At 41.8% G+C, this 144,179-nt stretch overlaps 4 protein-coding genes and 1 long non-coding RNA gene across 9 annotated transcripts; 2 read left to right on the top strand and 3 right to left on the bottom strand.

Moving 5' to 3' along the window:
- Positions 1-8,175: 8,175 nt before the first annotated feature.
- Positions 8,176-27,966, bottom strand: LOC121724659. Of its 4 annotated transcripts, none has more exons than XM_042111383.1 (13): positions 27,655-27,966; positions 22,715-23,088; positions 22,516-22,593; positions 21,198-21,341; positions 16,499-18,847; positions 15,909-15,989; positions 15,675-15,761; positions 14,558-14,635; positions 14,355-14,444; positions 12,752-12,973; positions 10,648-12,574; positions 10,174-10,266; positions 8,176-8,861 (listed from the first exon to the last, which is right to left on the bottom strand). In XM_042111383.1, the coding sequence occupies exons 1-13, from the start codon at positions 27,833-27,835 to the stop codon at positions 8,542-8,544; spliced, it is 6,024 nt and encodes a 2,007-aa protein (XP_041967317.1). In that variant the 5' UTR covers positions 27,836-27,966; the 3' UTR covers positions 8,176-8,541. The 4 variants fall into 4 exon arrangements, with proteins under 4 accessions (XP_041967317.1, XP_041967320.1, XP_041967318.1 ...); XM_042111386.1 differs by having other exon boundaries at positions 12,397-12,574; XM_042111384.1 differs by having other exon boundaries at positions 22,715-23,085.
- Positions 27,967-29,458: 1,492 nt separating this feature from the next.
- On the top strand, positions 29,459-45,679 carry LOC121724667 (solute carrier family 23 member 1-like). Of its 2 annotated transcripts, XM_042111410.1 has the most exons (12): positions 29,459-29,602; positions 31,627-31,758; positions 32,332-32,489; positions 35,692-35,851; positions 39,546-39,727; positions 41,099-41,219; positions 42,359-42,515; positions 42,826-43,079; positions 43,523-43,687; positions 44,301-44,409; positions 44,631-44,726; positions 44,923-45,679. In XM_042111410.1, the coding sequence occupies exons 1-12, from the start codon at positions 29,555-29,557 to the stop codon at positions 45,183-45,185; spliced, it is 1,845 nt and encodes a 614-aa protein (XP_041967344.1). In that variant the 5' UTR covers positions 29,459-29,554; the 3' UTR covers positions 45,186-45,679. The 2 variants fall into 2 exon arrangements, with proteins under 2 accessions (XP_041967344.1, XP_041967346.1); XM_042111412.1 differs by lacking the exons at positions 29,459-29,602; positions 31,627-31,758; positions 32,332-32,489 and adding an exon at positions 35,003-35,105.
- Positions 45,680-74,044: 28,365 nt separating this feature from the next.
- LOC121724689 lies at positions 74,045-75,322 on the bottom strand. Its single transcript, XR_006035258.1, has 2 exons — positions 75,129-75,322; positions 74,045-75,054 (listed from the first exon to the last, which is right to left on the bottom strand). It is a non-coding gene; the product is annotated as an uncharacterized LOC121724689 (long non-coding RNA).
- A 1,273-nt stretch (positions 75,323-76,595) lies between these two features.
- LOC121724668 (solute carrier family 23 member 1-like) lies at positions 76,596-105,969 on the top strand. Its single transcript, XM_042111413.1, has 14 exons — positions 76,596-76,612; positions 78,036-78,132; positions 78,489-78,598; positions 79,864-79,995; positions 81,708-81,865; positions 84,728-84,887; positions 88,267-88,448; positions 89,771-89,891; positions 94,654-94,810; positions 95,104-95,357; positions 102,959-103,123; positions 103,311-103,419; positions 103,715-103,810; positions 105,267-105,969. Exons 3-14 carry the CDS (start codon positions 78,551-78,553, stop codon positions 105,524-105,526), a joined length of 1,842 nt encoding a protein of 613 aa, XP_041967347.1. The 5' UTR covers positions 76,596-76,612; positions 78,036-78,132; positions 78,489-78,550; the 3' UTR covers positions 105,527-105,969.
- A 186-nt stretch (positions 105,970-106,155) lies between these two features.
- LOC121724687 (protein FAM180A-like) lies at positions 106,156-110,284 on the bottom strand. The gene is made up of 3 exons (XM_042111446.1): positions 110,152-110,284; positions 107,366-107,463; positions 106,156-106,675 (listed from the first exon to the last, which is right to left on the bottom strand). The coding sequence occupies exons 1-3, from the start codon at positions 110,228-110,230 to the stop codon at positions 106,340-106,342; spliced, it is 513 nt and encodes a 170-aa protein (XP_041967380.1). The 5' UTR covers positions 110,231-110,284; the 3' UTR covers positions 106,156-106,339.
- Between the last annotated feature and the right edge of the window lie 33,895 nt (positions 110,285-144,179).

The following is a 144,179-nucleotide window of genomic DNA, read 5'->3' as shown; positions in this document are numbered from 1 at the left end:
TAGGTCTTATTCACTGGAATATTAGAAGCCTTCTCCACCCTCAGAAACTGGATCATGTGAAATTACTGATTGCTCAAACTGATCTTGATATCCTGGTTCTCTCTGAGACTTGGTTTAAGAATACAATAAATTACTCTGAAGTTGCTTTAAATGACTTGAATATGTTTAGAATATATATAGGGGAGGAGGGGTTGCTATATATATTAGCTCTTGTTTTACTTCACATATCCTCCATGCTATTACAGTCCATAATTAATTGAATTCATTGCTTTGAAAGTCAACTTAGGATCAAACACTAAAAATCCTATAGTTATTATTGGGGTCTATAGACCACCCTCAGCCACTGCCAGTTCCATTGATCAGCTAGCTGATTTAATATCCACCTACTCTCTGTAGTAGGATAACGACTCTGAAGTCGTTATCCTTGGTGACTTCAATATTGACTGGTCATAAGGCCTCTGACCACCTAAAGGAAATATCCGCTGGTCTTAACTTAGCTCAACTAATTAGTGAGCCTAGACCAAACCTTTTAAATCCTTCTAAGTCATCCACCATTGACTTAATTTTCCCTAACAAACCTGATAAAATCACTGCCAGTGGTATAGTGTCAGTGATCACTGTCCTATAGCTTGTATCAGGGATACTCACCTAAAGAAAGCCCCACCTCGTATTGTAATAAAAAGGAATATGAAATATTTTAATGAACAAGCCTTCCTCAATGAGCTGTACAACAGCGATATCCACCGCACCTCTGAAATCTCTGATGTTGAGCACGCGCTGGACTTCTTCATTAAAACCTTCCTTTCAGTGGCAGATATGCATCCCCCTCTTAAGTTCAGAATAAAGAACAGAACCAACCCCTGGTTCTCGTCGGAGTTATCTGCTTTACTCAAGTCCAGAAATAAAGCCTGGACCCTGGCTAGGCGCACTAAAACTGCTGCCGATTTGGCCTTTTTCAGGGGCATCAGAAATAAATTCACCTCTTTGGTGAGGAAAGCTAAGTCTGACTACCATCTGAACTTGCTCTCCAGCTCTTATTCAAATCCCACATTATTTTGGAAAGCGTTTAAATCCATTACCTTACAGATACTTGTAGTGCTTTTAACAAACATTTCATCAATGCTGGCCACATTTTTAAGGACAACATAAATGGGCCGTACAATGTTGCCACTGTTCATAACCTCCCTCACACTGTTGACCAAGCTGGTACCCCACACCCTGATGCACTGTTCACCTTTACTCTCTTCAGCAGAAATTAAGTCCTTAGGGCATTGCATGCCATTGACCCTAGGAGCACCACTGGAGGGGACAAGTTAGACCCTTTTCTTCTGAAGTTGTCTGTTCCTCTCTTAACAGAGCAACTAACCCATATTTTTAACCTTGCTATCTCGTCTGGCACGATCCCTCAAGTCTGGAAAATGGCCTATGTAACCCCTTTACACAAAGGTGGTGACAAGGATAATTTAAACTAGATGTACCGCAGAGAGGTATAAAATATGACCGCCGCCCAGTCCAGCACATTTTTTCCACAAAAAGAAATCACGCTGAAAGGCCTATATGATTCTGTCTCACTAAATTGCATTATCCACACTCAATTCTCACTGGTATCTGCTAGACAACAAGTACCAAAACATGATTAGTTCATAGATTTCACATGTAAAATTCATTTTATACAACCCCACCTCCATCTTGCCTGTTCATAATTCTGAGAAATTCTTGATTGTTTGTGTTATGTTTATGTTATGTGTGTGGGTGTGTGTGTGTGTGAGTGTGTGTGTGTGTGTGTGTGTGCGTGCTTGTGTGTGTGCCTGCGTATGTGCCTGTGCATGCAAGCGTACATATGTCTACTGTGTGAGTATGTGTCATACGTATGATTACTGTGAATGTATGTGTGTGTGTGTGTATCTGTTCCACTGGAGGGGACAAGTTAGACCCTTTTCTTCTGAAGTTGTCTGTTCCTCTCTTAACAGAGCAACTAACCCATATTTTTAACCTTGCTATCTCGTCTGGCACGATCCCTCAAGTCTGGAAAATGGCCTATGTAACCCCTTTACACAAAGGTGGTGACAAGGATAATTTAAACTAGATGTACCGCAGAGAGGTATAAAATATGACCGCCGCCCAGTCCAGCACATTTTTTCCACAAAAAGAAATCACGCTGAAAGGCCTATATGATTCTGTCTCACTAAATTGCATTATCCACACTCAATTCTCACTGGTATCTGCTAGACAACAAGTACCAAAACATGATTAGTTCATAGATTTCACATGTAAAATTCATTTTATACAACCCCACCTCCATCTTGCCTGTTCATAATTCTGAGAAATTCTTGATTGTTTGTGTTATGTTTATGTTATGTGTGTGGGTGTGTGTGTGTGTGAGTGTGTGTGTGTGTGTGTGTGTGCGTGCTTGTGTGTGTGCCTGCATATGTGCCTGTGCATGCAAGCGTACATATGTCTACTGTGTGAGTATGTGTCATACGTATGATTACTGTGAATGTATGTGTGTGTGTGTGTATCTGTTTGTGCACATGTGTGCACATGAAATGGGTTAACATGACCCCTGGAGGCAAACATACGGAAAAAAATGGTCATCCTAGGCCCTACAGTTCTCAAGATATTCACAGAGAAATGTGTCTGCCCTACCCTCCTTTCGGGGGGTCCAGTCCAGCGGGGGGGCTACAGATCAAAACGAAAAATGACGGTTCCATGCTATCCATGTGGGGGTACATGCCCACCAAGTTTTGTGTACCCCGGTCTTTCAGTGTCCCGGGAATCCTTGTTGGTGTACGTCACTAAATGTACACATAAATTATTTTATTGTAAGGCCCCCCATGAACGAAAGTACACAAAACTTGGCATGCATTCGGAGGGTGTCATAATGATCCTACACTTTTAATTTCGTGCAGTTTTGACCTTGTCAGCCAGAGATATTGTGATGAAAACACCTAATATTTTGCTTTTTAATTTTTAACTAGGTGGCGCTATATGAAATAAGTGGTAATGGGATGGGTTGACATGCCCCCTTAAGACCAACATACATAAAAAAGGTGGACCTCCTAGGCCCTACGGTTCTCGAGATATTCACAGAAAACTGTCTCCGGCCACCTACAGGCCAGTTGGTGTATAGTAACATAAATTAATTTATTGTGTGGCCCCTCATGAACGGAATTCCACAAAAATTATTTTATTGTAAGGCCCCCCATGAACGAAAGTACACAAAACTTGGCATGCATTCGGAGGGTGTCATAATGATCCTACACTTTTAATTTCGTGCAGTTTTGACCTTGTCAGCCAGAGATATTGTGATGAAAACACCTAATTTTTTGCTTTTTAATTTTTAACTAGGTGGCGCTATATGAAATAAGTGGTAATGGGATGGGTTGACATGCCCCCTTAAGACCAACATACATAAAAAAGGTGGACCTCCTAGGCCCTACGGTTCTCGAGATATTCACAGAAAACTGTCTCCGGCCACCTACAGGCCAGTTGGTGTATAGTAACATAAATTAATTTATTGTGTGGCCCCTCATGAACGGAATTCCACAAAAATTATTTTATTGTAAGGCCCCCCATGAACGAAAGTACACAAAACTTGGCATGCATTCGGAGGGTGTCTTAATGATCCTACACTTTTAATTTCGTGCAGTTTTGACCTTGTCAGCCAGAGGTATTGTGATGAAAACACCTAATTTTTTGCTTTTTAATTTTTAACTAGGTGGCGCTATATGAAATAAGTGGTAATGGGATGGGTTGACATGCCCCCTTAAGACCAACATACATAAAAAAGGTGGACCTCCTAGGCCCTACGGTTCTCGAGATATTCACAGAAAACTGTCTCCGGCCACCTACAGGCCAGTTGGTGTATAGTAACATAAATTAATTTATTGTGTGGCCCCTCATGAACGGAATTCCACAAAACTTGGCGTGCATACAGAGGGTGTCATAATGATCCTACACTTCCAATTTTGTGCAGTTTTGACTATGTTAGGTCACAGATACCTTCAATTACAACACCTCATTTTTACTTTTTTGTGTTTAACTAGGTGGCGCTATACATGAAATGAGTGGTTATGGAATCGGTTGACATGGCCCCTTGAGATCAACATACAAAAAAAAATGGGCCTCCTAAACCCTACGGTTTTCGAGATATTCATAGAAAACTGTGTCTCTGCCCAACCCTCCTTTCGGGGGTCCAGTCCAGCGGGGGGGGGGGGGGGGCTACAGATCAAAACGAAAAATGATGGTTCCATGCTATCCATGTGGGGTTACATGCCCACCAAGTTTTGTGTACCCCGGTCTTTCAGTGTCCCGGGAATCATTGACGGAAATTTGGGCATGCGAAAAAGAAAAAGAAAAAAAAAGAAAAAAAAAATCTGACTAAACCTATATGACCGCCGCTTCGCTGCGCTAGTAAAATATAGCCTAGAAATCTAGACGCGCCCCTAGCGGCAGGGCTAGTCTAGCAACTCTCCGTTGGCTTGTGAGCTCCAGAAATCGAAACTTAATCAGGACATTGAAATCGTGTATAGAGTCGTTTGGTGGGCTTAACATAATGATTGATGGCAGAGTTTGCAACGGTCCTATTGCGTCCTATTGCGTGCAGAGGGAATTTGAAAGACAACTGATTATCCCGCCCTTCGGACTGAGCACTGCGAACGGTGAGTGCCCAGACCCTACATTTTAATGTGGGTCTGGTTCGCCAGGCTAAGTAAAATATGTAGATTTTGGTAGTTTGGCCTTTTCATGTAGCCTTGGCAACTAGCCATCTAGTATAGGCCTGAGTAATATGCAATGCTAAAGTCACTGTTACAAACAGTGCAGTGTGCAATACCATTATGTTTTACTCTTATGAGACAATTGGGTACACTTTTGTGTAGTCTGATGTGAAATGGGTCTTATATGTTCCTTTTTGAGGGGTACTGACCCTGCCATGACGCTCCTGTTCCTAGATACACTAACTGAACTGATGGGAGAAAAGAGATATAAGCCACCTACACTGAAAACTGATTGGTTGATTTAGCAAAACAGACCAGGATGCTCTCTGTCTTGGATGCGCTTGCAGGCACACACGCACCACTCCTCTCTCGCTCCCTCTCCGTTGTGTGCGCGTTAAACTATGCACACGCGATTTGAAGTCCGGTCTTGCTTGCGTGCTCTTGTTCGCTCTAGGTTCCGGGAGATTTTATGTAATTTGCGGGCGTCAGGATATCAATATGTGGGAGACTCCCAAAAATTCGGTAGACTTGGGATGTCTAGATAGATAGCACTTTGTCGCCAGCACAGAATGTACAACGTACCTTAGTTGTCATGTTTAGCTGACACAAACTCAAAATAATGACTGTATAGATAAAACGTGCATCTCTCCTCCCTCCATTGTTGTTTACGTATGTGTCACTGCGTGGTTTTACACGTGAGTTGTCCTCATGCTGAAAAGGTTGGCATAGCCTATGACGTTAATCCCCGAGACAAGAAGAAAGCAAAGAATATATCTTTTTACTAAGGAAAATGACAAAAATAGTAACCCACAGTTATTTAGATAAGTAACTTGATCTAATCTGATTACTGGTTTGTAAATAGTAGCGCGTTAGATTACTCGTTAGGTCAAAATAGACCTGGCTGGTTACTGGCATCACTGGTCACAAATGACATAATAACTGTCAATAATATCTGCCCTTGACAGTAGAAAACATTGTGCTGCCCTCTTTGTAGATTTGTCAAAAGCATTAGATAGCCTACCATCGATCATACTTTAGGCTACTCCTACAAAAACTAAAAGACATAGGTTTTGATTCTGCTACTAGTAACTGGTTTCAAAACTATTTCTCAGATAGATTTCAATGTGTTAAATCAGGTAATGTACAGTCTGACTTTCTACAAATAAGAAAGGGTGTCCCTCAAGGCTGTTTTAGGTCCGGTCCTTTTTACCATTTACATTAATGAAATAGCTTCCTCTCTGAAAAACTGTCATGTCCATCTCTATGCCGATGATACCATAATATACTGTATTGCTTACTATCAAACTTGCCATGACAAATCTGCAACAATCCTTTACTACTCTACAGGAAGCCCGGACTGATCTTAAATTGGTTTTAAATGTGGACAAAACAAAATGTATGTTGTTCTCTAGAGCCAGAAGCACTGACCTAAATTACCTCTTAAAGGTCATGATATTGAACAGGTCTCTGAATATAAGTATCTGGGAATCTGGCTTGATGAAAAACTAAAGTTCTCATTCCATATAAGCTCACCAAAAAGCTGAGGCAAAAGATTGGTCTTCTGTACAAACACAAATCAAGCCTCCCCATGTCTTGCAGAAAAACGATTGTTGAAGCCGTTTTTATGCCTATGCTGGATTATGGGATTATGGATTTTTCCTGATTGTCTGCATTGTATTTTTATCTATTCTTATTTATTTTATCTATTTTTATGGCTGTGATCTCAGTGGTTGCTGTTATTATATTATTGTTTCATGTTGTATCTCGGCTACATTGAAAATGAGGGCTACCCTCAATTGTACACCCGAGAAGGAAAATAAAGGTTTGGAAAAAAAAAATAGATTACCACCACCACTCCATTATAGACAAAATACCAGCTGAGATCATTTGCATTGTTTTTCAGGGCAGCAGTTTTCAGATTACATTATGTGCTTACATAATTGCAAAAGGGTTCTCCAATGTTTTCTCAGTTAGCCTTTTAAAATGATATCAGATTAGTAAACATATGCCTTTGCAACATTGGATGAATGGTTGCTGATAATGGGCAATGTTGATATTGCATTAAAGATCAGCCATTTCTTTCGAGAACACTTTTGCAATTATGTAAGCACATAATGAAAACTGCTGCCGTGATTAAAAAAACAATGGATGATCACGTCTGGTATTCTGTCTATAATGGAGTGGAATGGACATTTCTAAGTATCTCCAAACTTTTGACTGTTAGTGTGTGTGTGCGCACACACACATATACAGTATATAAACTATTTCCTAACCATTTTGATTGCCACCTAGTGGTAGCTTTGTGTACAGTAACAATCCATATATTCCCACCTCAGTTGAATTGACCTCCATGAGAAGCTGCACAAGGTAGCATCATCACGTGATTATGTGACTGTAAGGCTATGACCTGACAGGAAATGTACACTCACCATAATATGAGCGGGAAACGTGTGCCCCGTGAGCTCTCAGCAAAGCCCCTTCCGTGCCAAACCAGCTCATGTGCCTCCCATTAGCCTGCCCCCATCTTCAGAATGCTTAACGACAGACAGCACTTAATACACTTACTTTCTCAAGAATGACTGAATTATTGGCTACTGCATGGGGCGACCAATTAGGCAACAGACATTGCACTCAAGCCATGTGATTTTACCCACCCAAGAGTCGCCATGCTTCCATAAATAGAACAAATCAGTTGTGGCACAAGTGTGCTGTGTGCTGACAGAAGAGTGTGGCGAGATTTCATAGGACTGTTTTTACTGATAAGAGGAGACTAACTCAGAGGAGGAATGACATGGGAGATGAGATTTCCTAGATGGCGTCTGGATGCGAATTGGACCTGGTCCCTTTGCATGTCAGACATCCCTTTCCTGTAAACTTCTTTGCATTGCTTTGACAAAAAATACGGTGGAACCCCACCCCCCTCGGTCTGGTGAACGAGGATGATTTGGTTTATTCTCAGACAAAAGCTGAATGACTCTCCAAATGTAAGCCATGTGATGGCCATTAAACACAGGCCTCAACGTTTGCTGGGGCATCCTGTCGACCTAGATAAAGAAACGTTAAACCAGGACATTGGACACGTGGACATACATACAGTGATGAACTTTGGATGGACTATTGTTCCTCAGATGTCAACTCGTGAGATTCAATCTTGAGGTTACGAATGTAAGTCTGAAAATACAATAAAGGGGCATCAGGAGAGCAAGGGTTAACGGTAAACCCATACCCAGAAAGGCCCTTTTGAGGATACTTTGCTCTATTTTGTGGCTCTGTGGATATGCCTAAAAATAGGACATACATGTCCTTTGCGGTTTTCAAATACTGCTAGTCATTATTGTAAAGAGGCTTAAACTTACATGCTACACATATATAAAATTCATCAAATTTTATTTTAAATTCCAATCATTAAAGTAATTGGAAAATGACTCAAAGAAAACTGGAAGCACAACCGGACAAATCTGTTGAATGGAATGTATTTAAACAAATTTGTTTTAAATCAACAACTTTTTTCACAGATGTCTCTTGAATGTAAAAAAAATAAAATGAAAAATTAAAAGGGATACATTTACACATGTTTAAAACCATGTTTTATCATGGTAAATTGTGGTATAGGAAACCTTAACTGCAGTCCTATATAGCTGACATACTATTTACAAGAAAGGCATTTGCTTGTCACCTTATTTGGAAAAGAAAAAGGCCCTGCAAGAAAGGAAACAAAATGGGTAAAACTGTGAAAGGTCTCAGCTCTGCCAATAGTCATTATGGTCATCAAATCATTTGATTGGTGTGTAGTAGTCCTCAGGTTAGTCCTCACTCAGAGCCCTTACTGTGGTGGTTTGCTCTTTAGCCTGCGTAGAGTGGTGATACGGTTTCTGATGTAATATTTGATGGCTGCCCACTGCCTGTCCTTCAAGGCCACCGGCTCGGCCATGATGCAGGCGGTGCAGGCCTTCTTCCCCGGGGTTGTGCCCGAGCTGATGAACTTGGCCATGTGCCTCTCCACAGCCTGAACCTCTGCTTCACTCCACTTGTGTTTCGTTACACTCCTCCGTCTTGCAATTGCTGGAACAACACGCCTCTCCACGGCCTGCCCTTCTGCTGCACTCCGATTGTGTTTCGTTACACTCCTCCGTCTTGTATTTGCTGGAACAAGAACAAAAAAAAAAGTCAGTATTTGGCAAAGTAAAGACCTATCAAAATGTTACGAAGTGAATTTCTAAACACTAGTGCAGTGTTTCAAGCTAAGCATTCAATAATGAATATTGAATATTGTATTATAATACATTATAATAAATGTGCAGCGAGCAGAATTTTAGCATGGCTGCATGTGATATTTTTTCCAGATCAAAATGACATAAGCCTAACAGCTGTTTTGAGTTAAGGCTATAAGTTTAGCTTATTGAATAATATGAGGATAGAGAAGACCAAGCATTTTGTGTAATGATGCATCTGAAATTTGCAACGATATGACTCAAAAATAATCCATGGTTGCCTACAAGTGACATCACGTTCTGTCTCCCACTTGTTGTCTGTAGCTGAAGGACATAGGCCTAAGGCCTAAGGCTGAGTTAAGGCTATAGTATATGTTTAGCCAATTGAATAACTTGATGATATAGAAGACAAACCATTTTGTGGAATGATACATCATCATATGAAATTTGTAACAATGAGACTCAAAACACAGTCTCTGGTAGCCTATAAGTGACATCACGCTTTGTCTGTCTCGTTGTCTGTAGCTGGTTGTGTGTGGCATTCTGAAACGTCCTTAAATTCGGTACCAATATCACTTGTTTCAATTTGGGACCTTGCAGTCGTTATTGTTGTTTGTTAATTCAAAGTCTAAAGACAGTCCAAAGTAGCCTGTGCTATTCAAAGTGTCCGTTTATAGGTCAGACATGATAATCATCCAAACATGACTTTCTACTCGTGCTGTGCACTGATTCATGCTGCCAAAAGTTCAGCCCTCTCTGTCTCTGGTCCTTCGTTGTGTTGTGTGAGACGGCTAGCCCGGCAAAAGCCAATGTGTGCTTCTTTTACCGATATATTTAACAATATCTTTTGCATTTCTTATTGAGACAAAATCAAACTTGGCACTGCACATACTTGTGCCTATAGCAAGACACCTGCCAAGTTTGAAATTAGTCGGACGAACGGTCCTACAGATATGCAAATAACAAACACAGACACACACAGACAATGTCATTTATATAGATTATAGATTTAAAGATAGATGCGCTGATCAAGCGGAGAGAAAAGAATGCTGAAAAAATTATGAAATTGTGGCAGGACAGTGGGAGTTTATCCACCAATGGCATATCAATGACAGATATATACCAATTTAGTCTAGTAAACTAGTAAAAGCCTTACCAGCCTTGGCTTACTAAGAATGTAAGATGCTGTGTTTTGTAATAGTATGCAGAGACAGAATCACTAGTAAATATGAGTGCATGCTTACCAGACTGTGCTTTAGCTGACTTTGAGGGATGGTAGTCATCATCATCTTCATCATGTTCTTCAGATGAAGACCAATAATCCGGCTGCACAATTTCTGTTAAAAATGAAACCGCCATGAGAACATTAGCATTGCACCACACCTTTATTGTACCTTGATTGTAAGACATTTTAGATAAAAAAAAAACCATCAGCTAAACTACTAAATGAAGAGTTTGGTTCCAAAACGCTATATCCACCATTTAAATGAATTTTCATAAATATTTTTTTTTACATTTTGTTTTCGAAGTAATTTAGTAGAACTGTAATTGGGTATTGTTTAATGATTTATCTTTACTCAATCAAAACAACACAACTGCAATTTGATTAATAATACCTGAAATACAAAACTAAATAGCCTAACAGCGTTTTGGAACCAAACTCTTCAAATGTAGCTTCTGAATACAATGACCAAGTCATTCATGTAGAGAGCACCTACCATCTGGGCTGACAATAACCTCATCTACAGTCTGTTCTGTGACTTTCAAATGTCCGTTCTCCAAGGCCGTAAAAACCTTGGAAAGCTTTGCCAGTTCCAGGGTATCTTGTTGGAGACAATCATTCTTCAGGTAAGCTGTTAGATTGAGTCCCATGAACTCTGTTAGTTGAGGCATATCCTTCAAGTAGAGCAGTTGGGTTACCATAGCAACATGCATTCTCAGTCCATTTGAGACTAATGCTTCTGTGCACTTCACCCCACAGTTCTCAGCCAAGCTTTTCAGACACTCAACACCCAAGTAGTGTGTTTTGATACTAGGCAATGCAAACATGTAAATATTGTCACAGCGTATTCTACACAACCTTCGTTTCTGGAGCATAGTTTCCATGATGTTGGCCAAAGCTGGAGGAACAAGGATTTGGATGTTGTCTCCAGTTGCTCTTGAAATCTCCATCCGGCAGGTGAACTTACAAAGCTCGCGCTCAAACGGTGTTAAATCCTCCTCCTCGTCACATGGCATGCCATAGGCTTCCTTGGTGTTGAAATCCTTCAGAGTCAGCCCGGCAATCTCGTTCGCTTTCTTTCTATTGAACATGACCAACTGGGCAAGAACGATCCTCGCCAAACTGTTCCAGATCGCTGGCCCTGGAGAGGTCCACAGTACTGACACACACTCAGTGAGTTTGTCTTTGAGGTATGTGTGCAGATGCCTGATGTCTTCTGTGAAAGACAGCAATCTCGTACCATTCGTACCATTCGTATCATTCGTATCATTCGTATCATTCGTATCACTCTGACCTTGTGGAATCTTTCTTGCCGCAAAAGGAGTAGGGAAATGCCTCCTCCACTTCTCCACAAACTTCCTGTTGAATGTTCTTGCCGATTCCAGCATCTGCTCGTCCTGTCTGGATTCGGCGTCTAACTCCACAAATCTTCCAATCTTCTGCAAGTTCCGATAAAAGTGCTGCAGGATCGACAATTTGAAAGTGGAAACCTCCTCACTGTACTCCGAAACATCCTTGAGAACTGCAACCACATGGTGCCAATTTGATGGCAGTATAAAGTCCTCCAGTTTATACATTGGGGTGATCTTGCGGGCGCTCATAAGCAGCCTTCCCAGCTCTCGGAGTCTCTGCCTAATATAAATCTCCTTGATGGCTTCTCGTCCTTTCCCCTTGTCCAAAAGCTCCTGTCCCAGCTGAAGCGCATATTTGTCGGTCCTGACTGCCATAGAAACGTCATTCTGGTGCATGTTCCCCAAAACCTTCCATAACTCTTCAGTAACATTTTCTGGTATGGGTTCAGCCATAAGACACAATGCTGCCACACGTCCTCTTTTTCCCTTTTTGGGGATAGCAAGATTTGCGTTTGTTGCAAATGGACATTGTCTAAGGTGTACTCCGATGCTCCTCTTGACAAACAGGCCATGACAATAGGGGCAATGCAAAAAATCACCAGGCTTTCCCACTGCCCGTTTACATGGAATGAGAACTCCTTTCCCTTCTTTTAGGACTTGGAGGTTGTGTGCACGATTACCCCTTCTAAGTAACTGCTTTAGGTAGATCTTCCTTTCCTTGCTTCCTTTGGGATAACTGAAAGCTTTGGCCACATCATCTTGTTCATAATGCCGCTGTTCTAAATGCCTTGAAATCTTTGACACAAGCCTTTTACAGAACAAACAGTGGTTTTTTTTGATGCGTTTGGTGGATTGAAGGATGGAAACAACTTTAGCATCATTATTTGACGCACCTGACTTCTTGGGAGCATTTTTCTGGTCTGAAACACGGTCCCGATGGTTGTTTACAGATGACATAGAAACTCCTGCAGTGGATATTTTACATGGTTGTAACTGCTTGAGTGGTTTGGTTGGAGTGTCATTTTGGGCACTGTCACAGGGTTCATTCAGGTCTCCATCCTCGGCAGTATTCTGTAAAAGAACATAAAACCATAAGTATGCATTTCAAGTTGCTTATTTAAAAAATAAATCAAAGTAATATTTCTGTTTCATAAAGTGTCCCTGTGTATATACACACAAACATACGAGTATGCAGTTAGTGTTCTTTAGAGACCTTCAATATGTTTTTCAATATGTAGTGTGGCTTACACTTTTGTTCTCCAATCCGACTGCTGTAACATTACTATCACCACAATCTTCATCTCCATCTCCATCATCATCATCACCATCATCATGACTGCTGTCATCTTCGGCTACATCATAGTCTTCATCACCATCATCGTTGTTGTCATTATCCTCCTTATCATCATCATCATCATCATTGTCGTCAGCATCCCCATCTCTTTGATGATCATCACTTCTCTCCAACGGCTGTTAAGTACAAAAAGCTCTTATAAATGTTGACACCAAAAACAGCCTGAGTGTTAGGTTAGTAAGGAATAGTAAGTTATACATGTCATTTGGAATGCAAGAAAAACATGAAATATCATTGTAAAACAAGTTATAAAACAGATCTTTAGTCCTTGGTTAAGATTTTAAAATGAAGTGAAATGAAAACTTGACATGAAAACTGACAGCAAATATTTACAACATTTACATTACATTACATTTAGCAGACACTTCTTGACCAAAGTGACTTACATAGGTCAGCTATATTACAAGGGATCACAATGTCCCCGTAGCAACTTGGGGTTAAGTGCCTTGCTCAAGGGCACAACGGTGGAAGCCGGGAATTGAACTGACAACTTTCAGGCTACTGCACGCTAGCCCAGCTCCTTAACCACTACACTACCACCGCCCCATACAATATGTATGGTTTATGTTCACCCTGCTAATTACCTTGATAAACAAAGTAAATGAGTTCACAAGGAAACTATCAAACACAAAATGGCAATTTATAGTCTAGCTGCTATAGGCTTTCATAGTCCTATGCAAGCAACAAAGAGCCGAATAGATCATCTAGTTTCTATGACACTTTTTGGCAAAGCACTCTGTCTAACCTGGTAAAAATCTTGGACCCAGAAAGGAGCCTAAAATATTTTCAATTAGGGTTGGGCAATGTCCCATTAAAATGGCATTTAACAATGTGTCCAGTAAAACATTGCGATAGACGATGCTATTGTGGGGTGGGGGTTGATAGTAAATTTACTCCCTTTTGTCTTGTATGTGTATGTATAATTTTCTACATTCAACACACATGTTACACAACATACTATAGCCTGGTGAAAAAGGACAGCCAAGAAGAGACAGATATCGAAGCTGTGTGTAAGATCTGCCCAGATAATTGGACAGACATCCAATCTCCATGAATATTTGTATGACACGCAATATTAGTTGCCTGTTACTCATGTCATTAAAAACCAATGGTAAATTAATTTAATTTCATTGCCTAGTTTAGAGACACAGTATTGAGAGATGCAAGTCAGCAGATCGGCTATTATTATTTGTTGACATCAAACATGAAGAGGAACATAACAAGTCTACCCAAACGCTGTTCTAACAGTTCACTTGCATGGAGTTTTTTCTCTTCTCATGCCCTGATAGTTTTGCTTCATCTTTTCATAACTCTCACTAACTTGACGCAAGGTGGAGGCGAAGGGCCTTAATTTATTTGCACTGGCCCTACGCAATGTGCATAGTACGCATATAGGGCAGTCCCGCTTTGCACCTAACCTTGAGTTGCCATGGGGAGTATGGCTCTTGTAATAAAATTGACATGTATAAGTCGCTTTGGATAGATGCCAATGGTTACCTCCTCTGTTGTTGATTCCAGTGTATTCTGTACCTCATCCTCTTGATTGGTTGGAGAGACTGGGACAACGCTGTGGACATTCTGTTTCACCTGTCAAAAAAAAAAAAAGAGATTATAGTAGCTATAGCAAAACAACGCTTATAAGTAGATATTTTACACCTACCACTTCAAAGTGGATACTGCCCCACTCTAAATTGACTTACCGTTTCATGCTCTGTCTCCGACTGTGCAGCATTGATGTTATCTTCTCTTCCAGTCTCTTGATCCCTACCATGGCTGGTCTGAATAAAGTGACAGAGGAGTTTTGTAACCACATGAGTTCATAGAGCATCAACGTTTGGCTACAGTCACGTTACAAAGTTAGCACACCCATGCTAAAGTTGACTAAAAAGAGGAATAAAAAAATCTTTTGGAAATTGATTGTAATGCCTTAATTAAAAATGAGGAAAAATCCAAAATAAATATTCTTCCTTAAAATACAGGGGTCATAAGTAAGCATACTCCTATGTTAAATTCCCCATAGAGGCAGGCAGATTTTTATTTTCAAAGGCCAGTTATTTCATGGATCCTGGATACTATGAATCCTGATAAAGTTCTCTTGGCCTTTTGAATTAAAATAGCCCCACATCATCCCATACCCTTTACCATACCTAGAGATTCAATTCAAATTTAAAATTCAATGTCAACATTTAAACTAAAAGTAACATTTCATTGTAAATCAAATTAAATTGCTTCTCCTCTTTGCAAACGTGTCTTAATACAGATTTGTTTAAAAAATGTTGCAAAGTTCCATTACTAGGCTATTTCCTTTGTCTGACTCTTTATTAATTAATTAATTTATTTATCTCTTGTCCTTTGCAGTATCTGTAGCAATGCACGCATTCTCACCAGCATAGACCTGAATCATCATCGTAGAGGAGGTTTTTCCCGCATTATATCATCAACCAAATCAAGTGTTGGTGACATTATTGAATCCCTTACAATGCACAATTATTCCCTCGAAATTGGGAGCTCCTGTAAGTGATTCTGGATGTGCTTTTCAAAACTTTGCGATGTGAAATGTACAAACAGCTGCTTACAATTGTTTGTGGATAGGTCTTGTTTGGGTTAGGAGTCCTTTTGACTACTGCTAAGCTGTCCCAGACTTGAGTGCTACTTTTAGGGCTCAAATGCTTGATGAATTAGGCTACTCTTAGTCAAAAAAAGTAGTGACATGGCCATTATTGTGTGTAGCCAATATTCTACTCATATTTGTACTCGTTCTGTAGGACATTAAGTTTAGCAATAGTTGAATAGTTAAGAGGCATTCATTTTGGTTACCTCCTCAATTGTTGATTCTAGTATATTCTGTGCCTCATCCTCATGACTGGCTGGCAAGACTGGGACAGCGCTGTCATTCTTTACCAGCTGTCAAGAAAAAATAAATAAAATTACACTTTGACAGTAGAAATATTTTTTGGTTAAAGGGAATATACTTTTGGCGGAAATGCCCTCATAGGCATTTCACACTTAGCACTTAAAAGCGGATATTGCACCCACTCTAGATTTGCTTACCGTTTCATGCTCAGTCTTTGACTGTGCAGGATTGATGTTGTTCTCACTTGCATTTTGTTGATCGTTCCTACCATGGCTGGTCTGAATAAAAGTAACAATACAGACCAAAAACTCTATTACGTCATATTTTGTTCACCCTGTTAATTGTACAATTCATCCTGTAAATTACAATTTAGGATATGTTTAGGAATTCTATTATGTTTACATTCTTATCTTTTCATAGTCAGTCAATATTTAATAACAAGCAAAGTTAATGCACTGTTCAATCCTATCACCATTGCACACACTCCACCATAGCACCTTATCACATGGTCGGTCCATACCAGACCTTTGTAACCACTTCATATGCTCTTTAATTTTTATATTTCTGTGAGTGATTTTTATGTATGTGAGACATGTGTGTGTTTGTTATGTTATGGTTGTATAAAATACTGGATGCCTAAAATTTCCCTCGGGATGAATAAAGTATCTTTCTATCTATCCATCTATCTATGGAATAAATGAGGGTCACTTCCAGTTGGATATCTAGGTTATTACAACAATTGAATGTTTTTCTTATACTTAAGAGGGAAGATCTGTAGTATTCTCACCTGTTCAGCAAGTACCAACAATGGACTGTTGCCGTTTGGCTTCTCTGGTGCCATGAATTTCTGGTGCCACCTCATCTTCAAATTCTCCTGGAAAGTTTGGGCAATTACTACCATTTCTCTATCTCCAGTGGCTTCTGCTTCACACTTGAGAATCCCTGCAATTGTGTCCAAGCTGCGCCTGATATTCACAGCATACTTGGGAATGGCAAAAGTACACGTGGTCTCACTGTACAACGCAACATCCTTCACAACAGCAGCCAAGTGATCCCAGTTTTCCAGTCGGATATAATCCTCTATTTGATACAATGGTGTGATTTTTCGACCGTTCAAAAGTACCCTGCCTAACTCACGAAGTCTCTGCCAGATGTATTCATTTGCATTTTTTCTATCACACATGAGCTGTCCAAGTTTAAGAATATTCTTGTCCCCTCTAACTGCCTCTGCAACATCATCCTGATACATCCCAGAAAGAACCTCTGCGAAGTCTGGAGCTTGTCTGGTGACAGTACGTGAGGACTGATCCCCTGCTGCATTTAGATCAGAATCATCCTCTGTTGTGATGAATGTACAGCATCTAATGTGCCTACTCATGTACTCCTTGGAAAACATGCCAGAGCAACCTGGGCAGGTTAAAACATCTTTAGGATCCTGTGACTTAAAGACTCGGCATGGAATTAGGAGTCCTTTTCCTTCTTTCAGAACTTGATGGTTGTGTGCACTGTTACCACGGTTACGCAAGAGTGCCATTTCAGTTTTCCTTTCTTTTGAATGTTTGGGGAGAGTTAGAGCCTTGATCACATCCCTTTCATTGTAGTGGCGCATTGCTAAATGCCTTGATAACTTGCTGACAGGTTTTGTACAATACAAGCAGTATTGCCTCTTGACAAGTCCCATTTCCTTATTAAGGACAGAGACATGATCTAAGCCTTCCTCTACGGCTGTAATGTTTGAGATCCGATGGTGCTTTCTGGGTCTCTCCTTTCTGGTTGAATCGCTCAGGGCTTCTTCACAGCTGGAATCTGAAGAATCACCATCCTGTTCCATATCAACCTCGTATTCTGAGGACGAAGATCGAGGACGTTTCATTGGCGTCCTATTTGACCTCCCTAAAAGTGACAAATCTCCATCATCTCCAGAACTGGCTTCATCACTTGAAGAGTCATTCTGATGATCCATCTCATCTGGCTGGGTTGGAGAATTGTTAGTACACTTCCTCAGTCTCCCACTTCTTCTATTTGGTCTTGACAAGTCTTTGTCACCTTCACTGATAGGCAGCTCTTCTGAAACGCTATCCTCTTGATCCAAGTCCACCTCAACTGGTTTGTCTGAAGTAGTCTGGGGATCCTTCTTGGGTGTGCCCCTTGGTCTTTCTGCTCCATCCCTTGGGTTTGATTCTCGACCTAAACAGTTTTCTTCACCTTCCAAGTTCACATCACTTGTTTTTGTTTTAGATATTTTAAGTTGCCCTGTAGACCTTCCCTCTGGTACCCTCCCGCACCTACCCAATACCGATGAGTCTCGGTCATGAGTACTGGCTTCATCATTTGAATAAGCATCCTGATGGTCCATCTGAATTGATTGGATTGTGGAGGCATCTTTGTTATCTTCAGAGACAGGTGGCTCTTCTGAAACACTCTCATCGTGATCCAAGCCTACCTTTGATGGTTTGACTATAGTACTTTGAGGATTCTTCCTGGGTCTGCCCCTTGGTCTTACTGTACTGACTTTTGAGTTTGCCTCTTGAACGGAAATGCTCTCTTCATCTTCAGAACGAATTTCAGAACGGTCCCTCAGTCTGCCACTTCTTCTATGTGGTCTTGACATGTCTTTGATACCTTCAGAGATGGGTGACTTTTCTGAAACACTATCCTTTTGATCCACCTCAGCTGATTTGACGATCGTAGTTTGAGGATTCTTTCTTGGTCTACCCCTTGGATTTTTTGTTGTGACCACTGTGTTTAACACTGGCACTACAATATTTTCATCGTCTTCCAAGTTCCTTCTAGACCTTCGAGTAGGTCTCCCAATTCTACTTTCTTCATTAACCTCAACTGAGTTATTTGTCGATGTCTGATCCGTCTTATGTCTCTTCTGTAGCCCCCCTCTGACCTCCGTTCTGTCATTTCCAGATCTAAGCCATCGCTGTGAATTACGAGACTCTGGTTTAGGTGTGGAAGTTTGAGGATGCTTTCTTGGTCTCCCTCGAGGTTTCCCTGTTCTAACCATTGTGATATTTTCAGAGCTGGTGTCTTTGTCTTCAGAGTAACTGTTCCCACCTTTGGAAAGCTCTGTCCGGGGGCCAAGTCTTTTCTGAGGCATCTGAGGTTTGTGAGGCATTTCCGCATCCATCTGTGTGGGAGGTTTAAGTGAAAACAGTGAATATCAGTAGTGACAAACATTCATTCAAGCTTTAATTCAAGCATGAATTAAGCTATAATAAATGTCTGCTGGGTGGAATTCCCCCAGCCATCAGACGGATGAAGCTATACATGTTTAAGGCAGATATAATCAAGCAAATGGATCAATAGTAAAAATCACAAATGGAGGGGCAGGAAACTATTTTTAAAGGTACCGTATTTTCCGGACTATAAGCCACATTAGTCAAAAAATGTGTCATGAACGTTTATTTAGAAATGTATTTCACAAAATCCAAAACCAAAAACAGAGACTATGTAACTAAGTGATGACTAAGTGAGGCCAAAAAGATTAATGTTAAGACGAAGAAGGAGTGAAGGCAGCCAAGAAGAGGGCCGGATAGGCCTATTTGTAAAGCAAAAGATTCACTGAAAGAAAATGCCATGTGGTACACCAAAATGTTGCTAAAATGTGGAGAATAATATCAATATATCAAGCATTTTGGACGATATATTGACACAAGCTGGCAGCAGAACAAATACTCGGTTAGCCACCTCCGAAAGAGCGAGATAAAAAAATATGCGCATTTAAAACCAGGGCCTAAATTTCAGCGCGGGTATTGCGCATAAGTTATTAAGTATTAAGCATAATAATAAAAGTCCCACAAGTCCATCATAATGAGAGAAATTCCCACATGTTACAGCGCTGTCTGATAGAGTTAACGTTTTGCAAACACAGAAGCATGACAGCCTATAACGCGAGAGAACATGGATGTGTTCTCCATTTGAGGAACGTTATAATTGATTGCGGACATGAACAGACAGATACAGACACGGAGCGCATAGTAGACTAGGCCTACTTTCACTTTCTAGTGTGCATTCAGTACATGAAAGATAATTAGTAGCAAAACAGCTAAATCAAATATTAGCCTACATGGCACTGAGTTTTGTTTTCAAATGTTTTAATGCATGTCTAGATAACGGGTGAGGAATGTTTAGGAGACAGCCTATCGTAAATCCTCAAATTATGGCTGGGGTCTTTATTTAGGCTGCGCAAAGCACAGCACCTTTATTTGGAGCATGGCTTACTGTTTGATTATATTGCTAAATATCGGGACTGATGACCACTGAAATCTGTGGGGTATTTGATGGTTCACTATTAAGTTTCATGTATAAAAGTTGTTGGGATTTCAATCCGCTTATTGTGAGATAAGGCATCCGCTTTCATTTATTTATGGAACGTGTGTTGTGCTGAAATGGAAACCTTATTTCAGCCTAAATTTAGTTATTTTTTATTTTTATTTTTTTAATTATGCATGATTTACTTTTTTATAAAATTCGTAGGCTGATGTCTGGCAGCAACAATTGTGTTTAAATGTAGGTTACTGCTTCAGCCTCTGGCAAGCTCAGAAGGGGGCGGCATGCAACTGGTAGCTTGAGAGCAACGTGTTAATGTCAATGTCAATGTCAAATTTATTTATAAAGCGCATTTACAGACGGCTTAGCCGCACCAAAGTGCTTCACAATACAGTGCAATAAATAAAAACAGGAAGGCACAAAAAACAAAACAAAAAGGGCTACAGTTAAAATAAATTAAGAAAAGCGGAAAAAGAACGTTTAAAACTAAACACTGGGGCATAAAGGGAGACACTAGACAAAGGCAAGTGAAAAGAGGTGGCTCTTTAAAAGGGACTTAAAAACATTTAGAGACTGAGCTGAACGGATGTGGAGGGGGAGGCAGTTCCAGAGTCTAGGGGCTGCCACTGAAAAGGCTCAGTCCCCCCTAGTGTTGGAGACATGGTGTAAGACAATGACTTTTCATTGGCAACAATATTAAACCAACCAACAATATAAAATATTAAGAAGAGCTCTTTTTTGAGTTAAATTGAAACAAAATTGTTACTGGCTTTATTTGTTTTATTTTATGACCTTTATTTGTCCGAATCTGAGGCCCAAATAGAATCCTGGCCATAATTTGAGGATTTAGGTATGCACGTGTGTTTCAGGCATAGCGCAACCACTAATCCCTGACTGAAAGTGCACAGACCTTGTGCATTTGAGAGCGCTCTCTCGCGGCTAGACAGTAATGTTTCATGTAGGGTTCATGTCAGTTAATATGAATTAACATTTAAAAACATGTTCAATTATATATTTTTTCATATATAAGTCGCACCTGACTATAAGTCGCAGTGCCAGCCAAACTATGAAAAAAAGTGTGACTTATTGTCCGGAAAATACGGTATACATATGAGAGGGGCAGAGGTCTTTTTAAAAGGTATACACATTCATATGTTCATATCTTTTACATAAACAAAATATCAATTACAATATTTGTTTTTTCTTACATTATCACTCTCCTTAACGGGGTCCATAACATGGTCATCCCCTCCCCGAACACCATCATGGTCATCAAAAACATCATAATCATCTTCATTGTCATCATTTACTGGAGGACAGTTGGCATTCCAATTGCAAGTTGTTTGCGTTGTCTTAAAAAAACAAATGGAGAATGTGTAGCTATTAGGAAGTGTATGGATACCATTTGAAGACATGACTGAGGAAGCATTTGAAAATAAAATACCAATGGTTGTCAAGTGACTCGGCAAAAAAAGCTTTTGGTCTACCCGAAAAGGCGTGGCCTCAGGGGCCGAAACTCTTATTGACCTCATCAGCCTAATAGGGCTACTAGCCTGGTTTCACCAAACTCACTCGCTTTGTGAAGAATCTCACTACTCTCCATTGGGAAATGTTTCCAACCCTAACATCGTAATGGCCGTAGACTTTGCGTTAAATTTAAAATCACTGGTCCAGCCTAACTCATAGCATTTCCTCCTTTGCAAACTGATAATAAACCACACGGTCAGTCAGGAAACAATGCATTTCCCTTTGCTGAATAAATGTAAACATTTGTACATTCTTCCAACAAACATGCATTAAAGGAGAAGTTCGGTGTGATATTGACCTAAAGTGTGTTGAAACATGATACCGAGTGTGAACTTTTGTCTCATAGCTCATCACGGCTTGTCCCCTGCACTCTGAAATCTGGCGCTAGTTAGCCGATGCTACCAACAGGTTTTCAAAGGGGGTGCCTCGGGCTAGCCATGCAAATAAATCACTGTTTTACACCATTTACGAGGCTCAAAGTAGCTCCACACTTCATTGGTAGACTTCCGAGGGCCCTGACATTTTAAAACGAGACATTGAGAACTTTGAAAAAGCACTGGTAGTTTATGGTGAAACCATCAAAAAAAGTTTGCCCACCCCTGCTGTAACTGCTTCTGGCATACATCTAGCTTTGGCTCTAACAAACCCAGTACGTTCACAGTAGGCCATTGCACAGAAAATCTGATTTTTTTTTTTTACCAAAATTGTTACACGTTTAAAAATAACTACAACCTCATGTTGTGTTGATCATGTTTAGACACCAAATCAGAAACTTTCATCTGTCAAAGGTTTTCAGAACTGGTTCTGTTTCCTTCATTTTTTCACATCTGTATGTCAGTGAATAAGGTTTGCTAATGAAGAGTTCTTTATTTGCCAGATTAAAAAAAATACAGAGGGCAAAGGTCTTAAACTGGTACATTAAGTACACCGCCCCATCTGAGGACAAAAGAGTGAGGTTCAGCAGTTAATATCTGACCAGCCTGTCTGAATAACACTCACAGTATCAGTGTTGCTGGACTCCGGAACATTTTCAGGTCTGCCATCATCTTCAAGGATGTCATCACACCTCTCCTGAGTCTAAAAAAAAGAACATTTGAAAACAGTGAGATCTTAAAGGTATATTTATCTTAAAAAAAAAAACACACAAAATATGGCAGTATACATCGAGTAGTAGTATGGAGATCCTGACTCAACCTACCTGGGAAGCCTGAGGTTCTGTTTCTTTAGCAACTGAATCACGAACACTCCACGTCCTCTCCACACAGGGGAAAACTGGTGCACGGGAGTCCGATACCGGTAATGAGCCCACTGCAATGCTTACTGTGACTCTAGGGTCAGTTTGCCCAGCTGATTGGTCTCTGTTGGGACTGCACTCTGTGAAGTCAGTCTCCATCTTAATTTGCATCGCAACACATTCCCTCTTTTCACTGTCCATGGAGCCTCCATCATTTTCACCCTGTGCATCAAGTTCCTGCTTTAAAGATGCAATGATTGAAGTGTCCTCCAAAGCTACCTCAGGTCTCTGCTCTCCACAATTTTGGAGCTCTCCATGATTATCAGGAGTTAATTCTGCTGAAAAGTGGACAGAAATCTATGTTAACTATGCATAACACAGGTGAATTAAATCTAAAATGGACACCATCAGGTCATGGATTTTATGTAAATTTTGATTTTTTTAACAATGTGTCCAAATACATTTTGAATAGGAGCCTTGCTATTAAGACTAATTGGCCACAATATTATACATCATTAAACACTGCAACTAGAGGTCTGCGCAGGACTGATTTTTCAGTCCTGCGCCCGCCCGCTCCTGCAATATTCTGTCCCGCTCCCGCATTAATGTGTCATTTTTAGTCCCGCTCCCACCCGCATCTGTAACATGATGTCCCGCTCCCTCCCGCTAAAGCCTGCAAGCAGGAGGGATAGCCTATTCAGTTTTTCTTTCTGCCTCACGAAAGGAGCACACACACCTGAGAAAGACTCCAGATGCCTGATTTTAAGTTTCTTGGTTCTGAATGTAGGCAACAAGGAGTGTAACAACTGAAGTAGGCCTAGTCTGGTGCCCTCTTCCTCTGTCATGCTTTCGATTTCGAGTTGACAATGAGCAGCAGGAACAAATTGAACCCACATAAACGACAATATAGGCTATAGGCCTGCTATCCGTCAGTTATGCTTAAACCCCGTTTTTTAATGCTGCCTAACAGAACATCCAGCTGAACTATAGTTATGAACACTACTTTAATCATTTCCCTATTTAATTTTACGCACATATTTAATTTGCGGGAGTGCAGTGAATCATCGGTTTGTCCCGCACCCGCAAATGCACCTCTCTCATCACGCCCGCTCCCACAAAGAGCTTTCAAAAGTTGTCCCGTGCCGCACGGGAGTGCAGACCTCTAACTGCAACATTGTCATAAACATTGTGCTTTAGTTATTATTATCTTCCAAATCAGCCTTGACCACTTGGCTGACTAAACAAGGCATGTTCAGGGAAGGAGAGTAGCAGGTTACATGCAAAGGAGTTATTTAATTAAATTCAATTTAAAAAATGTAATTCTAATCAGTTACAGCTACAGAGGAAAAATATGTAATCAAGTTAGTGGCCAATTAAGATCTTTGTGATCAGGATTGGAGTTACATCTAAATGCATACCTGTCTGTAAGAAGCTTTATAGCTTCTGTAGATTATAATTTCATTCATGTTAGAGCCTGACCGATATGGGATTCGATTGACCCATACTGATTTTGATATCTGAGTATTTCAAAAGCTGATAACCGATATATCTGCCAACAGTCTACCCTTTTTTAACAAGCAAAAATGTAAAAAAAAAAAGTTTGGATCAATGTGAGAAATAGGCCTAAATATCTGGTATCCTAATGAAAGGTACAGTAATATATTAAAGCAACACCAAAGAACTTTCCCTCTGTCGCACGCACGCTATTTGTTTATCCATCACCGGCTTTGCAAATAACGATGTCCACAGACAAGGTAGAATATTTTGCATGTTATAAAAGTACGATGTTTTGCGACATCAGATGGAAGTCAAATTTGTAGTTTCTTAGGTCTCATTCCATCGAACTACAGATCCGCTACCCGATCTGGCAAACTTACAAAGTGCGGTTATAGCCGATAGAGGGCCGCGAAAGCGAATGCAGAATTGCCGTTCACCCTGTTACGAGTTGATGAACCACTGAAACGATTTTGGAAACATTATTTTAAGGTACAAAAAAATCTTTGGTGTTGCTTTAACTATTATGAAATAATTATTGTCAGGTATTTGATCTTTGATAACCATTTTTTTGCAAATAGAACTTTTCTGAAGGATGCATCGTAGTCAAGCAGGCCCGTATTAAGACAATGTGTTCAGAGGTTTCAACAACTAAACATAGATTGCCATCATTGCAAGAAGTCGCAAATCTGTTGCTAGTTGCGAGATGACACTAAGGATGGCCAAAAGTCGCTAAATCTAGAAAAATACAAAGACTGTCCATTTTGGATTCATTTTCTGTACTGTTCTAAAAAGTTTGCGCGTACTTGTGGACCAACTCAACTCTGACAGATTGAGGAGGAGGAGTGATAGTGGTCATGTAATCTTGACTTATTTATAATTTAGGATTATTAATATTATTGTGAAATTAGTGTTCATAAACGAGTAATGTAGTATAGTATAGTATAGTATAGTATATATACTCTTTTGATCCCGTGAGGGAAATTTGGTCTCTGCATTTATCCCAATCTGTGAATTAGTGAAACACACACAGCACACAGTGTACACACAGTGAGGTGAAGCACACACTAATACCGGCACAGTGAGCTGCCTGCATCAACAGCGGCGCTCGGGGAGCAGTGAGGGGTTAGGTGCCTTGCTCAAGGGCACTTCAGCCGTGCCTACTGGTCGGGGTTCGAACCGGCAACCCTCCGGTTACAGGTCCGAAGTGCTAACCAGCCTCGGCTGCCCCACATGTATGGTCTTTAAACAACTTCAAGTGAATAATATAACAATTTACGATACATATATTTAAAGCTTGTGTCATGTGGTGCCCTCCCCACTGGCTATGAATGGTTGGTGCCCCTGGGCACTGGCCCTTATGAGTAATCCGGCCCTGTAGTCAAGGCATCTATGCCCTGCTGCTATGCTCTAACGTAGTTATAGGAACAGTCCACTTCTAAAGAGTTCTACTAACTACTCTCCCCCAAAACCGGTTTGCGTTTGCATTCGCACTGGCCAAGTGGCCATTGGAACTGGTTGCCCATTCAATTTCATATTGCCCATTCAACTTGGGTTGACAGTGGGCGTGACTTATAATTTGGACCAATCAATGTAGACCTAGGTCACTAAGGGATCCTATGCGGGAAAGGGAAGAGAGAAAAGTCCCTGTCCTGAAGTAGGAGCTGAAAGAGTTACAGGAACTGCGGTCAGAGGAACTTAATAATCCCCAGATTGGTCCGGTCGGAACACAAGAAAAAAGGGTTCTAGGAATGTTATGTTGTAGGAACTGCAGAAATCCCGTCGGTGGGAATACACCTTTAGTTACCATTATGGTAGCCGAAGATGTGCCAGAAGTGCACACTAGTTATAAGAAACCTGTCCTTTCATTAAACAAAATATTATGACCCTTGAGCCAGCACCTATATGTGATCTCAATAGGTGCATCTCATCCCTCATGCAGCCTCTCTCCTCGGGCGGGCCTCCAACTCGTGCCCTGGAAGTAGTTCAAAGCTCAACGTCATCGAGGATGTCTCATTTCTCTAATTGCAACCAGAGGAGATGAGAACGAGGAGAGAGGAGAAAGGGCAGAAATGCAAGGAAACACAAGAACATTCTATGCAGAAGTGTGCGATCATTGGTCCAAGCTGTCAAGGTGTAAAGTTCCTCCCATGTCTATCAACTTTCTGTTTCCAAAAAGTTCGTAGTGATTTATTAGCGACAATAAATGAGTAGATAGACCTAAAAAAGATCTTTATATGTTGGAATTATCATGAACTATCATGCAAAGTATTCATTCATGTCTTGAGAACTATCAAACATTTCCTCATTATCAGGGTCAATAAGTGGGAATAGTCTATGTTCACTATGATATTTTTAAGCTTTGGTATCAGTTCATATTCCCTGCAATTTGCGTGTCTGTTTATTCTAGCCTAAGAGGTGACGTGCCACATAATTAGTAATTGACATCACTTAAAAGTAATGCGTAAGTGAGCAGGACATCTCATGTCTCATATCTGTCTTTCCTTCATTCCTCCGTCTATCATTCCATCCTCGTTTCCTTTACAAAAATAATTAGGAGGGATAAGGACAGGAGGAAGGAGGGAGGGAGACAAAAATACCAATTTGATTTAGTTTTATTTCGTATATTTAGTATTTTTTTATCTTCTACTGTCTTAATGGTTCAGTGGTGTTTTTTGTTATACTTATTACTTTTTCTGCTGTAAGTGCATGTTGTGTGTGTGATGTCTGTATGCTACTGAGACCTTGAATTTCCCCTTGGGGATCAGGAAGGAAGGAAGAAAAAGAAAGAAAGAAAGAAGAAAGGAAGGAAGAAAGCAAGTATCTATCTATATGATCTGCACCCCTCATTTCTAACATCTCGCTCCTTCATTCCTCCACCCTCCTATCGTTCCTTCCTCGTTTCCTTCACAAAAATAATGAGGAGGGAGGGGTTAGGACAGGAGGAAGGAAATAAGGAAGGAAGGAAGGAAGGAAAGGAGGGTGGATGAACAACTTGACAGAATGATCTGCACCCAGATTGTAGCCTACCTCCAACAGCATGGCATACCTGTTGCCGCCCACAAATGCCCGTATGTTGCCAAAGAAGGCCTAATCCCAAATTCGTTTGCATTTAAAAAACTACCATTCTGATTACAACCACACCAACTCAAAAGCGATCATAGCGTCGGTATAATTGTTGACATTTACAACTTAGTCTGACAAAGTTTAACATGGAGTGGAGATAACATAGTGTGTGAGTGAAAAGCTAAACGGATATTACGGCCAGTGTAAGCCCGCGAAATGTCTACTACTAACGTTAGGTATTTCTGGTGGTCTTCGATACTAAATTGAAAATGTTACAGTAAGCGTATAATATTATCGAAATAGGCTGTCTATGTGCCACATAAATATCGTTCTGAACAACATACCATTGCTGCTGTTTGAACCAGCCTCCCGTAGTTTCGTTTTAAGTTTGGCGTTCTCTAGCTTCACCAGCTTTACTTCTTCTTGAAGCTCCGAAATGGTTTCCTCCACGTCCTTAAAAATCTCTTGGGCTGCCAAAGTCAACCGCTGGGAAAGGAGAACACTCAAGTAGCGCAGCTTGGTCATTTTGTGCAGTTGAGTTGTAGCAACATAAAATGTTTACCGTTGTTTACATTATTAGCTACATCTCTTGTGCAACAGCTGTGTTTTGGTCTACCACATGCGTTTACCAGAGAATCTTGAGAATCTGGCCTATCCTTTTCCTGTTTGACTATTTCTCCCTTTTCTCTTTGTCTGTACACATCTCTTTAGAAGTACTAGCGCCATCTACTGTTGAGGAGGAACATAATTTATAGCAGCTCTAGCTGTTGGCTGCAGCAACCCGTCAGATTTGTTTCAGCTTCTTTCACCTTTGAGCTCTGCTTTTTTTTCTGCAACAGCCAAGCTTAAATCAAAACCCATTAGATATCAAGGCTAACTGTTAAAAACACTGTGCCTGAATTCAGGCGTGGGGCGAGATTCGAAAGTAGGCAATTAGCCTATAATATAAGCAAATAGGCTGACACCAGACATAATTTCACTGCATTTCTTACTTCCAGTAACTATATGCATGTGACAATAAACTTCCTTGTATCCTTGTAATAGATCTTCAAATGTTCAAAACTTCAGGCAAATGTCCTTGCTTCAAGCCCTGTATGGCTACATACTTGGAAAAGGCAGTTAGATAGCGTTGGATATGAAAATGTAGCCTATCAACTCATAATAGCTCTATTATACAGGGGAGACACTGATTCATACAATCTGACTAAATTCATCCTATAAGGGGTCTGGGGAACACAGATTCTGACACTGCACATAGCCTACTGTAACATTGCCCACTTCCTCCCACCAAACCACAGATCACTCATGTCAGACAGAGGGTCTTGATTAAGATTAGACCTGCAACCTCCAAAAAAAAACAAGGATCATGAGACAAACTGAAAAGATAAGTGTAACTGTAACACCCCTTCATCAATCAAAAGCTTAAATATGAATGTTGGCATCCATTTGTTTCTTGTGTCTTTGATGAGTTTGTTATAAGCATTTCTGGAATAGTGAAATGAAAATCAGAGACGCACAGAGAGGAGACAGACAGACTCGATATGAGTGATTATGCATGCACTCAGGTTATGCTACGTTATGCATGCACTCAAGTTATGTTACGTTATGTATGTGTTTGGTTTGTTTTTGCATATGATCAGTGTGTGTGTGTGTGTGTGTGTGTGTGTGTGTGTGTGTGTGTGTGTGTGTGCACGTGCGTGCATGTGTGTTTGTGCTTGTGTTTGTGTTAGTGTGTGTTCACGAGGATGTAGTCAGCTGCCTGTTGGTGTGCAGAAATTGGCTTCACATGAGCATCTAATGGCCGTTATTCTATTTCCAATCAGCAGGAGCCATAGCGCACGTCTCGTGTCTCCACTCCCACTTTCTGTCTTCTCTCTCTTTTCCTCCCCTCCTCTCTTTCTTTCTTTCTTTCTTCTTCTTCTCTCTATCTCTTACTCTAACCCTGCCCCACAACCACTCCCATTTATTCAGTCACTCTCTGTTTTGGTTTTCTCTCTGCACTCCTTCTTTTCCCTCTTCTCACTTGCACATATTGACTCTCTCTTTCTCTCATGCTCCCTCCCTCCCTTTCTCTTGCACTATCTATCTCTCCCTTTTCCTGTCTCATTCGCACACTCCCTCCCTCTCTCTCTCTCTCTCTCTCTCTCTCTCTCTCTCTCTCACTCTAACTCATAAGGGTCTAGGAGTAGGCCTATCAGAGTTCACTCGTGATTAGGAGTTTGTCCTGCACTCTATGTGGACCTAATGGCTCCTGACAAGGAAAGCAATGGATTGGACAACTTTGCCTTTGCAGTGAGTAGGAAAACCATTCATTACGACATGTATGACAAGGCCTTGAAATGGCAATCCTCAAGACATTCGACTGTTAAAGAACCAAAGTGTACATTCATTTGGATGATAAAGGTGATTTATATTTGAGAGTCTGTAAGCTGAACGCTGCTTGGCTGGTGAGCTCTGTTAAAAGCACTTAGCTTTACTTGTTGTCAGAGGAACGTAAGTGTTCTAGAGAGCTCTTGTCCAGTATTAGGGGGTTTAGGAGGGGTGTTTTTGAAAGCTGCAGTAAAATCTGGAGTGTGTTTCAAATCGATTGTTTCACTAAAAAGGCTAACATAAAGGAGACTTAGTAAAAATGATGCCCTTTACCCATGTGATCAGCCCGAGAACTTTTGTTTTGGTAGCAGCAACAGACCTCCTTACCTGGCACTGAGTCAGTCAGTGAACAACTGTCCCTTTTTTTAAAACTACACTCTTGTTTTATTATGTCTATGTCTTCCTCAATCTCTCTTATGTATCTCTATTTATTTAATTTTGGATTTTTTTTTGTTCTACTGCATTTAATCATAAAAGCCCTTCTAGTCTAGGGACAAGTGTTGAAAATTAACATTAGCTATAAACACATGCATCAGATAACTGTTTTCAGTTTGTCTATGTATACTGTATTTGTCCCTATCAAATAAATATATTTTATTAGTAGTAAGTAATAAAGTATAGATTATGAATATGTTTAATATCAATAGGTACACTTCAGAATATATGTGAACTGTTTGAGTATGAAAGTATTTTTTCACATTAAAATTCAATTGAGTCATGGGTCACTTGTATAATTAGTATGATCTTCAGTGACCATCTACTTGTTGTAACAGGTGTAAATGTGTTGTAATCACACACTTGCAATAAAACCACAGTGTTGTGGGTATGTCTTGTCAGTAAATGAACTGGCCTTTGAGAGCATTATAATAACTGTATGGCTACCCATCTGTTTATAAATCATTTCCGCTTGAGTTACCTCATCTGAAGAGTTTGGTAAAATGACTCAGGCTGTTAATGATGGCAACGCTGCACATGTGTGTGTGAATGTATTGGTTTGTGTGTGTGTGTGTGTGTGTGTGTGTGTGTGTGTGTGTGTGGAATTCTTAGTTTCGTGCAATGCTTGGATGTACCTTATGCCCGGATGTAGCTGTCTGAGGTCACCACCATTCCATTTTTATGTAGAGCTTGTAATAGAAACTATTAGGTGAAATTCTCACCAGACAAAGCAGTAGCTGTGCACTGACAAGCTAAAGGCCTGTGTGGTGTTAGATTGTAGGCCTCCACTGTAGGCTCTGTACAGAGTTCTATCTATTCTTTTGTCACTGTTGAGGAAGTTCTCAACTCTGATGCTAGAAATTGAACAATTAAAACATCCTCCAGGACAAGGACACCCTGACTGAAAGCAACACAAAGACATTGACACGCATACCTTCACTGCATAATGGTGTGATATGTTTTGATCCCTGAGGGTCACCCAGGGTGGGTCCACTTTGTGGGAACAGCGGAGTGAGTGATACGGCGAGTGCGAGGGTCGACCAGCTACTGGTTGGGCTGGTGTTACATCACGAGTTATCATGAGTTGTCATGTGACATCGTCCGGGGTTCGCCTCACAGCCATCTACCCGGCTGCTGCTTGCTAGTGCATCTCATTCTTGGGGGCTCAAGTAAAAAGGCTTGCATGCATTCCTTGTATCTGTTATCTGAAAACTCTATACATTTAACTGACCATCTTTGTTCAACAGCGGTTTAAATACCCTGGCCACCTGAACTTTGGATTGCTATGGAACATCATTATAAGGATGGGTGGCAAATTGCAAAGTGGAAAATCACGCTAGTTAGTGTTACTACTGTTTGGTATTGTAATTGTATTGCTCAGTTTTTTTTGTGTGTGTGATTTAATTTGAACACCTTTATGTGCATTTCTCTCTCTCACTGTGTGCAGAATTACAGTGTGTTGGTTATTGAGTGTTGTTCTAAAGTTCTGAAATCTCTTTCCTGCACTACAGGTGGATGGAGCAGAACATTTCTATGAAATCCCAGAAGGCAAAGCTCTGTCTGGGGAGAACGACAGGGACAAGCTCGTCTACTGTGTGACGGACGTCCCTCCGTGGTACCTCTGCATAATCCTGGGAATTCAGGTACGAGGCATCGGGGAGCCATAGCATTTTTGGTACACACCATGTGTGTGCCTTGAGACCCAGAAATGGCAAAGGGTCCACAAGATTTCGATTTGCGTGGGTGACTAATTGATTAGATTTGTGAATGAGTAATTGATTAGATTGAAGCAACTAGCCCACAAATATGCTCCACATCTCTCAAAGAAAATCCTGACCTGGGGGATTATTACTGCTGTATGCGATGATATAAAAATGGATTTAATGTTACATTAGTTAATATTATTGGGTATTTTTTCCCAATTTATTTATTGAGGACATGCAAGGCCTCTGCTCTTAAGATTCAGTCTGAAACCTCCATAAAGGACACATTCAGTAATTTTAGTTGTGTATTAGCCGGGTAGATCTGCTTTTGTCCTGCAGCATACTGTGGTCTTTTTTTTTTGTTTGTTTTTGTTTTGCCTCTAAACATACAGTATATTTGCTTCTTCCTTGTGCTCTTTCTCTCTCTCCCTACATCTCTGTTCTATCTCCTTCTCTCCCTTCCTCTTTCTCTCCTTTCCTCCCTCCCTTCCTCTCTCCTGTTCTCTCCTTCAGCATTGCCTGACAGCGTTTGGAGGGATCATAGCCATCCCGCTGATCCTGTCACAGGGCCTGTGCCTTCAGCATGACGGTCTGACCCAGAGCCACCTCATCAGCACCATCTTCTTCGTCTCAGGGCTCTGCACACTACTCCAGGTCATATTTGGAATCAGGTGATACAGACACGCACGCACGCACACACACACACACACACACATACACACACACACACACACACACACACACAAGCATGCACGCAAACACACACATGCACACACAGAAAGGTCTTCTTTTATCTTTAGAGATTGTGAGGATTAGTCAGGTGATAATTAATCAGTAATTTATTGACAGAATTATACAATAAGCCTTTGCACTGGAAGATGACTACCCTGATGATTAGTGGTGTAAAGATAGAAGACATGCGTGAACAAGCCCATTCAGAGATGCTTGGCTCATTACAACAGTAAAGCGGGGATCACACTGACCAGCAGCAAGCACGAGGGTTTTTTTGTTTGTAATACCACGGCAGCTGAATGGTTGACACCACCAGCGTTGCGCTCGTGATATAGGAGCTGATCGTTGAACTTAAAGATGTACTTGTAATTTCAGGCAATCAATGTCAGTTTGATGTATCCTAGGAACGTTTCAGGCATTCTGACATATCAAAGCAGTAAAATGTTTTATGGAAGTGAAACGTTTCTTTCCGTTGTACAGAAAAAAGAAGTACTTAAAAGATAAGACAATCGTTTAATTATCTCACAATGGAGAAATGTGGATTGTTTCAGCAGCAAACATGACAGCAAATATAATTTACAAGTAGGGCATGTACCTGTACCTGCACATGAACAACAACAACAACAACAACAACAACAACACACCATCAGGGTAGCCACTACTGCACACTACTTGGACATGTATTTGGCCATGTACATGGTCACGTATATGTTCATGTACAACAACAACAACAACATCAACAACAGGGGTTTCACTACTGTCCGCAGGTACTGCACATTTATAAGTATAATGAGGGAAATACCAAAAAGGTTAATTTAACGTCTAAAGTACAAATAAACTTGCCACTTCAACATTTCCAGTGTGATTCCTTATGCCAGTACCTGCATTCATGATGATAGCAGCTTGTGGCTGCTGGTATTGAACTCCAAAAGACAGCAGCATTCATTCAAAGGTCAAATACAGTTTATGAATAGAAAGTGAATTTTGTGAGACTAATCCTCTTGTGATTGGAGGTGAAAATAACATTTTGTCCAAATACCAGAACTGTGTTTATTTGCACTGAACAGTCTTATCTGTCAAAAGACAGTGAATTAATTTTTGTCAGTTGAGGAGATAAGTGAGATGAGCACAATCACATTCATGGTCAGACTGTCCAGGAGTTTGACCTCAGAAAACCACTGTCCAGAAACTTCAAAAATGTAGGTCAAGTATATTCTACAGCATACGCGGTCCTCCTTTTTCAATAAGCCCCATGTTATGATAAGCTAAACCCAATTGTGTGTGTGTGTGTGTGTGTGTGTGTGTGTGTGTGTGTGTGTGTGTGTGTGTGTGTGTGTGTGTGTGCATATGTGTGATGTTTGTCCCAGTGACCTAAAAAAATGCGTATATACACATATAAGACCCAAGTTTGCCAGTTCCACAAACACAGACATGTCCAGCAACGTGACAGTTCTCATTTTTGTTCAAAGCACACAACACTAATAATTTCAGGAGGCTTTTATAGTAAATCAAGAACATACAGAATATTAACATTCACAGAGCAGTCACTGTTTTCAGTTTTGCGGTCCCTGTACAAGTCTTTATCGGCAGGCCAAAGACATTTTGTATCCACTGTACCAACAACTCAGTTTGGGCACAGAAAGCTACAAAACTCAAAGTGCCTGCATCAGTCAGATGCTTGAACATTGAGATTGAACTCGGTGTCCAGTACTGTATTGCAGAGGCCCCAGCAGAGGTCTACCCTTGCATTGGCTGGAGTCTTAAATAGGATTAGGTTGGAATTTTGAACCTTATTAGAGCAGAATCTTGTGCCTTGTAATTCCAAATTCCGTAAGCTTGTCCTGATTGGGTTTGTGTTCCATTGTGACAATAATGGAGATGGTGGCAGTGTAAACAGTGAGGTAGCTGTAGTCGGAAAAGAGCATGTTGGTTTTTATCAGCTGATAGGAATTTCATATCAACATGAATACTGTGGATAGGGGGAAGATGGGTGTGGATGGTGGGAGTATTATAGATTTACATCAGTAATAAAGGAATAAAAAAGAGATAATAGATAAAGTTGTTCTGTAACCTTGCTCAGCAAATCTTCATATTGGTTTGACCTAAAATAAATGTGTGCTGTGAAGTGCACATTATAAAAAGAAGTTTACTTTTGGTCAAAACAATTGTAATATAGATTCCATATTAAAATGCAGGTCCTAAAAGGTGAATCATTGTGTTGGATTCCTCCTAGCTCTCCATCTGAAGCACTCAGGAGTGCCACCACACTGCATTAACCTTTAGGAATCTTGATTGGACAGTAATGGCAGCTCACATCTCTTCACGGGATTTGAATCAGCTGGCTTCTTAGTGCCTTAAATCTGATCTCCAAAAACAATGTGGCCTGGTTCACATGAGTGGGTCAGGGTTGGTCAGCCCACAGAGTTCACTGTGCCTGCGCTTTCTTCTTTCTCAAAGAACCCTTTTCATGTCAAAGCATCTAAAATGGACATGCATAGAAGGCTGCTGTTTGGCTGTTCAGTAGACTGGATACCCTCACACCTTGAAGGGCTTGGGTAAATTAGACTCTGCTTGGTTCCATGTGATGCTGGCTCTGTGTTGGACATTTTAGGTCAAGCCATTTAAGGCCATGATTTTAAAATGTTACCCCTCTAAAGTTCATGAGCATGGAAGTCCACTAAGATGGCAAATTCTCCCTGAGTTTTTAACTTTAAAATGTTGCTTTTTCCAGTACAGCGACAAAATGAGTGCCCTTTGTAGAACACCTATTAAATCAGAGGACAACCAGTGCTATACAGTGCTACATATGTGAAGCACATGCTACAAAAACAGTTTGTGCTATGGATGATTTACCAGCGTAGCAGCCCTGACAAGATGAGTTGTAGATATTATGTTTCACTTGCAAGTTTTCTGCTTTGATACAAGCACTCCATCTTATTTATTAAATGTGCTAATCCTTAACTGATTCCATTATTTCAGTCAGAGACACTGATGAATGTTGAATGTGATTATATGGTACCTGGTCCTGCACATGTGTGAGCGTCTCCATTAAGTTGAGAACAGGAGGGACCACCAACACTGCCTTCATGTAAAGATGCCTTGTGATTGGCTAATTCGGCTGTGCTGCCATTGTTCTGATAGGTTGCCGATTCTGCAGGGCGGGACGTTCACTCTTCTGGCGCCTTCCATGGCCCTGCTGTCCATGCCAGAGTGGGCGTGCCCAGCCTGGACCCAGAATGCCACGCTGGTCAACACCTCGTCTCCCGTCTTCATCCAAGTCTGGCAGAGCCGCATGCAAGTCGTAAGTATTCAAGCGTTAAAGTTATTGGTTAAAGTTGACTGGTATTTAGCAGATGCTCTTCCCCTAAGCGACATTTACTTGTAAGAGTGGGTTTAGGAATTGAACCCGAGTTGACTGAGTGTAAGCGTGTGACGTTACCACAGCTCCACCACGCATTAGGTCTGTTGGTATGCAGACACCCATGTGTGGGTTGATGCTGCCAAACAAATAAAGACAAGTGAAAAGACATTAAATGGACAAAATAATATTAATTCTGATTGTAGACATTTGAAAGCCTTTATATGCAACTTTAAAATGTTCCATGTAAACTATGCTTGAATTAACCTGAGCTCGCATTTTTGCAATTAACCATTTCAACGCTTTGAAGAGTAGGCCTAAAATCACAAATGTTTGATGATGGTTCTTCTCAGAGAAACACAGCTTTACTAAGGTTTTATGTATTCCTGAGACAAAGACTTGATAATCAAATAGCAATAGACTTGCCCCTTTACATTAATACACAGGATTAGATGTTAAAATCCCTTGTGCCAAAATCCAAGGTAAAACACATTCAGAAGCCCCTGCTCAAGTTTAACTTTAAAAAGCACACTACCCACAAATCCGCCAACAAATGGTCACAAACACAATACAATTGGCCCATCCAACAGCAGTATATAGTATGCGGCATGTCATTGGGGTTATTAAGTGGGCACCCTCATTCACCGATGTTTCGTTAAGTTAGGCCCACAACACCTCATGAAGGCTTAACAGTGAAACCAGCGTCCTGGAGACACTCCCCTCCATGCTGCCACCATATTACCACATTGAAATATCCAATACCCAAAATACTCAGGCATGGTCATGGTTGGCTAGGTTGGTCCGTCGCGTTGATGTGGACTGAACCATAACCATAAAAACCCTGGCCAACCAACCAAAACCACCCTGAACCTAGTCAGGTGTAGATCGTAATTGCCCCTAAACCTAGTCAGGTGTAGATGGTAATTGCCCCTGAACCTAGTCAGGTGTAGATGGTAGTTGCCCCTGAACCTAGTCAGGTGTAGATGGTAATTGCCCCTGAACCTAGTCAGGTGTAGATGGTAGTTGCCCCTGAACCTAGTCAGGTGTAGATGGTAGTTACCCCTGAACCTAGTCAGGTGTAGATGGTAATTGCCCCTAAACCTAGTCAGGTGTAGATGGTAATTGCCCCTGAACCTAGTCAGGTGTAGATGGTAAATGGTGGTCTCACACTTACATTACTTACTTGCACATTCATCCAGAGCAATTTGGCGTTCCATGTCTTGCTCTCTCATCCAAAGTGAAGGGTCGATTCTTAGTGTGAGAAAATGTTAAAGATTAACTTTAGAAGTGCTAAAAACTAAATAGATGTGACTAGGCTCTGAACATAAAGAAAAAGCAGTAGCACATTCCTGGCAATGAGACAAAGTTAAAAAGGGACTGGGCCACTGGAGTAAAAAAAAAGAAACTTAACTGCCGTGCTACACGGCATGGCGCAACTGAAGCGTTCCATTTGCCAAGCGTAAACATGATTTTAGAAGACTCGAATGTCTGGTGTAGCGCTCCCATGGTGTAGCCAGTTCCACTTATTATAATGGAAGCTCTGCAAACAAAACGCTTACGTTGTGCGCCCGGTTTAACCTGAGATTGTAACCCTAGAATCGTAACAGAGTCTGTGTTCTTCCAGTTTAATTTAACCACTGTTTAATACCCCATTCAGTAGATCATTAAACTGATGAAACTACCCATGTACATTTCTAGGCCAAATATCTTACGTTTTACTCCACTACATTTTGTGACAGCTGAAGTACAGCTGAAGTTCCTTTTGGAAAAAAGACTGTCCAAATACATGTGGACTTACTGTACATGTGTGTTTTCTATTAAGCAAGCTAGGCTTTAAATAATGGTGTTGCCTAACCTATGTTATTGTTATATCCACTATTTACTGTACCTTGTTGACCCCTTTTCACAATATTGATGTTACCATAACTAGCCTCATGACGCCATCGAGCAAATGATGATAGACAGTGATAGACAATGATAGATATACAATGATAGACAATGATAGACAATCTGTCACTATCAAACACAAAAGGGAACGTCTTGATTTGGTCCGAAAGTGTAAAGCATTAACAAAGCAAAAAGTGGTTACGTGGTAAGTATCTAAGATAAGATATCACATTAGTTTGTTTTTAGTTATTTTTACATACAACAATTCTTAGTTGATTTTCCCCTTGAATGAAGGAGAAAGGCTCAATGAATGCTTATGTCTATGCCGAATCATTTCAACAATAGTAAATGCAACTGTATTAGTCATAATACATTTCAGGACTTTTACTTTTGATACTTTTTACATTTTTACTTTCGATACTTGATACATTTGAAGGCAAGTACTTTTGTACTTCCACTCAAGTGGAAATGTAAAAGGAAGACTTCTACTTTTACTGGAGTAACATTTAGCCATGTGTATCTCTACTTTCACTCAGGATTTGTGTACTTCGTCCACCATTGTATAGTATTAATGTACAGTATGGACAATCATATGTCCTGCCTTAGTATTCATGCATATACTATTCATGTTGAACATATAGTATGCATGTATACAATGTCCTGCCATACAACTAAAACGTTATGTGTTTTGCATAGACTAACATAGGCTAGATGTGGATTCTTCTTGGGTGTGTTGGCTGTTTATTCGTGCCTGGTTCAGAGAGTTGTCACCGAGTTGTCAAACACTGATGTGCGGTTAGATACTTATTCAGTCAATAATAATTCAGCCAAACCCAATTTGGATTGCACGCAATATGTTTAGTGTTTTTGATCATTTTAAAAAATGATTAATGCAGGTAACATAACATGGTGAGGCTGTCTTTGTCCGAGTTTATTACACTTTCATATAACTTAATTGATTAAAAACAACCAGATGACTTGCCTGGGTTATGTCACGTGTCAATTTTTAACAGTGTATAGGCCTATATCTACTGTTAATGCAATAAATCCATATTTCCCCCCTTCCTAGTTGGTTGGTGACCATTTCATGCTGAGGTAAACAGGGTGAGGTTTATTGGAATTTTAGCTTTTCACCTTACTCTACTGGGGTGTGTTTCCTAAAACCATAGTTCCTAACTACCGTAAGTTAGCAACTTTGTTGGTTGTAATGCCATTTCCCATTGCCAACCAACTAAGTTGCTAACAGGTTAGCAACTATGGTTTTGGGAAACGCATCCCTGGGCGGTGGTAGCGTAGTGGTTAAGGAGCTGGGCTTGCCCTTGAGCAAGGCACTTAACCCCAAGTTGCTCCGGGGACAATGGCCCTTGTAATACAATTGTCATATGTAAGTCGTTTTGGATAGAAGTGTCTGTTAAATTAATAAATGTAAATGTCTACTAGGCTTACCATAGCTTTTATCTTAACTTTCAAATTACATGAGACAGAAAAAGCATTGAGGAAGACAAATAATATAAGAATGAAATTAAATGAAACAACACTGGCTCTTTAGAATATGCGGATGGTGTGGTGTTAATCAGTATTAGACATTTCTAATAGAATAATCAAATGTGTGTGTCTGTCTGCCTGTGTGTGTGTGTTGTCTCTCTGTCTGTGTGTGTCTGGGTCTGTGTGTGTGTTGTCTGTGTGTCTGTGTGTGTCTGTCTGTCTGTCTCTGTGTGTGTGTGTTGTCTTTGTGTGTGTTCTCCCCCAGCTGCAGGGCTCCATCATGGTGGGCTCCCTCTTCCAGGTCGTGGTGGGCTTCTCAGGCCTCATCGGGCTCTTCATGCGTTTCATCGGGCCCCTCACCATCGCTCCCACTATCTCTCTCATCGGCCTCTCGCTCTACGACTCGGCCGGCATGAACGCAGGCAACCACTGGGGCATCGCAGCCATGTAGGTAACACATTATAGCAGCTTTATTTGTTTCCATACAACATAGTACCTCATTTGTTTTCATGCAAAAAAAACCCCCTTAGTTGGGTGTCTTATTTTGGCCCTTATAAGAACCCTTAAATGTCCTATTTCCATGTCACAAAATAAACTGTAAAGACCACTTTGCAGATCAAGGTTAGGTTTATTTCAAAGTTATCATAATGTAAGGAACTTGTACTTTTTTAGCTGACTCATGGAGAACCTTTTATCCATGTACTCAACTGTTAAGTTGCAAGTTGCTTTGGGTTGGGAAAATTAAATAACTTTGTGTTAGACGTCACTTTACAAACCACTGGCACAACTGGTAGTGGTGGAAGGTGTCTGTGTTTGCGTCTCTTCACGTGTTGCTGAAGTATAACAATTTCTGAAAGAATGCTTTCGCAGAAAAATCAAATTAATCTCACTCCATTTATTTTAGAAAGATATCCAGCATTAATCGCTGCCATGTTCATGCAACATTACTATAAGTAGTAGGCCCACGGTCTCAGACATATCTTTGGAACCCTACAGCTTGGTTAAGACAAATGCCTCACCAAAGATCCTTAATATACATATATATATGCTTTATCAACCGTCTCTGGCCTCACTAACCATTTATTACTGGTCCAAAAATCTGAAAGTAGTGTCTGGACTGGATTTCACCACGGCTGGCCTAGATTCAGGCATGCGCCACATATACAACTAGTTACTAGTCGGTACGTCCCTCCATTGCCCTGTGGTGGCACTGTTTCCTATTGTCTACCTTTGGTTGCTTTATCCTAATTGTCTGCAGGTGAGCCCTTTTGCGGGTTGGCACAGCCAGCCCTTTTAAAGCACACCAGCCCTTGACTTCAGGGGGAGACTTTGGTTCTGGACAGATCAAAGTTCAGAATCAAGAAAAGAACCAAAAATCAGTGATTCAAAGTCCACTGACATTTGTAATTACCGAAAGTAGCTTGCAGCTTTTTCTAATAATTCTGATCAGCAGGAATCCATTGAATCAGAGTAATACCATTTAAGCCCTTTTGTTTTAGAAACTGTGTAACAAGACTTGGAGAACCTTTAAGGTTAGGGAACAAAGACCCGATAGACAACAAGGGTAATACAATTTAACACCCATGAATCAGAGTTGTACTAAACAACAACCTTATCATTAAGAATGAATGGACTGGAGGCAGCATGCCTCCGAGCATACTGAGTAAAACTTAAAGACAAGGTACACAGAACAACATGCACAATAGGGGCTCTTCTCTACAGTGGCCCAACAGGTCCAGACTTAAGGTTAGGGAACAAAGACCTGATAGACAACAAGGGTAATACTATTTAACACCCCTTTTCTTTGTTCCCTTAAAGGACTACCTGCATGATCGTCCTGTTCTCTCAGTACCTCCGACACATCCCAGTGCCGTTTCCCACCTACAGCAAAACCAAGAAGTTTCACACATCCAAGATGTACATTTTTCAGATTCTTCCTGTAAGTCAGTAATTAAAGATCACATTCACTCTCCCTTCTCATTCAAAGAGAAGTGTAAATTCCTAGTGTGAGAAAATGTTAAATATTAACTTCAGAAGTGCTAAAAACTAAACAGATATGACTAAGCTCTGAACATAAAGAAGAGGTAGTAGCACATTCCTGGAAAAAAAAACAAAGCTAAAGGTAGTAAAAGGAAGTAGAATTCTACAGAACAGACTGTGTTCTAATCTTATTAACTGAGTGGCACTGTTTGAATACCTCCCTCCACACAGATTATTTAAAGCTGACAGAACTAGCCAGAAGTACAAATTCTGAACTGACAGAGGATTTCAGATAGATCATTTGAATACCTATACAATACTCATTACATCTATTCCTAAAAAAGGTTTAGAAGAGCTGTCAGATTTGGCATTACTTAGAGAACAAAAGCAGCTGTTATTAAAGTGTAACTCCAGAGTAAAAACAACCTAGGGTCAACTTAAAAATGTGCATTATCAGAGTGATGCTAACAGGGAAAGGTGGCACACTGCTATTTTATACCACTAACAATACTCAAAATAAGAAGTATTGTAAACTTTGAAAGTGCAGAGAGATTATAAGACTCATATTTGTAGAAGAAAATTCCATGGCTTCCTGGTCTGGTAGTGTAAAATCAGCAGGGACATTCAGTCGAATCAGTGCTGTGCAGATCTGGCTAAACCTATGGCATGTTTATATTGAAAGATTCAGCCAGATCTGCACAGTGCTGCAAGATCAGCTTCAGCTGTAGAAGCCCTCACAACACTACCACAGAAGTGTAATTATATTTTGAGCATTGTTAGTGGTATAGCGACGTGGCACCTTGCCCTGTTGGCATCACTGTAAGCCCATTCAGTGATGCAAATAAACGGTCTTGCTTAAAACACCACCAATTAACGTAAAACAAAAGTTTGAAGTTGTTAACTACTATAAATAGACCCTAGGTTGTTTTTACTCCGGAGTTACACTTTAAATACATCATGGTCTATTGGCACAATTTGCTTTGCACACTTCACATGCTATAAATACAGATTAAATCTCCAAATTAGTACCTCACTGTAGCATTTAATCTTCTGAAGTAAAGCTATTTCATGTGGGTGTGCATCTTTAATATCCTGTAGGTGCTCCTTGGCATCACGCTCTCCTGGCTGGTCTGCTACATTCTCACCGTCACCAACGTCCTGCCCTCTGACTCCTCCCAATACGGCTACCTGGCACGCACCGACATCAAGGGAGACGTCATAGGCCGGGCACCTTGGTTCACCTTTCCATACCCAGGTACTGATGCCAGCAAACAATCAACCCTCAGGACGAGTTGTTAACAGCCTTGATTAGTTTGTAGTAATCACGCTCACGTGTGCTTGAGGAAATGGATTATTATATGTTTGATCAGCATTTATTGATGCTTTAACGCTTTTTGATACTGTTTAACCGATTTGTATAAATACAGAGGTTCTTTCACAAATTTGTGGATGGATACAAAGGCACATGCTCTGCTAATGATAGATGCATTGTTCTTTGGCCAAATAAAATGAATAATCACAATAGCGTTTTAAATCCTCTGATATAATCCTCATTCTTTCCTCAGGGCAGTGGGGGCTGCCAACTGTGAGCTTGGCTGGCGTGTTTGGGATCCTGGCAGGGGTGATATCCTCCATGATTGAATCTGTGGGCGACTACCATGCATGTGCCCGCCTCTCTGGGGCCCCTCCTCCACCTAAACATGCCATCAACCGGGGCATTGGCATGGAGGGCTTAGGGTGCCTGCTGGCTGGGGCCTGGGGAACGGGCAACGGAACCACGTCCTACAGCGAGAACGTGGGGGCCCTCGGCATCACCAAGGTGTGAGACTTAGAGAGGGTTGAGCCGGCTACTGACTTAAGTTTATGATTGTGGGACGGTGGGGTGTTTCTCATTCTCTTTAAATGTTGACAGCATTTATGAAGCTCATTTCCCAGACAATGAGATAAGACTTTGTCAGATTTTCTCAGAACTTTGAGTTAGACAAAGCACTATTGCATAATTCCGCATAATGCTTTAGAATGGGTTGAACCATGACAATACAACACTTTATGTGTATGAGTAAAGGGCCATTTTATTGTGCATTATCTACATGAGAAGTATGTAGATATTGTAATTTATTTGCCATAGCCAAAGCTATCTGATATTTTGTGTGTGGAAATATCATATGCTATGACAGTGCCAGGTGATTAGAGTAATCCACTGTGAAATCCTGGAGATCTTCTAATGTATATGAAGAACATGGAGTTGTCATTTTTGTCCAGGTGGGCAGTAGGAGTGTGATCATTGGCAGTGGTTTCCTAATGATCATCATGGGCGTCTTTGGGAAAATCGGAGCCATATTTACTACGATCCCCACACCTGTAATCGGAGGCATGTTCCTGGTCATGTTCGGAGTCATAGCCGCTGCGGGAGTGTCCAACCTCCAGGTGAGCTGCCCTCAGCTGAAACCATGGCAATGTTACGCATTATGAAGACTAGCTCGCTTTCATGCAGATGGGTCTATTCATGACAATAATGGGAAATTCTGTTTTATTAAGAGTAATGGGAGAGGTATAGACCTCTCCAGAATAAGTCCCGCCTCCTAACTTCCGTATCCATCCAACCTTCGGTCGTCAAATGTCTATGGGAAATAACATGGCGTTTTGAAAGATCGTACCTGTCAAACTCTGTAGGTGACAAAGTAGAAAAAGCTGGTGGGCAGATTGGCCTACACACTTTTGCCATCTAGTTTCCACTGGATTTTTTGATTGTCGGTGTCGTTTAAGGAGTATACTATAGACTATACTACTTAAACGGCACCGACAATCAAAAAATCCAGTGGAAACTAGATGGCAGAAGTGTGTATGCCAATCTGCCCACCATTTTGTTTCTACTTCGCTACCTACAGATGTTTTACCGGTATGATATTTCGAAACGCCATGTTATTTCCCATAGACAATCGACGTCCGGAAGTTGGATGGATACGGAAGTTACGGAGGCGGGACTTATTCTGGAGAGGTCTATGGTGGTCATGTGCCTGTGGTCATGTGTTTCTTACAGTACGCTGATATGAACTCCTCGCGCAACATTTTCATCTTTGGCTTCTCCATGTTCACTGGACTGGTCATTCCCAACTGGATATTCAAAAACCCCACAGCCATCGCGACAGGTAAAAATTTTGATTGTGATTATTTTTCCTGCATTGCAGCTTACTTTTCAATTTTTAAGGAAATACTGTCCTAGACACTAGAACATGAACAAGTAGAGGTGTATGTTGTATGCATGTTTAGGGCTTAGGGCAATTAAGGCTGTTACTATAAAAGCAGGAATATCATTATGCGGATGATAAGAAAGTGCACACAAGTGAAAACGCTTCTGTGTCCACTGCAGGGATAGTTGTGATTGACCAGGTGCTGCTGGTGCTGCTGACCACCAGTATGTTTGTTGGGGGTTTCTTTGGGTTCATCCTGGACAACACCATCCCAGGTAAGTCTCCTTAAAGCCACTGTGTAGTTTTAGACCTATCCAATAAGCATGATCTGCAATGTGAATACCTTCTCTTGATGGCATTTTGTAACTGAATAACCAATTCATTGGATTATGGGATTCCTTAGAATCCTTTAAAACAACATTATACTGTACATTTGTCATTTGTCCCTCCCTTCCTGCCTGTCCCACACAGGGACCAAACGTGAGCGGGGAATCATCGCATGGAACAAAGCTCACGAGGAGGACTCGAATGTCACCATTGAAAGCGACGAGGTGTACGGCCTGCCCTTTAACCTCAGTGCCCGCCTGTCCTCCATGTCCTTTATGCGCTTCATCCCCTTCTGCCCATACCACAGCCCATCTGCGTGCACCCCTGAGAGCTCGGACAAGCTGGACGTCCTCAAGGAAGCTGCCAAGAAGGACTCCACACATATCATTGCTTCAGTGGGCCTATAATGGCTATGGCTCCCCCCTGTGGTGTGGGCTGCTATGGCAACTCAGGCAGCTGACTAGGAAGTTCAATTCTGCTTGAAAGGATCCCTGGTCCAATGTGTTTAACTTAGTATCGATGGCATATTTTGTTTTTTTTATCCTTCATGGACAATTGCCAAGTTTGTGTCCTGGCATTATAGAATGTTGTTTTGAAGTCTTTTTGGTATAGGAAATTCACTTTCACTTTACATTCACAGTCTTTCCTCAGCATAAAAATATATACTATACATTTTTATATAAAGTTACTTCTACACTATACAAATCATTTGGTTTTAGTGCTTTAAAATAGCCAGAATTTTAACATAACCTACTGTATCTGGCACCTTGGAAATAATTTCCTAAAGCAAGATTCAGGATATGTCACTAATGCAATGAAATGTAAAGTATATTGTATAGTTATATAAACATGTATGTGTTGTCTTTTATAGACTTTTGGATTAAAGCCGATTCTTGATAAACATGTTTTTTTAGAAACAGTTGATTGAAAATATGATGAGCTACTATGTCATACACACATACATATAAAACATTTATGTCACAAAAAAAAACATATTGCCATTTATTTGTATATTCTATGGATATATGGATTTTCAAGCCCTAAAACAAGGTCTCTTGAGTTGATTCACACTCAAGTGACCTGGCATTAAACACAGGTTATCACCTTTAGTCATGTAGCTGCAAGGTCTCTTTTAATAGCCCTAGGCCCCATTTCCTGAATGCATCGTAAGCCTAAGTAGTGGTGTAGTACTCGGGTCCGGTCTTGAGGCAGTTTTTTTGCTTTCTCGGTCTCCTATCAGAATTAAAAGCAAAAATATGCATTGACTTGGTCTCGGCCTACATTGGAAAGAGGCAGACTTGTAATTTTAGAGTGAGTCCACCATACCCCCCCCCCCCCCCATTTTTTAAAACTGTTTATATTTCATGGTATATTCTAGAATATCCACTATTACAAATATGTTTTGTTTGATAAAGATTATAATATTGATTGCCGTTAAATATATATTCCATGGTGCTATGCTACGCAAAGGTACAGGTACTTCTCACTGAGGTCAGCAGGACATACAGGGAAATTACAACTACATGTAGGAATATAATTATTAAGTTATTCATTAAGTTATGAAACGAGACATGGCAGAATAGTTTCTGATTCTCTATGTCTAATTGTAGGCTATCTTTTATTAGGCCTATAAGGTAAGAGCAGAGTAAGAAACATGTGGATTAGCCTACGCTGTGTCAAAATCTAAGCCTATTTATACCTAAACATTTCTTCACTATCTTACTCGACCTCTTCCTCATCTTCAAACGTCTTCTTCAGTGAAACCCCAAAACACTATTGCAGAGGCAAAACACACAGTGGGACACTCACAAGTAGCAAAGAACAGGCATGACAGATGTACTGAGTAGGCTAAGCCTAATTTGTTCATACATCATGCAGCAAACATGAAAACGGTGCAACAATCTAATCTTAAATAATGAATATATCGATTATTTATGTCTGTGTACTGTGTGGTATATAGCCTGCTGGGGATGCTTACATGTAGATGTCAAACTTTTTGTATTTTGGTATTGAAGTGAATTAATTTATCCAACGTTTAAACGGTAGCTCTAAAGTAGTCACCTGACATCACGAAATTAGAGGACATTTCAGAACTAGTAACGTGGACAGCTCCCCTTAAGAGCAGTGCATGTATGTTTACACTACGAGCATGTTCAGAAAACAGTTGGAAAAACCAAACGAAAAATCTTGAGATGAATAGCAGAAAACCCTCTTAAGTGCATGTATCCATCGTTATCGAGAAACCGGGCCCTGAAGAGCTCTACAAAGGACTCGGCCCAGAGCTCCCTCTGGTGGTGGCTGGAGGCCAGTGCCACATGGTGGGCAGAGTACACCATCGTCAGGAGAGTGTGCTTAAAGTCCTCCCGCCTCAGGGCGGCGCCGCCAGCATGCACAGATCAGGTGGCGTATGTCCGTCAGCTTCTTTGGCAGTAAGTCCTCACAGATGACCTCCAGGATGTGTGAGTGTGTCGCAGAGAGAGACGGCAGCTCCTTGTCACGGATATAGAGAGAGACCCGTTCATCTGGAAAATCAAGCCCTGCGTCTAAATAATAAATAACTAGATGTACCGCAGAGCGGTACAAAATATGACCGCCGCCCAGTCCAGCACATTTCTTCCAGAAAAATAAGTCACGCTTGTCAAATTGTGTTCATTTCCTACTTTGTTCCTTTTTTATGTGTTTGTAATTGAGTGCAGAGTGTGTGGTTGTTTTTGTGTATATGTGTTTTGTGTGTGAGTGTGTTTGTGTATGTACAGCGGGGAAAATAAGTATTGAACACGTCAAAATTTTTTCAGTAAGTATACTTCCAGTGAGGCTATTCGCATGACATTTTCTACAGACATTAGTATTAACTTAGGTAATCCACACATATTAAAAAATCCAAACATTAATGTCCCTAAGTAGAGTTATGAGTAAAAAAGTGGAATGCCACAGGAAAAAAGTATTGAACACGCCTTCTGAAATTTCTTAAATACTTTGTGGAAAACCCCTTATTTGTAATGAGAGCTTCAAGGCATTTCCTCTATGATGAAACTAATCAGTCGCAGTATTCAGGTGTGATTTTGGCCCATTCTTTTAAACAGATAGTCTTTTAATATTGAAGATTCCAGGAGTCCCACTTGTAAATCCTGATCTTTAGGTAACTTCCAAAACTGTTCAATTGGATTTAAGTCAGGGTCTTGATTTCCTTTCTCTGAAACCAATTGAGAGTTTCCTTTGCTGAATGCTTTGGATCATTGTCCTGCTGGAAGGTGTAGCCATGTCTCATCCTCATTGTCCTGGTGGATGGCAAGATTCTCCCAGAAAAATGGCTCCATTCATCATTTCTTCAACTGTATGAAGTCTGCCAGTACCATGAGATGAAAAACAGCCCCATACTGTGATGCCTCCACCTCCAAACTTCACTGTTGGTATGGTATTTTTAGGGTGATCCTGTGCATGGCCGATTGATGATGCAGTGATGTTCCTTCCACTTGCAGATAATGGCTCCAATACTGCTTACTGGATGATTCTGAAGTTTTGAAATGAATCTGTAACCAGTTCCATTGATATGTTTTGCAACGGTCTTGGAAGAGCTCTTTGCTTTTACCCATCATGAAATGTTTCTTGTGTGACAACTTAGTAACGAAAAACCTTTTTATAGCTCATCAATATGTACTAACCCAGCTTACATTAATTTGCACAGATAGGAGGGATAATTACTCTCTAACTATGTATAGATTCCAGCTTGTTCCTTGCCATTCCTTGCCTTTGTGTACTGCTTTTTCTTAGCGTGTTCTAGTGTTAATTTCGTCAGACGAGACGAGAGGAAATATGTTCGTCAACGACCTTTTTTTTCATGACTAAGATGAGACGATGACGAGACGGCAGTAATGTCCTGAAACACTGACTAAGACTATCTTAAGATGCATTATTGTTGACGAAAAAAGAAGAGACTAAAATGTTTTGCATGAAATAAAAACTAAGATAAAATCTCTCTTCATTTTCGTCTACAAAATGAGAAGACAGAATATCTAACTGTTACATTTTCAAAATATTCCGAATGAGTTCATACGCAACAGCTTTCCTGTAGGCTAGTCTACGTGCTGTTGCTGCAACCCTGTGGCTGCAACACGAAACTGCATGGAACAAGAACACTGGAGATTTCTGCCAGAGTTAGCAACCTAAGCTTTATGCCACAATGCTACATACCCAGAAGTTGAAGCTTCTCTCATACAAATTAACATCCCCCAGAATGTCCATACGAAAATGTTCATCATGTAATGTCAACTATTTAACTAGTTAGACTGATGATGCAAAGTTTGCTAGCAAGTAAGCTAATATGGAAAGTTCGCTAGCAAGTTAGCTATGGCTAAGATGGAGAGTCTGTTTGGGGAATGTGTTGTGTTTGGGCGCATATCGCCATCTAGCGAGGCGGAGTAAAACATTAATACTTTGGTCTACGACAGTGTTTCTCAAACTTTTTCAGTTTCAGGACCACTTAACTAACCCTAGCAAAAAAAAAAAAAAAAGATTAGACCTACTTCAACAGTAGTCTATAATTAGTCTACACTACAGGCCTACTCACTGAACCACCTTGCTTATTGTCTTTGCATTTTGCTTATTGTGTGGATTCATACAGTATGATTTAAACTGGCATATCTTACATAGACAGTGTTGCAGAACTGTTTTTACACACAAGTTGGTTCAATATTGCAAACAACTCATCTATATTATATTTTTCCACGTCTGCTTGTGGACCACTTGGGATAGCTTGCGGACCACCAGTGATTCCCGGACCACACTTTGAGAAACACTGGTCTACGAATATGACAGTGGTCCAGTCAAATCTTTTACTGTCTATGGTCAAATCCCAGCCGAGCTATAACTGTAGCTCGACTTACCTGTGCATGTAAACATACTGACTGACAAAAAATCAGAATGAGTAATTATAACAGATGAGTAGCCCTGTGGACACACAATATTGTTGGAAAATTGAGATGTGTAAAAAACACTATTTGACTCAAATGGTAATCAGAAATAATTTGTTATGAAAAAAAAGACTAGAATGTGTTGACTAAAACTGACTAAGACTAAGATACCTTTAGTTTTCTTTTGACTAAAACTAGACTAAAATGATGAGACTTTTAGTCGACTAAAACTTGACTAACAAAAATGATATTTGAATGACTAAATATGACAAAGACTAAAAAGGACATTTCATCACAAGACTAAGACTAAGACTAAATTAAAAATAGGTGACAAAATTAACACTAGTGCTCATGAATTTCAAAGAAGTTGTGAGATCCTTTATCGATTGCGTGTTTTTCACGGCATCTTCCACAGATTGCAATTTTGCAAGCGATTCTTCTTGCATTTTTCCAACTTTATGTATTACAGCCAGCAGCACGGAGTTGGACACATGTGGGCTGTCAGATGGTCTGGGCTTCTTAGCATGTGGCTGGGGCTCGGGAGTTGCAGGCAAAGAGGCTAGTCCTGCTGGGAGCGTACCTATGTTCCTTGCTTAGTATGGGACCGGGGAACATAGGACCCTTTTTTAAAACCCTAACCATAACCCCCCATTTATAACTTTTAATACAAAGACTCAACACAGTGCTAGAACTTTTAAAATTTGATCTTAGAAGTTCTTACCTAAGCTATTTGGCTTTTTTAATATTAAAACTTGTAAAATTTTAACTGGAAGCTGTGGAGTTTCCCCTCAAAAACAAGGACATTATATTCTCTCTACAAACCACCAAGGACTTCACCACTGGATCACCAACTTCAGCCTTCTCCATAAACTCATCCGGACAGGTTTTTCCAACCTTAACACAAGGATTCATTACCACTGGCTGTGCAATAAAGTTTCTACTGAACTCTGAGGCTCACCTAACCGTTTAGGTGAGCCTTTTTACTTGGACTACTGCTTTTACTGAGGTAAGATTTCACCACAGCTATCCCCTTTTAATCTTGTTTAAGCCTGTTTTGACTCTTTGTTTTCTTACATTTTAGCTATCCCCTTCACATTTTAGTCCTTCTCTTTTAATTAAAACTATTTTATTTGCCCTTCCCCTTTTATACAAGTCATTTTACCCACACCTTTTCTTTGCCCCTTCTATTTCTGCCACCTGTATACCTATAACTACACACATTTACTTTAGTCTCATATACCCCCCATGGTTTAGCCTAGCCTTACACTCAGCCCTTTTCTTTACTTGTTCTTTTATTCCACCACTCACTTTAACTTCCTCCCTTCCCCACTCTTTAACCCTACACCACACACACATACACACAAACACACTTTTCTTTCTTTCTCTCCTAATCCCTACCCCACATACATCTACACTTCTTATTTTCTATTTATATCTTCCTTTTTTAATCTATTTTAATTATTTTGTTTGTTTTCACTGCATGTTGTGTCTCCATCCACCCGTAACATATCATGTCTGCCACGGTTCCTCCTCCCAAACACTTAGCTAGACCCACTCCTAGACATCCCCCCCTTAGACCCCAACCCCATCCTAGACCTAATGCACTCCTACCCACCCCCCCTCACACTTACAGAAATGCAATTTCCAACCCCACACATAGAGGCTTTCCCTTACAGTACCCTACCCACTCCTACCTTCACATAACACGTCCTCTCCTACCTATGCCCCCACCCAACACCAGATACATTCACACACATAGACCCCCTAGGCCCACACATACACGCACATATGCATCCACCTTAGCCTCCACTAGACCCCCCTCTTCACACACACACACTCACCCTACTCCACCACCAGACATGTACACAAACACTCTCAGACACGAACCAGATCCCCTCACACGCCAACAAGCCAAACACTACTTTAAACTAATCCAAGTCACACATCACAAACAGATCACACACACTTTCCCCACAGGCATGCACAGACAGGTCACCAAACTCAAAGAATTTATCAAACCAGCCGCCCCCACACCCCAGACACTAGAATTACTCAAAAACAACACCACACAGTGGATGGAGCAGAACATGCAGATTTTACACAACCACTACACCTCACAAATTTTAAACTTCACTACATCTTTACCACCTTTTAACAGTACAGCCTTTCAAATAGCGTCTGGCTGGGCCAGGAAGAGGTACCAGAAAAGATTCACCGACTCCACTCTTCCCACAGTTCACCTGGCCCTCAACCCCCCTACCCCTGCCCCTTTGCCCATACCCCCCCACCCAACTTAACATGCCTCTCAGATTTTCCACCACTTTCATCCACAACTTCACCATCACACACACGTTAGCTCAAACACTTTCCAACCCTACTTCCACTTCCCCTCCCACTTCCACTTCCACCCTTCCAACCATACACGGTCACAACACACCACCAGGATCCACCAACCTACAGACTCACACACATGCAACACGGACAGTTGACACACACACTACACCACACTCTACACCTCCCCGCACTCCTGCTAACACAACCACACACCTTTCCCCCTACATAACATCACAAGCACATACAACAGAACCACTACCCCAGCGTCCCAAATTGAGAGTCACAACACAGTTTCACCACACAGCACACAGCCAACCTGAAGCACACATTACCCCCACCATCACACACTCACCCAGGCCAACACATACACAACCCCCCAACCATTTAGTAGTACACACCCCTGATAATATAGTTTCCTTATCCCCACAGCACCCACCAGAGGAGGAGAGGGAGACTCCGGCGCCTCCACAGCTGGAGAGGGCGATGACGAAAGGGCGGACTCATCAAGTCAAACGATTTGTCACAACCGCAGCTGAGCCCTCTCCATCACAAGCTGTGGGACCGCCGGAGACACCCAACCCTCCTATCCCTTCCACACCCCACACCTCACCACACACCATCTCCAACCTCCTTCTACAACCCACACCACCCACTACACACCTCTTCCACCCCACCTACCACCGTGCCCTTAAAAATAAACTGGAAGAATGGTCAATTTCAATACACAAACCACTAGTTTTCCTAGGAGATTCAAATCAGAACAGGATTCCCCCCTTCACCCACCCGGATATACAAATTGACAGTTACCCCGGAGCCACCACCTACCATTTTGCCAAACTCCTACAAAAAACCACCCCCCTGCCCCAAGTGAAGTCGGTGGTCTTGTCAGTGGGCCTCAACAACAAGGACCATGACCCCAAAAACACCAGCATCAGACAGTTCCTCATCCTCTACAAACATGCTTCTACAGTTTTCCCCGATGCAATCATACACATTCCACTTATTAATTTTTCACCCCGCCTCACTACCCAACAGAAGGACAACCTCACCCACATTAACAACTTTATAACTTCCCACTTCCCCCACATCCCCACTATCCCCCCAGACACCTTCCACACCACCCAAGATAACATACACTGGACACCCCATACAGCTCAGACAATCTTTACACACTGGTGCCAATACTTACATTTTCAATAACCATAACCCTGGCCCCCCCTACTCCCACCCCCCCTCCTGCACATTCACCCCCCCAACCCACTCCCACCCTCCCTCATGATTTAATCATGAACCTTTCCACCCTAGGGTTCCAACCCACTTCCCCACAACGCTCTCTGTTGGAAAGGGGGCTTACATTCATTCCACACACCACTCGGATTGACCGGGAGGAACTCCAGAGGGACCTACACCTTTATCACCGCCGCCTCAAAATACTCCATCACTTTTCCTCAGACGACACCTACACTCCCACCCCTTTCACTCTTCCCTCCACTTGGGAACCCCACACTTCACAATTAGATAAGAAATTAGTTAAGCACATTCACAGGGACAGGCAGGCACTCAATTCCTTTCTCAGGCACCTCCCTCCCCCCACCACCAGTAACCTCACACCAGCAGAAAAACAGGCCATTTCACAACTCACCAACAATAAATTCATAGTCATCAAACCGGCGGACAAGGGTTCCAAAATTGTAATCATGGACACCCATCACTACCTCACTGAAGCACACAGACAGCTCAACAACACCCAGTTCTATTCACCCATAGCACAGTCCACCCAACCCGCAGCACAGTCTGAAATCCGCCGGTTAGTCACCTCACTCTATCAACAACACTTCATTAACCATAAACAAAGTATATTTTTACAAGGACCAGACCACCCCCAACCACGTCAATTCTATCTCCTCCCCAAAATTCACAAACCCCCACACACCTGGACAGTTCCCTCTCAGGTTCCTCCTGGTCGTCCCATTGTGTCAGACTGCAACAGCACCACATACAACATTTCCATCTATATTGACTCCTTTCTCAACCCCCTTTCCAACAGACACCCCTCCTACCTCAAGGATACATACCACTTCCTCACCAGGCTTCGACCCATGGCAGTCCCACTCCACACTCACCTCTTCACTTTAGACATAGATAGCCTTTACACCAATATCAACATCCCCACCGGATTACAAGCAGTTCAAAACACTTTTCAAAAATACCCAGACCCTCACAGACCGGACACCATCCTCCTGCAACTTTTAGAAATCTGTCTCACTCACAATGATTTTAACTTTGACAATAAACTTTACCTACAAGTACATGGGACTGCCATGGGTCAACGCTTTGCACCTTCCTACGCCAACATCTACATGAGTGAGTGGGAGCAGGCCGCCCTGGCCAAGTGCCCCCTTCAACCCACTTTTTATTTTCGGTATCTGGATGACATCATTGGAGCTTGGCCACACCCCCTACAGGATTTCAACACTTTTTTAGACACCTTAAACTCACATCACCCATCCATCTCACTTAAGGCCATTATTGACCCTCACCAGATTAATTTTCTAGACACCACCATCTTTTTCACCCCTATTTCACCCACACATAAAACTTTTAGCTCCAAAGTTTATTTTAAACCCACGGACACTCACTCACTTTTGCACAAGCACAGTAAATCACCCCAAACACACGTTTAGATCCATAGTTAAATCACAAATAATCCGCTTTCATCGCATCTGCTCCTTTCCCACAGACCTTCACCATGCCATACAACAACTCTTTCAAGCCCTCCGTAAGAGGCACTATTCTAAACGTTTCCTCCGCCACATTAAGCACTTGACTTTGGCCGGCCTTGCTCCCACTCACTCATACACCCCAAACACTTGCCCATCACCCACTCCCACACCAGACCTTCCTCTTAACCCCAACCCGGACCCCAACCCAGACCCAGATCCTAATCCTAACCCTTTTCCTAACCTTAACCCTGACTCTAACCCCTACCCCTTTCCTAACCTTAACCCCAACCCTTTTCCTAACCCCAACCCTGACCCACCCCATCTCCTGCCCCTTATTGGCACCTACTCACATGGCATACAACACCTTCACCACACACTGAAACAACACTATACTAATTTCCAAACAACACACCCCACCTTCCAACACCACACACTCATCTCCACATATAGACGCAATAAAAACCTCAAAGACCTCCTCATACGCACCACCTTCACCCGTCACTTACAACCACCACCCCCTAAAGAAAACTTACACTTCACCCCTCACCTATTCATCACCAATATTCATAGTCACTGTTCTGCACCCACCAATCCACTAAACTTAGACACTCCCAATTTAGTATATGTTATCACCTGCACTCACTGTCACATGTTGTACATCGGGGAAACTGGACATACACTTCGCATACGCCTCAAACAACATCTGCACAACATACATAAAAATACACTCAACACTTATCTCGTCACACACTTCCAGACGCACAACATCACACATTTGAGGGTCTGTGGCCTTGAAGGGAACCCAGGCTGGACAATTTTACAGAGGAAAAGAGCAGAGAGATTATGGATTTTAAAACTTCAAACACTACACCCACAAGGTCTTAATGAAAAATTAAATTAAAGTTTTAAACCACTCTGTGTCTTTTTTACAGCTCCTCTCTTTTACTTCCTTTTAACTTTTATTTTATTCTGTTTTATTTATTTTATTTGACTTTTAGATGGGATTAGTGGGGCGGGGACAACTGGCCAGTGCATAATGGTCCAAACAACCACTCACCAAAGCAAATTTTAATTCTAATTTCCTAACCCCGAGCGGGGCACATAGGACCCGGGGAACATAGGGATGACCCTGTCCTGCTGCCGCTTCAAAGTCATTTTCAGTTGCTTGACTCATTTTCCTGGATTTACATTAAATGCTTATCAAACATTGCCTGACGAGCCAGACCCACATTAAAATGTAGGGTCTGGGCACTCACCGTTCGCAGTACTCAGTCCGAGGGGCTGGATAATCGGTTGTCTTTCAAATTCCCTCTGCACGCAATAGGACAGCGCTGAGTCCCATATATTTTCCCACCAGCGGAGCTAGTTAGCTAGTTCAAACTTTTGCCAACTTAAAACAAGCTTAACTCGTGTCACACTGTTGGCTAACAGCAACATCCATCTTCTTTGTTTTCAAGTAGCAGGGAATTCAAGCCAAACCGTTCCAACTCTGCCATCAATAATTATGTTAAGCAGGGCTCCGAACCGGTTCAAGGAACGAAAACGAAAACCGAAAACGAACGGAATTTTACGGAATTTTACGAGGAGCAGAAACGGAAACGAAAACAAAATGATCTTCAACTGTTCCGGAACAGAAACGTTATTCTGAAATCCACAAAACCGGTTAATAACGTTTTTTTTTTGTTCTCTATATATTTTATAAAATTTCACAAAAGCATATCCTATGTCAGGGAGACTATTTCCGGTTGTGCGAAAAACAAGCCCGCATCTACACTGTTAATGTGAGCTAACAAGCCGCTATGTAGCCAACTACTGTAGGCGAACAGCCTAATAATTTGATTTCTGCAGTTTGAAAAAAAAAAAAAAAAAGAATAAATGGACCTTTGGTCCAAATGTGTATATTTTGTCTTGCTGTTGTAATGTAACCTATCCGTCTGCCACTTCGGATCTTAGGCCAGCTCGTAGCGTAGGCTACTGAAACTGATTTGGAAATTGTTTGTAGCCTATGCGTAATAGCCTATTTTGCCTGTCCACGCCTTGTTGTTTTTAAAGTCTGGATTTGAAATGTTTGCGCAATTGTAGCCTATTCTATGTAGAAGAGTTAAACGGGAAATATGAGATAGGCCTTGTCAGCAACAGACAGGTTCGTTTATAAACAGGGTTGGAATTATAGCGCAAGCCTTTGAAGATCTCCATATGGATAAAACTTAGGCTACAATCAGGTAAGGAGTTTAGCACGTATCCAGAAATATTTTTGATAAGAAATTATTTATAGGCATAGGTTAGGCCTACAGTAAGTCTGGCTATGGGATGGATAGCCCATCTGAATGTTTTTGGATGCTGCCTGTGATTTATTATTTTTGGGCATAGCTACGGTAGGCTAAATCAAGGGGAAATAATGAGTAGGGGAGAGCCGGGACAGTTGAAACACGTTTTAATTAAACGCAATTTACATAGCGATCGTACCACACAGAAAGCTAATATTTGGTCACCTACATCTAACCTAACCTACATCTGTCCTCTGTCAAATACAGATGCATTTTCAGCTTTGAACAAAACCGTTATCATGAATGGTACTCCCAAAAGTTTTTATTTTAGATATATTGTTGCAGGGCTATACGTCTTTGTGCATGTCTGTTAACAACTCATTGCCATCATCATGAAGCGTGTATGCAGCGGTTTTTGAAATATCTAATATCTAATAGAAGTGGATGATTCTGCCATGTTTATAGCTAGAACGGTAAGCCTTCCCATTTATATCATGTTTATATTGTTGAAAATGTCGTTTCACTAGGTTTTTAGGTGGGTTAGGCCAATGCACAATCAAATAAGTAGGCTTAACGACCCACCGGCCGTCAGTCTCCATAGGATAACATGGGGAAACTCAACCCCCTATCTGGTGGGCCCAAATGTATTTTCATCTTCCTAAAACTGTTTTTCTATGTCTTACCTCCATAAATAATTGTTTAAACACACCTATTTGTGCATTTAATTAAAATACATGGAGTTACAACCTGGTCGGGACGATTGAAACACGTGTTTCAATCGTCCCGACACAGACATATGTCACTACAGCTTGATTTGCTTTCCATGTAAACAAGCATGCGATATGAAAGTCTGGGATTGTGGAGAACACTAAATGGTCTACTGAATAAGCATTACGTCAAACCTTTAAATGAAAAACACTCATTGATAATCGAAAAAATGTAACCACTAATGAAGTTTACTTTTGCGCATCAAAACTCGTTTATCACTCCGTGATAAAATGACATAGCAGGAAGATATTTGGCTGATAGAAGGAGGTTAACATGCTCTATGTTTTGACCGAAGGACGTCTGTCTATCATCATCACACTCGGAGAAAACTGGATTGTTTCATTCGTCCCGTGTTTCAATCGTCCCGGCTCTCCCCTACGTCTCATCTAAGGTAAAGTCCACAAAAATAGACTTGATAGGCCCGCCAAACACTGCCGGAACTTTAAGAACGAACGATATTTTGCGTTCCGAACCGGTTCAGGACCGATATGTTTGTGGCGGAACGCATGCAAGAACGAAAACGTTAAACATAGGCCTACCTGAACCGTTCGGAACGGAACGTTTGAAAAATAATTTCGTTTTCAAGCCCTGATGTTAAGCCCGCCTAACGACTCTATACACGATTTGATTGGGCTGATTTGATTGGGCTGAAGTAGAATTTTTCGAGCTCACAAGCCAACGGAGAGTTGCTAGACTAGCCCTGGAAGCAAATGTAATTCCTGCCGCTAGGGTGCGTCTAGATTTCTAGGCTATATCATGCAGCTAATCACTTAGTAAACAGGTCGCTGGCAGCCAAATATCGCAAATAATGAGAAAAACTTTACTGCCTGTTCTTAATTATGACGACTAAAATAAAAATGATATTTTCTAACCAGCACAAAGCATATTAGACTTACTTAAATGATTTAATGCTTGAAAGTTTCTACAGAGCTTACATTTCACTTACCAACTACAGCGCCATCTTGGCCCCCCCATGAACAACTCTTACTTGAAGAAATCACGGTCACCATGACTACACAAACATAGGCCTAGGCCCAAATACACAAAAAAGATGCTCACTTACATTATAGCTGCATTTCATGGCCTTTCCTCTGTGCAAACTCATCTTAAATCCTTAAGATCCAGATGGCGCGCACAGGCATTCTCAATTGACAGTATGGCAAGTCCAGAGAGACGACTCTGTCCCATTGAGCTCCTGAGATAGCTTTTTATCTGTTTCAGTTTTGGGAGAAAAAACTAGCTCTGCAGAGGCCACTCTCACTGGGATGGTCATAAAAAGCATGCAAACCTCCCCGAAATTCGCAGTTATGCAGCTGTTGTCGATGATCAACATCTTCGTCAGCTGTTGCACTGTTTTCATTTGTGAGATATGGTCTTTCAAGCATGCACAGAATGACAACAGTTCCATTGAGAAATCAGTAGTAATGTAATCTGTAAATCTCCACCTGGTTTGCTTGCAAAAACAGTTCATCAACTGTCACAGTGCAAAGGGTTTCAGGCTGTAGATCTTTGAAAATGACAACTGTTAATTGTAAACCGATGAATGACTCTTTAATCGTCACATCAATGGCAACACCGAGAGCATCTTGCTCAACTATGACATAACTGACGATCTGGCTCATGTCATCCACTTTAGTCACATCTCGACGCTATTGTAAAGCAATTTACAAAAGATTCACTGAAAAAAAATGCTGATGTGGTACATGAAAATGTAGCTTAAAATGTGGAGAATGCAATGCAATCAAACATTTTGGACGATGTGGAGAGACAAACCGGCAGCAGATTAAATGCTCGAGAGAGAAAAAGATGCTGTTTTAAAAGGAAGCGGCAGCAAGCAGGTGATATTTAGACATTTAGGCCTACTTCACAAAATCCAAGACTAAGAACAGAGATGTAACTAGACACATTGAGGCCAAAAATACTGAGAAGGGAATGTTGAAGACGAAGGAGTGAATAGTGGCAAGAGGCAAGCCGAAGGCTGCTGACAAGGGCCCGACGCTATTGTAAAGCAATTTACAAAAGATTCACTGAACAAAAATGCTGATGTGGTACATGAAAATGTAGCTAAAAATGTGGAGAATGCAATGCAATCAAGCATTTTGGATGATATATTGGCACAAGCTGGCAGAATAGGCAACAGGCCGATGTGCGTTTTATTTGGAGACTGTTTTGCGAGACAGAGACGGAGTTTGCTACTGATATTCTGGGGATAGGCTACAACATAGCCAATGTAGGACTTTAGCCTTTTAATTAGGGCTGTCAATCGATTAAAAAAAAGAATCTAATTAATTACATACTCTATGATTAATTAATCTAAATTAATCGCATATATCATTTTTGCTGTGAAAGTATTTTAAATATTTAAATTCAAATGAATCATTGAATAATCAGCATTAGTGACATTAAAGTTCAAAAACTCTTATTATTATTTTCACTGTTCAAATAATCGTCATAATAATCTATGATATGACCTAATATGCTAAGGAAATAAATTCAAAAGTGCTTCGGGAAGAAGTTTTTTTTCACATACAAGGCATTTCAGGCCACAGATATAAACCTCGGGGACACAATGAAAACAGTGGCGATTGCTGCTCTTTGGAACAGGGGAAGCTCTGATAAAAATTTTATTATTAAGATGCTATATTGTTCTTTGAGGGGCAAAAAGTATCCCAAACAGTAGGCTATAGAGTTGGCATGGCAGACATGGCATAATGTTATATAGCGCGCTACCTAAATACACACAACTGGAACAAAAGCAAGTCACAAACTCTGTAACTCCACATTACGGTTTTATTTACAGTATGCTATTTACAAAGACAAATTGAAACCGACTGTGTTGCTCCCAAATTATGAGAATTTGAGCTGCAACTTGCCTTGTCTCTCGACTTCACCTGCTAACACTAACGTTAACGCATCCCTGCCTTGAACTTGAACCACTTCCTGTCAGATCGCAACATATGCTGTCAATCAAAAAGAGTCCAGCCTCTATGACGGTTCCTCCAATCATCATACAGAAGCTCGGCGTCCGGGCCATCCCACTGTCCCAATAGAGTAGCGAAGTCCCGCCCCTTCTGTTTGCCTCCATGGGACCTATCTTTCAAAAAAAATTGAATGGCAGTCTATGGCGAAAAAGAAATTATTTTCTGGTCCCGGTTGACTTGTGCCTTGAATTACCCATATGATGTTTGTCAATTTTAAAGACAATTTTTCATGTAAAGACATTTGCAGTTTGTTTCGTAACTACTGAATTACAACATTGTGAAAGATCGTAATTCCAACGACTACAAACCCATCAGTCGCGCTAGTGACGTTAGCTCATTCACAGCCACACTAGATTGTACAAGCATACCAGCAACAGGTCTTAATTGGGCTTTCCTTGCCGAAGAAAATACCATGAGTCAGAGGATTAAACACATCAGGTAAGTTGTATTCGTCCATAGACTGTACATTACATACTGTTAAGTGACAGCAAGATGCAACCGTTAACTAGCATAACAGCTCTTATCGTTTCATTACGTTGGTGATGTACATCGTTCGAGACGAGAGATGTAGTCCACTGAGTGGATTCGCACAAAACCAACATAACTTTTGAAGTCTATCGAACAACAGTACTTTCTTGACGTGAAAAATTATCTTTTAAATTCACACACATCATATGTGAAATTCGTGGCACAATTCAAACTGGACCAAAAAATAATTGTTATCTCTCCATTAACTCCCGTTCATAATTTTTTGAAAGATAGGTCCCATGGACCGGAAGTAGAAGGGGCAGGACTTCGCCACTCTATAGGCTTGTTTGACTTGAGGCAGATCTGACTTGGTCTGGCTTTCTACGTAAACGTGATCTTCAGAGGCTAGCCGGGAGGAGCTACAACAGAGGGCAGCTCATCCCGGACAGACAGGCTACAGTCTGCCTGACGTGACTCGCGGGAGATATCGCGGAATTTTGTTTGCAATAAACACAGCAGAACTTTCATTCTTACTCATTAAAATGAGCATGATGACTGACAAAATAAATTCTTATGATGTAGTTTAAATAAACCACTGTTGTCATACAGTTAACAGTGTTTCCCCTATACATGGATTTCTATGGAACGTCATGAAAACATGCGTGTGCAACCAAGAGGCAGAAAGTACCATAGAACAGCATAGAGCAATGCAAAAGAGCAAAAGAATAAAATTAGTTTTTGTGCTGAAAACTGCACCAATTGGAAATCACGATGGTTAGAGAATGTTAAATATGTTCAATATCCCTAACGGAATGCATGTCTTCGCCAAAAATGACAAAATACGATGTTATATTAATAATCCAAATGAACGTCAAACTTTGAAATATAGTCTAAAATGAGATGTTATTATCATTGAGACAACAGGGGTATACAAAAAAATCCGATTGTAGCTTACAACAGCCGACTATTTAGGTTAAGTTTATAACTGTTGGACGGCCACCAAGCGTCTTCTGCCTCACGGCTGCGCGCGCATCTAGTTTTGTTGGTAAACGGCAAACCTGTGTATATGTGTGTCTATCTATTTGGCCAACAGCAGAATATAACAGAATATCCAAACGTTTTCAGTAGGCTAGCCTACCATTGTTGCAGAAATCACATATAAGAAGGTATCCCTTCGATTTCTGTTCATTTTCGCATATTCCAACATAAGGAAGCAGCATGAGACTCCCGTCAAAATCGTCATGAGGACATTCCTCCCAAATGGCCCTATCACGTCTTTGAACTGACGTCATGAGGGCGTGTTTCAGCTTGTGGAAGGCAACTGCAAGATCTGTCTGCAGGCTAAGACTCCCGCAATATTTTAAGGTCATGTGACATGGTGTCACGGTGGTAAGTCCTTCCCCGGCTGACAGAAGTCGGACAGAATTTCTAACCAGCAAGCATTGCGTCCATCCCAGTATGCATTGTGTTCAACCCAGCATGCATCACATCAAGTCAGATCTGCACAGATCTGCCTCAAGTCGAACACGCCTATTCACTCCCAGAGACGCCGGGCTTCCCTGGAAATTACGATTTTGTGGCGCTTGTCCAATAAATGTGTAGCTTTTCTGCACTGAAATCAGCCCACTCTGTAGTGCCATTGAAAGTCCAGTGAAGCCGAGCGTCTATGGGTTTTTTGCATGTTTTTTGTTTTATGGATCACGTCATCACAGCAATGTATTACGGGTGCGAAATCACGATAAATGACCGGCAAAACCTTATTGCTGAACAAACTAGCCATGAAGATGAACATGTTTTCAGCATATTCTAGTTGGAATAGTAGGCTAGAAGCTAATATAATAGTGTTATTTGATGCGATTTTCCGTGATATTTTAGAGGTGGCTGAGCTTCCCCTGTAGTCTTAGAGCAATCGCCTCTGAATGAAAATAAATTAACATTCCCCTCAATGTCAACACTTATTTCTTTGCATTGATGTGCGACTATAGAGTTGATGAACTCCGTTGATATGCAAATTCCTTGCTGCAGACATTGCAGAGGACTTTATTTTCAACACTTTATTTTTTATGAACACCATCAGGCCGTTTTTAAAAAGTAAATGTTCCAATCAATGATCCAGGCAGCACGTTTTCTTCTCTCTCCTTCATTTTACAGTCTAAATTTTACTGATTAGAACTAGGGATGCACAATATATCGGCGGCCGATATATTATTAGCCGATAAGTGAAAAAATGAAAATATTATTATCGGTCCGATAACCGGATCTGTGTTTGCATATTTAAATATTTAATACGTTTCATACACATGTTTCAGCACTGCATTTCGGTCGTTGCTTTTACCTTACCATTACCTTACGCATGCCAGTTATCTGCCTGCCTGCAGCCTACTTCCAAAACTCCAAAGCTGCTTGCTGTCAGATTTGGTTCCAAGGGCACAAGTTCAGTGTATCAACAACACTCAATAACAGTTTATGTGATGTGTTAATCAATTAAATTCGCAACAATTTCACAACAGCTAGTTCTGGAGTAGGCCATTCAACTAGCCCGCTTGCTTACGACGAGACTCAGGCTGCGCAGTCGGCACCCGCTTCCTTATTTGGGTTTTGGGTTGCCAGGTTTTAGCCTATGACAAAACGGTTGAAATTGAAACTAAGTGATTGTGTATGTGTAGGGTGTATTTCATACACAATCTGGCAACCTGAATGGATCAATGATTTTAAAATGAAGTTTGATGGCCATGCAATTTACGGGAGTTTTCCGGGAGAAATAACAAAACGGGAGGGTGCTGGGAGATGACCTTGAAGAAACCAGGGGAAAACGGGAGTGTTGGTGTAACGTGCAGCGAGACGGCATAGGAAAGGAATTACATTCTTGCGTGTTCGCAGGTTCGCTTCCCATACGAAGTATTAAGGCTACATTGTTTAACACCTTGATAATGGTATTTTTAGTTATAATCTTTGATGAAAGACATATGTCTACTGCTGATAAAGGGTCATGCACATTTGGTAGGCTGTTCAGTGACAGCTTTGCCAGTGGGCTATATTATATCTGATGCAAGCCCAAGGATAATTATTGTGTAGCCTAGGGCTAGGCAGCTAATAATTAAAACTGCTTTATGTGTCGACGATTGTTCATGAATGTCAAATCAACTGTGTGCTACGTACACAGATTAAATACTAGGCATAAATTGAATTGAAAGCCATTGCATTTCAGATAATTTTATTTCAAACACTTTGGGACTTATGGGAGACAATAGGCTATTATGTTGATACTAATTTATTTTATGACCACATACACCTAGACAATAATTTGGAGTGAACTCTTTTAATATAAGAACGTATAGTACAGCGGCTAAGCACCGGAATCGTTCAGTTTTTGCAGAAAGCATGAAACTTGGCACAGTTATACTACTACCCCTAGTGATCAAAAATTGAAATGGACCCCAACACATAGCACCCCCTAGTGGCCGCCATCTTGAATTCAAATATGGCCACCATTCTTAAAAGAATTGTTGATACAACTTCAAAATTAAGCAAGATAAAAATGTCTTTTAAGTTCTAACACTTAACTTTTAGGGTCAAGGAAGCTATTGACATGATTTACAAACAAACCTGATGTTGGCCATTTTGAAATCCAAAATGGCGGATACCAAATGTGAAAATATAGACCATCTCTATTGTTATTCATGATAGAAATATCATTCAAAAACCATTTCTTGAAAAGTCATTTTATCACAACCTCAATAAGGCATCAAGTATAAATAATCTGGTAAGATTCCAATATTGCCACCGTGTAAGAAAATAAGCCAGAAATTCTATATTTTCATCACATCAATAAATTCTTATTCTACCTTCTCTTTCTGAGCAAATTGCTGAAAAAATTATACACTTTAAAAAATAAAACACATCAGATCTCAATGGGGAAAACATCATGCTGGACATCTACATTACATTACATTTGGCTGATGCATTTTTAACCAAATCGACTTACAACCTGGTAAACAGTTTAAAGCTTTTAAAACAATTCTCTCAACAACTGTAGAACAATTTAAAACAATTCAAAAAGGTAGAGAACAATAGGAAAAAGTGCATCAGTGAGTGCTGTTTTTATACAGTCAAGTGTCAGTTTTAGTCAGGTGGTAAGTGCTAGAATTAGCTAGTTGTAAGTTGTGCTACGAGAGGAGATATTCTCTGAAGAGTTGGGTCTTCAGGAGTTTTTTTTGAAGATGGAGAGGGATGCCCTTGCTCTAGTAGGAACTGGTAAAAGTTTGGATTGACCTTAGCGTGGCGCGTCATTTGTCTGAGGATCGCAACAGATGGGAGGTATGCCTGTCTGAGGGCATTTGAATAGGTGGGAGCAGAACTGGAGACTACTTTGTAGGAGGGCTGTAACGATACCCCAACCTCACGATTCGGTTTGTATCACGATTTTTGACTCATGGTTCGATACAAACCTCGATTTTTTTATAGCCTATAGCCTAGGCCTACTATTTTTATTACAACTCTACCTCTTTAATTCAGTTGTCTGGTTGAAGCCTGGAAATATTATAAACAAAGTAGCATAGTTGGCTAGCTTATCATAGTCTACTTATTGGACTGTTCAGTTTCCCCATGTGTGTTTAAGTTTCAAGGTAGCCTAATACTTGTTTCTCCTTGGGACAGGCCTTTTGGGAAACGTTGGTATTGAGATGATCAGTCAACTTCAATGCAAACGTTTTAAACAAATATGTGCAGCAATGTAATGATGCTAAGCGGATTTAATAGTAATGTAACGTTTTGAGGTTTCAGGACACAAAGCTTCGTTCAATGCAAGCTTTATTTGAGAACGAGGGCAGGGACACAGAACACAATACACACGGAGCAGGTCAAGTACACACACACGCTACACATACAGGGGTGGACGCAGCCCCCCACACAAAGAGGATCACACACGAGGGAGAACTAAAAGGGAAACATGTTACAATAAAGACGCTAACTTTAGACTTATAACTTAGCAGAAATACAGACATAAACCCCAAATGTTCGCTCCCGTATCCCAGCATGCCCTGCGTGGGAGAACGCTACGCAATGTCTTGTGCGCCGATGTTACAGTAATTTAACTAGTCGTCTTCTATGCGTCCTTGCTTTCACAACTGTGAATGTTTTATTTGGATTGTATTGGCCGAGTCACACGTGTTCATTGAGCAGGAGAGGGAGGAGTGAGTGGGAGGGAGCGCGAGAGAGAGCGGGGTAAGGAGATGGGGTTTACTTCTATACTTCTGTTTACTTATATTCTAAAGTTGAACACATAGCCTAGTCTACAATGAAAGCAACGAGAGGTATGAAATTATTTATTTATTTATTTTTGAACAACGTCAAGTAAAGCGGGAGATGTGTGTTGCTTATGCGGCCGTGTAAGCTGCAAAGCACTGTGTGAAACACTGGAAAGGGTGTGTCGCGGATATCCAGTATCGTGGATATGAGTGTCGCGATTTCGGTTTCGAATCGCATATCGTTACAGCCCTACTTTGTAGGCAAGCGTTAGAGACTTGAATTTGATGTGGGCGGCCATAGTAGCCAGTGTAGCTGGATGAGCAGGGGGGTAAACGTGCCCTTTTGGGTTGGTTGTAGACCAGACGCGCCGGCGTGTTCTGGATCATCTGAAGGGGTTTCACTGTGACTTGCCTGTGCCAGGAGTTGGGTAGCATCTTGAGTCAAGTCAAGATTTTCCATATGTTGTAGAGTGTGAAACGGCATGACCGGGCGACCGAGGCAACATGATCAAAGAAGGTTAGTTGGTTGTCGAGAACGACTCCTAAATTTCTTGCAGCCCTGGTAGGTGCAACAGACAGAGAGTCAATTTTGATGTTGATGTCATGATGTATAGTAGGTTTAGCTGGGAGGACCAGCAGTTCGGTTTTTGAGAGGTTTAGCTGGAGGTGGTGTGTCTTCATCCATGTAGATATGTCTGAGACCCCTAAGTGAAAAAAGACCCCTAAGTGAAAAAATGATCCGGAAAGCTAGTCCATTTTGCTTGAATTTTATGGCAGCAACTCATGATGGTACTCAGTAGTTCGTATGGCCCCGACATGCTTGATGGCATCGGGGCATGCTCCTAATGAAACGGCGGGTGATGTCCTGGGGGGATCTGCTCCCAGATGTGGACACAGCCATCACTGCGTTCCTTCACAGTCTGTGGTGCAACCTTGCGGTGTTGGATGGACCAAAACATAATGTCCCAGAGGTGTTCAATCGGATTTCAATCAATGCCTTTATCCTCCAGGAACTGCCTGCACACTCTCGCTACATGTGTCGATCATTGTTGTGCATCAGGAGAAACCCAGGGCCCACTGCACAAATACAAGATCAGACAATGGGTCTGAAGTTTTCATCCTGATGCCCAAGAGCAGTGAGGGTGCCGGTGTCTTGCCTTCTTCCAATGATATCCCTCCCCAGACTATCACTGGCCCACCACCAAACCAGTCATGCTGAATGATGTTGCGGGCAGCATTGCATTCTCCAAGACATCTTCAGACGTCACATGTGCTCAGGGTGAACCTGGTCTCATTTGTGAAAAGCACAGGGTGTCAGTGGCGAACCTGCCAATTTTGTATTCTATGGCAAATGCTAATTGAGCTGCACAGTGCTGGGCAGTGAGCATAGGTCCTTCCAGAGGCCATCAGGCCCTCAGGCCACCTTCATAAAGTCTGTTTCTGACAGTGTGGTCAGAGACATTCACATCAGTGGCCTGGAAGAGGTCATTTTGTAGGGCTTTGGCAGGGCTCCTACTGTTTGTTGTTGCACAAAGGAGCAGATACTGGTCCTGCTGTTGGGTGCCCAGCTCTCCTAGAGCAACTGTCTCCTGGAATCTCCTCCATGCTCTTGAGACTGCTCTGGGAGACACAGCAATCCTTCTGGCAATGGAACGTATTGGTGTGCCATACTGGAGGAGTTGGACTACCTGTGCAACCTTTGTAGGCTCCAGGTACTGGCTTATGCTACCAGTAGTGACACTGACCCTAGCCAAATGTGAAACTAGTGAAAAATCAGTCAAGAAGGATAAAGATGGAATATGTATCATTTGCCACCACCTCTAAAATCATTCCTGTTTTTACAGTCCTATCTCCCTTCTTCCTTTCTTGTCAATGTTTATGGAGAAAGTGGTCTTTAAGCAAGTCTTGGACTTACTACATCATAACAACCTGCTAGACCCTATGCAGTCTGTTTTCAAGTCATTCTACTGAAACTGCTTTTCTGTCTGTGACCGAAGCATTGAGAGTAGCTAAGTCCTCATCTAAGTTGCTAAGTCATTAGTATTCATTAATTCTTTGATGCTATTAACCATGACATTCTCCTTTCTACTATCTGAACTGGGATAGTAGCATATGTTTCTTTAAGAGACTTGACAGACGCTAGCATCCATGAGTTTTAGCCTCCTTGCTAGCATGCCAGCCTCTAGGGGGCAAATTAGAAGGATTGAGCCCAGGCAAGTGCAGGGTTTAGTCACACAGTTAAAACTTCACACATAGCCTAAATGCACCACAGTTTTTGACTCTGTGTCAGAATTTATGGTTACTTCCTTAAAATCCAACATGTCTGCCATTTTAATTATGCATGATTGTCACATTATGTATTTCATAATGCTGAAAGATGGCTATAGACATGTCATATTATGTGTTAAAAGCTGCAGAGCATTATAAATGTAGAAAAAAGGGCATATTTTGGTGGCCATATTTGAAGTCAAAATAGGGGCGCTATGTGTTGGGGTCCATTTCCATTTTTGATCACTAGGGGTAGTACTATAACTGTACCAAGTTTCGTGCTTTCCGCAACAACTGAACAATTCAGGAAAAAATCTGGCCTTAGCCGTTGGCTATAGATAGTTTTAAATATATGGCAAAGTTGTTTTTGAGTTTATACTATTTATTCATTCACTCGTTTTGTTCAAGTATAGACTGTAGGCTATAGTCTATGTGTTCAAGAGTGAAGCCAATCAAACTCACAATTGATTTCAAACCATTAGCATTGTTGTTTTAAATGTATGCTTTCATTATTCTCCAATTTCTGTAGGCAATCTATTTCTTTCTCTCGATGTTAAATTTCATGACTTTCGATGAAAATCCTGTAGATGGCGCTTGCCTATCGAACAGAAATCGTCTAGTATTGTCTTAATTTTACGACATATATCGTCTTTTCGTCAATCTACTGTTTTGGTCTACTTTTCTACCTCGTGCACGAGCAGAGATGAAGCTGAACTAAACCTCGCTTGAATAAACGAGGCCAAGATGCCCCAAGTGAAAGTTTACGCTAGTTCAAGCCAGGCTATTTCTGTTAAGCGCCGCCTTCATTAGCGAGGTTGATGGAATACCCCCCAGGAACCTCCTGGTCTAATGTCAGTCGCGCAAATTCAGATGCTATTTTAAGGGTGCATGCATGGCCACAGGCCTGCAGGAATTAATGCTATGCACACCGATCTACAGACACCCCCGTGCACAGACGGAAACATTCAAAGCCTTGATAATATTTGTCTTTTTCCTGGTTTTGTTCGTGCATTGGTCACCTGAAAATTTAGTAGCTTAACATCTACATGCAATATCTTTACATCAACGCCTAATTACGACCTACCCTGGAAATCCAGAGTTTTCGCGAGAGCACAATGGAATTGTCTCTGCGAGACACTCTGTCAAAGAGCAATGATGCTTGTTACTTTTACCCCACATTCCCGGGGAACCAGCTAAACTGATGAAGACAGCACTGCAACGTTGGAGGACGGTACACATTGGTCGTAGTGTTATCCGATTGCGTCGAAGTCCGAAATCATTCAGAGTAAACATGGTCTAGTGTCATCCAATTGCGTGCAGTGAGATTTTTAAATGCATGCTTGTTGCCACCGCTCGAGTTGGGCCATTACATTGTTCTTTGCCAGACTCTTAATTTTTCTAGATTATCAGGGTCTGAATTTTCTAGGCTAATTACGACCTATTAATTTGGACAACGTTATATACAGCCCTATAAAGACTAACGTTTCGACGCCCATGCGTCTTCTTCAGAGACTCCAATGTGTCAATTAGGGCCGTGGCACCCGGAATTCAAATGGACGCCACGGGCAAACCATTTGAGATATTGACCTGAAACTTCAGATTCCCTCGTTTGGTAACATAAGGCATATTTTCACAGCTTTTCAGCAAAATCTGAGAGGTACCTAGCCTAGAAATCTAGACGCACCCTAGCGACGGCAAATTAATTTGCTCAGCCTGTACGTCTAGTAGCAAACCATTTCTATTGGCTGACGCCGTGGACGTCATCCAATCACAGCGCTCTATTTTGTTAGAGAGTCTTAAGGCGGGCTTAACAGGATGACGACAGTCCTGCGACGGTGAACAACAAGGAAGGTGGCTATGGTGAACGAAGAGCGGTTGTTTGAATCGGCGTTGGTGTCAACTTTGGAGGAGTTGGACTTGTGCTTTTCTTTGAAAGTTGAGCAACACAATGCACTTAAGTCATTCCTTTCGAAGAAGGATGTATTTGCCGTTTTGCCGATCGGATAAGGATATGGTCGTAGCGCTGGCCTATTGCATGCCTAGGCAGTTTGAAAGACAATTCTCTGCCTGCCCCTTGGATTAAGCGAGGTGAATTGGTCGATTCCAGACTATACATTTCAATGATATAGGATGGCCCGCCAGGCTAAGAGGTATCATGTACATGATACTCTGTTATTGGCTGTTTTCACATGTAATGACCCCTAGGCTGAAGTGCCAGTAGAGAAATCATACAAAATATCTGACAGTCAGAAAAATTTCATCCCAATCTTTGAGGGACTGGTTCTTTCTCAGTATCTGATTCCTTCGCTTCTCGTCAGAAATCTCATCGGAGATTTGTCCCTCAAATCGGAGATTTGTCTCCCTTGCTGTATATCTGGTGGCACAACCCCAAACACAACACGTTTTCGTTATTGTTTCAACTTTGATCACCAACGTTTTTAACTATGTAAAATCAGTGGAAGCCGCTTGCGTTCTGCCACCCGGAAGTATCTTGGAGCCTATTGTTTACATTCTGAAATGCCGTCGAAGAATTTTTTTGTTGTGACGTCATGGTAAATTCTCAGGGACAGCAGAACTTCTAAACGGTGCTTAGCAATGACACCGTGAGCATACGTCAAATAAATTACAATGACATTTAAACAATTCATAAAATGGTATTGTACACTTGTACACCAAGCACGCAAGCAAGCACAGCAAAAGGTAGCCTAAACGTGAATTTGCCAAAATCCATTCCCTAGCTTGCATACATTAAACTCTTCACTCAAAACGTAACTACTACATAATTCCCATATCTGCAATGATCTTACTTTGTTCATAGACACACAACTGTATATTGCCGTAGAACTAGTAGCCTAGACCAGTGGTTCTCAACCTTTTTTCAGTGATGTACCCCCTGTGAAATATTTTTTCAGCCAAGTACCCCCTAACCAGCGCAAAGCATTTTTAGTTGAGAAAAAAAGACTTAAAACAGAGCAATAAAACATATTCTTCAAGATACAGCCGGAATTTTGCCAGCTCTAGTTTGGCCTTCTTTGCCACTTGTCTCTCCGTGTTTTCACAAGAATTACTGCTACGCTTTAACCACGACTCCATCGTTTGAGTTTTGACAGTGATTGACAGGTGATGGCGGGTGGCATGTGACAGGTTGGGTCGAACCATCCTGGTATGGGGGGGGGGACTCTGGGTTTTTAGGATAATGAAATTGAATAGCCTACTGAAATATAAAATTCATTTTATGAACTTATATTTTCCTGAAATATTTATTATGTAAAATATTTATTACATAATTGTTTTAAAAGTATTTTTGCAAGGATATATGTATATTTTAAAATCTCACGTACCCCCTGGAGTGCCTTCACGTACCCCCAGGGGTACGCGTACCCCCATTTGAGAACCACTGGCCTAGACTAAGGTAGGCTAATGAGCTGCTAACCTGCTAAAGCTGCTAAAGGTGAGCTAGCATAGTTTGACTGCTACATTAAGTTAACATTTGACAACTTTTCATTAGGTTTCATTCAGTTATTGAAAACTTTATCGGCTACATACACAGCCAGACATGTTACTTACTTTCATTGGTGGCCACCGGTGGTGTACTTCTTCCGAATGCTGTAGCTAGTCAACCGTGAGCTGAACTAATGATGTGTATCATGTGAGGTCGCAGATGTGGATGTGTGGATATCCCTGCCCGTCCTGCAGGCTGCAGCCAGAATACTCTCAACTTGCCTCGTGTGCACTTATCAAACAATATATAACGGTATAACGTTATTGTCGGGCACACACAAGGTTGTCCTTGGGATGTTTTTGGGATGACCCAATGTGGACGACACTGAGGGACTTAACAGGGACGTCCCCAAAATGTCAGACACTGGACATCACACAAGGACCAAAAGGAGAACTTCCGGACGTCAATAACGTTCTGGTAATCAATTGGGGACGTTGTGAATGTCCGCTTAAAGTCCGTGGGGCCGTCCAGTGTTTGTCGGGTCTCTATCTCTTACTTTGTCCTGCCCCACAATCACTCCCATTTAGTGTAGGGTCATATAGGAGTTTTTTTTTTTCTTTTTCTTCAGTAATTTTGTGTCAACGATTCCTGAGACACTGAAAGACCCGGCTGCACAAAATTTGGTGGGCATATAGCCCTCCGCCGGACTGGACCCCCCCCCCCGAAAGGAGGGTAGGGCGGATACAGTTTTCAGTGAATATCTCAAGAACCGTAGGGCTTAGGGCCTAAGACCACATTTGTTTTGTACGTTGGGGCATCTCAACCCATCCCATAACCACTCATTTACGATATACTGTAGCGGCACATAGTTAAAAATGAAAAAATAAATAAAATAAGCACACACACATAAGCACACCCACACATATACACACACACAGGGGCAGGTGAATTTTCCAGGTAATATTGCGGGTTGTGGGTGGGTTGGGACAAATTCGCTAGATAGCAACGTTCTGGGTTAAAATTCATGTGCGTGTGCGGTAGGCTATAGCGAGATTTCCCATCTCCTTCTCCCTCTGTCTCAAATGCACATGCATAGATTGTATACAAAAATACCGCATTGGAGGGGACAAAGCCTATCCATAGGCCTATAATAGAATTAAACAGTTGTTTGTAATTATCCAGATGGTAGTCTAAAGTAGCTTCTATTTCATAAAAAATCTGATGTAAGTCAAGGGATAACATTTAGGTCCTAACCACAATTATCTGGTAACGTGTAACGTCCCCAAAAACCCCAAGAAGTTGCTTGAGTTATTTCCATGCATGTTGCCACACTCTACTGATGTTTACACTAGCCTGTAGGCGAATTAAAGGAAAATTCCGGTATTTAGCACTTTGGGCCCTATCATGACAGTCAAAAGCGCATCGTCACTCGTCAAAAGCTTATTCAAATTTAGTAGGATGTCCAGTCCACATTGGGAGGGTTTTCGTCGAGCGCATGGCGCAACAAGGTGTTCCTAGGTTTTTTTAATCAGTCTTGGGTGTGTTTGGGGCAGAGGTTGTTTGTGTTTGATTTATCCTGCAGAGGAGTTGCTTATATCTCGTGACAGTGCGTCTTCAGCTGTGCTCCATACGTGTCTCTCACTTTTAACCGTCATTACCAATTTGCAAATGATGGTGAATAACTACTCATCATGAGATGTACAGTATTTCATAATATCTTTATTCTGATTGTAGTAGTAGCAATGTGTAACGCCAGACTACGCCACCCTAGGACTTGCACCCAGAGAAGTATACCTAAATTTTACCCAAATTTAGACCAAAAGCTCACAAGCTCGTTACTAACTGCAACAGAGATGTGGTTCCAATAATAAGTTATGTTTTATTAAATACAAATTGTATGTTCTCACAACAGATAGATAAGACACTTTCACTCACACCATATAGATGACAAGGGAGGGTAGAGAGACAGTGCTGAGGCTTACCAGCAGGGGGACCAGATATCACAAGTCAAAGGGGGGGGGGGGAATCCCAAATAGACCACTCACACGTGTTTACACACAGACGTCAACACAAAGGCTAAGACAGCACACCTCAAGAAGCACACGTGAGCACTGCACACAGTAGGGGGACACCACCACCTGGAGGATAGGACTGTCTTCCCTGCCTTGGGGCCTCAGCACCTGGAAAAAGGAGAACAGGGGGAATGAGTAGATGGGTGAGGATTATACTCACATATGCACAAACAGACAAAAACACAACACATGCGAGCAGGTGTGGTAGGCCGACTAGAAGGATCACTGGTGATCCGCAGCAGTATACTAAAAGGCCTCCCACCAATGTTCAACACAGGAAAAAGGAAATAATAAACAAATAGAAACCGAAACTAGTTATAGGCCAGCTACAAGGATCACTGGTGATCCACAGCAGTATAGAGAAGGCCTCCCACCAATGTTCAACACAAAGACATGAAAACCCCAAAAGAAAAGACAGACAGGAACAAAACACCACGAGTATGAAAGCTAAAGCTAGGAGGGTCTTAACACCAGCATTTAGCAGATCTCAGCTATGCTACACAAGGCCTATACCTGTTTCTAGCCCAAAAAATAGACAGACAAACAATAAAATAAAAAAAAACAATAATAAACCACACACCAAACAATAAATCACACCAGCATGCTACATGCACACCGTCATACTCACTCTCACACACACACACACACAAACAATCAATCTAGACACAACAAGAGACAAGGCACTTAGCCCATTAAAATGTGTTGTCGGCGTCTTCACGGCCAAAATAGGCGAAGCACTGGTCTTGGAGAAAAGCGTGGCAAAACAGCAGCGGTCACTAGCACCAAACTCACGGTATCTACGAAGCATAATCAGATAACAGTTAGCCATAAAGCAGAAAGTGAGAAGGCAGAATCCAAGGTGGCTACCTACCAGGAAATCAGCTGTTTCCCCTTCAAATCAGACACTCAGCTGGGCACCAGCGAGTTCTTTAGTTTAGAAGATCACCTCGACAAAACGTAATGCAAGCACTCAACCGGTACAAACCACCGAGCGGCACCAATTACTGCCAGCAACAGGTAGAAGTGCTACAAAGCCATACATAACAAGAATAAGTGATCACAATACTACTACCATGCGCCAATGTGCAAAATACAGCCCTTTGAGTCCCTTTTCTGGTTTGTTTTGGATGAACGGTGGACACCGAAATTTTGACGATTGGTCCTGTCTCGACTTTTTTGACTCGTTTTGAATCGCCTTTGACTACTTCAGAGTGGCTGCAACAGGCATGCACAAACATGTCCTAAAACAACCCTTAAAGGTGCCATGTGTAAGAATTGAGGTAAAAATATCCAAAAAATGAGCTACACGCATCAAAAGAATGAGAAGAAATAAGGGCGATGATGTAATTAAAAGAATGACAAGGTATAGTGCTGCAGAGATATCAACCTGAATTAGCATGCTAAATTACTAGCCACAGCCCGACAGGTGTATACTCTTTGGTTCAAGTACGCCCACAAGCCGTGCGAGTTATTCGTGTATTGCAGTTTGGCTGGCGGTTATGTTGCCCGCATACCGCCTCCCATGGCAGAAACTGGTATTATGACACCTGTCGGGCTGTGGCTAGTAATTTAGCATGCTAATACCTCAATTCTTACACATGGCACCTTTAATGTTCGTTTTCAAAACTGTGCAACTCACCGAATGGTTAGTGGTGTTCGTTGATGTTTCAAAACAAGTAGCATAGCGAAATACTGTTTCTGTCGTGTTTTATTTGGCATTTTGTAAAATCCCATTGATTTCTGTTGGAAGACTCATTGCACGTTGATATTACTGCGCCACCTTCTATGCTTCAGTCTCAAATGTTGAGCCGAAGTTTATACGCGGTTGTGAGGTGTCTGAAAAAATAGTTCCACAATAGCAAATAAGACGGCTGGAAATCATACATTGCGCCGATATATTTGATTTTAATAATCAACGAACACCACTAACCACTCGGTGAGTTGCACAGTTTTGAAAACAAACGTTAAGGGTTGTTTTAGGACATGTTTGTGCATGCCTGTTGCAGCCACTCTGAAGCAGTAAAGGCGATTCAAAACGAGTCAGAAAAGTCGAGACAGGACCAATCGTCAAAATTTCGGTGTCCACCACTCTAGTTCATCCAAAACAAACCAGAAAAGGGACTCAAAGTGCTAAATACCGGAATTTTCCTTTAAGTTTAGTTTAATTGGTCTATAGCATGGCCTAACATTGTGCCTAATATTGTCTTCTTATAAATTTGCGATTGCGTTTTATGAGAGTTGCGGTCGGTAGCCTACCGCTTAGGACAAGTTACACCATTGAAACGTATCTGACTGTCAGCAAGAAAAGTAATATCGGCATGCTGCATTGTGCAAGTTTACAGCACAGAACCTGAGGTAAGAAATGTGTTTGAGTGTGGGCACATGCCTGTGTGTGTGTGTGAGGGAGAGAGAGAGAGAGCGAGAATGACGGGTTGCATAAGCTACTTTGTTTTTAAGTCCAGCCGTCTCCCCTTGTAATAGGCAGTTTAAGATAGCATAGACTGTTTTAGCCAAGGCTATTGACTGCATTTATTTATTTGTTAGCCTACATGAATGTCTTGTGAAGGAAAGTTACATTATAATGGCTTCATGATATTGATGCAACCACGTTAAGCCTATTGTTAAAATTAGGAATTTGCGGGTCATGTTCGGGTCGAGGTTGAAAATGTGTGTGACTAATGTGTATGTGTGGTGTTGAAAGCCGGGAAATATACACTTATTCCCAGGAAGATACCTGTTCTGACTTATCCGACTCTTCAATGATTAGCCACAGATACTGTTGACTATGAAGTATTCATCAACAATTAGTAATATGTACTTCCAAAGAATTATCTCTATCAAAGGCTTATCTGTTAATCATATAGGATTCAACCCAACACCTTTAACAGTTACTTAGTTCAGATGAAGTTTAAATTTCCTCGTTCAGTGACTCTCTGACAGTTTGTCTAGTTTTCCACTCAGAGGCTTGGTGCAATTTACTGAAAAGCTCAGGGCCTGCTCTAGTTTGATGAGTCCTCAAATATATGCGGTTAAATGTTAAAGATTACCACTTAAGATAACAATTTATTGCAATGCCAGGAATAATCATACACTACAATCAACCATAAAGTTACCCTGGAAATCCAGAGTTCTCGCGAGAGCACAATGAAATTGTCTCTGCGAAACACTCTCTGATGCATATTACTTTTACCCCAACATTCCGGGGAACCAGCTAAACTGATGAAGACAGCGCTGCACGTTGGAGGACAGTACACATTGATCATAGTGTTATCTGATTGCGTCGAAGTACGAAATCATTCAGAGTAAACATGGTATAGTGTTATCCAATTGTGTGCAGTGAGATTTTTAAATGCATGCTTGTTGCCGCCCCTCAAGTTGGGCCATTACATTGTTTGTGGCCAAACCCTAATCTTTCTAGATTACCAGGGTATGGATTTTCCAGGCTACCATAAAGTATCAACAAGTCAAAATATAACATACCTGGCATATATTCAACTACACCTACGTGGGAGTTCTGAGAAGCAGATGACTCAGACTAAAGTTATCACCACCCTTAAGTATCCAGCCAGAACAGGGGATTCTTGGGTTACATCCCAAAACACAAATTAACATAGAGATTTTCACATATGGAGACCACAAACCTACACAGGGCACCCTGTGTTCATTAGAACACAGACCTTCTTTTCCCAGACTACAGAAAAACATTACACTTATTTTACAATTCTACAACTGAACAAAACTACAACAGATAAATTATTATTTGTCATATTCATTTCAGTTTTCAGTAGTTGAGTTCAGGAGGAGTTCCTGGTTGGAGAGAGGGGAGACTATGGGGGTCACTTAGCAGGGAGCCGGGAAACACAGCCAAATGGCAGGTAAGGCAATAGCAATAGCAGACAAATACACAGAGGTATTAGAGGAAGTAAACTGACTACAAAGGGCATTCTGCAATTAGAATTCCTCTTCTGCCTCAGGAATGCAAAAAAGGCTAGCCTTTCCTGTACAGTGTTTGCAATGATGTGGATAGGTTAGGATAAAGGTAATATTTAACCACTGTCCCTGGCATCAAGACCTGCCGTCTGTCCCTGCTGCCCGATCTCTTTCTCTTTCTCGCTACCTTCCTCCCTCCCTCCCTCCCTCCCTTTCTCTTGCAGTATCTATATCTCCCTTTTCCTGTCTCATTCACACTCTCTCTCTCTCTCTCTCTCTCTCTATTGCTCTAACTCATAAGGGTCTAGGAGTATCAGAGTTCACTCGTGATTAAGAGTTTGTCCAGCACTCTATGTAGACCTAATGGCTCCTGACAAGGAAAGCAATGGACTGGACAACATTGCCTTTGAAGTAAGTAGGAAAAACATTCATTATGACATGCATGACAAGCCCTATGGGGATCCTCTAGACATTCGACTGTTAAAGAACCAAAGTGCACATTAAATTGGATGGTAAAGGTGATTTATATGTGAGTCTGTAAACTGAACACTGCTTGGCTGGTGAGCTCTGTTAAAAGCACTTAGCTTTACTTGTTGTCAGAGGAACGTGAGTGTTGTGGAGAGCTTTTGTGCAGTATGAAAAGGTTGTTTGTGAAAGCAGCTGTAAAATTTGTGTATTTCAAACCATTTCACTAAGAAGCTAACATAAGGGAGACTTAGTAAAAAATGATGCCCTTTAACCATGTGACACTTTAGAAAATCAAAAATCCTTCTGGTAATTTTTGTGAGGCTTGGTCTGAAGCTCATCTACAGTATGTTAAGCTTTGTGTAGATCTGACAAAATTTGACCTGTGAAAAAAACGGTTCTGGTCAGACATTTTAGAGTTGGAATAGTGTTGATACTGTATCTCAAAAGCTCTACTAGGACCTCTGTTGGCGAAACACCACCACACAAGTGCTCCTTCCTGCTAAACCCCACAGGATGGATAGGCCTATTCCGTTTAGCAGGACATCATTTTACAACTCTGGTGCTAGCAACTGGATGATTAAAACATCCTCTGTGACATCCAGGACAGGGACATCCTAACTGAAAGCCAGACAAAGACATTGGCACACATACCTTCACAGATATAATTTCACCCTGAGGTCTGTCAGGGAGGGTCCACTCCGTGGGAACAGCGGGGAGTGTGAGTGCGAGTGCAGGTTTGATCAGTTACTAGTTGGGCTCATGTTACTGTTTAATCATGAGTTGTCATGGGATTACCCCACTGGCATCGTCATGGGATCGCCTCACTGGCATCTACCCGGCTGCTGCTTGACAGTACATCTCATTCTTGGGGGCTCATGCAGAAAGGCTGGCACACATTTCCTGTATCTGTTAGCGGATTACTCTTGACATTTAAGCCATCTCTGTGCAATAGTAGCCTGAATACCTGGACCACCTAAGCTTCTATGGAATGTCATTATAAGGATGGGTGGCAGGTTGCAAAGTGGAAAATCACGCTAGTTAGTGCTACTACTGTTTGGTATTGTAATTGTATTGCTCAGTTTTGATAGTTTGTGTGCATTTGTCTCTCCTATTGTGCGCAAAGTTACAGCAAATAGTGATCCCTGTGTAAGATCAGTAATGTTGGTTGTTAAGTGGTGATGTTCTGAAATCTCTTTCCTTCACTACAGGCGGATGGAGCAGAACATTTCTGTGAAATCCCAGAAGGCAAAGCTCTGTCTGGGGAGAACGACAGGGACAAGCTCGTCTACTGTGTGACGGACGTCCCTCCGTGGTACCTCTGCATAATCCTGGGAATTCAGGTACGAGGCATCGGGGAGCCATAGCATTTTTGGTACACACCATGTGCCTTGAGACCTTAATTTCTGTGGGTCATCATGATTAGATACCAGGAAGTACATCAAATATGGGCAAAACAATGAAAAAAGAACAATTTCAGAATTTCTTCAAAATCAGTTTCATCTCTAGTTTTACATACTATGCTTCCCGTAATACTTATTATTAATTATACTGACTCACCCCTACCAACCCACCTCCCTTCTCCCAACTCACCCTACTATCCGCACACCTCTCCCAACTCACCCTACCATCCGCACACCTCTCCCACCCCCACCCTACCATCCGCACACCTCTCCCACTCCCATTTACCCCCCCCCCCCCCCCCCCGCACATTGCTGGTCCACATTCAAGACAGGACCCACATACACACACACACAACCAAAAAAAAAAAAAAAAAGTAAAGGGGGTTCTAAAGACATGCTCTCAAGGGCATTGTAAATTTGGCTCCATCGGCTATCAGATTGTTTCTTTTCTGATCTTGACATTAAACACACTTCATTAAGGCCTTCCAGTTTTCTATTGAAGGTGCTTCCTTATTTTTTCCAGTTTTGCAATATTAGTTTTTTAAAGATAAGAGAGGAAAAACGTGTCTACCAGCCAGTTCGATATCTTATATCTTAAAAAATACACATTCTAGCAGAGAATATGATTGTTCTGTTGGTACTGTATACTTAGATAACCAAATCTTTTTAATCCCTTTGTAGGACCAAAAGGCATGCATGAATGTTACATTTTAAACATCTATCTGATGATGTATCAAACTTCCTTCTTTTATCTCTAGTATAGTATATTCTTGTCATTATCTTAAACTGTATTAGTAGCAGATTTTCATTAGTAGTTAGTTTGTATGTTAGTGACGTCAGTTAACGTCAGCACCTAGGTCTTTGGTCCATTTATTTTATATACTTTGTAATAATGTATAACTGCTTTCCATGCTTATCAGCAAATTGTACATAGAGCCGATCAGCCTCCTTTTTGTTGCTTTGGCTTAAGATGTTAGACATTTCAGGGCTGATGTTCTTTCCCAAGTCAAAATTGCAAGTAACCCAGTTTTTCAGTTGCATGTACCTAAATAATTCTGTAACTTTTAGGTTATATTTGCTTTTTAATACACTGAATGGTGCAACAGTGTTGTGATTTATGATTTTATCTGACAACTGCTGGATATTTATGACATCTGACAACTGCTGGATTCCACCTTTTATTCATGTTTCCCAGTATAGCTGCATGCTCTGTATATTTATTGATGGATTGTTCTAAATCGGCATGTGCCTGGGAAGCCCTATTCGTTGATGGAGAATTTTTAGTATTTTTATATTAGTTATATTAGTATTATTATATTTAGTATTTTTATATTATCATTGGGTGTTTTTGCCAGTTTATTTAATGAGGACATGCAAGGCCTCTGCTCTTAAGTCTTTCAGTCTGAAACCTCCATAAAGGACACATTCAGTAATTTTAGTTGTGTATTAGCCGGGTAGATCTGCTTTTGTCCTGCAGCATACTGTGGTCTTTGTTTGTTTTGTTTTAGCCTCTAAACATATATTTGTCTTGTGCTCTTCCTCTCTCCCCAAATCTCTGTTCTTTCTCCCTATCTCTCCCCCTTTCTCTCTCTCTCTCTCACTCTCTCCCTCCTTGTCTCTCTCTCCGGTCCCTCTCCTGTTCTCTCCTTCAGCATTACCTGACTGCGTTTGGAGGGATCGTATCCATCCCGCTGATCCTGTCACAGGGCCTGTGTCTTCAGCATGACGGTCTGACCCAGAGCCACCTCATCAGCACCATCTTCTTCGTCTCAGGGCTCTGCACACTACTCCAGGTCATATTTGGAATCAGGTGATACACGCACGCACACACACACACACACGCACAAACACACACACGCACACACACACACACGCACGAACACACACACACACACAGATAGGTCTTTGTTTATATTTTAGGGGTCTGAAATGTACATGAATAGTGAGGATTGGTACGCCTGTGTACTGGAAAAAGATTAACTACTACAACTTCTACATATCTACCGACCCAGTTCTGAGTCATTCCATGATATAAATAACATTCTCCTGACATATATTACTGGCAAAGATAGAAGAGATGCAAGCCGGCATGAACAAGCCTATTTGGTGACTCTTGGCCCATCACAACAGTAAAACGGGGATCATACTGAGTAGCGGCAAGGTTTTCTATTGTCTGCTATGGCACAGCAGCGGAATGGTTGACACTGCCAGCATTGCGCTCATGACTTAGGAGCTGATCGTTGAATTGAGTATAATGCGAGGCTCATCAATGTCAGTTCGATGTATCCTAGGAACGTTTTAGGGAACTTTATTTATATAGTGCATTTCATACACAGAGGTCATTCAATGTGCTTTACATAAACACAAGCAAACAGGAATAGCTAATAACAGCATAGAAGGGCAATAGTCAAAGAAAAGTAAAACAAAAAAGCCAAAAGAAGACTGAAGTGTTAACTTTAAACATTCCTAACCCCTCACCAATTGAAGTTAAAGGAGAATTCCGGTGTGATATTGACCTAAAGTGTATTGAAACATGATACCGAGTGTGAACGTATGTCTCATAGCCCATCTCGGCTTGTCCCCTGCACTCCAAAATCTGGCGCTAGTTAGCCGATGCTACCAACAACTTTTTCAGTAGTGGTGCTTCGGCATCGGGCTAGCCATGCAAATAAATCACTGTTTTACACCCATTTACGAGGCTCAATGTATCTCCACACTTCATTGGTAGCAACGAGTAAGAATGAACAGGTATGATAAGGGATCAGATTCCAAAAATAATTCAGTGGAAATGCATGGATTCCAGTTTCTTGCAGTAGCAGCAACTGGAATCCATGCATTTCCACTGAATTATTTTTGGAATCTGATCCCTTATCATACCTGTTCATTCTTACTCGTTGCTCGACTTATCGTGACTAAATTCAAGATGGCTGCAAACGCTAAACTTTGTGAAGATACTATCTGTGTAAATCGTCTTGTAAGTAAACTACCAGTGCTTTTTCAAAGTTCTCAATGTCTCGTTTTAAATGTCAGGGCCCTCGGAAGTCTACCAATGAAGTGTGGAGATATATTGAGCCTCGTAAATGGGTGTAAAACAGTGATTTATTTGCATGGCTAGCCCGATGCCGAAGCACCACTATTGAAAAAGCTGTTGGTAGCATCGGCTAACTAGCGCCAGATTTTGGAGTGCAGGGGACAAGCCGAGATGGGCTATGGGACAATACGTTCACACTCGGTATCATGTTTCAATACACTTTAGGTCAATATCACACCGGAATTCTCCTTTAAGGCTCCTCGTTGAGTTGTGCAGTCCCCCTACAAGTGTTTATCAGGGCCAACAACTAAGTTTAGGCACAGAAAGTACAGTTTGGGCACTGTACCAACAACTTAGTTTGGGCACAGAAAGCTACAAAACTCAAAGTGCCTGCGTCAGTCAGATGCTTGAACATTGTGATTGAACTCGGTGTGCAGTACTGTATTGCAGAGGCCCCAGCAGAGGTCTACCCTTGCATCAGCTGGAGTCTTAAATAGGATTAGGGTGGAATTTTGAACCTTATTAGAGAAGAATCTTGTGCCTTGTAATTCCAAATTCCGTAAGCTTGTCCTGAGTGGGTTTGTGTTCCATTGTGACAATAATGGAGATGGTGGCAGTGTAAACAGTGAGGTAGCTGTAGTCGGAAAAGAGCATGTTAGTTTTTATCAGTTGATAGAAATTTCATATCAATTTGATTTTGGAAGTATTATAGATTAACATTAGCCTAGAAATCTAGACGCACCCTAGCGGCGGCAAATTAATTTGCTCAGCCTGTACGTCTAGTATCAAACCATAGGGATTTCTATTGGCTGACGCCGTGGACTTCATCCAATCACAGCGCTCTATTTTGTTAGAGAGTCTTAAGGCGGGCTTAACAGGATAACGACAGTCCTGTGACGGTGAACTACAAGGAAGGTGGCTATGGCTAACGAAGAGCGATTGTTTGAATCGGCGTTGGCGTCAACTTTGGAGGAGTTGGACTTGTGCTTTTCTTTGAAAATTGAGCAACACAATGCACTTAAGTAATTCCTTTCGAAGAAGGATGTATTTGCCGTTTTGCCGACCGGATACGGATATGGTTGTAGCACTGGCCTATTGCATGCCTAGGCAGTTTGAAAGACAATTCTCTGCCCGCCCCCTGGATTAAGCGAGGTAAATGGTTCGATTCCAGACTATACATTTCAATGATGGAGGATGGCCCGCCAGGCTAGATTAACATAGGTAATAAAGGAATAAACAGAGACACATAACAAAGTGCAATATAATGTAGAAATATATATGAAGTTGCTGTGTACTCTGACCTGTGGCTGAGTTTATATACTGTAATGTGTACTTCAGAGCACAAGAAGTTTACTTTTGGTCAAACTAATTTTAATATAGATTCTAATCTTCACACCTTGAAGGGCTGTAGTATTTTGCATTATTATATTATGAAGAAGACATGGACTGAGGTAGATAAAACCAAAGTTTTCAGGGGTTTTTTGTACCAACAATACTCAGTGACCGTGAGAAATGGAGATCTATGTAAAAAATCGCCGGAATTCTCCTTTAAGTTGAGAACAGGAGGAACCACCACCACTGCCTTCATGTAAAGATGCCTTATGATTAGCTAATTTGGCTGTGTTGCCATTGCTTTGATAGGTTGCCCATTCTGCAGGGTGGGACGTTCTCTCTCCTGGTGCCCTGCCTGGCCCTGCTGTCCACGCCAGAGTGGGAGTGCCCGGCCTGGACCCAGAACGCCACGCTGGTCAACACCTCGTCTCCCGTCTTCATCCAAGTCTGGCAGAGCCGCATACGAGTTGTAAGTGTTCAAATGTTAAAGTTACTGATTAAAGTTGACTGGTATTTAGCAGATGCTTTTTCCTTAAGCGAAACTGACTTGCAACAGCTGGTTTGGGAATCCAATGTTACAAGACCATTGTATGTTAAGCATTACATAGAGGCAATTAAACCTAATGGAAAAAAACGGCACTAATCATTTCAGAAGTTTTCGATGGATTGACAGTAGGCTAGGTCGGAAAAGTGGAAAGAAGATTATAACCTTTTTTTTACCATTGACTGTGCTTGAAGATGATTATGTCTGGTAGTTTACCGTGAACACGACTTGATATCACTTGTGATGATGATGTTAATAGTAAGAACTAACTAAATGTTTAACTTTGATGACTTTGAAGGCGAGGGAGGTGTGAGAAGAATTTCTGTGTGAACCATCTATCAGACGAGTTACAAGATTCAGTTTGATGGCTAACGTCACAAAGTTAGTTTGAGTCTGCGCAGTACGATGGGAAGCCAACTGAAAAACCGCTCAAATTTATGTCAGTGCCCTCCCATTGAAAAGTCTGTTCATCCATTTCTTTTACGGTCTATGGTCCACACTGACCAACAATAAGGAAAGTCTCTCTTTGTGTTCGTGAATGTGATGGCTATTACAGCCAGCCTGAATAAATGACATGTCGGGCCAGCTGCAGCAGATCCAGCTGATTCAGACACCACCCCCACAGCCGCCCCGCCTGCACCCCTCCAACCTGTTCAGCCACCCTTGCCTTCCACGAGAGCCCCGGTTGCCTCCACCCGAACCATATGCTGGAGAACCTGGAACCTGTAGATCCTTTCTCTCTCAGGGTTCCTTGGTAATGGCGCTTCAGCCATCCACCTTTCCTATGACTGGGGCCCGTATTGCCTATATAATAACCCTGTTGACGGGCTATGCAAGCTTCACAGAAGAGATGAGAGTTTTCGATCGATCTGTGTCTGGAAGAGAGGCCGTTCAGGAGATGCTGCACATGCGGCAGGGAAGTAGGTCCGTCTCAGACTTCACCATCGTGTAACGTACCCTCACTACCATATGTGGCTGGAATTAGAAGGCCCAGTTATTGTGGACCTTGCTGTTCGAATTGACGGATATCTGAAGTTGTGCCACAGAAAACAAGTGTCCAGCCGAAGACCAAGGTTTCCAAGTAAGACTCTTCTTCAGACCTTGCCAGCTCCTGCACTTACCAGCGAGCCTGAGGCCCCTGTAAAAAGACTGTGCCCGTCTGTCCTCTGCAGAGAGACACAGAAGATGACACTCCAAACTCCTGCCTGGCCACTAAATCACCCAGTGCACAGTAAGAGGTAGCACTCGCCAGTGAGCGGGAGTACTGGTGTGAGCGTCACTCCACTTCATCCTTCCCCTACAGTCCACATTCTGGTTCCTGCTACTCTCATCACAGGCAATCACTGTCAAACTGTCTCTGTTCTCACTGACTCAGGGGCTGATGGGAACTTCATGAACACTTGTCTAGCCTCCTGTTCATACATGTCACACTAGTGGTGAGTCTACTTATCTCTGGAAACCACCAAGAGACCATAGTGTTTCATTTGCTTGACTCACCCCAAGTCCCTATTGTTCTGGGTCACTCCTGGTTGGTTAAGCACAACCCACACATTGATTGGGCCTATAGCAAGATTCTAGGCTGGAGCCCATTTTGCCTGTCTAACTGCCTTCATAACACTCTCATACCCCTGTCCCCAGATCCATCTGCTTCAGAAGAACCCCAGGATCTGTCTGGCGTTCCTCCTGAGTACCTGGACCTCAAGTCAGTGTTCAGCAAATCCCGGGTTATCTTCCTGCCTCCACATCACCCCTATGATTGTGCCATAAACCTTCTGCCTGGTACGTTGCACTCTAGCAGTCGTCTTTTCTCTTTGTCTTCCCCGGAAACCGAATCCATGAATAAATACATTGAAGATTCGCTGGCTGCTGGCATTATTCGCTCATCCCTCTAAGCCGCCATCCTAACCATTTTCTTCTTGGGAAAGAAGGATGGCATCCTTGCATTGATTATAGGAGTCTGAAAAACATCACAGTGAAGAATCACTACCCTCTTCCTCTGATGTTATTGACTTTTGAACAACTGTAGTCTAACATCTTTACTAAGCTAGACCTCCGCAATGCCTACCATAAGTATAAGTATATATACTCTTTTGATCCCGTGAGGGAAATTTGGTTTCTGCATTTATCCCAATCCGTGAATTAGTGAAACACACTCAGCACACAGTGAACACACAGTGAGGTGAAGCACACACTAATCCCGGCGCAGTGAGCTGCTTGCAACAACAGCGGCGCTCGGGGAGCAGTGAGGGGTTAGGTGCCTTGCTCAAGGGCACTTCAGCCGTGCCTACTGGTCGGGGTTCGAACCGGCAACCCTCCGGTCACAAGTCCGAAATGCTAACCAGTAGGCCACGGCTGCCCCATCTAGTCTGCATAAGACAGGTAAGGGAGACAAGTGGAAGATGGCTTTCAACACCCTGCCCCACCCCAGGCCACTATGAATATCTGGTCGTGCCTTTTGGTCTTTCTAATAACCCAGCTGTGTTTCAGTGTCTGATTAATGACGTCCTGAGAGACATGCTTAATAAATTTGTTTTTGTTTACCTGGACAACATTTTAATTGTCTCTTAGTCTGTGTCTGATCATGTCCAACATGTCCGCAGGGTCCTGCAGCGCTTCCTGAAGTACCAGCTTTTCGTTAAGGTAAAGAGTCTGTTTCTTTCCTTGGGTATGTTATTGCATCAGGGGGGATACAGATGGACAAGCAGAAGGTTAAGACGGTTACAGACTGTCCCCAGCCAAGCTCTCGCTGTGAACTACAATGGTTCTTTGGCTTTGCACATTTCTACCGGCGCTTCATCCGGAATTATGAGACTGTGGCTGCACCCATCACCTTCTTGACCTCTGCAAAAGTGAAGTTTACCTGGCTGCCAGCTGCAGATACGCTTCACCTCATCTTGGAGACACCCGGACCCTGCTCACCTGATCATTGTTTTTCTCTTGTTGTAATTTCTGATGGTCTTATCATCCTGCTTCCAAGTCTATCCCCACCCAGCACAATACTGCCTGCTCAGTGCCTAATTGCTGACACGACTTGGGATATAGACCTCTGAAGTTTGCCTAGAAAAAAAGCTGCCATCTTTGCCCATATAAGGCTGTTTTTCCTATGGGAAAATAGCATGGGTATTTTAAATTATCGCACCTGTTAAACTCTTGCAGGAACAATTTTTGCGAATAATTGGATGCTGTGGCATTCAAAGTCCGTATTAGTTATTCCTAATAGCATAATCAAATGTGTCTGTCTGTGTGCGTGTGTCTGTCTGTCTGTCTCTGTGTGTGTGTGTTGTCTTTGTGTGTTCTCCCCCAGCTGCAGGGCTCCATCATGGTGGGCTCCCTCTTCCAGGTCGTGGTGGGCTTCTCAGGCCTCATCGGGCTCTTCATGCGTTTCATCGGGCCCCTCACCATCGCTCCCACTATCTCTCTCATCGGCCTCTCGCTCTACGACTCGGCCGGCATGAACGCAGGCAACCACTGGGGCATCGCAGCCATGTAGGTAACACATTATAGCAGCTTTATTTGTTTCCATACAACAATGCCAACCTCAAAAACCCTAAGTTGGGTGTCCATATAAGAAGCCTTAATTGTCCTACTAATTTCACAAAATAAACTAAAGATACCCCTCTCAGATCAAGGTCAGGTTCATTTCAAAGTTATTTCACATCCCTGTGTGGCAGATGAACGGAAATGGGTCCAAATTCACACTCATTCTTCTCTGCTGCGTTGACATTTAGGCTACATTTACATGTATTCATTTAGCAGACGCTTTTACCCAAAGACACTTATAGAAAGAATAACCTTCAAGCTACAGAGAAGAGACCTTATTTACTGTAGGAACTACTACTACATCTGTCAATATGCTACTATGGCTATAGGATAAAAGTGGCAACATTATAAGTCATTATCACCCAGAGAGAAGAAATACTCTTTTCTGATTGGCTGGCGGGGTGGCTTTTAATTCTGAATAACGGGACACCTATGAAGTAGATCTGGTAAAAAAAGTTTAATCGCCGTTCCATATCAATGCTTATGAATGGTAACTATAACAACGATAGGACGACGGTTGAGCCTGGAGGCAGCCTTTGCAACAATGGAATCAACTGTAAACAAGCTAACTGCCCATGCTACCGCTGTTATATGGCCAACGAAAGTTGTACAATAAGCTGAACTAGTGAGCTTCTTTTTAAACGGAACCGCGTGTTTCCTTTGCTTTACAGTGGCAACCGGGTGATAATCGGGATAACGGCCTTCGAGGTGTGTCCAGTTATAGGGAATTAATGGACTCCGCTGTGCGTCGGGGAGTTCTTTGCCCCTCGCCCTCGTCCATTAATTCCGTATAACAGGACACCTTGGCGGCCGTTATCCCTTACATAAAATAGCCAACGTGTGGTAGGAGGAGAGAAAGTCGTTGGAGGGAGGAAATGGAAGTGTGGTAAGCGCATGTTAGATCCATTAACTAGCCAATGAATTAGATTAAAATCAAGAAAGGGTAAAACATCAGTGATTCAAAGTCCACTGACATTAGTAATTAGCTTGCAGTTTAAGGCTTTTTTCTAATAATTCTGATCAGCTCAAATCCATGAATCAGAGTTGTACTAAACAACAACCTTATCATTAAGAATGAATGGACTGGAGGCAGCATGCCTCCGAGCATACTGAGTAAAACTTAAAGACAAGGTACACAGAACAACATGCACAATAGGGGCTCTTCTCTACGGTGGCCCAACAGGTCCAGACTTAAGGTTAGGGAATAAAGACCAGATAGACAACAAGGGTAATACAATTTAACACCCCTTTTCTTTGTTCCCTTAAAGGACTACCTGCATGATCGTCCTGTTCTCTCAGTACCTCCGACACATCCCAGTGCCGTTTCCCACCTACAGCAAAACCAAGAAGTTTCACACATCCAAGATTTACATATTTCAGATTCTTCCTGTAAGTCAGAATTAAAAATTACATTCTCTCTCCCTTCTCATTCAAAGAGAAGTGCCTAGTGTAACCCCTTTCAAGTGAACTAGAATTGGATTAGTAAAAATTACTATTGTAATCTTGATACGTAATATTTGCCTGGTGCTATTCTCCCATGTATGTAAGGGTGCGTAAGTAAAAAAAATGTGTAACTAAGCGCTTTTCAACCTGTGCGAATTCTCCCCTTGAGTTAAATCTGTCATTTATGCGCGATTGAGGGAGTTACGCATTTTGGGAGGAGCAACCCCAAAATCTGGGCGTTTCTTATGTATACAACTCTTGTGCGCATTCTGCCACTGACGCAGCTTTTTAGCTATGTGGGTCGAGCGCTACTACAAGGTGAAACAGCATATTGCTCGATGTCGGCAGTAGGTCTAGTTCTAAATTCATGTAGGTTACACGGAATGTTACAAATTAACATTGCAGTATCAAATTTGATGTTTCATATGCTGATAAGGCTTTATGTTTTTCCCATTACAGTATCACAAGGTGGCATATTTCCCAACATTACCTTATCCATGAGGCTACATTGTTAAACAGGGAAAACTCTGTTATAATCACCCCCTTTGGAAACTGGAGCTTACTGACTATGCATCTTCAGTTTTAACTTGACGTGAAGTCATAATCCCATAGCCTAGGCCTACTTCGTTCGAATCTGTCCATTTCTTTCCAACTTGACTAAAGTCCTCCATACATTGGCACAGACACCTGCACTTTTGTCGAGCAGCATCGTTTATATTCTTCTGTCTCTGATTTGTAATGGAGGCTGGTATTGTTATGCGAGAGCCTCTACTGTATTTGAAACTGCAACTGCAGGTCAGTCTACAGCTTTGTTAGCATAGATAAATTGATATTATTAGAAGCAGCTGCCACTGCCACTTTCTTTCTTAACAGTGAGTTTTTAAATTAAGAATCTACACACCTCAATCATGTCTTGACTCTTTATAAACAAACCTCAGAGCAAAAGGGAAAGTTCGTTCAGTCAATTCTTTGTTAGGCTATGTGATGACACTAGTGTTAATTTCGTCAGACGAGACGAGAGGAAATATGTTCGTCAATGACCTTTTTTTTCATGACTAAGACGAGACAACGACGAGACGGCAGTAATGTCCTGAAACACTGACTAAGACTATCTTAAGATGCATTATTGTTGACGAAAAAAGACGAGACTAAAATGTTTTGCATGAAATAAAAACTAAGATAAAATCTCTCTTCATTTTCGTCTACAAAATGAGAAGACAGAATATCTAGCTGTTACGTTTTCAAAATATTCCGAATGAGTTTATACGCAACAGCTTTCCTGTAGACTAGTCTACGTGCTGTTGCTGCAACCCTGTGGCTGCAACACGAAACTACATGGAACAAGAACACTGGAGATTTCTGCCAGAGTTAGCAACCTAAGCTTTATGCCACAATGCTACATACCCAGAAGTTGAAGCTTCTCTCATACAAATTAACATCCCCCAGAATGTCCATTCGAAAATGTTCATCATGTAATGTCAACTATTTAACTAGTTAGACTGATAATGCAAAGTTTGCTAGCAAGTAAGCTAATATGGAAAGTTCGCTAGCAAGTTAGCTATGGCTAAGATGGAGAGTCTGTTTGGGGAATGTGTTGTGTTTGGGCGCATATCGCCATCTAGCGAGGCGGAGTAAAACATTAATACTTTGGTCTACGACAGTGTTTCTCAAACTTTTTCAGTTTCAGGACCACTTAACTAACCCTAGCAAAAAAAAACAAACATTAGACCTACTTCAACAGTAGCCTATAATTAGTCTACACTATAGGCCTACTCACTGAACCACCTTGCTTATTGTCTTTGCACTTTGCTTATTGTGTGGATTCATACTGTATGATTTAAACTGGCATATCTTACATAGACAGTGTTGCAGAACTGTTTTTACATACAAGTTGGTTCAATATTGCAAACAACTCATCTATATTATATTTTACCACGTCTGCTCGCGGACCACTTGGGATAGCTTGCGGACCACCAGTGATTCCCGGACCACACTTTGAGAAACACTGGTCTACGAATATGACAGTGGTCCAGTCAAATCTTTTACTGTCTATGGTCAAATCCCAGCCGAGCTATAACTGTAGCTCGACTTACCTGTGCATGTAAACATACTGACTGACAAAAAATCAGAATGAGTAATTATAACAGACGAGTACCCCCGTGGACACACAATATTGTTGAAAAATTGAGATGTGTGAAACACTATTTACTCAAATGGTAATCAGAAATAATTTGTTATGAAAAAAAGACTAAAATGTGTTGACTAAAACTGACTAAGACTAAGATACCCTTTAGTTTTCTTTTGACTAAAACTAGACTAAAATGACAAGACTTTTAGTCGACTAAAACTTGACTAACAAAAATGATATTTGAATGACTAAATATGACAAAGACTAAAAAGGACATTTCGTCACAAGACTAAGACTAAATTAAAAATAGGTGACAAAATTAACACTAGATGACACACCATTTTACTGTAGGCAGTTCGCTATTCAGTTCACCATGCTTACGTTTTCAAAATCAAAGACTGGTTTTGTGTTCGTTCTGGATTTAAATGGCATTAAGAAGGTCAATGAGAACGTCCACGTTCCAGGTTTTCATATCAACCTAAATTAAAGAGGTGGTGGATCAGTCAGGTTATATTTTAAATAAATCACGCCTCTTTCATAAGGCCGCCTTGATTTCGAACTTGCACGCTGTGGTTGTGACAAGATCGGGAATGGGAGAATGCACATAACTGAAAAGTGCTAACTGAACTGTGTAACTGAAGCGCATAAAAAAAGGGCTTACGTGCGATTCAAATAGCCTACCTACACCGACAACTAGCAGTAGGATAGATTAATATCCCTCCGCTGTGAGGGCTAAAACTTTGATAAACGTCAATAACTAAAAACATGAAACACATGCTCTAGCATTATGTCTCACTCAGCAGCATTAACTCACTTTAACTGAAACTGTGGAAAGATGGTTATATGCAAATCCATTCACTATTCTCAATATAAGAGAACATTTCTGTAGCTCTCTTCTTGTATGAGCTCAAGCTTCTCGAGAGGGGTCTGGCTGCAGAGCTCCACCCTAAAATGGAAACACGTGACCTCCACTCCAAAAGCCGCCCTACTCTTCCTTCACCTTGGCGCAGTTTGAATTGAATTAAGCTGCTTCACTCAACTTGCGGTTACACTTTACTTGACAGTATCGACATAAGAGTGACATGACATTGTCATGAACGTGTCATAAACATTTATGACATAACGCTTCTGTTATTAAGTGACATTCGGTTTTGTCATAACACGTTAGGGTTAGGGATAGAGTTTGGGTTAGGGTTAGGATGCATGTGTCATGACAGTGTCGTGTCACTGTTATGTCGATAATGTCAAGTAAAGTGTTACCCAACTTGCTCCCAAAATGTTCTGATTCTATTATTATAAAACTTCAAACGTTCATTAAGAATTTTATCTTCAGTAGATGGACTGAGACGGCCATATTTGCAGATGGACGTCATTTGTTTGGCTTTTTTATGCTTGGATTTTGTGAAAGTTACGTTGACAGACACATACAAGTGACTGCCTTGGCCATAACCCCCTCTCAGCCAGACCTTCTTGGGCCAATCAGAGGCAGAGTAGGGGGTGGGCTCTTGGAGTGGAGGTCACATGCCCCCCCCCCCCTTCCTCTTTCTTCTCTTCACCCTTCCCCAACCAATAGGATGTCATGATACATGAACTTACTCACTACTTAACCAATAAGACTAATGATTGCTGACCAGCACTATGCATTCGTTTTTAAAATCTCTAATGTAGATTATGGTATTTCCATACAATACTATTTTTACCTCTATTTTTAAAGCAGAAGTTAAACACCTGACATATGAAATTTGAATATGTATTAGTATTAATAGGACTATTTTTAACATTGCACTTTTGGCATATTTTCATAGGGGCTGTTACGATTTGGAAAATTAGGCTGTAGGCTAGGAATGATGAGGGACTAAACTCAAGGCTTACACCCGGGTAGTGTGAGAAAATGTTTGCCTAAAGATTTAAACTAAACTAAACTTCAGAAGTGCTAAAAACTGAATAGTTGTGAAACTCTGAACATAAAGAAAAAGCAGTAGCACATTAGCCTGGAAAAATCCAAACTCATTCACAAAGTGACAATAAACAGCATCAACAGTCAGGAAACAATGCATGTGGGTCTGCCTTGCTGTAAATACATGCTTATCACAATAAGTTTAGTTTATTAGGCCACTGTAGTAAGACGAAGTAGACTTAAGTTTGGTGTGAGTTATCTGTGTGTATGTGGGATTTAAACGACCACTACATTGACTCTGTGTTGTTCAAATCTTATTAACTGAGTGGCACTGTTTGAATACCTCCGTCCACACAGATTATTTAAAGCTGACAGAACTAGCCAGAAGTACAGATACTGAACTGGCAGATAGATCATTTGAATACCTATAATAGCCTACTCATTGCATCCATTCTATTAAGAGGTTTAGAAGGGCTGCCAGATTTTTATACAATCTGAACTGATAGTTAGAGAACAAAAGCTGTAATTAGATACATTATGGTCTATTGGCACAATTTTCTTTGCACGCTTCACACACTACTTTTAATACCTAGATTCAATCTCCAAATTAGTACCTCACTGTAGCATTTATTCTTCTGAAGTAAAGCTATTCCATGTGTGTGTGCATCTTTAATATCCTGTAGGTGCTCCTTGGCATCACGCTCTCCTGGCTGATCTGCTACATTCTCACCGTCACCAACGTCCTGCCCTCTGACTCCTCACAATACGGCTACCTAGCACGCACCGACATCAAGGGAGACGTCATAGGCCGGGCACCTTGGTTCACCTTTCCATACCCAGGTATTGATGCCAGCGAACAATTAACCCTCAGGACGAGTTGTTAACAGCCTTGATTAGTTTGTAGTAATCACTCTCACATGTGCTTGAGGAAATGGATTATTATATGTTTGATCAGCATTTATTCATGCTTTATCTCTTTTTGATATTCAGATTTGTTTAAATACAGATTTGTGGTTGGATATGAAAATACAAAGGCACATGCGCTGTTAATTATAGATGCATTGTTCTTTGGGCAAAAAAATAATCACAATAGCGTTTTAAATCCTCTGATATAATCCTCATTCTTTCCTCAGGCCAGTGGGGGCTGCCAACTGTGAGCTTGGCTGGCGTGTTTGGGATCCTAGCAGGGGTGATATCCTCCATGATTGAATCTGTGGGCGACTACCATGCATGTGCCCGCCTCTCTGGGGCCCCTCCTCCACCTAAACATGCCATCAACCGGGGCATTGGCATGGAGGGCTTAGGGTGCCTGCTGGCTGGGGCCTGGGGAACAGGCAATGGAACCACGTCTTTCAGTGAGAACGTAGGGGTCCTCGGCATCACCAAGGTGAGAGACTTGGAGAGGGTTGGCTTCACTCCTGTATAGAAAAGGATGGAAAAAACACAAATAGAAATCACTCTTGTCATCATACCTGCTTGATGAATCTATGGTGAAGAGCTTGCATATGTTTCATCCTAAAATGGCATAAATAATGACATTTTTGTTCATTACTGTATATGACAGAGGACATGATCATGTGTGTTAACATGTAAAGTATGTAGATAGTTGTAGTTTATTTGCAATACCCAAAGCCCTCTGATATTTTGTGTGTGTCATATAATATCATATGCTATGACACTGCCAGGTGATTAAAGTAATCCACTGTGAAACCCTGGAGATCTTATAATGTACAGTGCCTATACAAAGTATTCACCCCCCTTTTATATTTCCACTTTTACTGCTTTTATAAATGGAATCTTGATCAATTTATTTTGGCCTTTTCTTACAATAGTTTACAAAAATCCCCTATTTAATGACAAAGTGAAAGCAGATTTCTACAAAGTAATGTTAGTTAATTAAAAATACACTGCTCAAAAACATTAAAGGAACACTTCAGATCTCAATGGGAAAAAACACATCAGATCTCAGTGGGAAAAAAACTCATGCTGGATATCTATACTGATATGCACTGGGTAATGTGTACTGGGTAAAGGATGCCACATTATTTTTTGGTAATGAAAATGATCAACCTACAGAGGCAGTGTTCGAATTATAGACCCTTTCAACAAGGTAAACAAAAACAATGCTTGAACGTTCTATTTGGGCCCCAATCTACTTCCTCTGCATTAAGATAACATATGGAATGTTAAAAAGGAAGTCTTGTGGGGCCAACTATGAAGCTGATAATGGAACTCTCTTGAAAGGGTCCATACCATCAGCTTCGGGGGGTACAGCTATTTTGACTGATGACGTCACTCTCCATTTTATATAGTCTTACACACATGATTTCACACTTGTGGTTCACAGTCAATTTTCCTTCAAAATATAGGTCATATGACCGTGGCTGGCTGGCTGGCCGGCTGGCCGACAAGGTAAAATAATCTTACTAGCAAGTACAATGCACCCTACACGTTATTGGAAGGGTTGAATTCGGGCAGGGGCAAACACTGTTTTAAACCGTGCATAAAATTCTGCCCCATGTGTAAAAGTGCGCCACAGTCCAAAGATATATTTTGGTATAGCATGGATGCCTCATCTTAGCATACTTCCCAGTTTTGTGTAGATTCATATGCATTATAATAAAACAACACAGAAGGGTGTATGTGCTTTTCAAAGCAATATGTAATCATTTTACTATCAAATTTCAGGATTATGAATTAATCAATTGAATCAATTAAACAATGAAAAGATAAGTCAATCAACCAATTATGTATCTTTACAAGTTAAGGGTATCAGTCAATCATGTTACATTGAACAACAAAGTCAAGTTAAGACAATCAACCAATTATGTATTAATTTAAGAGTATTTATCAATCAATCAGTCAATCATGTTGCAATGAAAAGTCAAGCAACCCCCATCACATTTGAGAGCTTTGAAAGACTCAATCAAATATGTTGCCTTGACCCAGATGTAATCATTTTACTATCAAAATTCAGGATTATGAACGTATCAATCCAACATATCGTAACTCCCCCTATTTCCACCGGTCCCGTATTTCCACCGTCTTGCGTGTATGTGTCACTTAATATCCATTTCTATACAAACCAAGACAGCGGACTCCTATAGAAACGCAACCACGCACAACATAGGTGTATCTAAATTAGCTATGTACCAAAAATGACATTTTACCGTGACTCGAGGAGCTGTAAACAGTGTTGTAAGGCTGCGTGTACACAACCGCTTGGAGCTCCAGTGGAATTTTAATTTCACAACGAGAATTCTCGGTCTAACCGTCCATGTGCCGTTGAAACGGTGTAAATAGGCGACCCATCGGGCCAGCACTATAACTCCGAGCGTGGTAAACAAAATCGGATATTTCAGGCAGTAAATGCTCCCGTTAAGAACCAAACCAGATTTTGTTCAAATCTACACAACTATGGCTACTGAAAAATGTAAGGTTCATTTAGTAAATGTTATTTTGAAGTGTTAAAAAACATCGTTGTTTTAGAATTTCTGAACAAAAGTGGTGATAATTGGGGGTGTTACGATATAAACCTCAGCAGTTATTTTTAGCAATCAAACTACAATGAAAAGGTAAATCAATCAACCAATTATGTATCTTTACAAGTTAAGGGTATCAATCAATCATGTTACATTGAAAAGCTAAGACTCATCCATTTAATTATCTTGAAAAAACTGACCACACTGGTCTTGGCTGGCAATCTTTGCCCTTTCGCCCTGGAACCCATGATGTTGAAAGGCGATGGCCAGATTTCACCCAAGACTCTACAAATGGAGTGGGGTCAAAGCTAGCTAATGGTGGCCCATTCAAATCCAAAAACAGAAGAGAGGTGAGGCTGTCGACACGCAGTTTATTACGTGCTTTCCTGTCAGTGTCATTCAAAGCAGAAAACCCTCTCTCACATTCTGCAGAGGTTGCCAGGTAGGTCTTGCTAGCAATTAGGAGCCGTTTAAGCGTGTCTCCTTCCTTCCTGACATATTTGAAATCTCTGAAATCCTCTACAGCCTCTCTGCTTCGCTCTCCAAGCAACTTGGCAAACAAGTTGACCTCGGCTTCCCCATATAAAATGAGGTCTTCCTGCTTTTCTGGCCAGGTAGATTTGTCGAGGGGCTGGATCAGTTGCACCAGATCATCTGTTGGCATTCTAGCAGTCAAGTTGTCCACAACTGCCTGAAAAAACTGATGTCTATCAATCTTTCCTGAACGGACACCAACAAGGGTTACACCTTTGAACTAGCCAACTGACACACACTTCTCAGCCTTGGAGATGGACTTCCCACCTCTTGTTTTCATTGCTGAGAGGATTTTGACAGTCTGTTGCACATAGAAAAAACTGCTGACAAGTGAGGAGTCTCTTTGCTGCAATTTCAGCGAAAGGCTCTGCAGTTCTCTTAGGATGTCCTTCATGCAGGCCAGGTCATACAGAAAAGTTGAATTGGTAAGATACTTATAAAGTCCAAGATACTTCTTCCTCATAACATCTGTGTTACTGGCATCTTCACTCTCAGCTCTGAAGAATCTGGCCAGGGCCGGGTAGTTTCTCCAGACAGCTTTCACAGTCTGAAAGCTGCTTGACACCCACCTAATTGTAAATACCTGGCCAATCTTGAGCAGTTGTAAGTTTAGATCTCCAGCTGCCTCAAGCAGCAACCGAGTAGTTTTGTGGGACTGGTTGAATAAACTATACAATTTGGAAATGAAAATCTCAAAATGGTTACAGCCAGAGACAGATTTCAGGGAGTCTGCTACAGCCAGTTACAATCGGTGAGCTAGACAGTGAATACATTTTATCCTTGGGAAGTCTTGCTTAAGTTTAGTAATTACACCAGATTTACTACTAGTTAAAACTAAGGCCCCATCTGAAGCAACACTGATAAGATTATGTTGTAAAAAAACATCATCAAAGCCAGCTTCCCTCAGACTTCCTCTCAACAAATTATAAATAGAAGTGGCATCTGTGCCCTCCTTCAACTCAACTAGATCTAGGAAGACATTGTCAATATCGCCATCTCCATTAACATCACATCGGATAAAAATAATCAGGTATGCTCGCCCAAACACAGTGCTCTCATCTATTGTAACAGCGATGCGAGAGTTCTTTTCTATAATTGTTCTGACTAGCTTTTTTTTCCATTTCATGTGCAATGTGGTCTATGATTTCTGAGCAAGAGTGGTCTGATCGGTGCACCTCCCCCACTACAGCACCATTAAAGGAGAATTACGGTGTGATATTGACCTAAAGTGTGTTGAAACATGATACCGAGTGTGAACGTATGTCTCATAGCCCATCTTGGCTTGTCCCCTGCACTCCAAAATCTGGCGCTAGTTAGCCGATGCTACCAACAGCTTTTTCAATGGTGGTGCTTCGGCATCGGGCTAGCCATGCAAATAAATCACTGTTTTACACCATTTACGAGGCTCAATGTATCTCCACACTTCATTGGTAGACTTCCGAGGGCCCTGACATTTAAAACGAGACATTGAGAACTTTGAAAAAGCACTGGTAGTTTACTTACAAGACGATTTATACAGACAGTATCTTCACAAAGTTTAGCGTTTGCAGCCATCTTGAATTTAGTCACGATAAGTCGAGCGACGAGTAAGAATTGAACAGGTATGATAAGGGATCAGATTCCAAAAATAATTCTGTGGAAATGCATGGATTCCAGTTGCATGGATGCTTGACAGTCTGTGGTGCAACCTGCCTGTGTTGGATGGACCAAAACATAATGTCCAAGAGGTGTTCTACTGGATTTACGTCAGGGGAGTGTGGGGGACAGTCAATGGTATCAATGCCTTCATCCTCCAGGAACTGCCTGCACACTCTCGCCACATGTGGCCGGCCATTGTTGTGCACCAGGGGGAACCCAGCGGCCTCTGCACCAGTACATCACTGACCCACCACCAAATCGGTCATGCTGAATGATGTTGCAGGCAGCATAATGTTCTCCACAACATGTCCAGACCCTTTCACGTCTGTCACATGTGCTCAGAGTGAACCTGCCCTCATCTGTGAAAAGCACAGGGCGCCAATGGCGGACCTGCCAATTTTGTATTCTATGTTAAATGGCAATTGAGCTCCACAGTGCTGGGCAGTGAGCACAGATCCCTCTAGAGGCCATCGGGCCCTCAGGCCACCCTCATGAAGTCTGTTTCTGACAGTGTGGTCAGAGACATTCACACCAGCGGCCTGCTGGAGGTCATTTTGTAGGGCTCTGGCAGGGCTCCTACTGTTCCTCCTTGCACAAAGGAGCAGATACTGGTCCTGCTGCTGGGTAAAGGATCTTCTACCACACTGTCCAGCTCTCTTAGAGCAACTGCCTGTCTCCAGTAATCTCCTTTTGAGACTGCGCTGGGAGACACAGAAGTCCTGGCAATGGAATGTATTGGTGTGCCATTCTGGAGGAGTTGGTACTGGCTTATGCTACCAGTAGTGACACTGACCCTACCCAAATGCAAAACTTGTGAAAAATCACCCAAGGATAAAGATGGAAAAATGATCAGTTGCACCAGCTGTAAAACCATTCCTGTTTTGGGGGTCGTCTCATTGTTGCCCCTCTAGTGCACCTGTTGTTAACTTTGATGACACCAAAGCAGGTGAAACTGATTCACAACCACCTCTGTTACGTAACTGGCTAGACCAATAGCTTACAAGTTTGATAGACTTGTTGCTATACTCCTATGAAGTTATGAAGGGAAGTGTTCCCTTATTTATTTTGAGCAGTGTATATTACCGGTATGCAAAATAAGTGATTACATAAATATTCACCCTCTTCAAGTCAGCATTGAGTAATTGCACCTTTGGCCGAGTCTGCGTAGATAGGATAGTGCAATTGTACGCTCTGCCAGGTTGCAAGGGGAGCAGCCAGCTTCAGAGTCCAGCTTCAGATTTTCTACAGGATTGAGGTCTGGACTTTGACTCTGCATTCACCTTGTTGTCTTTGCCAAAAATAGCATCTACATGTAGTCTGACCCAAAAAGCTCAATTTTGGTCTCATCAGACCAACAAACCTTCTTCCATTTGACCTTCCATTCGTCCTTTTTTAAAACTGTCTGTGGTTTGTGGTGCCCTCAAGGTGTCAGGGAGAGCATTCCACAGACAAGGGGCAGCAGCACAGAAAGCCCTATACCCCATGGTCTTGAGGTTTGTTCTGGGTATGTGGAGGTAGTTTGAGTGAGTGGAGCGGAGGGAGCGTGTTGTGTTTTGTGGGGTGAGTAGTTCTTTGGGGTATGGGGGGGCATTTCCATAGATGCATTGGTGAGTGATGAGGGAAATGTATTCAGTCCTGGAGGAAGGGAGGGAAGCCTGTGGAGTGAGTTAAGAACGGAGGTAAAGTGCTCGTATTTCCGCACTCTCATCAGGATCCTAGCTGCAGAATTTTGGATGTATTCGAGCCGCTGGAGGCTCTTGCTAGGGATCCCGATGAGAATCTGGGAGGGAGAGGGCGGGGAGGAGTTTGGCAATATTACAGAGGTGGAAGAAGGAGATCTTGCAGAGGTGGTTGATGTGGGATTCATAGGTGAGTTGGGGGTCCATTTTAATGCCAAGGTTGGTGACTGATGAGGAGAGGGGAATGTGACCAGAGAAGATGATGCTGGTTATGGATGATGACTGGGTCTGCTGAGGGGTGCCAACCTGATGGCTTCAGTTTTGGAGTTGTTACTGTAAGTTGGAGGAAGTTGTGTTTCATCCACACCTTTATCTCCTCCAGACAGGTGGTGAGTCTTTCTGAGTTTTTCAGGAGGTGGTGGTCTTTCTGAAGGAGATGTGGCGTTTAGGCTAAGTGATGTTGGGTGAGGATGGCAGCCCCATGAAAATGGCCTTATGATCAGACACACCCAGGTCATAAACCAGCAGGTTGGTGAGAGGGGCAGAGTTAGTGATGACCAGGTCCAGGGTGTGCCCCCTGGTGTGGGTGGGGACATCAACAAGTTGCCCTAAATTGAAGCAGTCCAGTAACTGGAGGAATTCAGCTACAAAACGGCAGGATTGGATGTTTATATCGCCCTAAATTATATCAGCAGAGGATGTTCAGAAAGTTGTGAGAAGATTTGACATCTCAGAGATAAAGGATGAGTTTGGTTTTGGTGGTCGGTAAATGAGAATAACCAGCATTGGGGAGGGGGGCTTACATTTAAATGCAAGACATTCAAATGAAGACTTCAGGTAAGGGCAACGGGGACAAATCCAGATCGCCGCAATAGATGACTGATAGATTGACACCACAACCTATGCTGCGAGCTTTCTGGAGATAGCTGTACCCCAGAAGACAGCTCTCATTGAGAGAGGTAAAAGTATCTGGTTGGTGCCAGGTCTCTGTAATGCACATAAAATCAAGACATTTATCAAGGATATGGTCATTTACAGTATGAGGCAAGATTTGTTTGAGAGTGATTGGGCATTAAACAGCTCAATTTTGATATTGGAAGAGGCAAAAAGTCTATGTAGTAGACTACAGTCCACTCCACGTTTTCCATCCTGCTCTCTGGAGGTTGTTTTCATGGAGACGCCCAGGCTACTTGTCCAGTAGGAAACAAGTCCAATAAGAGCATAGAATGGTGAAGTTTGACTGGTGAAGAACTCTGGAATAAGTTGCTGCATGTATAGTATCAACATCTCAGCTGCTAAAGCTTTTAACTTCTTCAGAGTTGTCATAGGTGCCTTGGTGGCCTCCCCCACCATTATTCTTGGTGTACCCAGGGCAGGCTTAGTAACAATTACTCTTATATGGTTGTCTATATACAGTATACATTAGTGATGTCAAAATAAATTATTAATCCAAGTGATTAATCAAAAAATAAAACATGCTTGGTTTGTTTGAAGGGTGGGGCCAAAGAACCTTCAGTGGATGACTTCCTTTTGAGGGCTGCTGAAGTAACTTGCGTGTACCTCTCTAGACTAGTGGGGTGTTTCTTCTGAGGAGAAAGTGAATACTTTTTAGAGGCACTGTATATGAATAACATGGAGTTGACATCTTTGTCCAGGTGGGCAGTAGGAGTGTGATCATTGCCAGTGGTTTCCTAATGATCATCATGGGCCTCTTTGGCAAAATCGCTGCCATATTCACCACCATTCCCACACCTATCATCGGAGGCATGTTCCTGGTCATGTTCGGAGTCATAGCCGCTGCGGGAGTGTCCAACCTCCAGGTGAGCTGCCCTCGTTTGAAACCATGGCAACACTAAGACTAGCTTGCTTTCATGTAGATCATGCGGCAGGGCCTGATTTATTCATAACAATAATGGGAAATTCAGCGTATGACGTGATTTCACTGAGGGTAATGGAGAACTGTCTTGTGAGGGTCATTAAAATCCTATGGTCATGTGTTTCTTATAGTACACTGATATGAACTCCTCCCGCAACATTTTCATCTTTGGCTTCTCCATGTTCACTGGACTGGTCATTCCCAACTGGACACTCAAAAACCCCACAGCCATCACGACAGGTAAAAATTTTACTATTTCACTGGATCCTGATTCTTCTTCCCTATGTTGCAGCTTACTTTCCATTTGTTATGAAAAAATACTGTCCTAGATGCTAGAACATGAAGAAGTAGTAGAGGTGTATGTTGTTGTTGTATGTTATGCAGGTTATGTATGTTTTTTTTGTAAAGCATCTCTGAGTGTTGAAAAGTGAGTTAGCACAATTAAAAAAAATAGGGCTGTTCCAATAAGACCAAGATTATCATTATGCGGATGATAAGACGCACACAAGTGAAAACGGGTCTGTGTCCACTGCAGGGATAGTTGAGATTGACCAGGTGATGCAGGTGCTTCTGACGACCAGTATGTTTGTTGGGGGCTTCTTTGGGTTCATCCTAGACAACACCATCCCAGGTAAGTCTCCTTAAAGGCACCCTGAACATTTTTTTTTTAACTTAACATAACATTTCCAAAATCATTTGGATGCACATTACCTTATAACATGACGAACGGCACTTCTGCAATTGTCTGAGGGTGTAAGATAGCGATTATATAGGTGATTACCGACGTAGTAACGTTCTGACCCCGATCGTGCACCCGGCGCAAGGTGGCGCAAAGCACAATGCAAAGCTTCTTACACTCAATAAAGTGTTGATTTTATCTTGTCTTTTATTAAACCTTGCGCCCAGAGGCATGGCAATTAACAACATAAGGTGTTGTCTGGCGTATGATCGAAAAATCGCTATCTTACACCCTCTAAAAATCATTATGCCACTGACCAAGAAAAACCTGGTCTATAATGAAAGGCGCATATAAAGCACAGCTGAAGATGCACTGTCACGAGATGTAAGCAGCAACTCCTCTGCAGGATATCCTTAGGATTTTTATTCAGTCATTCAAACATTATTGGGGTAAGTGTTGCTTTTTTCAGGCTGTTTTCGATGGTAACCATTCAATACTGAAAGTAGTTACTGTGTTGTTGACTATGAGACCAAGGTAAGGTTAGTTTCACTTTGCCTATGAGTTCAATTACTAGACGAGTGCAGATGCATGTACTGTAGGCTATACACTACTTGTCACAAACAGGTTTTAGTAAAGCAAGGTTTAGTGGAATCCCTGTTCTATACGGTCCTTCAAATTCCTTCAAAATCACCGCTGACTATCAAAATACCGATGCTTACTGTTGAAGGGAATGGCAGATGTCATTCTCATTGGTTTAAAGAATGTTAAGCCCAAAACACACTCATGACTGATTAAGAAACATAAGAACAACCCTTTTGCGCCCAGCACCTGGGGTTTGATCACATAATCGCGCCATTAAATTAGTGAATGTGGACTGGCCACGCCTTTAATGTCTATAAACTTTCTGCTTCTGGCCATTCGTTTGTGATCGCTGTAATACAGCCCTCTGTGTTCAAAATCGAAACAGAAAAGAGCTGTTATGCTACAGGAATTTGGAGATTTTTCTCTACAGACTGCTGTTGGTGAATTCCCTCTATATTATATTGGAGTTATGTTCATTCTTTGTTGCAAAAGACGCATGTTTAGTTTGTTTATTATTGCGCTTCTCAACTGTAGGGGGACCCTGACAGCAAATCTTGTTTATTGCTGCTTTAATGCCCCTGTGTAGTTTTAGACAGAAATGGTTCTGGCATGGACCTATCCAATAAGCATGATCTGCAATGTACCGCAATGACCTTCTCTGTACCGTGTGTGTCTTGATGCCATTTTGTAGCTGAATAACTATTTCGTTGGATTATGGGATTCCTTAGAATCCTTTAAAACAACATTATACCTTTTCATCCCTTATACTCACACCACACCCCACCCCACCCCACGCTGTCCCTCCCTTCCTGCCTGTACCACTCAGGGACCAAACGTGAGCGGGGCATCATCGCATGGAACAAAACTCACGAGGAGGATTCGAACGTCACCATCGAGAGTGACGAGGTGTACAACCTGCCCTTTAACCTCAGTGCCCGCCTATCCTCCGTACCGCGGGTACGTTACATTCCTTTCTGCCCATACCAACCGAGCCGCAGCCCATCTGATGGCACTCCCGAGAGTTCGGGCTCGCTGCACGTCCTCAAGGAGACCTCCACAGATATCGTTGCTTCAGTGGGCCTATAATGGCTATGGCTCCCCCCTGTGGTGTGGGTTGCTATTGCAACTCAGGCAGCTGACTGGGAAGTTTAATTCTGCTTGAAAAGATCCCTGGTCCAAAGTGTTCAATGTGTTTAGCTTAGTATCGACAGCATATTTTGCACTGCTTTTACAGTTTTTATTTTTATCCTTCATGGACAGTTGCCAAGTTTGTGTCCTGGCATTAAAGAATGTTGTTTTTAAGTATTTTGGGTATGTAAAATCATTCACTTTACTTTTTGTCTTTCCTCAGCATAAAAATATACACCATACCTTTTGTATTTAAAGTTACTACTACGCTGTACAAATCATTTGGTTTTGGTGCTTTAAAATAGCCAGAGTTTTATCATAACCTATCAGGCACCTTGGAAATAATTTTCTGAAGCAAGATTCAGGATATGTCACTAATGCAATGAAATGTAAAGTATTAAACAGAGTTATATAAACATGTATGTATTGTCTTTTATAGAGCTTTGAATGGTCTTTTATAGACTTTTGAAAGCTGATTCTGTGTGCACTGGCTGTACAATTCTTTATGATAAACATGTTGTTTATTAAAATTGAAAAAAAAAAATATTAGGAATTACTATGTCATACACACATACACATAAAAATGCATTTGTCCGTCACAAAAAAAGAAAAAACATATGGCCAAATATATGCACATTCTATGAATGTTTGTCACTCAAGAGGGTCCAGTGCCCCATTCAAGTGACCTGGCATTAAACACAGGTTGTGTACCTGTAGCTGCAAGGTGTCTTTTAATGGCCCTGAAGACCTCTACAAGCGACAAGTCTGTAGTCATTTAGCGGCAAGGTCTCTTTTAATAGCCCTGAAGAGCTCTACAAAGGACTCGGCCCAGAGCTCCCTCTGGTGGTGGCTGGAGGCTTGTGCCACATGTTGGGCAGAGTACACCATCGTCAGGAGAGTGCGCTCAAAGTCCTCCCGCCTCAGAGTGGCGCTGCCTGCATGCTGCGAGAGGGCAGAGGTCAAGCGGCGTATGTCTGTCAGCTTCTTTGGCAGGAAGTCCTCACAGATGACCTCTAGGATGTGTGTGTGTCGCAGGGACGCCAGCTCCTCGTCATGGATATGGAAAGAGACATGCTCGTCAGGAAAATCAAGCCCTGCGTCTAAGATCTTTTGAGGAGGAGAGAGCAGACAGACTTGGCATGAAAGGTACTCTCAGTGAACAAGACTAAAGCTGTGTCTCAAACCGCATACTTCCACCAGTACACCGCTAGTGTGCACTGAGGTAAAGGAACACTTACCGAAAGTGATGCCCATTTAGTGTGAGCAGTGTCTATTGTTCCACACTGAACTTTTTGACTGTTATTAGGGAGTCATCCAGGTACTTTCAGTGCACTGAGTTTTTGTGTTATCTGCACTAGCCTATATACTTAAACTAAATACTTGAAGTGTGCAAGTAAGCTGTTTGAGACGCAGCCTAAGAAGAAGTCAGATGCAGATCTATGTCTAGACAACAGGAGCTGTTCATCACAATCTTTCATCAGTGAGAGAATTCAAATGCATGCTCTCTCTCTCTCTCTCTCTCTCTCTCTCTCTCTCTCTCTCTCTCTCTCTCTCTCTCTCTCTCTATCACTTACATAATATAAAGCTGGGGAACACATTCTTGGATGTTCTTTGTCATTAAAAAATGGCATAATTTATTCATCATTGTTATATCACAAAGGAATGTACAGTATTTCAATGTATTAGATAAGACTAATAATAGAGAAAGGATTCATATTTTTTAGCTTGAAACACATATTGATTCAATTTATAAAACTAATAGTTGAAGCTTAAACTCTCCTCAGGATGCAAGCCTACCTCATAGAATAGATCAACATCTTTGATGGACTTCTGAAAGACAGGATTCACCATTGCTGCGGTCCCTCTCCTCGCTCTGTGCACAGCAGGAAAGAGAGCTGGAAAGAGGACAGACAGCAGAGACAGAGAATACACTGACATGTCAACATGATTAGCGATGTTTTTTTGGCATCATCCATCAAAGTATTCTGCTCTAATCCACTGTGTATTTTGGCAATAAGCCAGACTGACAAAAACAGCAAAGAAGAATGATACTTTCAGTGAAGATTTTGTAATCTGTAGACATGGATGTACAGTAGCCTGCTGTGACAGATGCAGTATATTACTGTGGAGACAACATGTTTTATAGCTATCATGCAAAAGCTCATCTTATTTCAGAACAGCAGAGGGTCCGTTCAGTTCATAGACCTCTTTGATGTGGCCAACAACCATAGAGATTTGTAGATATACTGTATGTAGATATAGACACATTCTCTCTCTTCAGAGCCCCTGATATCAAACCCATATGCTGCATGCTACCAGTTTTGGAGATCTGAAGCATGGACCTGCGTTTCATACATTTGAGAATAAGCCTCTGTTTGGACATCAGGTTGCAAGTCTGATGTTAACATGTATTCCGTTTGGCCTGTTAATTGGAACAGGAAGACATGATTAGAAGGACACTTCTTGAAACAGCACTGCCCTCAATCACTCCCTGAAATCAAACTTTAAAATTGGACAGCACAAGCAATGAGGAGATATTATCTACAGGAGCCCAGAACTGAAAATTAGGAGGTTGGTAATGGGAGAAGGGTTGAGCAGCAGTTTCTTCTTAAAGCAAATAAAGAAAAGCCAGGCAGCTACAGTGCTACACTCTGGGGTCATGATGTTAAAGAATATATGAAAGAACCACTTTTTGAACTAAATTAGGGGGGGGAAATTAACTTTTCCACGATATTTTACTTTTTTGAAACCCACCTGTATAATTTTTTTACTTCTACTTTTGGATGTATTTCCCCATAGTAAGGGATTTCTGAGTGGTTGGAGATCGAACCATCACCATGGAAACTGTTGTCTGTGTGTGTTTCCATACAATTGGCCGATTTAAAGTTTCTCCTTTTACAATGAGTCACAGCAGTGATGGAAGGCCATTAAGGAATACTTCAGAGGTAAAAGTTTTATGGACTCCTGGACTTTGGTGGGGAAACTCAACTAGTAGAAATATAAATGATATATGATGGAAGTATAAATCATTCATACCAACCTTCATTGCAAGTGTGTCTGACATATTTTTCACAAATGCTTAATCGTTACTGCACAATCCACCAATGCAATTTACAAGTCTGTCCTAACATTAAATGTTAATCAGAATCCACCACATTCCTGAGAAATTATCTGTCAGAATATGGAGAGTAGACAGTCTCAGTCTTTGTGCTATGCTAACATGCCTGTGTGGCCTTAATCATCTTCTACCATGCCGACTGACTGTGAAGCAGATCTGGCCCTGAGCTAGCTGCTCAGTGGAATGAAATGGTGTTTTCATTCTTGTGGGTCTGCCTATTTCCTGCAGCATACTTGAAATCTCTTCCTTGCTCTGTATCAGAAGCATGTGGGAACGCTTCAGCCAGTAGCTGTCAACTCAAAAATGGAGTTCAGTCATCACATAGTCACATGAGAGAATATTAAGAACTCAGTGCAGCTGTGCGGCATGAAGCCTTGCAAAGACACACAACACAATAGAGAAAAACTATGTCCCATTACTGTCACACACACACACACACACACACACACACACTAGACATGAGCTTAAAATTCTCCTATACTAGGTGATGTGCAACAACTGAATCAGACCAGGCAATGATGTGTGCAGATGTGTGGCGTTAGGGATTGTTTTGCAAATGGTTTTAGCTGGCTTGTATGATGGCTAATTCGCCTCTGAAGCATCTGTGCTAATAAACACAACTCAGTGTGCAGTCAGTCACTCACACATGTTTTAAATCTAGTGACAAAACACGGACAAATGTCAAAACAGGCTATGCTCAGAATAGAATGTGTGGCTCTGATTATGCCCAAAAATAGTGTGTGACATTAATTAAGCATCATCATGAAGCTTACGCCCTGGGCATCACAATAGCACAATGATGCACTGTGTGCCTAGCACCAAAACAATATCAACAGTCAACATACAACTGGTAGGGATTTAAAGAGACCTATTGACAAAATCAGAGCTTTTCAGTATTAGACAGTGTGAAAGTAAAAATAAATAACACAAATACAATCAAAACAGATTTTTACATATTACAAATATCAATTTTCACATATTCAGATGTCTCACACAGGGAGTGGAATATATCTCACTGCCTAAAAGGGACTTTTAATTATTTTTAACAATTTTTTTAAAATGAATTGTACATTTAGAATGAGCTGGCACCATCTTTCCATTTTCCAATGAGAGGAATCTCAACACAAGGAGAGAGAGAGAGAGAAAGGCATATGTGAAACACATTGCCTGTCTCTGATACCTGAGCTCTAGAAATAACAATACCTTCTTGAGAAACAGAAGAATACCCTTTCTGAATTGACCTTAATACCAAGTAACCCTTGTGAATAAACACAGTATATTCCCTAACGCAAACAGCGTGACACATCCTGACTGCTATTTGTAAACACACTCATGTGTAAGTCATTAGGTACTATAATTTGAAGTGTGGTGTACTGCAGGTCAACACATCATGGACAAAATCCACAGGACCAATACCACAGTGCTACACAGTACAAGAGAGATCCAAACAGATATGGAATCTTACCTCTGTACTGCCGGTGACTGAAACAGAAACATAAAGCACACTGGAGAAGAGTGAGGATGACGAACCATCTGGGTGCCATGCTGAAGTCAGCACCATCGGTCAGAGAGATGAGAGAGAGAGATACACTCCACTTTCGTTCACTATTGGCACCAAAGCTAAGAGCAAAAGCCCCAACCCAGTGTGGTCATGAAGAGAGAGACGGTCTAGTACTCCACAGATCAAAACAAAAGCCCCAGAATGATGTAGCCTTGACTAAAATCCCCCAAAAACACCATCGGTCAAAATAACAGCCCCAGCAAACCATAAAATCACAGTCTTCTCTCAACAGCACACTAAATGTCCTCTCTTGTGGCTTTCTTTTCTTATGGTACTTCTCTTTCTGTCATTGTTTCTCTTGCTCACTCCTTTCCCCCCCCCTCTCTCTCTCTCTTCTCTCGCTCTATCTCTCTCTCCTACTTAGCCAGTACTTTCTTTTTTGTCACTGCATCTGGATCTCATCAGGTGGAGCAGAGCAGGAGCACTGCTGATGCTCTTAGCTGCTGCTTATCCCAGTTCTGGGGCTCACACATCACACATCACATATCAGCACCTAGGCTCACCTGCACTGCACATCACCACAGCAGCGAGGGGACTCGCTCTCTGGATGCTCGTTCTTCGTCAGCATGGACATTACTTCTGTCATCGTTCATTCTCATCGTCATCTGTTTACAGTTTTTCACAATTATTTTAACACAACCTCCCATTCTTAAACTACATTCACAAAACCTTCTGTGGTTCTGCACTTTTGCAAATTCTTAACAATCACCTCAAAACTATTTTTCTTGTGCTCTATAACAAACAATGTCATCATTCACAATTTACAAAGCAGTCAAAATGAAAACACTACTGAGCAGTCATTACACACTACTTCAAACAATGAAAACACAGTGCCCAGGGCAAGGCATATAGATCCAGGAGAAATGTTCATTGTTTACATTACAGTATGTGTATGTATAGAGTAAATGAATTTTGCATCTAAAAAAAGTAAAACAAGAATAAAACAAAAGCAAGAAAATAAAGACATTTCAGTACATTAAATGATCAGTACATTACAGTCGACAGCCTACAATGTACTCTAAATGCCTCACTGTTTCTGTCCAATGTTGATATGAACCTGCACTATTCAGCAACCTACTGTACTTGCACTCTACTTACCTACTAGCTTATATTGGTTGTGTCACATCATTTGAAACAAGTGGTATCAATTTTGAGTCGTGTTTAACGTATGACATCTGTGCTTTCTTTGTGTTTACTTTTTTAGCCACTTGTGCAATAGGCATTCCAAGTGCATCAAAGTGCAAAATGTGTTTTATTCCATGAGAATGTGTTTAGAGTTTTGCAAAAAGAATCAATGAGATCTGCAAATTGTGTTTTACCAGGTGAAAACTGTTTATGGTTTTGCCAAAAGGAGTTTAGTGTTTTAGCAATTGTGAAAAACTGAAATGCAGATAACAAATTCACTTTTTTGTAGAACAATGCATTTTGCAACCTAAAACTTTTACATCATATGTACAAAATCTGTCCAATATTGTGCCTTCTAATGGACTTATTACAGTTTTTGCCTATTGCTTACACAGTTTTTGCAGAATTAGACTCATTGTGTCAAAACTCTACATACAGCCAAACAATTCATAGCACTTGAACAACTCACTCAATCACAGCACTTGAGTAAACAACTCACATCTATCCCAAAATGAAACACTGCAATCAAAACTCAAGAATCCTTTCTAAAAATGTAATTATTGCAACAAAACCATGAACCATTTGACATACTCTTTCAAATCAACAGCAACACACTGATGTGCTTTATATAAAACACTGCAGTCTTTGTGTTTCAGACTCAGTCTTCTGTGAAACTCAAAAGTAGAATTCCTGTAGTAATCAGCTGACATTTTTTGCAACAAAAGTTTTTATAAAATAAAAACATTCTTACAGAACTAAATAGAATCACAATTTCCAATGCACTATTGTAAGTGAATGTACTCTATAAAAATGTAACAAAAGAACAAAACAAAAGTAAAAAGAAAAAAACAATTACTGGAGAAATTGCTATTGATTGCTATCTTGTGTGTGTGTGTGTGTGTGTGTGTGTGGTGGAGGTGTGTGTGTGTGTGGGGGGGGGGATATGGATCCTGCCTTCTGTTTAGATCTGGCCACAAGTCCTCGTCCTCTCAGGCTAGGCAACGGGGAAAATATCACCATTGAACTGACCCCACCTCAATATCTCTGCATGCCCCTTCCATTCCTTGCTAAAGACAATGCAGGTATGTGGTTAATGGTCATGTACTTTTCATAGAGTGGACCGGGCACTGGAGAGGTCTATAGTGGGCACTAGAGTGGACCAGGCACTGGAGAGGTCTATAGTGGGCACTAGAGTGGACTGGGCACTGGAGAGGTCTATAGTGGGCACTAGAGTGGACCAGGCACTGGAGAGGTCTATAGTGGGCACTAGAGTGGACCGGGCACTAGGCAGTGGGCACTAGAATGGACCGGGCACTAGGCACTAGGCAGTGGGCACTAGAGTGGACCTGGCACTGGAGAGGTCTATAGTGGGCACTAGAGTGGACTGGGCACTGGAGAGGTCTATAGTGGGCACTAGAGTGGACCAGGCACTGGAGAGGTCTATAGTGGGCACTAGAGTGGACCGGGCACTAGGCAGTGGGCACTAGAATGGACCGGGCACTAGGCACTAGGCAGTGGGCACTAGAGTGGACCTGGCACTGGAGAGGTCTATAGTGGGCACTAGAGTGGACTGGGCACTGGAGAGGTCTATAGTGGGCACTAGAGTGGACCAGGCACTGGAGAGGTCTATAGTGGGCACTAGAGTGGACCGGGCACTAGGCAGTGGGCACTAGAATGGACCGGGCACTAGGCACTAGGCAGTGGGCACTAGAGTGGACCTGGCACTGGAGAGGTCTATAGTGGGCACTAGAGTGGACCTGACACTGGAGAGGTCTATAGTGGGCACTAGAGTGGACCAGGCACTGGAGAGGTCTATAGTGGGCACTAGAGTGGACCGGGCACTAGGCAGTGGGCACTAGAGTGGACCGGGCACTGGAGAGGTCTATAGTGGGCACTAGAGTGGACCGGGCACTGGAGAGGTCTAGGCAGTGGGCACTAGAGTGGACCGGGCACTGGAGAGGTCTATAGTGGGCACTAGAGTGGACCTGGCACTGGAGAGGTCTATAGTGGGCACTAGAGTGGACCGGGCACTAGGCAGTGGGCACTAGAATGGACCGGGCACTAGGCACTAGGCAGTGGGCACTAGAGTGGACCTGGCACTGGAGAGGTCTATAGTGGGCACTAGAGTGGACCTGGCACTGGAGAGGTCTATAGTGGGCACTAGAGTGGACTGGGCACTGGAGAGGTCTATAGTGGGCACTAGAGTGGACCAGGCACTGGAGAGGTCTATAGTGGGCACTAGAGTGGACCGGGCACTAGGCAGTGGGCACTAGAATGGACCGGGCACTAGGCACTAGGCAGTGGGCACTAGAGTGGACCTGGCACTGGAGAGGTCTATAGTGGGCACTAGAGTGGACCTGACACTGGAGAGGTCTATAGTGGGCACTAGAGTGGACTGGGCACTGGAGAGGTCTATAGTGGGCACTAGAGTGGACCAGGCACTGGAGAGGTCTATAGTGGGCACTAGAGTGGACCGGGCACTAGGCAGTGGGCACTAGAGTGGACCGGGCACTGGAGAGGTCTATAGTGGGCACTAGAGTGGACCGGGCACTGGAGAGGTCTAGGCAGTGGGCACTAGAGTGGACCGGGCACTGGAGAGGTCTATAGTGGGCACTAGAGTGGACCTGGCACTGGAGAGGTCTATAGTGGGCACTAGAGTGGACCAGGCACTGGAGAGGTCTATAGTGGGCACTAGAGTGGACCGGGCACTAGGCAGTGGGCACTAGAATGGACCGGGCACTAGGCACTAGGCAGTGGGCACTAGAGTGGACCTGGCACTGGAGAGGTCTATAGTGGGCACTAGAGTGGACTGGGCACTGGAGAGGTCTATAGTGGGCACTAGAGTGGACCAGGCACTGGAGAGGTCTATAGTGGGCACTAGAGTGGACCGGGCACTAGGCAGTGGGCACTAGAATGGACCGGGCACTAGGCACTAGGCAGTGGGCACTAGAGTGGACCTGGCACTGGAGAGGTCTATAGTGGGCACTAGAGTGGACCTGGCACTGGAGAGGTCTATAGTGGGCACTAGAGTGGACTGGGCACTGGAGAGGTCTATAGTGGGCACTAGAGTGGACCAGGCACTGGAGAGGTCTATAGTGGGCACTAGAGTGGACCGGGCACTAGGCAGTGGGCACTAGAGTGGACCGGGCACTGGAGAGGTCTATAGTGGGCACTAGAGTGGACCGGGCACTGGAGAGGTCTAGGCAGTGGGCACTAGAGTGGACCGGGCACTGAAGTGGTCTAGGCAGTGGGCACTAGTGTGGACCGGGCACTGGAGAGGTCTATAGTGGGCACTAGAGTGGACTGGGCACTAGGCAGTGGGCACTAGAGTGGACCGGGCACTGGAGAGGTCTAGGCAGTGGGCACTGGAGCAGACGAGGCTTGAGTCGGAACTGAACTGGACGTGCAAATGACAGGAAGAGGTGTCCTTGTGTGTTACCCCTGTCTGTACAAAGTCTGTACATGTAGGTTTGTAATTCAGTCACATTCGCTTGTAGAGGTTGGACCCATATGCATGGCAAAGGTATCTATGACGCTCTACTTACAACTGAATTTGCACCCGCAAATGTACATTTGTTTGTAAATAAAACAAACTAATATCAACGGATGTGAAGTCATCTAGACTTGCTTAATTCACTTTAAATGATCAAATTGGTTTATATTGAGACAATAAAGTAATGTTTTGGTTTCACATGGCAATTCTGTGTGATCCAGTAAAATCCTGTTTTTGAAGCATCAAAAAGTTACATCTGTGTGCAGTAAACCAGTGTTTAGCTCCATCTTTTGGACAGCTTTGAAACAACCGCATCAAACTGTTACCATGCTGTCTGATGTGACATTAGGGGCTCTAATTTGACGATCAAAAAAACGCAGCGCATTCCGTATTCTTATCACGACGCAAAGTTTATTCCTATCTTACACTCAAACTTTTTGCCGTGCGCTTCTCTTTTATTACGATGCGCCCAGGGGTGTGGCAATTAACAACATAAGGTGTGGTCTGGCGTGTGATCTAAAAATCGCTATCTTACACCAATCTAAAAAGCATTACGCCACTGACCAAGAAAACTCTGGTCTATAGGGGAAGGCGCATATGAAGCACAGCTGAACGAGTCACGAGATGTAAGCAGCAACTCCTCTGCAGGATAAATGTCCTTCGTTTTTTTTTATTCACAGATGTCACTCTCATTGGTTTAAAGGATGTTACGCCCAAAACACACCCATGACTGATTAAGAAACATAAGAACCGCCTATTTGCACCAGGCGCCCAACGTTTGATAACAAAACCACCCCCAATGTGGACTGGACAAACCTCTACATTTATTTCAGCTATTCACCAGTGACCATGTTTTAGATCGGCAAGATAGGGGCTTATATTACATACACATAGCTATTTCCTTTAACTATTAGTCCTTTTTTAAGATTAAAAAGAGAAAGAGATCTACTTATCTTTTAACATTTTATTTAAATAATTGACCAGTCACATAGTCTGTGAATACCCATACGTCCCTTTGGCAAATTTGGGATTTGCTCTGCAGGTCCGTCTGGGTACGAAGCCATTGAAGCCCATTTTCTATTTCCCTAAAGCACGTGCACACAAATACAATCCGGCATGGACGTGTATTTCTTTGGTACGGCGTAAACAACTGCATTTTAACCTTCGTTTACAAGATTGCTGCACTTCTGAAACAATTTGGTAAGAGTTTAACGCACCAATTTAAGTTTAATTTCACTGCTAGTTATGCCCCTGCTGGAAGTCGTAAGTCAATTAACCTTGTTCAGACCCACTCTCAATTCCAATAGAGAAGGTCTGTGTGCTAACCAGGCTACCAGAGGACTCGTGAAAAACACAGCAAGGGGGGCAGAGGGCAGCACCTGAAATTCAGCCTGCAGGGCTGAAAGCTTTTTTTTTTTGTTCAACAAATAGGTTTTGTATTGCATAAGAAAAGATCAGATCCATGTGCTGCTGCATGAAGAAAACTTCACCAATCAATCAATCACAGCACTTGAGTAAACAACTCACATCTATCCCAAAATGAAACACTGCAATCAAAACTCAACAATCTTTTCTAAAATTGTAATTATTGCAACCAAACCATGCACCATTTGACGTACTCTTTCAAATCAACAGCAACACACTGATGTGCTTTATATAAAACACTGCAGTCTTTGTGTTTCAGACTCAGTCTTCTGTGAAACTCAAAAGTAGAATTCCTGTAGTAATCAGCTGACATTTTTTGCAACAAAAGTTTTTATAAAATAAAAACATTCTTACAGTGTGTTGGAAGCAGTTACCAGCTGGGAAAAAATGACATGGTAAAATATAATAGTGACTTTGTTTTCTATGGATAGTCTTTTCAGAATCGGGGCCTATTGCATTACTATAACATGTCTTTTTGATGAAGTTGCTTGCACTGTGGTCAAAGCCTTTGCAGATAGATGATTGTGGAATGAGCCTGACCCTAGTCCTGGTGTGGGTCCCTTCTAGAATCAGGTCTTCACTAATCCCGTCCAGCTGTGAAATGTGTAACAGATCCGGCCGTAATCTGGCGCCCGACCAGGTCCAGACCCCTGTATGAGCAGGACAGAAACAATATACTGTATGTGCGGCAGAACATTTATTTGTGGAAAAATGATGGAAAATATGTAGTGAGTTTCTCACTGAGTAATTTAGAGTCTAACTGGGGCCTCGTGACTCCTTATGCGATTGGGATGTTCAACGAATGAGGCAGTCAAGGGACATATGGAGTTTCATATTTGGATTGCATTGAACCATCACACCATCTCCTAAAATGTGAATATTTTACTATTGATCACAATGCTAATGACTAGCAATGGAGGTTTAATGAGAAGTTAATCAGAGTCTCATTATCTTTAATAAGATGGAGTAAGGAATGCAGATGAGCTGCCATTTTGTCTTCTGTTATTCATAAATGGGATGTGGAGTACATTTCAAATGATTGTTTAGACTGTATGCTGATATGATGATGACTGATTCGAGTCATCTGCATTCCAATGAAATTAGATTATGTTAGCACACAAGAGTGAGTGAACTCATGTACTAAAGGACTGAGCATACTAGCGAGGACTTGTTGACTTCCTAGGGTCCCCTAGGGTCTGCTAACTGCACTGTGTGAATCTCTGCCTGCCACACCACATGCCCACAATAACCTACAGTCCAGTACGGCCAGTTTGAAAATGTACTGCATTGTCAGCTGAAAAAAAAGCCCACTCAAAATGCATCAGACTTCCAAACACACATAGACCTACTACCTACATATACCTATATGCAGTTATGTAGGCTGTTATGTCATTTTCTTTTCAACTTCTGGTTGTAGATGAGTTGTTAGGTTGTGAATTTTCATTGCCACAAGATGGGGGTATCTACTAGTAAAACATAGTTACAGCAGTGTCTACCTAAATACACGAGTGATCGCACAGTCTCTAGGTGGCACTAGAGAACTGTGAATATCCAGACATGCCTCTAGGTGGCACTAGAGAACCGTGAATATCCCTTACCACAGTCCAGGCTACTGTTTTCACTGTGTAGCCTACTGTCTTTTCTGATCACAGTCACATATTTCTGCAGGACCTTAAAGACCAGACACGTCTCCTCTATGCACCATCATTCCTTTAGTGTACCGTGTGGAAACAAACCACAGTGTAATGCTCATTCATATTCAAGGTCATATCTTGAGGTAAAATTGTCCTTTGAAATAAGGAGGCATATTGTGTGTGTGTGCATGTGCATGCATTGCTTTAGGCACTTCTTTATATTTTCCAGGGAGTTTCTGTGGAAACCATCTGTCACAATTCTATTAGTGTCCCAGATCTTCACATAGGGGCATTTGGCTCTTTTCCCTCTCTCTTTCTATCTTTCTCTCGCTCTTTCTCCTCTTTATCTCCATCTTACCTTGTTTTCATCCTTTTCTTGTTAGTGATGAGTCACAAGACACACTTTAGACTTGCGGGACTGACTGTGGCCACCCACCCCCCTCTCCGTCTCCCCCATGGGCAATCACACGTCGCTAACCATGACCATCAGACCATTGTCCATCTGAATATGGTGGATGAGTCGATGATGACTGTAATCAAGAACATGCGGGGCAGCCGAAAAACACTTTTCCCAGGAGAAGGATGCCGCTACGCCGCTGTCAGGCAGAGGGAGGGGCTCTGTCTAGGACAGACCAGATTTGCAGCATCTCTCCATCTGAACTGAAAATAGCAGCGGTGGGAATATGTTCGGGAACGTCGCCATGGTGGGAATATGTTCGGGAACGTCGCCATGGTTGGAACGATTACGCTGACAAATGAACAGCATTTTTTTCTGTCTCTCTTTTTTTTGTTTTTGGTCTTTCACTTAAAACCACGACGGACATAATTGGCCACTGTACTAAATTGCTTCAAGATGCAAATCACAATAAGAACGATAGTAGCAATCAGCATGCAATGAATTAAAGCTAACCACTGTTGTGACATCGCCAAATTTGTTTGAGGCATCTGCTCCGTCCAGGGGGTCTCTGGTGCCTAGCCCCAGACTTAAAGGCTTGTTTTGATTCATTTCAGTAATAACACTCATAGCACTGATTGTGAGCATAGTAGTCGTCGACTCCGCTGTGGATCAGGACATGGTCAGTGCCGGACTCACCCAGCTGCTTTTGGGTCATTAGCAGAACGGCATGGGCCATAATGACCAAGACTACAGGCCATAATGAAAATGAATGCTCAGCGTCACTGCATCATCACGGTATTATTAATGTGAGTGCAAGCAGTATGCAGCATGTGCCTTTCTTCTATGAGGCTGCAGTGGGGAAAAAAAGAAATTGGTGTCAGACCATAGTTGCTGAACAGAGAGTGTGTAATGTATGTGTGTGTGTGTGTGTCTGTGCACCTGTGTGTGTGTGTGTGTGTGTGTGTGTGTGTGTGTGTCGAGCAAAACTCCTGATCTTTTAGTATGCGTTTTCTGTACTGGACACCCTGTTCAGAGCAGTGTGTGTTTTTCTTCCTCTTGGTCCTCTTCACCATTTAATCCATTAAGGGCCGAGCATCTGGGAAAGTGCGCAGACCCGTAGCGGAGCTGAGGAGAGGAGCCCGCTGAACCATGCTCTATTCTTTCCCCCGACTCTGCCGTGAAGTCATTCCAAAACAGACGAGGGGTCTGCGAATCCGGCCCCTCCGGAATGGCCGGACTCTAATAAAGTCTGCGGCACATCCTGGTGTCCGCCGTCCCAGCATGCATCTCTCTCCGGCTCCCCACGGGGACCACGACGCAGCCCAGCTGCAGAGCTGGGAAGGGGTCGAAGGTTGTCGGCCGCTGCCCCCCTCCTCTCCTCGGCACAGACACAGGACACATGAGCCCTTGTGTGGGCCTGCGGGCCGCCCCTTCATCTCGCGCCAACTGGGCGTGCTCGTCCTGCCTAGAGCCATCTGCCCGGAAAATATGATTTCAGACAGACAACAGAGAAGCAGGGAAGAACAAGAGAGGAGTGGGGGTGGGTGGTGTTTAAGGAAAAAAATAGCAGATACTGTAAGTCCAGATAGATAGATAGATGGATAGATAGATAGATAGAGAGAAGGAGAGACAATACTTTCCATGAGACTTTCTTTCTATTGTGTCTGTATACGTAGAAAAACAATACTGAAAGGAAAGACAGCCAATGGTTTGAACAGTTCAGATTATATTGCGTACGGTGTGTATCAATCCTATAAAGATCCATCACATTCCAGTGGTAATAAGGTATGAGAAAATCTTTCAATGTACTGTATGCATTAAGGGTGTTCAAGCAGCTCAAGGTTAGATGCAGCCTTGCTTTAGGTTAGATCAATTCCTTCAGACTATGAGAAAAAGAAGTGCATAATAAATAAAAAAGCAGTGCTCGACCGTATGATCTCCCTTTTGGTTGTACAATAACTACTGCCATCAATCAATATCTTCAAGTGATTTTTTTCTTCCATAAATGATTGTCCTCTGTTGGTGTCAACTACGTGAGAAGGAGCATTCCGCACCGTGCATGGGCTGACCCCTCCAGCTATGCACCACGTCGACACGGCAACCTCGAAAAGGAAAAGCACTAATAAAGATGGTCGTTGCCTGAGCTTCCGCACTGGTGTTTTATTTATTTCAAGGGCTTACTGGCAGGGTCATATGAGCTCCGACCTTCAGCATGAGTGACCACTCGAAGCACTGTGTAGGCTGCAGGCCCGGCTCCAAAGCCATTACCTCTGTTACGATTGTAATCTCCCTCCCTCCCTCCTGCTGGAAGCAGTCCGTGGCTGCGGCAGGTTTGGCACTCGGCCCGCGGGCCTGGCTGGGCCTGAGTCATGGGCCGTGGAGGAAATCCCACTTTTAACAAGCACGCAGTGCATTATCACATAGAGCACGGTCACAGCACATCCACCGAGTGGACATCGTGCCCGGACGTGGATTTGGACGGTGGTGAAGCACATACACACACACACACACTAGGGCTGTCACTTTTGTGAATAAAATCCTGTTCGATTCTTGAGACATAATTGTTCATTGAATCGATTGTAAAATCGATTTTTCATGTCTAAAGACGTTTCAATTTTCAACGCCAAATATAGAACAATCCACAAACAACTAACAGGCATTAGGACGAACGTAAAGGGAGCGCTTGAAGACGCACAATGGCGTGAAGTTTCGTGCACAATGACAAACAGGAGTGCAACATTCTCGAAAAACAATAAGCAGAGTGGACTGCCACAACATGTGAAAAACATTACTGCAGGCTTCAACGTGGCTGCGTTTACAATTAGAAATGTCAAACAATATACGTAGAACTCACGACTGCACAGTTTGCATACCGCTTTGTCCTTCTCCATAGTTTGATATACCCAAACCCCGAAGTGCTTCCATATCGAACTCCTCAAGTTGTTAGGGCCTATCACTCATATCTCTCATGTCGCACAGGTTGATCGCGTTGTCCTCAATTGTTTGGCAAAACACCAGCAGCACAGCAGCCGATTGAAAAAGCTGTTTCCGGTGCGTAAAATTGGTGGGAATTTTCTTTTTAGCTTTCGCAATGCTTACTGCACTTCGGAATTCTTTGTTATTTTTCTGCTTGTTCCTGAGTTTTGTTACATCTGTCTTTTTCATTTGTTTAATTCGTTTAAAATTAATAGTGTACATATTTGGTTAAAATCGATTCCCTATTTTAGTTTTCAAAACTTGTGTTGGTTGGTCCAATCGATTGTGCAATCGATTTTCGAATGTAAAGTGACAGCCCTAACACACACACACACACACACACATGTATGCAGGAAACACCTTGGCATACATGTTTGCAATGGGAGGGTGCAAACACACACACACACACACATCACACACGCACACACACCTCTGCCTCCAGAAAACATCCTGTATTTTCACATATTCTGAACATCATTACCTTCTTTCTCACCTCAATGAAAATCAATATTGTGCTTTTCTACATGATGAAAGGAAGAGGAAGACAAGAGGAAAAATCAATACAATTCAGCCATTTGTATGCTCACGTAACCCATCATATGTTTAGAATCCTTTGGATTTCTTTTTGTTTCAATCAAAGATTCTAGAACAGAGCTCTGTTCTAGAATCTTTGGTTTCAATTACCCATAGCACAGATGACAAAAGCAGACCAGGGAAATGTTTTCACCCGCTCACCTCACTGATTGCATTGAGCATAAAAAAAACCCTCTAATTCAGGGGAAACTGATCTATGCTAGCTTTGTTGTAGGGATTTTATAAGAATGGCTTCCAAAATTCAGAAAAAGAATATTCTATTTTCCTAGAAACTGCTGTGACTTTAGCAAGTATGCGTTAGCTTTTGAGACATAGAGCAAAGAGGAGTGGGATGATGGGTTCAAGTCTGGAGTGGTGCTGGGAAATTGGGGACATTGGATAGAGAAATTGGGTAAAAGCTCCAGGTCAAGACTCCAGAATACCTACCAAAATGATTGCCCGTCCTGTTGTTAGAATTAACTCAGTAACTATGTTTATTTGATGACCCCGGCGGATTACTGATTTGTTATGATTCACCAGTGGATATGCAATAAGGGCAATTCTTTTCAAAACTTTTGTGTATGCTTGTTTGGAATGTGTGTTTGCGGGCCGCACAGAAAGTAGCCTACTGGCGCTGCAAAGATGAATAGATTTGTAGCACTTGCCAAAATAATTTGTAGCACTTTTATAAAACCTTTAAAATCTCTAAACAATCACAAGTAGGGCAGTTCATCACAGTCCATCCATTGCAACTGGACTGATGAAAGGTACACCTGTAGGCTACATTGTATTTGGGAAAAGCAGAAGGTAGCAGCATAATTTATTTATTTATTTATTATTATTATTAAACAAAACAATCCCTGTCAGTTCCATGCAGTTTTCAACAGCTATCAAGAAGAGAGGTCATGTCATGGATTTTTGTGAATGTTTCTTCTTCTACAGATGCAAGAGTTTAGTCATCTAGTTCATATGATATTCAGCTTTATTGTCAATGCACAAATTAAATACCAGTAGTCTAAAACAAAATGCAGTTTTACCCAGTGGTGCAAATAACTGACATGTCCAAAAGGGCCTTTATGAAATAGACTGTTCATACACATTTTAACGGGCCAAGTTGAAGAGCTGCTGTCCGTTATTGTTCGTGCAAATAATAGCCTGATTCATGTTCCCTCGCATTTTGCAACTATGAGGTCCATGGTTAGTCTGGCTTTTGCCAGACCAAGCTCAATCTTTTAAGAAATCGAAAAAGAAATCGCCGGCATAGACTTGATGCATCCTAAACGCCCGGTGTTTAGGATGCATCATAGACAGGTTATCTTTCAGGTAGCCTATATATTTTCCATTAGAAAACCATCACGTAGCGAACGTGTTGTGGCTAACTCACCTAGCTCCTGTTAGTAGCCTAGGTTATGGTCATAAGCAAATGAGATGACAGTCGAAAGATACAATTAGTGCTGTTATCAATTTGCTTGGTAGCCTATAACCGCATTTATGGTTTTCTACAAATACATCAATAATCAAATTGGCCTCCATCACTTAACCAATGCTAACGGTAACATTATTTTACCTACGTCCTTAAGATTAACGTAGCCTACCTGCAGTAAAAACCAAGCATGTCCGATAAACATTCTCAGATTTATTTCGGCTTCAAGAAAAAATGGGAATTACATGTCATGCAGAAATCATCCTACCCTTATTAGACGTTCTCTGCGGTAAACTACAGTCTTGTCCTTATAGGAAGTGTCTATTGTCTTTCCAACCCACTTTAGATTAACTTCCAACAAAATTACGTCTCACTGCAACAATGCGCCATCTGGTGGACAAACGACTACGTAACGCCAATACTGGAAATGCAGCCAAATGATGATGAATATTTGGTTTTCCTTTAATCCTACTGAATTTGTAATTATGTATCGGCCGTTCTAATTGCCGATACTGATAGTATGTGCGTGCCTGTGTGTGCGTGTGTATATGTGTGCACCACCATCTACAGGCCAATGAGTGTACAGTCACTAAGTCAAGTCAAGTTTATTTATATAGCGCATTTCATACACAGAGGTCATTCAATGTGCTTTACATAAACAAAACCAAACAATAATAACAAATAAAAGCATAGAAGGGCAATATAGTCAAAGAATAGTTAAAAGGTAAAGATCATAATAAAAAGAAAACATAAAACACAAGGTAAAATCATTTAAAAATAAAGAATAATTAGTAAGCAAAAACAAAGGCAAAAGTAGTAAAAAAAGTAATAAAAGACAAGGTAGCAGGGCCGTAGTCACCATAGACTTATTCAGACGTGACCAAAATGTCCCCCCCAATATTCGGACATAGATAAATAAAGAAAAAAACGCTATTAACGTTTTTCATGTGACGTATTCTAGGTTCAATAGCTTAGTTTACATCCAGCTGGTAGGCAAGGGACAAGTTGAACCCATTGAACATCGTTGTCTGCAGCTGCCTCTCAGTAGGCTACATCTCTGTATTTCAGCAATGTCAACATTTCAGGCATCAATAAAGGTGATGATGAAACGTATCCCATTGTTCAATATTTGATAGCCTGTCACAGGAACGTTGTTTCGCTAAAATCGCCCTGATTTGGTGCATTGATCTGTATCGATAACGTTATGGGAGAACCTGCATGTAGCCTAATAGTAGCCTAACTTTTTTCCTCTGTTCAAAACTCGGTTTACTCAAAGACGATAGACTTTCTTAGAAGCTGTGAAATTTGACCAGAAAGGAACATGTCTTCCTTCTGAAAGCTGACACAAAATCAAACAATATTTGATAATTTAACTTCAACTGAACAGCGACAGGTTTTGGTAGGCAGTAGACTCAGCAGACGTTAAAACGGTAGCCAGCGTCAGTCAGCATCATGTAACATTAATGGTGTTAGTCATGAATCCTGTAACATATTATATCATATAACAGCGATGGCTTATTCGAAGACGATCTGCATGGATATATAACCACCCAGAAAAACTCAGAATGTGAGTGATAAAGTTCATTAATTGTATGAAACTTTTTATTAGTTATCCATTGCAGCATCGCCTATATTAGGCTGCTATGCTAGCTCAGCCTTTAAATATGTTGTTATTTTGGTCATGTGGACTTGATTAAACGGGTAAAGATAATTCATAAACTGCTTATTTCTTACATGACTGAAGCAGTAGCCTAGGTTCAACAGTGGTGTTTGGGGTTGCTGTGTTAAGTTGTTGTGTGTGATCGCTAAACAATTAGGATCAAATCAGTTTATTTTGACATACGGGAGTTAGCCTAAGTGACCTGTAACGTTAGCCTATAGCACATAAGCCTATTCTGTTTTCATTTATTAGCATTTGTTGTGATTATATAATCAAATGACACTCATGATAACTTGAAATAGAAGGACAGAAGATAGGTGATTGATGTCCACAAGCACGAATTTCACGAGACAAATTAGAACAAACTGTTCCGGTAAAAATAATCTTGCCATGTTTAAAATGCTGCACTTTTTCCCTTCATAGCTTATCTCTGGCAATTCATTTTAGGATGACTGTAGATAGTTGTATTTTAGCCTACGTCAGAGGACAGACAGTAGGCTACACCATTAGGCTATCTTGAGAATAAAAGACTTCACAGCTGCTAACGATCATCCTCCACAACCACGAGGATAGGTAGGCTAAACGGTCGTTCGTCGCCTTTTTGCTTCTTATTGTAAAACCAACTGTTAGGGCCTACACAAGTGGTCGGCATCCCGGTCAATATTTGATATTAACATTTCAATTTCGAAGCTATTTGTAACTATGTGTAGCCTATGCAACCCGACTGTTGTAGGCTTGCCTACCACTCTCTGCAGTGCCTTGCCTACCATTCTTGCCTACCACTCTAGTTGTAAACAAACGGTCACATGACATTATGACATAGGTGCAAAACCTTAATAGGCTATACAGGAAACCAACAAGTCCCGCCATTTGAAATGCACTCAAACGTAAATAACGCACACATTAGTGACCTGTTGATGGTTTCAGAGAGAGTAGCCTACACTGTGAGTGGTTTGTCCTGGAGGTTTTGCGTTTATCGTTTGAGGCGTGCGCTATCAAAAGCGTCCTGCACCCTGCTGCAGTGCGGGCTGTCAGCAATATCCCAAAAGATACCGGTATAATTCTCACAAAACTTGTTGGAAAGGTGTAGCACTGTCTAAGGAAACCCCATTCATTTGTGAATCAAATGTGGCGACTGCACAAAAGTTGAAAAAACTTTTGTCAAATGTGGCGACGGCACAAAAGTTGAAAAAACTTTTACAATGGCGGTTATACTGTAGCCTACAGTTAATGTGAATCGCGGGCAATAACCAAAGAAAGGAATTTCCACCTCCATTCACCAAATAAAGGCTGTGTTTCTACATGTTAACACAAAACGTAATTTCTGTCAGAAACCAGCCTATAATGCATAGGGTAACTTGAGGTGAGTCAGACAGAAGAGGGGCCTGACTTAGTAGGCTAGCCTATTTTGAATCCCATCCAGGGTAATTTCACGGCGGCCACGACCCCTTGCGTTGGCCGTGATGCCCCTTTGAAAATCAGAGGTTTACAGGCCACGGTGGCCTTGGTGCCCCCTTCTTTCAATATTCTGCTTTGCGTCCTACTAATAGCGATTTTTATTTAGCCTGTGGCCTGTCAAAATAATCTTAGCATTCACAGACTAATTTACTAAGACTAATTTAGTCTTTTACGCAGTGGAGAAAGTGCGAAGAAAGAAAGTGCGTCCAAATTCACCCATTCTTCTCAGTTGAACTACTCGCGAAGTAGCCTACTCATCATCAGACAGACATCACAAGTATCACATGAAAGAGCTTTTTCTCAGCTTTTAAACGATGTTAGCCGATAATTGCTGTGTTGAACGGTTCGCGAGAAAAGTACATAATATAATTCAATTTAATGATACATTCTACCGAAGGTTTTGGGTCCATGATCTCCCTACCCATTCATCTCGGTGGAATACTTCACGAACCCTTCTTTTAACACGACAAACCATATATCAGAATAAACAGCAGACCTTACCGAACACAAAGGTGTAAAGCAGTCCCCTGTACAGTTAGCCGTTTCAGAGTAATCCAGTTTTGAATTTGCAGTAAATTTCGACATGCATGGATGTCTCCAAATTTGGGCTTGAAGTTTTACAATGTGTTTAAATTGTTCCAAATGATTTCATAACGGGACAAATACAAAATAAATGTTACAACTATCGCCTAGATATTGGTAACTCAGAGGACAGCTGACTAAGAGTTTGTGAAAGTAGCCTTAATGATCACAAAATGCTAAGCATGCATCTAGGCTATTTGAGTTTCTTAAAGCTGAGCTGTGCTTAAATTGTTCAATACATGATTTCATAGCAGGCCAAATATAAAATAAATGTTATATATAGCCTAGGTATCTGTAATTATTAGATGATCAGATGATTTACAGTTCTATGTAATATGTCATGTTTCATGTTTTTGTAACGTTTCATACAGTGATGCAGGTCTACTGCAGTGAATAGGCTAAATACAACTTTGATCATTTTTATATGCTACTAATGTATAGTTAACTAGGCCTTGGTGCCCTGACATGTGGCCTTTGTGCCCCCCACCAAATATGCCCAACTGAAGGCCAAGTGGCCTTGCCCCCAGAATGGTGAAATTCCAAGCCTGATCCCATCCCTTTCAAACTACCTTAACATTGTGTGATTAGCTGCCAGAATAATACAATCAAAATACAAAATATGATTGGGCTATAGGTCCAAACCTATGAGTAAGCATTCAGTGTAATATAGAGGTTATCAAAGATACTCTAGTTTGTATTTTCTTTTAAAATATACATTTTGGACAAATGCCTCCATGTCCATTTTGCTTGGGGCCCCCAAATTCCTTGAAACGGCCCTGAGTTAAAGATCTCCAGATCAGTGATTTACGCATGATCTGATCCGCCATTTACCATTCACAAAAGCTGGTATTGTGTTTCCTGAATCCTTACATTCAGGCATTCAAATGAAATGTAATTAGCATATAAATATTCTATCAGTGTATGATGCTTGCATGAGGGAAACATCCCAAAACAACGGCACCCATATAACTGCTGTTGTTTTGAGAAGTATTTCTCATGCAAGCATCATGCAACAATGCAAAAACAATGAAACTATTGTAGGCCTAATTATATTTTACATTAGTAAAGCAGTATTCTGATGTGCATGTTTTCACAAACTTTTGTGAACAATCTTAGCACTTTAAACATTGACTGTTTTGAAGTGCATGTATAGCAATATAGTATAAAAATAATAATAATTGTGATATCATTATGATAATTTGATGGGGGGTGGGAAGTTTGAGAAAGGCTGATGTAGACGACAAAGCAGCTAGGAGGCATCGTATGATCATTTAAATAAGTTTTATGACAAGGTCGGTGAGGATGGGAAAAATCGTACATTTCTGTGCAAACTTTGCCCGCACTTCAGTCACAGTCATTATTAATTTAATCATTAAATAAAATACAGTACACGTCTTGGTTCAATAGGTTACGTGCAGTCATTTTAATATGTTTTAATAAACATTGAACCAGTCCGGCCCTCGGCTTGTAGCAAATTTGTTTTTTTAGCCCTCTAATGTATTTGACTTTGACATCCCTGCAATAGATTGACTGTGTGATGAACTGTCAGAGAATGGCAAAGGGTAGAATGATGATCTATCTCAAAGTAGATCAATATAGAATGAAATATGAGTACTTTAGACCATTATTTGCCAAGATATGCTCATGCGTTTTGTAAAATACCCAAATGCCCTATGAAAACTCCCCATTGACAATAAAATGCTTACTGTGTGGCAACCTCTTGGTGTAGAAGCATAATCCTGGTCTCAAATGAAAGGTAACACTTTGAGGTTTCTTGTAGACTATTTGGAATGTATGCCAGGGGTTCTGATATAGAATGACTACACAAAATATGGAATGATTACACAAATGTCTTTGCATTGTTGCATGTTTTTGCATTTTCCTTGTTGGTTCAATGGGTGTGTATAAGATGGACTATACATCTGCACAACTAATATTGGATAAAACAACATGAATGTTCAATTTCTAGGGATTCCTGTGAATATTTCAATACCCAATATGCTGTATCTACTTATTGCTAAGGGATATACACTGCAGCTAGCATTTTTGATCAAATTTAATTGAGAAATAGTAAGATTAATCTGACAATGTAAAGCACTATACAGATTGTACATGAAAAATGTTGTCATATATGGATTCCCAAGAGTTCAAGCTTTTAAATGGTGTATAATGCTATTATGCTACATAGCAATATGGTGCATACAATTGATTTAGAATGTTGGGGGGAAGTGGGGGGCACTGCAATTGTCCCGCCTGCGGGACACCCTAAGTGTAATTAAACTCCATATCATCGTATCACTTGTGCACATCATTAAAGCAGGTTCTCCCCATCTTGAACAAACAGCAGTGCTTTAGTACATCTAACTTATTTTTTTTTAATATAATATTAAACGTAGGAGGCCATGAAGGAAGAGGGGCGGTCTCAGCGGTCCTTAACTAGTTGTCAGTCGTCGGTTGGTTGTAGGCCTATATTTCACTGCTAAAGTTACATTCATATGGAACAGATGTGCCCGTAAGAGCCTTATATATACTGGCCAGAGCATCACTGCAAAAACTGCTTATCTAACAAAATCTAACCAAGTGTTATTAATCTTATATCAAGATAAAAAAAACTAGTTGGTATTGTTTTCAGTATAAAGAGACTTACCTAGCGCTTTCTTGTGAAATCATTTGACTTAATTTTAAAAATATTTGACTTATTTTAAGACATCTCATCTTGAAAACAAGCAAATTTGTCTGCCAGTGCGTTGAGCAAATTTGTCTTGATAAGACTCCTTAATAAGTTAAAGTCTTCTTAAATTAAGTCAAAATGATCTTTTGAGAGGGCGCTAGGTAAATCTTTTCATACTAAAAACAATACCAAATAGATTTTTTTAATCTTAATATAAGATCAATAACACTTGGTTAGAATTCATTTTTTGCAGTGATGAAGATGGGGGATACACAGACTTATGTTAGACATTGTGTATATAATTATTTAATGTATTAACAGTTTACCTATTTGAGTGAGTGTGCACTGTGTTTTGAGACCTGCATGACATATCAGTGAGGTAACGAAGCTTCGTTTCAATAGGTCACGTGACAACCTCATTTCAAGATAGGCTCCAGAGCAGTGTTTCGAAGCACTAGTGTTTTGCGAGCTCGAGACGTGTGTCGGGACTGTGTGTCGAGCGACCATCCCTAGTAGTTATGGTTGTAGAAGCATTCTCCATAAATTATTAATTTGTGATTCATTCAAGGTTGACTTTGTGATGTGATTACATGCAGTAGGAACTTTTTGATTTAATAAACTGCTGTCCCTAAGAAAAGTAGCATATTTGACAGTTCTATAGCCGACTCATTTCTACTGTGTTCAATTGGTCTTGAGATTCATAATGGCCGTCTCCATGATGCCATCATCCTAATCTGGTTCACTTGGTCACTCAGAGCTGACCGTTGTGGAGAAACGTGCTATTAAACACTGTGCGTGGAGATGGAGCTTTTGTGATAATCGCTGCTTTAGGTTTTTCCCTGAGAAACGTATTTGGTCTGAGGCAGAGGTGAGTAACAAAATGTTTAAAGAACTTATTTCATGAGGATGGTATTTATCTGTTTCTGAATGATGCTGAATTGTTATTACATTGTTTGGATTGACTTAATAACCTGTCTTATCTCAACATCAGTTCTATTTGAATATGCCATTTGATCTGAATGTCTGTACCTTCAGAGGCACTGTGTAAAGAAGGGAGGCCATCTTGCATCCATCCACAACATGGTCGAGGCAAGATTTGTAGGGAAGTTGTCAGGAAAAAGAAATCGGGCATGGATTGGGGTGAGAACAACCTGTGAGGTAAATAACTGCAGTCTGTCTAATTTCTTATTTTATTATTATTTAACGGGCAGCCGTGGCCCACTGGTTAGCACTCTGGACTTGTAACCCGAGGGTTGCCGGTTCGAGCCGCGACTGAAGTGCCCTTGAGCAAGGCACCTAACCCCTCACTGCTCCCCGAGCGCCGCCGTTGTAGCAGGCAGCTCACTGCGCCGGGATTAGTGTGTGCTTCACTTCACTGTGTGCTGTTTGTGTTTCACTAATTCACCGATTGGGTTAAATGCAGAGACCAAATTTCCCTCATGGGATCAAAAAAGTATATATACTTATACAGTAGGTGGTGGATTGTTGACTGTTTCAGTCTTCTACCGTGTGATTCCAAAATCCCATCCGATTGAAAAGGTGAGCTAGCCTGGTGTAGCCAGACTCTCTTATCAGAATGAGTCTGGTAACACATAATTTGGATTTGATTATGGGGTGTGTTTCAATTGTCCACCCTCAAATGTTATGGCTTAATTTGAGCTTGCTTCCAGGCTAAGAGTAAGCAAATGGTTAAACATCCACATTTATTTTGAGGTACAAAATAAAGTTGAAGGTTTAAACAGGTTTTGTTCTGTTTTCAGGATCGCAGTTGGTACTGGACTGAAGACAGCACATTTGACTATTCCAACTGGCATCCAGGGGAGCCTAATAACTCTTTAGGAGTTGAGAACTGCGCAGGTAGGCTACTACAATGCACTTGAAAACACCATTACAGTAACTCAGAGTATTCTGTCCTCTGTCCATTTTCTGGACTCCATCTCTGTCTATCTTCAATCATTAATGGTCTTTACCACATTGCTGCACTATACTCTTCACTATGCAGTATGAATGACTAGACCTACAACTGCAAGATGGCTACAATGAAGGACTTCACTTTTTTGTAATCAAACATGTTGGTTTGGTATTTGGAAACCATGTCCTGTGTTTATCTGTCTTTGATAGACAACTGTTGCCTTCTCATCCAGGTGTTGGTGTTTGGAATGACGTTGACTGCAAAAGAACACTCCCTTATGTGTGTGTCAAGTAATCAGAGATGGCAAAAGTACTCACTTCCCATACTCAAGTAGAAGTACAAATACTTGTGTTAAAAATACTCTGGTAAAAGTAGAAGTACTGATTTAACTTCTTTACTCAAGTAAAAGTAACAAAGTACAGGCTTGGAAATGTACTTAAAGTATAAAAAGTAAAAGTAGTCTTGTGAATGACAACCATTTTTTATGCAACGGTACCTGGACCACACAAATAGAGTGCAAGAGTGCCAGTCTCTCTTTTTAAATCTTCCCCTTAACCTGTTGGGCCATTTCTAGGCTTTCCCCCCAACATTGCACTGCCTTCTTCAGAGGGCAGTGTGTTCTTTTGACCTACCATCAAATGCTGGACATCTTTAGAAAGCTAAGATCCTGTAGTTTCTTAGGAAGCACTGGCACAGAGTTACAGAGCCTAGAATATTGTTTTTTTTCTTTCTGCCGGATAACAAGCATCACTGAACTGACCACATTTCAGCCCTCTAGATCACTTGATATGATTTTAGAGACACAACTGAGCCCAAACACCAGGTCTTGCGAAGCTGTGTGCAAAAGTAGATCAATATAGAATGAAAAATGAGTACTTTAGACCATTATTTGCCAAAGTGTGCTCATGCGTTTTGTAATGCCCTATGGAAACTCCCCATAGGATTTTTGGTTACCCAAAATGCATACTGACAATAAAAGTATGCATTTCTGTGGTTTCTTCAGTAGACTATTTGGATTTGTAGGCCATGTCAGGTTCTGATAATGACTACACAAAATGGAATAATTATACCAAAGTCTCTATTTTTGCATTTTCTTTGTTGGCTTCATGGGTGTGTATAAGATGGACTATACAACTAATATTGGATAAAACAACATGAATTTTTAATTCCTATGGATTCCTGTGAATATTTCAAGACCAGGAATGTAGTGGTAAAATCAGAGGTGGGTAAACAATTCTGTGATCACAGTAGGTGGACTGTGCCATGCCGTAGGCCTATAAGATTTTTAGAAGAGGCATTCAGAACATGTTTGATGATGGTGGAGGCAATTGTCCAATGTTTATATAATACAAGTGCCATTAAGTGCATAAAGTGTTGATGAGTGTACATATTGTTATTGTGGATAATACAGTGTGATTTTTAAATGTTAACAGTTGTAATTGGTGAATAAACTCTTTTGAGAGGTGGATAAACTCTAATAAGAGGTGGATAAACTATTTTTTACTAAACTGCGTTTAGCCTACTTGCGTTTAGCCTCCACTACATCCCTGTTCAAGCTGCATCAACTTATTGCTAACGATATAGGCTACACTGCAGCTAGAAGTTTGGGAAGCACCAAAGGCGAGGAGAGGTGGAGGGCATTTTTGACTAAATTTAATTGAGCGTGTCTCATTTCAGGGGCCGGATGCTTCGGAGCCTACTACTACGTGCTAACGTTAACGTTACTGCTATCAAGCTGCAACTATTAGCCGCGAATGAATGCCACTGAAATGATTTAAAACTAAAGTAACAAGCCAGTTTTGTCAAATGTAAGGAGTAGAAAGTACCGATATTCGTGTTAAATTGTACGGAGTAAAACTAAAAAGTCGCTACTAAAAACTAAAAAGTATTTGTACTTCGTTACTTCCCATCTCTGCAAGTAATCAGGCACTTTGTGTGGAGTTCACTCTCAACCTGTGATTTTAAGCACTCTTTCCTTCCTTTGTTCCTTTTAACACAAGGAGTGTGAATTTGTGTGCCATTCTTTTAGCTGTAGCCTGTAGAATTACCGAGGCTCATCACAAACATTTCCTTGTAGCCTACAGTTGTCCTTGACATATTTAGCTTATGACAAATTAACTTGAACTTGACACTGAACTAATGAGTAAACATTAGTACTCAGTACTCAGGCCATGTCACATGTATGAATGCAGGAAGCAATGTAGCACACACATAGCAACAGGGAGGTGACGGCAGTGCGTAAATCAAGTTACCCCTCCCACTCCTGGTAGAATACAGTGACTGTTTTCCCAAGATGGCGTCCGCTTGTATACGTGAACGGTACTGTTTCTAAACTATCTTTTTAATAAACTGTCTGTACACTTACAAAGTTCTGAATGCTTCGGTTTACATGTAGGGCCCCTTATTATGCTACCGTGGAAGTGTGGTGCCATTGTTAGTGGTATAAACGCTTATTAGCGGTTTGTGGTAAAACTGGTCACGTTCGATTAGCATGAAAACATATCCCAGACAACGTACGAACTCGGTACACATGTGTTATTAATCCCTAGGTTCATTTTGCGCCGGAATTGTCCTTACTGGTCTAAATACTGGTTTAGTGTTAGTATGGAAAATGAACTGCTGACTGTCCTTCCTTTGCGCCGATCGTTGGCCAAACAAATTAAATTATATAATCTATTCTATCGTCCCAAAAAGTGCGTTGGCCCACAGGGAAAATGCCCGGTATGCCAGTGGTTGCAATGTAGCCGAAAGGGACACCAGGCAAGCCTGATGCTTTTTCTCTACGAAACTCCCCCTCGCTCGGTCTGAAACTCTTCCTTTTCTTTGCATCTTCCGTCAAGGGTTTTCGCTGCTTCTTCGCCGGCTCTGCCATTATACATATGTTTGCAACAATCGCTAGCGTTTTGTTAGCCTGCCTCTGTGCTGTGGATGCAGGATGTAAACTGAAACTGCTTCGGTCGGCGGGTACGATACACTGAACTTGCAAGCGGGATATTCTTCCTACAGGCAGTAGGGGCGGGCGAGAGAGTCTTCATTCGCCCTGTAATGAGTCATTTAACCATATACCGACTTACGAAGATGAGTAATTAACACAAAAACGTTGCCTGGTGTCCCTTTAAATGTTATCCTCATTTTGTAAGTCACTTTAGATAAAAGTGTCTGCTAAATGAATCCATGTATGTAAATGGTAAATGTCATTGAAGATGTGTTAACCTCTGCAGGGTTTCTTGCTGATATTATGAGGAATGATAAATGCTGAATTTCACAAAAGGATGCAGTGCAGGTTTTGACCGCTGACCGCTGCACCACGCTTCCTGTATGAGACATCAGTTATCTCCAAGTCAATCTCTCACACAGCTCACTGCTTGGCCTTCATTTACTATAAACTAAAGATAACAGCATTTCCGCCTACAAAGTAGCCTTGAGGCAAGTCCAACCCTCCACCCCCCATCCTTCTCCTCCTGCTCAGATGGGACTGTTTCCTTCTCCAAGTTCAAGAGGACACAGTGTAATCAAATAAAAAGTTAACAAGATTTCGCCAAGGTGATTGAAATTCAGAACAAATGTTTTGAGGTAAGTCAATCTGTCTCCCGTAATGACCCATTTCCTGCCCCCCCCCAACTTTCTTAATAACAGAGGTTATTGGGTGCTGCTGGTAGAGTACTTGGCAGGTGCACTTTGACCTCTGATAACCTTGGCTGGAGTGCTTATCCCGCTGACCACTAAATCAGTCTCTTGGCTAAAGGCCCACAAGTATTGCGAGCCTAAGAACATACGCTAGCATCAGAAGTAAGAAAATAATTTCAAGTGCGTGAAAGCCCAAGTTGTGAAACAGACGCTCTAAATGATTGTTTTCACAGCTGTGTGATTGGCGCCGAGTTCTCTTTTGTCAGGGATATGTCTCCTGCAGCCTTGTGTGTGTGTGTGTGTGTGTGTGTGTGTGCATGAGATGGATATACTGTACATAAATGGTCAGAAAAATGGAGTGAGCGATTGAGATCAGGAGAGAGGGTATGAAAGAGAGACGATATTTTAGGAACGGCTTGTTATAGAAATGCAGCAATAGCAGGACATCAAAACTTCAGAAGATGAACCCTGTCCTGGATTTGGATGAACGGAGAAGAAGCTCTCTATTATCAGTGTCGTTGACTCATCCTTAATTACTGTAAGGAGCCATTCACAGCTGCTACTGACACCCCGCAGTGCTTGGGCGCTGGAGCTTTGAGATATATTTTTAGTGTACATGACATAGAGTAAGGATGAGGAAAGCAGTAACAATCTGATTTTACAGCACGAGACAGAGCATCAGGAATGCCAAAATAGCACAGCAGCTGTAAACAAGCAAACCTACTGTTCCTCCGCGAGAGAGAGAGAGAGAGAGAGAGAGAGAGAGAGCTTTGAGATATATTTTTAGTGTACATGACATACAGTCTGATTTTACAGCTGGACTCTGATGCATGGCTGTGGGATACAAAGCTGTTCATGTGTCCCTCTTTGGCTGCCTGTCAGAATCAAACGCTTGGAAAATATCTACCGGTAAATACAAAGGTGTGTTCCTTATCTGAAGTTGAGGCTTATTTACATATCGAGTGTCTGATCATGAATTGTATAGTTCAGACTGAATATGCTATGAGTAGCCTGGCTAACGTCAGACTTCATCTCATTGAGATGGGGTCTGGGAACTACACATTTATTTTCTCGTATTTGAAACGTGGTTTACGAATACCCAGAGACATTTATTGGGCGTTTATCAAATGCGTCTGTACGTAGCTCATAACCACTTCGGTGTGTCGTCATCGTCTTGCTGTCCCCCCTCCGTTCTGTGATTGGTTCATTCGTTGAGGTGAAAACGAAGTCCATGGAATCCAGGCTGCCTAGCAGCGTGAATAAAATTGCGCGCATGGCAAGCATGGGAAAACCAGGCTATGCTATGAGTGTAATTGCAATATAAAAATGGTGCTGTGTCAGAATTTCCTCTGCAGGGTCGTGTTTGTGTTCACGGATAATGCCTGCATACCTGTGTACTGATGCATAGGTTTGTTAGAGGTGGAAGCATGGCTCTGATAGCGACTGACCCCAGAACACACATATGGTCCTGATCATACAAGTCATCGGTTTCAGAGTCAGCTGAGAGAGAGAGAGAGAGGGGGAAGGAGGGAGTGAGAAAGAGAGGGGGGAGGGGGAGAGAGATGGACTTGAGAGGGGGGTTGGGGGGTAGAGAGAGAGAGGGGGAGAGTGAAAAATAGAGGGGGGGAGAAGAAGAAAGGGAGAGAGAGGTGGACTTGTTTCCCTCATGCTTTATGTTTGTGAGCCAGCCAGTCTGACTAACTGCTGACAAACCCTTCTCTCAGCAGCCTTCCCATGCCATAGCTACGGCTTTCGGGAAGCAGAGTCAGGCCGCGGCAGGCCTGAGGCCGACATGACATGTAATATTACAGCGTGTGTCCACTCTAGCTCTTAAAATACACTTCTGAGTAAGACACGCTACAGATCAATGACACTCTGCGGCCGCACCGCAAATTGTGTTTTGGGTTGAGCAACAGAAAAAAGAAGGAGAACACTACAGATGATTGTGAACTTACACAAGTGTCTGTCCTGGATTGAACTGACGTGAACTGCACCGAAACAGGCCAAATAATAAACAATGGTCCTTCTCGGTCAGAAACTATGCTTTCCCTCACTAGGTATCATTGTGTTGTTTATACTTTAGGTATTTAGCAGATGCTTTTGTCCAAAATCCTGTCTTTTCTGCAGAGTGTTTTGCTTTGTGGCGCTGTGGTCAGGGACAGTGCGTCTCGAGTTGGATTTCACAAGTTGGATTTGCACAATCAGGAGCCATTATGAGTGGGATGAGAGGCTGGCATGGCTAGAGCCCTTCCTGCTCTCCTGTGGTTGAAAAAGTTAGCCTGTTGGAATCGATGCCGCCCCAAGTCTCACGGACAAGCATGACTTGACTCATTCAGCCGTAATGAAAAACAGTCTCTGGAGAGTGTGTGTGTGTGTGTGTGTGTGTGTGTGTGTGCGTGTGCGTGTGTGAGAGAGAGAGGGAGTGTGTGGGAGAGGCCAAAACACACCTTCTGAGTCACGGTGTGTAAGTACCAGAGAGGAAGTGAGGCAGCACCTCACTCTCTTACTGGGCGCCTCTGGTTCCCACTATTCCCGACAATGTTTACAATCTTCTGTTTACTGGATGTTATGGGCCACACACACACGCACACACACGCATGACGTGCATGCACACGCGCATGCAGGCACGCACGCATGCACGCATGCACAGGTTTATGTTTGGAACTAGAGGTACAGTAAGGTAGTAATAAGAGATCCAAATATTTTGGAAAAGGGTCACAGCATTGCATATCGGGGCATGCAACAGCAAACATTAGATGTTAGAGTAGAGAGATGAAATGCAGTCCTCTCAAGTCAACTCAAAACATCTACACATGCAGGCTGTGTGGATGTGTGCATAAACATAAACAATTATAGGTAAGAACACACATACACAAGTATACACACGGACAAACACACACACATACACACACTCACTCACTCACTCATTCACTCACTCACACACACACACACACACTCTCTCACACACACACACACACACAAACAGAATCATGATTAGACATGGTGTGGTCTGAGTGCTGACTCCTTAGGAAAATGGGGCACTAAATCACTAAATGGGGCACACTAAATGGAAACCACAGCTTGCTTCCCACCCTGCTAGCCTGTGGGCAAAGCTGTGGCCTCTCTTATGCCCATGCATGCCCCAGTGCCCATGCAGGCCACGTCACTAGAGACCCCCACCACCACTCCAACCCAGTGGCCTTCAGCTGGGCAGGGGCATGTGCCGCAGGCTTAGCAGCCATGCCACTGAAAGAGCTGATGATGGACTGCTCTTTACTTTTGATGGACTGACGGAGCCTCAGAGGGCACTTACCAGCCCCGGGCAGTGCCAGGGGAGTGCCCGCGGAGTGCCCACTGTGCGTGCCAAACCTAGTGCCAAGTAGAGGCTGCGGTTAGCTGGGACTTCAAATGGGCCTGTATTAAGAGTCCCTCCCTAACATGCATGAACACATACACACACACACACGCACGTGTGTGCACACACGCATTAGGCCTACACACAGCTGGACGTACGCGCTTACATATACAATAGTGTTTTTTTACCATAACATTGGCAGAAACTCTGTCTTCGGCTCTTGCCATACAGTTCACTGCCTGAGGGATTGTTTGTTTAAGAAATGGATCTAAAATTGGGAGCACTCTGTTCCCATATGCGCGGCCAAGGTGACTGCGAAGCAAAACAACATTAAACTGGTTTTACGTTAGAGAGTTAACCTCAGGTCAGTGTTACTGTAAACCCTTCATCCTTATTCACCAATAGTCACCCCATAATTTACACACACTTTGACCACAGCTGCCTGCTTCAGTACAACACACAAGTTTTATTGGGGAGGGGGGGGGCTTCTACCTCTCTGTTTGAAGTGTTGCAGTGAGTAAGATCGGCACAGAGGGAGGTCCTATCCCTGCCATTAGCAGACGCGATCCACATGGCCTGCTGTAGCCGCGCTCTCTCGCTCTCTCTCACTCTCTCTTGTTCACTCTCTCTCACTCTCTCATTCCCTCTCTCTCTCTCTGTCTGTCTCTTCCTCTCTCTCTCGTTTCTTCACTCTTTCGCTCTCCCCCCTGGCATCCATCTCTGCTGGCAGTGAGCGGTGTGGATTAAGTAATAAGTCTTCTCCACTTGGTTGTTTATCTATTAGATTTTTTATTTCTCTACACATATGTTAGGATGCACCCGGGGTTCCAGGGGCGACATTGTCCAGGGATAACAGAGCGCGGGTGCTGAAAGGAACGTATTTCCAAGAACAATCCGAGTGTGGAAAATATCCATGCTGGTATTCTACTGCCTCGGTGTGCTCTCTCTCTCTCTTTCTCTCTCTCTCTCATTCTTTTTACCAGGTCTCGCTTACTTCAGTCATACTGTATTCATTCTGCAGATGCTTTTCTTCAAAGTGACAGCCTAATGAAACTGATATATTACTTTAATGTAACTGTAGTGTTTTGGCAAGCACTCTGTCATCACAGTGGGATTTGAACCCCCAGTCACCTGCAGTAAGATCACACGGCGGAGGCCTAACATGCTGTCACGTGACGGAGAAAGCCAAAACAAAAATAAATGGAGAAACTCTTGGGGGAAAAGCAGTGCTTTCATTACATCAATAAATATGATCTGTTTGATTTTGCCAGAGTTAATGATTGGACACACACACACACACGCACGCACGCACGCACGCACACACACACACAGGCACACACACATACACAGACAAACAGGCACACACACACACACACACACACATACACACACACACCAGTAGTGTTTCTGTCATCATCTGCTTTCTGGATTAGCTGGAGAGAGTGTGATCGGTTCTAATGTCTCTCACGCTTCTGTGAGGCACTCATCGTTACACCATCTCGTCTTTAAACTTGCCAGCGTGTCGTATTTATTTTGGTTTTGACTCTTTGTTTGAGTGACTAGAGAGAAGGGGACTTTCTTCTGTCGACCAGATTAATGGGAGTGGGGAGTGGGCCAAGCTCAACTCTATTCCAACACTCATTAGACACAAATGTCTCTGCTGACTTTGACTGAATGTGTGTATGTATATACACAGGATATGTGTGTGGTGTGTGTGCGACTGTGTGTGTGTGTTTGTGTGGTAAGTGACAAGTGTCACAGGCCTTTCTGTTTCATACTTCCTGTCTCCTGGGTGTGTGTATCTGTGTTCTTGTCCCAGCTGCGTATATACTATACTTGATACGCAATACACAAGGTTAAATAAAGCATCATTCAAACCAGACATGACTGCGTCTGGGGGAAATCATCAAAACTTTACGTGTGTGTGGAACTGACACAGTTATTTTCCGCTGCAGGCGATCTCTAATCCAGCACTCTCTGAAGTCACCATTGCCCGGTGACGTTATAAAAATCCTCCATGCACGGCGAAAACAAGACCATCAGCCACATGATAGAGTCCATGGACGGTGTGGTTAGTTGGAATTATAGCAGTGCGGTGTGAGGATTGCTTTGAGGCATAATGAATTCCTCTGATTGGCCTTTTATGATATATTAGAGGTTTGGGAAGTTTGGTAATGTCTACATGGAAAAGAATGCCAATGGGGACTGTGCATGGCTGATTGATATATGCAGTTTTCTGTCTTTATCTGACATTACATGACACAGCAGCATACCGGTGGTTGGTTTTGCCCTGTTTCTTATTTATCTTTCCATTAACTCAAGCTCTAGTTGGTTTCCGTCCTTTTTCCAAATGGTCTGTGCCCATGGTCTTGGACTAATGGACCATAGCTGAAATATCTCATGTCAGAGGGGAGGAACTCCACCATGCTGCCTCCCAAGAAGTTACCATGACACATCCGAAACAGAATTGCTGAGTAAGATTCATGACTGTGTGGCTTGTCAATTTCCAACTCAGATATTTCAGAGTAATTACTGGTGTGGGAGGATGCTGCAGCAGCGAAACTTTCCGAGACCCCTCTGGTACTCTCTCCAATTAAAGCAAACGCTGATGACTCATTTTAATTCATTTTCGTCTCTGGAGGTCGACTTACCATCCCAGCACTAAGGAGAACACACACCACTTCAAATGTTTTGTCTTGTGTTGATGTAGCGTGAAATTAGGGGACAGAGAACATGAAAAGACATCGCTTTGAACATTAATATTTACACACATATATACATTTATACAACAATTGGGTTCTATGGAACTATTTATTTGTTTCTGATTGGCCGAGTGACGTTCCATGAGTTGGAATATCCCTGGACATTTCAACTCAGACTCAGCACAGCTAATAATGGCTACGGCCGAACAACACCCGTGGGAATATCCATGACCAACCCCACTCTCACTCGTGCTATATTGCTTAAATATCTCTCTATACGGTGTAAAAGTCGAAAAATACAAAAGATATAAGGTAAAACTATTAACAACAGGGAAGGTAAACTTGTGAGATCATATTCTAGCAAAACAAAGTGATTATAAAATCAAAATACAGACACCTTTCATTTTTCAAACAATTCTTCTAGTACAATATTCCAGGAAGGATGTAATGGTACGAGGTTCTGCTTTATTAATTATATGGAGTAATCTTTACCAAACCAACTCATTGTATTTAGCAGTGGTGTACACTTCCTATTGAGGACCCTTAGTGTCAAAAAGCAGAATGGTGCATAAATACACTCCCCCACCACCCCTGTTTCACAATACCAATGATATATTGAATCCAGACCAATGCATACCCATGTTAATAATCACTGGAGATGTATATGATATATGTTGAATCCAGGCCAATGCATACCATGGCTAACTCTGTGCTGGATGTAGAGGAGAGCCAGCCCTGCTGCAACTGTAGCTGCCGGACAGTGGCGTAGTCTGAAGGCCAGAGAGGGCAGGAGGGGACTGCTGGCTACAGAGATCCCCCATACCCAACCGAATAAAATGTCCACTCTCAGATATTTGATTTTGGTTTGTGTTGGCCACTCCGAGAGAGAGAAATGTTGACTGTGAGATGTTTAGCAAATCCTGTGCAATTTTAAAATGTTATGCCATTCTCCAGCACCTAACTGGGAACACATGTTTTAATAACAATTTCAAGTTGCCCCATCTCCTCTCCACACAAGGCATTTTCAAAGGTCTAAGTAAATCTGATGGAAAGGGCTTACATTGGAAAGCAACATCTTATTACTTTATGATTCTTAGAATATATTGCCTATGGTTCTCAACCACAGATGTCTGTTTCTATGATTCCTTTTCCTTTTTTGGGAGGACTGTTGTTCTTCTAGCTCAGCTGTGCACCTTCCCTCTGTCTAAAGTCTAAAATAACTCCAGCATGTGAACCAGGTGTGTTTACGTACCCCTTGTGAGCCATTCGCCTGATCCCCAGACACAAATGCCCAATGTAAACCGACATAATCCTCCTCTGGCATAAAACCCCTAACTGTGGGATCAGTGGGGCCGACACAAGCAAGTGGTGGAGGATGGTGTGATGTGGGACTCCCCCCCCCCCCAACCTTCTCCTCCTCCTTCTTTTTCCACCCCAGTCGTCCTCTGTCTGACTTTCGTACGGCCTGAGTGGACTCCCATGCTAAATCCCATTAAGGCTTGTCAAAGCAGCAAGGTGTGAAATGTGAATTAGATTGAAAAGCCTCAGTGTCCATCTGCTGCTCACTCTGTTGCTTGCTCGCCCCGCATCACCACCACTGAGCCTCCTTTTTGGGTCCACGCTGCGCTTGTGATGCAACCATACCGATTCATTATGCCGCCCGCTAAGACATGCCCGTCCTCCAGATGAGAGTGTGTCTGTTAGACTTGATGGGGAACGTGTCCTCTCCAGATAACACACAACAGCTCAGTGTCCAACGAGGTGCTAGTTTGTGTTGGTTGCCTGCCCGAAGCTTCCTGTTCAGATACATTTAGGATCCTAGGCCAGACAAGAACATTTGTCTTAATGAGTAACATGTCCTCCACAGATGATCGTCCTCTGTGATAGCAGTGGGCAGTAATCATCAAATAAATTGTATAAAGCAGCAAGAAAAGCAAAAAAAAAAATGCAGTAAAAGAGAAGCCAACGGGGCAGAGGAAAGAATAGCTGGACATTTCACGAGGGACAGTGACTATAGACCCTTTCAACAATAAAAACAAAAACAATGCTTGAACGTTCTATTTGGGCCCCAATCTACTTCCTCTGCATTAAGATAACATATGGAATGTTAAAAAGGAAGTCTTGTGGGGCCAACTATGATGCTGATAATGGAACTCTCTTGAAAGGGTCTATAAGCTGATTAGGACGTTTTTCAGGCTACATAAGGGTTACACATGTATGTGGACGAAATGATAGGATTTTTGGGTCTTGGACAAAATGTATGATGGTATTACTCTATTCACATCCCAGCATCCATCATATAAGATCACATTGTATTTGTGAATCATATTCTTCATGTTGTTTTCTTTCTTGAATTAATGCATTTTTTTAAGAGCTTCATACACACGGGAGTCACCTCACAAGTAGTTCAGAGCTAAAATGTTAAAGCAAAATTCAGGGATGTTAAGAATATGGTCATGTTTTTATTATTTCCTTGCCGAAAACCACTCAGCAGCCAATGAATCAAGATTTGGGTGTCTTTGGCTAATTGATAAAGGTGGCCCTTGTGAGGATTCTGTCTTCCCTAAATTGGACAGTGTTGAGTAGAGAACAATAAGTCAAGCTGTTTGAGCTCAGCTGGAACATAGCTTTCCAAGATTCTCCTGGACTTATCATGCACACACACACACACACACACACACACACACACACACACACAAGATTGTCTGGACTCTAACATCAGCCTGTCACTAAACTTACAGTGTAGATTTTGTTTTCCCTTTAATATTCATCTTCTTTTTTGTTTTCAGATGGTTTATGTGGAATGGAAAAAGTTCAGCCAGGGCTTGGGGATGAACATCTGCATAATGCTCCCTTTGGAGATGCTTTTGCTTGGCCGCATGGGAAGGTGGTTGATCTCCTAAAATTATAGCTTCCATG

Source organism: Alosa sapidissima, chromosome 11 (assembly GCF_018492685.1).
Source record: "Alosa sapidissima isolate fAloSap1 chromosome 11, fAloSap1.pri, whole genome shotgun sequence".
Lineage (NCBI taxonomy): Eukaryota > Metazoa > Chordata > Actinopteri > Clupeiformes > Clupeidae > Alosa > Alosa sapidissima.
This window is presented reverse-complemented; position numbering and strand designations above follow the sequence as displayed.

Excerpts from the sequence above, each read along its gene's own strand:
- LOC121724659 (XM_042111383.1), bottom strand. The coding sequence starts at position 27,835 with ATGACCAAGCTGCGCTACTTGAGTGTTCTCCTTTCCCAGCGGTTGACT. Across the intron at positions 15,762-15,908 it reads CAAAGACTGAGCATGAAACG|CTGGTAAAGAATGACAGCGC; the intron begins GTAAGCAAATCT and ends TTTTCTTGACAG. Across the intron at positions 12,974-14,354 it reads TGGAATCAACAACAGAGGAG|CCGTTGGAGAGAAGTGATGA; the intron begins GTAACCATTGGC and ends TGTACTTAACAG.
- LOC121724667 (XM_042111410.1), top strand. The coding sequence starts at position 29,555 with ATGGCTCCTGACAAGGAAAGCAATGGATTGGACAACTTTGCCTTTGCA. Across the intron at positions 42,516-42,825 it reads GTTCACCTTTCCATACCCAG|GGCAGTGGGGGCTGCCAACT; the intron begins GTACTGATGCCA and ends TTCTTTCCTCAG. Across the intron at positions 43,080-43,522 it reads GGGCCCTCGGCATCACCAAG|GTGGGCAGTAGGAGTGTGAT; the intron begins GTGTGAGACTTA and ends ATTTTTGTCCAG.
- LOC121724668 (XM_042111413.1), top strand. The coding sequence starts at position 78,551 with ATGGCTCCTGACAAGGAAAGCAATGGACTGGACAACATTGCCTTTGAA. Across the intron at positions 88,449-89,770 it reads CACTGGGGCATCGCAGCCAT|GACTACCTGCATGATCGTCC; the intron begins GTAGGTAACACA and ends GTTCCCTTAAAG. Across the intron at positions 103,124-103,310 it reads CGGGAGTGTCCAACCTCCAG|TACACTGATATGAACTCCTC; the intron begins GTGAGCTGCCCT and ends TGTTTCTTATAG.
- LOC121724687 (XM_042111446.1), bottom strand. The coding sequence starts at position 110,230 with ATGGCACCCAGATGGTTCGTCATCCTCACTCTTCTCCAGTGTGCTTTA. Across the intron at positions 107,464-110,151 it reads CAGTCACCGGCAGTACAGAG|CTCTCTTTCCTGCTGTGCAC; the intron begins GTAAGATTCCAT and ends TCCTCTTTCCAG. Across the intron at positions 106,676-107,365 it reads ATGTTGATCTATTCTATGAG|ATCTTAGACGCAGGGCTTGA; the intron begins GTAGGCTTGCAT and ends CCTCCTCAAAAG.